This window comes from Bubalus kerabau, chromosome 1 (assembly GCF_029407905.1).
Source record: "Bubalus kerabau isolate K-KA32 ecotype Philippines breed swamp buffalo chromosome 1, PCC_UOA_SB_1v2, whole genome shotgun sequence".
Lineage (NCBI taxonomy): Eukaryota > Metazoa > Chordata > Mammalia > Artiodactyla > Bovidae > Bubalus > Bubalus kerabau.
The window spans coordinates 45,911,585-46,053,909 of record NC_073624.1 but is presented as its reverse complement, the minus strand read 5'-3'; the positions used below and the strand labels follow the sequence as shown (position 1 = coordinate 46,053,909).

At 52.2% G+C, this 142,325-nt stretch overlaps 2 protein-coding genes and 1 non-coding gene across 6 annotated transcripts; 1 reads left to right on the top strand and 2 right to left on the bottom strand.

Moving 5' to 3' along the window:
• Positions 1–70,418: 70,418 nt before the first annotated feature.
• On the bottom strand, positions 70,419–95,760 carry MFNG (MFNG O-fucosylpeptide 3-beta-N-acetylglucosaminyltransferase). The gene is made up of 10 exons (XM_055574021.1): positions 95,191–95,760; positions 90,591–90,639; positions 90,128–90,230; positions 89,534–89,687; positions 86,523–86,608; positions 84,475–84,640; positions 82,687–82,772; positions 74,993–81,028; positions 74,352–74,416; positions 70,419–72,552 (listed from the first exon to the last, which is right to left on the bottom strand). Exons 1-8 carry the CDS (start codon positions 95,443–95,445, stop codon positions 80,965–80,967), a joined length of 963 nt encoding a protein of 320 aa, XP_055429996.1. The 5' UTR covers positions 95,446–95,760; the 3' UTR covers positions 70,419–72,552; positions 74,352–74,416; positions 74,993–80,964.
• Positions 95,761–99,400: 3,640 nt separating this feature from the next.
• Positions 99,401–125,623, bottom strand: CARD10 (caspase recruitment domain family member 10). Of its 4 annotated transcripts, none has more exons than XM_055573989.1 (21): positions 125,484–125,623; positions 125,062–125,313; positions 124,057–124,194; positions 121,527–121,852; positions 117,246–117,437; positions 116,174–116,329; positions 115,450–115,575; positions 114,190–114,381; positions 112,385–112,519; positions 111,926–112,041; positions 111,663–111,691; positions 111,092–111,215; positions 105,485–105,644; positions 104,903–105,062; positions 104,265–104,508; positions 104,009–104,078; positions 102,850–102,952; positions 101,585–101,743; positions 101,375–101,490; positions 100,817–100,929; positions 99,401–100,595 (listed from the first exon to the last, which is right to left on the bottom strand). In XM_055573989.1, the coding sequence occupies exons 1-21, from the start codon at positions 125,620–125,622 to the stop codon at positions 100,355–100,357; spliced, it is 3,291 nt and encodes a 1,096-aa protein (XP_055429964.1). In that variant the 5' UTR covers position 125,623; the 3' UTR covers positions 99,401–100,354. The 4 variants fall into 4 exon arrangements, 3 of the variants coding, with proteins under 3 accessions (XP_055429964.1, XP_055429983.1, XP_055429974.1); XM_055574008.1 differs by having other exon boundaries at positions 104,954–105,062; XM_055573999.1 differs by having other exon boundaries at positions 115,450–115,566.
• A 12,520-nt stretch (positions 125,624–138,143) lies between these two features.
• LOC129642559 (U6 spliceosomal RNA) lies at positions 138,144–138,252 on the top strand. Its single transcript, XR_008709818.1, has one exon. It is a non-coding gene; the product is annotated as a U6 spliceosomal RNA (small nuclear RNA).
• The last annotated feature ends 4,073 nt before the right edge of the window (positions 138,253–142,325 follow it).

The window sequence follows — 142,325 nt, the reverse complement described above, 5'->3', positions numbered from 1 at the left end:
TACAGAGGAGGAAACTGAGGTTTCACAACTGCTACAGAGTGGCTTTGACCCTCCATGGCACCAGGCTCTGGGTCAAGCCATACTATGAGTTCCTGTTTCATCTGGGCAATGGCTTTTTTTAAAAAAAAATTTAATTACTTGCCAATGTTGATAACTTGGGAGATTTTACTTTTAAAATCCCCACTTCGGGAATGACTGGAAAACCTGGAAGAACTGGCTGCCCACCTTCTACATCTCTGTGGAGACAGGGCGGATGGCACGAGCCTCCCTGGTTCTGTAGCTCTGGGACACTCTGAAGGCATAGATCTTTTTGTGGGGATGGCAGGTCTCTGATTACGAATCTGGGGCTCAAGAGTTCTGTAGTTCCTTGATCCTAAAAGTCTACTTGGCCTCTGTGTCACTGATGGTACAGGACTGCCCTGACCCATCCACAACCCTTGCTCGCCTCCAAGCAGGCCCACCAGAGTGGGGACCCCAAACCAGGAGAGCACCCCAACACAGCCCCCTGACCTGCCTGTCTCCCCACGGGGTCCCTGGCTCTTCAACAACGCTGCTCGGTTTGCTGGGTCAAGTTGGGGGCTCCTGCTGGGGTTTGGGAGTAACAGGCTCCCAAATACAATTCCTACTCCATAAATGTTGCCAGCCAGGATGGGCTGAGGCTCCCACCAAGGCTGCTGTGAACACCAGGAGGCATAAAGCCTTGGCTGCCCAAGCCACAGCCCAGAGTGGGTACTGCTGCAAAGGGCTCTGGGACTTCTAGAATGGCCCCTTGCTCCTGCCCCTCCCCCAGAGCTCAGGTTCCCCTTGCTCTGCTTACCTGGGACTCCTGCCCACCCTCCCCATGGCCTCTCCCAGGCCGCCACCTGGGCACATAGCCAGCCAGGGCCAGGCCCGTCCCAGGGTGACAGTCTATCACAATCCTGAACCAGGTGGTTGCATGGGGTCCCTCTCCTAGCCCTGAGACTGGCTTCTCTGCAGGGGTGGGGGGGTACGGCTTGTAGGGGCCTGCAGCTGTGGCACCAGAGAACAAGGAAGCTCTGTTTGGGCAGGAGGAGCCCCGGAAGTGCCCAGGGGAGGGCCACCCCATGGACTGCCGGCTGCACAGAAACCACAGCCCAAGACACGTGTCCACCAAGTCTGCGTGGCCGACCCATGGAGACCAGCCCTCCTTAGTGTTCTCCTAGAAGGACAGGCCACCTTCAACTCAAATCCCGGCCCTGCCACTGAACGAAGAGCGTGGCCCAGGCAAGCTATTTCTTTCCTCTGAGTCTCAGTCTCCTCTTCTGTAAAATGGGACTAGAAGGGCGCGACCTCAGAGGGTGGGAGAACAAAAGCTTCAGAGCAGGTCTGGCACATAGTAAGTGCTCACAGCTACCTCTAGAATGGGTATGATGGCCTGGCTCACAGGTGTGGCACGGTGCCTGGCACAAACAGGGTCCCTGTCACCCATTGCTGCAGCAGTGGCAGTGAGGAAGGGATGAGGCCCGGCCCTGGACAGTGTCTGCCTTCCTGCCTGTTCCTGCCCCTTCAGAGACCTGCTCCCACCCCTGCCTTTAGCCTGCTCCCCAGCCTCGGTTTCTCTCCCGTTGCCAAAGCACAATGGCTGTTATAATTAACGGATTATCTCAGTGCGACAGCTGTGGTCCTTTGAAAATTGGGTTGAATAACAAGATCCCGGCGTATGGTAATTTCTTTTCATCCCCTGCTCCCTCTTTCTCTCTCCCTCGCTTCAGCCTTGTTACGAATGCAAATGTTTCTTCCCCTTTCCCTCCTTCCCAAACACCTCCTCCTCCTTGGTGGCCCCCTCCTCCTCAGGATGGCAGTGGGGGACAGACTACAGTTCTGCTTTCTGGTGACTGCCAGGTGGGAACTGACCCTCCAGGGCCCCTCCATGCTCCTGGCGCTGGGCAGATTGCCTGACACATGTGCCTTCTGTCATCTCCCGGGCAGACCTAAGTCCCTACACCGGGGGATTCCTCCTACCTGCCAGGCCACTCTTTCCTTGGGCTACTTTGCAGGGACCTTCCCAGAAGTCCTGGTCCCCACTCTCTGATCCTCCCAAACCTACTTTCCCACTCCTACTGCCCAGCATCTCTGCCCCTCCCAAGGCTTCTGTTGGCAGCTTGGTTTCAACCACCATCTCCCTCCCACTGCCTTCTGGACCCCTCCCTGGCACGTGACACTCCGCCTGTCCTCATCCACGACTGGACTTGCCTCCCACTGCCCGCCCGCTCCCCCTCCCCTGCTTCTCTCCCCTGCCCCTGAGCCAGGCAGGAGCATCCCCACGTGCCCACACCTGGGTGCTCTTGGTGTATGCCCTCTCACTGCTCCTGTCCTGCTGCAGTCTCCTTCCTCACCCCAGGTGAATTTCTCAATCTGCATGCTCAAGGGTCTCCCTGCCTCCACTCTTAGCACTCCCTCCACCCAGTAGAGGAGGAGCATTCTAAAACGTACATCGGAGCATGGTGCCCCTTTGCTCAAAAGCCTTCACCGGCTCCCTTACTAATCTGGGAAATTTCCAACAAGGATCATCTGAAGCTCAGCCTCTGGGGTCTTGCGGAGCTGGTTTCCTGCCTTCCTCTCCTGCCCTCCTGCTTCCCTCCACCAATCAAAATTGTCTGGCTGGGGTCCCTCCTGTGGGTTCCCACAGCACCCTGGGCTTCTTCCATCACAACCAGAATGAAAACCGCTGCTGTGACTCCTGAGCTGAGTTCTCCAAGGAAGGGTCTGATTCTCCACTAAAGGCCAACACCGGACACCCAGTAGGTTCTGAATAAACATGTATTGATGACTGAATGAAAGAAGCCTGCTATCTCCCTTTATAGATATGAAAACTGAGGCTCAGAGTAATAACTTGCTCAAGATCACACTGTTTGTGCAAGACAAAACCAGGATTTGAACCCAGGTCTGTGATTTTAATGCCAGTCTTTCCCACTCCCTGGGGGTGGAGGGAGGGCTGTGGGGGTCAGCTTCTGCACAGATCTCAGGGGATTTGAACCTCCCTCCAGCCTCAGCTGGGTGATAAGATGGGACTCCCTGCCCATGCTGTCACTGCATGGACCTTGGACTCCTAGGGCCTCGCTCTGCTCATCTGTAAAGTGGGAAGGAGCCCTGCCTCACTCCCATCTCAGAGGATGCCTGTGGGGACAGAAGCTCAGGTCTTGGAGAGAGCCAGCCCTGCTAACATCTGAGGGTTCACCCACCTCCAACCTCCAAACCCAACTGCACTGCCCTTGACAGGTACTTCTATGAGCTTGGGGGTTCCTAGGATGGCTGGTGTCACACAGGACAGAGATGCACCCCCCCCCACCAAAAAAAGTGAGAGCTAGTGGAAGAAGCATGGGAAAACTGAGGGTCAGATCATGACCTTGGGCAACAACTTCCCTCTCTCAGCCTCAGTGTCTTTGTCTGTGAATGGGGCCCAGTAATGCCCACTTTATGGGGTTGCCATGGGAACTGATGTGTAATGTGTCCAGCACATGCAGGCACCACCGTGGTCACAGGTTCTACAGGAACGTGATGGTCAAGTGTACCCAGGAGAGAGGGCAGGTGAAGGGGGCAGCACAAGGCAGGGCCACTGTTCCTGACCTCAGTCCTCAACAGCCCACAGAACAGAGCTCAAACCCCAGCATGAAGCCTTGGGTCCCCCCCTCCCTTTCTAACTTCATACCCCACCACATCCCTTCTCAACCTGCAGAGTTACAGGGATTCCCATCTGCGTGTCCCCTGGGCCTTAGCTCATGTTCTTCCTGACCCTGGGGTTCCATTTCCACCTTCCCTACCCCCTTGCAGCCCAGGCCTTGTGCCTCCTCCTCCAGGAAGCCTTCAGAGATTTCTTCTCCACAGGAAGGGTGTGGGCCTCCCTATCGTGCCTTCCCCCATGCCCTGATTCCACCCTCATGGACTCCTGGAAGGATCCTAGAGATTGTCTTACCCCACCCCACCCCACTGTTTGTTTTACAGATGGGGAAACTGAGGCACAGGCAAGGGATAGCAGCTCTCCAGGGATGTGCTTGTACCCAGGTATCTGCTGCTACCAAGCCTACAGGCAGCTTCTCTCCTGGAGCTGAGATGTCCTTGTTCAGCCCTTGCTTGTCTTCTCCTCACCTCCCAGCCCAGAGCTACCTGAGGATGGGACTCCATCTTCCTCTCTGCGCCCCCACCCCAGTGCCTAGCCTAAGGCCTGGCACATAGTAGGCACTCAGTAAATGTCTGTTGAATTGAATTGCGCTCAGGGCGGCCAGTCGTCTCTGCTCTGTAAGAGAAGCATAGAGTTAGTGGAGCCGTTCCCATGGCGACGGGGGTGGGAACCAAGCTGGTGGGGTGGGAGGGCAGCCTGCCCCAAGGACCCCAAGGGCCCTGGAAAGGAGAGGGTCTGGGAAGCTGGAACATTCAGACTTAGAGGAGTCTGAAATTCTGCTCCAACAGGCAGCACAGCCCTGACAAGTCATACCGCCCCTGGGGCCTCAGTGGCCTCCTCTGGCCATTGGAGAGGACACTCCAGTCCCTAGGGGCTGTGAGGATGGCTTGTGATGAGGACCAGAAGAGATGTGAGGAGGGTAAACAGTGACTCCCGCTCACACTGAGCCCTCAGTGCCTGAAATACCAAGTCAGGTGGAAATGATGACCCATTCTACAGACGAGGAGACTGAGGCTCAGAGAGGCAGGGAGGCTTCTCCCCTGAGGCCGCACAGCCCACATGCTTGATCCCATGCTGTACACATAGTCTCCCTGCAGAGAAGGGAGGAATGCGAGGCATAATAAAAAAAAAACCCAAAGACACTGAACCCACCAAAAGGTGGCTGGAGCCCAGGCCCGGGCTGAAGAAAGAACTCCAGGTACAGGGCCCAGCATGAACCCCACGGCTGTGAAGGTTCAAAGCCTTTCAGATCCAGAGGCTGCAAAGGCCTGGGCAGGCCCTGATGTTAATATAGATCAGCAGAGACTATAAATACTTGGCCAGGCCAGGTATTGCAGGGCCAAGCCCCTGGAGCAGCCCAGCAGGGGCTCGAACCCTGGCCCCCTCCTCCTTGGGCCTCCATTCCCCATCTGTCAAGAGCAGGCTACAACACGATCATGACAGGTTCTTTATCCAACAACCTAGAGTTCCCTGACCCAGTCAGGCTGACAGGGGGACCTCAGGGCCCAGGCTAGAGTCCCAGGAGGAATAAAAAAGGATGCAAGAGAGGCTGCCCTGGTCTACCTGGGACAACCAAGGGAGGGCTTGGCTGGGCCTCTGCTCCCTGGCCTGGAGCCCAGGAGAGGCAGGGAAAGGGGCCTAGGATGCCAGCCATTCACTCCTTCACTTTCTCATTCATTCCAACAGCCATTCTCTGAGGATCTCCTGCTGGGGGAGCCGAGGATTCATTGCCAAAAGGCACAGCCTCAGGTAGATGCTCCAGTGAGGAAGACAGTAAGACAAACAAGCACGGCAGGGCAGAGGCCGACCTCAGGCTCCGTGCCCCATCCCAGCCTGCATCACCTGACACTAGATTCACACCTGCGTGTGCCCGGCCCAGTACCTCGTCAAGGCCAAGGACGGGGAGGGCAATCTTGCTCCTCTTGTAAACCCAGAGCCCAACCCGGCACCAGGAGGCACTCCATTAATATTCACAAAAGGACCGAAGAATGAAAAAATGTCATGGAGCTTAAAAGAAAGGGCGCCTATACACAAGGCCACGGCATGGCAGGGGCGGGGTGGGGGAGCAGGAAGGAGCCCACACAATTTGCCCACTTGAAGGATGGAGAAACTGAGACTGAAAGAGGCTAGGGGATGTCCCCAAGGACCTCAAAGCTACAAGAATGGCGCAGGACCCGCAGCTCCCCAGATATAAGATAGGCTGGTACATATAAATTCCAGGTACAGCTGCTTCAAGCATCAGAGGGGTAACGTTTGCAGGGTCTGAGACTCCTTGAAACGCTGAGTACAGGTGAGGGTGCAGTATCCCATCTTCTCTCCAAAGCCTCAAAACAGCTCTGGGTGGCAGATAGACCCTCATACCACAGACAGAAAAACCAGGGCTCTGGGAGAGGGTGTAGGATTCCCCAACCCCAGGCCCTTCTTGGTCAGTACCTCAGTGGGACTCTCCTGCTGACTGGTGGTTCCACCTCCATCCCCTCCGAAATTCACCAGCAAGGGGTGCAGACCTGGGCCCAGGCCTGAATCTGCCTCTGCCGACTGGGTGACTCGGGCAGGGACCATCCCTCTTTGAGGCTCAGCTTTCCCAAGAGCCATCTCCTCTGCCCCGTGCAGCTGCTTCAAGAAGCAGAGGAAAGAGCATGCGTGGACGATCAGTCACTTCAGTTGTCTCCAACTCTTTGCGACCCTGTGGACTGTACCTGCCAGGCTCCTCTGTCCATGGGATTCTCCAGGCAAGAATACTGGAGTGAATTGCCATGCCCTCCTCCAGGGGATCTTCCCAACCCAGGGATCGAACCCTCATCTCTTATATTTCCTGCACTAGAAAGCAGGTTCTTTACCACTAGTGCCACGGGGGAAGCCACAGAGGAAAGATCAACCCCCTTACAAACTGTAAAGTGCCAGTGATACTGAAGGGAATTTAATCATTACTGTTATACTTTCCTTCCTCAACCACTTCTCTGCCCTTCTTTCTAACAAGGCTATGACAGTTTTTATCAGATGCCCACACTACGCCTGCCTCTGGTGCTAAGGGGTTGTCATGAATTTCATCCCAAGGATCGTAGGAATCATTTACTATTTTTATGCCCATTCTGCAGATGAGGACATGGAGGTTCAGAGAAGTGATGTGACTTTCTCAAGATCACACAGCAAGAAATGAGAGCACTTAGCTATGAGCCTGTATATCTGCTTTCAAGTATCTGTATATTCAGCCCTTTAGGGCCACTGGAGTCCTCCAGTTCATTAATGCCCACCTGTTCCCTGGTTTATCCAACTTCCCAGATGTATGCAATATTCATATTTCCATCAGCAGCAGCTCACGCACCCTTCTCTGAGGCCTTCGGGAGCCCCATTAATCATTCAGACACACCTGCATATTCATTAACTTACGAATTAATACAGGGCCCCTTATTACTTCGGGCCTGCTGCCTGCATTAAAGATACTTCGACTTCATTCATTATTAAACTCCTCTGATAAATGATCACATCCGTCCTTCACAGAGTGGGGCAGCACCCAGGCCCCCAAGCTAGTAGGTCTGCACCAGCTGCTGTGTGACCTTGAGCCAGGCCCTCACCTTCTCTGGGCCTCCCGCATGTTTACCTGATAAAGTGAGGCAAAGGACAGTCTCTAAACACTGCCTGGGCTTGTCGAGACTGGCCCTGTCCCATCCTTCCACAGGCTCCTTCAACCCTTCCCTGCACTTACAAGTCTTTCTTGGGGTCACATGACCCTTTGTTCTCCATAAAACAGGAGCCAGTTGTCCCTGCTGTTTTCCTGATCCTCTCCCACCAGTGGCCTCCATTCACATCTGGGCCTGAGCCTGGGCTTTGCAGCCAGCATCATGTATCCTGAGCTAAGCTGGCTTGGCAGACCAGAATATATCCCAGATCACAGAGGCCAACTGCCTCCCGTGGCCAGCAAGGGTGGACTCCGTCTGCCACACGACAACAACGATGATGACAACAATAATAATCATAAGCGCGCCCAGCATTTCCTGAGCACATACAAGGCCCCAGGCCGTGGGCAAAGTCCTGCACTGTCTCAGCCTTCTCAGAACCACGTCCACTTTACAGTTGGGGAAACCAAGCCCAGTGAGGTCAAGGCCATTTCCCCATCTCACTTGGGATCCCCAGCTCATCACCATCACACACTTCGGTTGGAGGTGGGACCCTCGGTCAGCACCGTGCCCTGGCTCCATCCTTTCCTGACTGGGTCCTCTGTACACCGACCCTACCTAATGGAGGGTTTCAGGCAACACAGAATGGGCCCCCACTCCCTGGCATATGCCCTGATCGATCCCCTTATGTCTGGCACAGAGCAGAGCCCGTGAACAAAGCGTGAGGATGCTGCTCCCTATGTCTCCCCTGCTGGCTCTGCTGCCCTCCCGCTCCGCTCCTCGGGTAGCTCTGTGTGGGGCTGCTCACAGGGCTGCTGGGCTACCAACAGCAGAAGGGCCAGGCTGCCGCCTCATACCGGTGCTGGGCCCGAGGCTTCATTCTCTGGCTGTGTGACTATGGGCCCATTACCAAACCTCTCTGTGCCTCAGCCGCCTTATCTGAATCACACCTGACTCCACCCCCTGCCTCATCCCTCACCTCCAATCCATCCTGACACCTGCCCAGGCCACACAGCTGAGTGTTCAAGTCACTGATGGCCCTTGTCTGGAAGGGAGCACTGGCTCCTAGCAACTCCAGGTGTCCCCTGGGTGCCTCCCTAAACCCTTAGTTCAGATGCCAGAGAGCCTCTCAAAATAGCCTGTTTATTGTGTACCCGCTGAGGACTCCTCTCTTAAAGCCCTTCCAGAATCTTCTGTGGCTCCAGGCTGAAGCTAGAAGTCCTTCTGAAGGTCAAGGCCCTATGAGGCCTGGCCCAACCACCCACTCCACACCCCTCTCCTGCATCCTCCCTCAAGGCAGCTCTCCCCTCTCCCATGGAGACTCTCCTGGCTCTTGTCTGACCCCCTGATGGCATCTGTCCCTCCCACATCGCCCAGCCATCGAGCACAGGGTGTTCTCCACTGCAGCTCCAGCCCCTGGCACAGTCAGCCTGGCAGTGCTGTGGCCTGAACCAATGCCTCTGTCAAGTCCAGAGAGCAAACCCACAGGGCTGCATTGTGCCAACAAGGAACCCAGCAGACCCTGTGAAGGCCTTGCTACTCTTCATCTGCATGCAGACACAGCCCCCGCTTACACAGCCCCCCTGTTACTTTGTCAACAGGGTGACAAGGTAAAGGTCATCGGACCTATTTCTCAAGTGAGAGGTTCAGAAAGATAAAGTGGGCTCCCAGGTCACCACTAGTCAGTGGTGGGGCTGGGACCAAGCCTTACTGCCTGGGCTCCGGGCACCGAGCACTAACTACATGCCAGACCTCAGTGAGGTTTTACATTAACTCATTCAAGCCTCTCCATAGCCCTGGGAGATGGGCACAATTATTCCACTCATTTGAGAGAGAAAGAAACTGAGGCCCACAGCAGTGAAGCCACTCATCCAAGGGCACACAGCGAAGAAATGAAATAGTCTGGGACAATATACCGAGCTGTAGCCGTGGAGCTAGTCTGTCCTCCCAGCTCTGCTCAAATCTCCCCAGGCCTCTGCTGCCAGGGCTGCCCTGGGTGAGAAGCATCTCCACTGTGGCTCCCTCACCAGCCCCAGCTCCATGGCAGCAAGGACTGGAGCCACGCCCTTCCTTTCAAGCCCCCAGATCCATCATCTGGAAGAGGGTAACAGGCCGACCAGGAGCCCTTCACCAGCAGCATATGATCCCCACACCTAAAGCCTACAACACACTAGGCCCCGGACTGGCAAAACAAGTCTCTGGTCCACAGGGGATCACCAGGGGGTGAGGGACCCTGGGTGGGAAGGGGTAGGGGTCTCATTCAGGGTTTGGGAGCAACAGGGTTCAGGTGCCTGCCTGCTGTCATCAAGAGCAACATGAAGCCAACAGGACAGAAGAGAAGACGATGGTTAACTGGGGGGCTTGGCACCTCTGAAGACCTGCCGCCCAGGACCCAAGGGGACCGGGCATCCCCAGAAGGGACTGCACCCTGCCAACTAGACAGTCCACAGCTAATGAGCCCCTGCTGCGGGGCTGGACTAGGGCAGAGGAAACAAAGATGGGCAAGGAAATCTCTGGCCAGGAGAGAATTCGGGCAAGAGGAGAACCAGCACTCAGGCCCTGGGATCTTGGCTATTTAAGAAAACCCTCCTGCGGGTTATTGGGTTGGCCAAAATGTTCATTCAGGGTTTTCCATTATGGTTTTCTATTTCCATTTGTACAATAGAGAAAGTGTTAGTCGCTCAGTCATGTCCAACTCGGTGACCCCACGGACTGTAGCCCACCAGGCTCCTCTATGTTATTCTGCAGGCAAGGATACTGGAGTGGGTTTGCCATTCCTTTCTCCAGGGGATCTTCCCAACCCAGGGATCAAACCCGGGTCTTCTGCATTGTAGTCAGATGCTTTACTATCTGAACCTCCAGGAAGCAAACCAGCCTCTAATTTCTCTTAAGAGAGAATCTGAATTTTCACAGATTGGGGTTGCTAAAAGTGGGGTAACATCAGTGGATTTCTGGGTACTTCCTCACTGTACTCCCACTGTGAGTGCTGAGGGTGGGGACCATGGACAGGTCCCCTTTCTGCCCCAGGCCGCAACTTGGGGGTTTGGCACACAAAAGGTGCTCAGTAATTCTGGCCCAACTGTTAGTGCATCATTTCCAGGGCCCTGTATCAAAACTACTGTGTGTGGGGAACCCCCCCTGACCCCGGTCACCTCTCTCATCCACTTTCAGGCTCTCTAGGGTACTTGAGAGAAGGTCAGAGCTGGCAGCCCCCTCAGCACATCTGGGCTCCTGACATGTAACAGGTGAGGAAACTGAGTCCAGAGTGGGTGAGAGTCTTGCCCAAGACTGGCAGCCACATCCTTTCTCCTTCAGGCCCCTGCTTCCTGCCTCAGCTCCCCAAAGGCTGCTGCCCGTCTAGGCTCTGTCTCCACCCACCTATGTGTGCCCCCCACTCTAGGGTGACCTCAGGCATGCCTTTGGTCCCCCAGATCCTAGACTTTAGTTTGTTGGATGTCTCCCCAGGTGCCCTGAAAGGCCCCAGGCTCAGCCCAGGTCATCTTTTCACCCAAGCCACTTCTGCACCTTTCCTCTTGGTCAAGGTCACCACCACCCTGCCTGCCTGCTCAGACCACAGATCCCACCATCACAAACTCCTCCTGCCCCTGCCGGAAAAGAATAGTGAGACCAGCCACCAGCTTCATCCTCGAAACATCTCCCCCATGTGTCCTCTGCTCCCCACCTCACCGGGGCCTGCCGCCATCATCACTCGCCCCCTTGCCCATCATGGCCCCGTTTTTCTCCAGCCCCTCCCTCATGGCAGCCAGGGGGAGTCTTGCACAGGGCAGCCCTGACACTGTCTCTCTTCCTCAGAATCTTTCTGGGAGTTCCCTGCAGCCCCAAGGACAGGGGCCAAGTTCTTTCCTGGCATGTGAAGCTTCCATGAGGGGAATCTATACCTTCCTCACCTCCTGCCCCAGCCCCTACTCACTTTCCTGGCCCAGCTCCCTGACTGACAAAGGCCCTTTCCTGTCCCTGCCACTTGCCCCCAGTACTGTGAACCCCTACCAGCTTCAGCTCAGGCACAACCTCCTCCAGGAAGCCTGCCCTGAACCCTAAGCCTGGCCTCACCATTCCACAGCATCCCTGGGCTCACAAGCTCCAAGTGGTATCCCCCTGGACAGTCACCATTTCCCTTCCTGAGAGCCAAGGCAACACAGCGTGTCCCTTCAGTGCCATCAAGGGGCCTGGCACGGAGGAAGTGGGGCATGGGGACTGAAAAAGCACAAGAACTACACGGCCCCCAGGCATGTCCTTCCCTGCTGGCCTCTGTCTCTATCCACCTGCCCACCTCCCCACTCGCTGAGTGGACCTGCTTTTACTACTGATGACAACATGGCCTCCCAGCTCCTTATCATTATTATTATGACCAGTCAGGCCTCAACCAGTGCTGCGGCTCCCATGTCCACCGTGGTCCCAGCCTGCTTGGGGCAGCACGGTCAGGCAGGGGCAGAGGAACAGAGGAATGGGGAGAAGGTGGACAGAGCCCCTGCTGGGAGCCTCACCTGGGCCGGGCGGCTGACGTAGCTGACCTTGAAGAAGACCCAGCAGCTCTTATCTGGGCACGCAGGGCCTCTGTTTACAGATGAGGAGACTGAGGCTCTGACCAAGGGCAAGCAGCTAATCTGGAGCCTCATGGCCAGTGAGGGCCAAGCCAGGGATTTGAACCTGCCCACCAGACTCCTGCCCACTCTCCTTGCACTAGATCCAGTAGCTTTCAAAATCAAAGGAGGGGACTTGTTCACCCCGAGTCCAGGCATTCCAGGAGGCCACAGGCACTGAGGACAGAGCGCTAAGACTGGGGTCCTGCACACCCTCAATTCAGACACTTGCTGAATTCAGACACACCCCTGCCAGCTGTGTGGTCTCAGGGAGCCTGAACAGCTTCTCTGAGCCGATTCCTCATCTGTCCCTGAGGATGGGAGGCTGCCCTGCAGGCCTGCCGTGAGTGCTAAAGGAGACAGAAATGACCACAGCCAATAACTACAGAGAATCTCCCAGGCTGGGCTACAGGTGGGTTAACTCCCTCAAGTGGCCCCACAAGAGGCAAATTCTTACAATATCCCCATCTTACAGACAACAAAATGAAGGCACAAAGGATCTTTCCAAAGCCTTGCAGCTATAAGTGTGGAGCTGGGCATGCAGCGCTGGACAGAGAATGATCAGCACGGGATGGGTCCTCACTAATGATATTCCTTTCCCGCTCAGACCTTCCCTTTAATCCTTCAAAGACATCCTGAATAAGCTGGCCTCTCCCATCTCCACTGAAATCACCTGCTGGGTCCTCCTTCCACCTTCACAGAGCGAACCCTCTCGCCCTCAGTGGCCTGGATCAAACACCACTTCTCCCCTGAGCCTTTCCTGAGCTCCACCACCCTCTGTCCTCTCCATCGCCACCTGCTAAAGTTCCCTGGACGGCAAACAGACACCTCGAAGACCTTGCCTCTGCCCAGTCCCTGCACAGCTGCCTGAAGAAACTTCTTGAAGCATAGGCAGGTTCATGGAGCACCTCTCTGCTTGGAAGCCTCTGGGGCCTCCCAGGCCCTTATCCCCACAATTAAGATCGGGCTTGGTCCCATCTCTGCAACTCTGCCCTCCAACACCCCTCCTGTAATGAGGCTACTGTCCAGAGAAACGGCACCCCACTCTGCACACAAATGCCTCCACACACACATGCCTGTGCACATACATGCCTACGCACACGTGCCTCCCACACCCATGCCTGCACACACACATGCCTGCACATACACACACCTACACACATGCCTGTGCACAAACATGCCTGTGCACACACATGCCTGTACACACACATGCCTGCACATACACACACCTACACACACATGCCTGTGCACACACATGCCTGTGCACACGTGCCTCCACCACAACCTGCCTGACTCCTACTTGGGACTCTCCCTTGAGCCCCCCTCTACCACACCAGCCTCCCACTCCTCAGCCTGACCCCAGAAGAGCACCTTGGAACTCCCCTCCCCAACTCCTCAGCTCTTCCCACTCCTTCCGTCCTGATCTGCATCATCCGCAATACCGTTTCTCAAAGCCAGTGGCGGGCTCCCTCTTGCTGGAAGACTACACATTCTGGACTCCTCTGGCCTGCTCACAGGGCCTGCCGAGACTCCAGCACCCTCCGTTCCCACTCCAAAGTCCTCACATGGGAGCTTCTTACCCTTCTCACCCAACACCTCTTGGCCTTTCCCCTTGAAATGGCCACAACCTGGCATGTCCCACTCCCACCTCCTGCCTGCTACTCCTCAGACTCAAAGCCACCTCCCACAGGAAGCCCTCCAGCCCACCCAGGTATCAGTCAGCCTCATCTGCCTTCCGCTTGGCTGTGGGATTCCTAATGGCAGGGACTGTTCTCATTCACCCCCCAATTCCCCAGAACCCTGCACGATGCTCAGCCCACACCAGACGCTGGAGAACTGTCTGCCGAATAAACATGCTGCTTCCCCCTTGAGCTCCCGGAGGCAGAGGGAACAAGTTCCATTAGCCAACCATGACCAATGTAAATCCACCCGCTTCTCCCCACCTCTGCCAGCCTCCAATGGCTCACATGAACTACTCCTGTGGCCCTCACCTTCCTCCCTACCGCCACCCCCACCTGCCTGCTGACTCCCATCAGGCCTGAAGAACCTCCACAGCCCTCCCTGACTTCCTGTCTTCACCTCTCTCCTCACTCGTGTGCTCCAGCCCCAGGGAAGGCCGCCTTGCTCCTCTGGGTGAATGAAAGAATGAGAGTTTGCAGCTTCCTAACCCTCGACCCTCATTGCGCCTGTTTTTTGAGTGCAGCCTCTAAGCTTCTGAAGGGCAGGACATGGCTTACTCTTCCCAAGATCCCCAATGCCCAGCACAGAGTAGGAGTTCAAAAGTTTCCATGAACAAATAAATGAGGGACTTCCCTGGTGGTCCAGTGGTTAAGAATTTGCCTTGTGATTCAGGGGCCTGGGTTTCGATCCCTGGGCAGGGAACAAGATCCACGTGTCCACAAGCAACTAAATCCATGCACAGCAACTACTAAAGCCTGAAACCCATGCACCCTGGAGCCCACGCGCCACAACTAGAGAGTCTGTGCATCACAACGAAGATCCCACATTTTGCAACTAAGACCTGACACAGCCAAATAAACAAACTCTGGTTGTTTAATCGCTCAGTCGTGTCTGACTCTCTGCGACCCCAAGGACTGCAGCACTCCAGGCTTCCCTATCCATCACCAACTCCCGAAGCTTGCTCAAACTCATGTCCATTGAATCAGTGATGCCATCCAACCATCTCATCTTCTGTCATCCCCTTCTCCTCCTGCCCTCAATCTTTCCCAGCAACAAAAACAAATGAATGAGTGCTGGACTCAAATCCTGACGCTCCTGCCTGGGCCTGTTTCCTCATTGCAGTCCTTGACCTCCCTTCTCCAAGGCTGGGGGGTGAGGGGAGCACAAGGGATGTGGGGATCAAAAGGTGGAGATCAAATGACAGCAGCACCTGAAAGTGTTGTAAAACCACACGTCACTACACACCTGGGAGGGACTATTCATTCCAAAGCAGTGAAAACAAGGCTGAGGTTAAGTACTTCACAGACTCATTCATTTAGTACCATTTCTCAAGCCCTGGGCCAGGAGCAGGGCCTCCCAGTGCTCTGGACACAGTGGCTCTGCCCGGAGGACATTCACAGCTCAAAGGCAGGAGTGCAGGAGACCAGGCATCTCAGGGAGAAGGTCAGAGAGCCATGGGGCTTCAAGACGAAGTGGCTGAGGCCCAGTAGGGGTTCCAGGAAGGCCTCCTAGAAAAGGGGTCTGCCAGTTCTCAGATCATCCAGCTCCACCAGAAAGAAAAGGACCCAAACGGCCTGGTTAACTAGGAATACAGGCAGGCCAGCCCCTCAAGCCAATATCATCAGATGAACATGTACTACTACTGTCCCCATTTTACAGGTGAGAAAAATTGAGGCCCAGAGAGCTGAAACCACATGTCTCAGGTCCCCCAGCTCTTGGGCAGCCAAGCTGGTGGTCTCTGGGCCTCCTGCACCTTCTGAGGCCCCTGGAGAGACTAGAAACCATGTTTAGAACATTCAACCTCTGAACCAAGGGACATGCCACTCTGATGGCATCCAGGTCAGCTGCTTCCAGACACAGCAAGGACAGCCACAGCTGTTGGTGCCAGGCACACAGGGGCCATCAGGAAACAGATCTGAAGAAATCCCAGAAAACAGCTGCTTCCTGTGAGCTGAGGGGCAGCTGCCCTCGGGGCTGGTGAGGGTTCAGGTACCACACTGGCCCCAGGGAGCCCTTCCTTGAATGCATGCAAATGAATGGCATAAATTTCTACTTACTTAACTTCACAAATGCTAACAAGCTCATAAAAAATAAGTTATTCTTCCTCAGCTCCACAACACCCTGCGTTTGTTTAATTTTGTTTTTCTTCCTTCTCCCAGCCTCCTCTCCAACAGAAACGAAAAACCACATCTTTGGGGCTTTCCCTGCCAAGTGGGTCTGCCCTTCCCCCTCCCCCATTCTGCCCCCCAGATAGGAAACCAAAGTCCAGGGAATGGGCCCTGCTCCCTCCCCCACAGCTGTGTGATCTTGGGCTCTGACTTAACCTCTCTGGTTTAACTGGCTCAGTTACCAAGTAGGAAGCACGCTTGCCCTCAGCTGGCCTCTGGGTCAGTGTGAGGATCAAACATGGTAATCCTAGTGAAGTGCTGAGTCTGCTCCAGGCGCAGAACAAGCCCTCAATAAATGTCAGACCTTGTTATTATGTAAAGAAGAGTTAAATAGCTCCCTTCCAGTTAATCCATCTGTAGGGTTTGCCTTCTGGGCCAGCTGGCTGCCCATGGATAGGTTTTGTTGGTGGGCTCAGAGCTGATGCAAATCTGGGTTTGATGCTATGAGGCAGAGCCTTTACCACAGGCCCCACCACACCCTACTGCCTTCCTCGGCCCGGATGCTCACATTTTGTGATGAAGCCCCCGTGGGCATCTGAGTTAGCTACCCCTAGTTGATGCCTCTCAAAAGCTTTTCCAGTGGGTCATTGATTGCATCATTAGGCCCAACTGACAGATAAGGAAACAGGCTCACGGATGGGCAGGGACTTACCCACAGTCCCTGAGGGAGGGGCTGCGGAACCAAGGAGAGTTCCTTCTCCAGTCCCGGCCTGTTTCTCTCCAGAGCCCCTGCCTCACCATGCCAGCTTAAGAGCCACCTCCCTGGTGGCTTCCCTGGAAGAGCAAATGGCCTGTTAGCCAGACGATGGCAAGCCTAGCAGAGCCCAGCACTGGGGCCTCCAAAAGATGGGGCCTGGGCGTCAAAGCTGCCCTTTCTTCCCAGGTTCCCTCTATAGCATCTAAGTTCCTGGGCACTTCCAGGAACGGCCCTAGCCAGACAGTGCACCTCGTTTGCCCACACTGGCCCCCTTCAACTGGCACAAAGCCTAAATAGCCATGGCCCCAGCCAGCTCCAATCAGTTACCACCAGCTACAGCCCCATAAGCTCCCATTTTGCAGAAGAGAAAACTGAGGCCCAGGCAGGAGAAGAATATTCCCTATGGTCAAAATGAGGAAGACTCAAGCCCTGGCTTTTGAAGACCTGGCTTGTCCCACCCTCCAGCCAGCATCAACTAGTAAGATCGAGGAAGCAGGGCCAACACTGGAAGGGACAGCCTCTGAGGCACCAGCTACAACTGCCACCCCTGTCCCCCACCCCTGCTGGCCTTGATTTTCCCATCTGCAGTGCGACGGGACACAGTGAACCCATCCTAGAGAGCAGAGAGGTAAGGCTGGGAGCCTCAATAACCCAACAGTGTGGCCGTGATCACCATCCTCAACTTCCCCAAGAAGAAGGTGGGACCACTGTCCCCTGTGTTCCTTACAGCCCCTCTCACAGGGCACCCCCTGGCCCGCAGCCAGCAGAGGCACAGAAGCAACAAGTGGTTAGCACAGACTGAATATTAATACCACACTGGGGGCTTTTCATACTCACTAGGTGGATGCTGTTATGCCCATTTTCCAGACAAGTGGAAGCACAGAGAAGCTAAATAACTTGCTCAGGGTCACCCAGAAAGAGACAGTGCAGAGTGGACAGACCAACAGAGAAAAGATGGAGAACACACCCCTGGCTGTTGGTGTTCAGTCAGCAAGATGCAGGCTTAGAGGATGCCAGGAAGGTCGGGATGGAGGAGGCAGAGCTGAGTCAGAACCTGTGGCCAGGGTAGGGGGCCCCATAGCTGCTGCCAGCTGTAGCTCTAACAGCTCCCGACCCTGGACACCTGCTGGTGCAGTCCACATGCCCACTGCTAGTCTCAATGCCATCACCAGTTCAGGCCACTTTCATTCTTCCTTTCTTACCAGTCTCTCAAATCCATTCCAGGGTACCCCTCCCCAGGTAGTTCGAGTCATAGCGTGGTTCCCAGTGATTCAGGACTTTGCCCAAGCTCCCACCAAGCCAAGAGCGACCGAGAGGGGACGTGAACCCAGCTCTTCGATACACCTATCCTCTCCCTCCTGGATTTTCCAAGGGCACAAGGCCACCAGCTGCTGCTGGGGAAGAGGGTGGGGCCAGGGCCTTGAGGGGCGGGGCCGAGAAAGCCAGGGGCGGGGCCTAGGAGGTAGGGGCAGGCCGGAGAGAGAAGACTGGATCCCAGTTACCTTGGCAACAGAACTAATTAATTCCAACTCTGGTTCCATCTGTGCCTTGGCTGGATGGGTGGTTTGGGCTCGCGGGTGTTTATTTTGAAGGAAGGGGAGAGAAGTGGGAGGAGCTGGGAGGCTGTGGTCTCGGGGGCTAGTAGGGGCTGACACCCCCACAACGCTCACATATAGCATCTCCACCCCCAACAGGAAGAGACAGGTTCCGGCCTCCAGAGACAATCTCAGACCTCCTCCCAGGGAGGCAGCGCTCATCCTAGCCCAAACACAGCTGGCTCAAAGGGCAGACAGCAGGGCCTGCTGTATGCACACACGTGCACACACACACGGACACAGATTGGGGAGAACACAGGCTCCACAGCAAGAGACTTGGGTTCAGATGCCAGCTTAGCTTTCTGAGTCTCAGCTTCCCCATATGCAAAATGGGCAACACTGCTCCCTGCAAAGGGCTCTTAGAATTAGAAGGATGTCCCCAGTGCAGGGGAGGGAATGTTCTTCTGAGGGTGATCCTGGCGATCAAACTGCCTACCCAGTTTGTAGGAAGTGCTACCCAGTAGCACTTCTGAGAAACTGGAATGAAGCCAGGAGACAAGATCACGGCATAGGAGAGGAAGAGGGAGCCCAGAGGCAGGAGTCCTGTGGCTGGGCCAAGTCCAGCAGGTCTCAGAAGCTAGTCTAAGGAACCTAGACTTAAGCCCCAGGACAACAGGGAACCAGTGACATGCTAGGGAGCCCAGGCCAACAGAAGAGTGAGGGATGAACTGGGGAAAATGAGAGCTGGCCTTTGAGGAGGCTGCTGTGATAGTCTAGACTCATGATGGTGACTCAGTGCAGATAAGGGTAGCAGGGAGGACAGGCAATGGGATAATCGGAGCGTAGGACTTGGTGACCTACAGGCTGGGAGGCCAGGGGTGAAGTTCAGAGATGACTTCCAGGTCCAGGTGGCTAGCTGAAGTGGCTGGCTGAATGCTGGCAATGCCCACACTGGAACAGGGAACTTCAGAGAAGGAGTTAATGGGCCAGAAGGCAGGAGGAGAGAGGAAGAGTCTGCATTGGACAAGCTGAGCTTTGGGGGCCAGAGGGACAACCCAAAAGACATGTCCAGTCAGCAGGTAGCCACACCCATTGCCCAACAGCCAGAGGCAGGGCACAGAGAAGGATGAGACCTGGGCATCCCCTGTACACGGCTGCTAAGAGGAACCAGGGAAGCAGAGGGATTGCCCAGAGACCAGGCAGGCAGGATCAGCCCTCAGGGATGGACACAGGTGGGAGCTGACACTCATGCTCGGGAGCCTGCCACACAGCTGCACCAGGACCCAGACTAACCAGGTTCAAATCCCAGACCCTTCACCTCACCATCTGTGAGAGCCTGGGCAAGTCATTTCACCTCTCTGAGCCTCAACTTCCCCATCTGTAAAATGGAAATAAAAGTAAAACCTACCCCATAGGATATTATGAGGAGGGCCATCCCCATGGACCCTTAGGCTGAGCCCCAGAGACACAGGCTCTCTAGGAACCAGCCCTTTCAGGGAGGGTAGAGACCACTGACCTTTGCTGAGCACCTGCCAGGCACAGGGCACCTCACAGGGGTTTTAGACCACACACAGCCACAATCCAGGAGGAAGGGCCTGGAGTCAGATGGCACCTGGCTAAATCCTGGGTCCCCTACTTACTAACTGGGACCGGGAGAGGCCCCTTGCCTCCCTGGACTTTGGCTTTTGAGACTGTGAAATAGGGTAATTAGGGTGTCTGCCATGGTTCCTGGGATCACTGTGAGCATGGAATGTGAAAACATGTAAAGCATTTGTCACCTGCCTGGCACCCAGAAAGCACTACATAAATCATCACTTAGTTGTCATCAATCAGAGAAGGCAATGGCACCCCACTCCAGTACTCTTGCCTGGAAACTCCCATGGACGGAGGAGCCTGGCAGGCTACAGTCCATGGGGTCGCGAAGAGTCGGACACGACTGAGCGACTTCACTTTCACTTTTTCACTTTCCTGCATTGGAGAAGGAAATGGCAACCCACTCCAGTGTTCTTGCCTGGAGAATCCCAGGGACGGGGGAGCCTGGTGGACTGCCGTCTATGGGGTCACACAGAGTCGGACACGACTGAAGCGACTTAGCTTAATTGTCATCAATACAGCTGCTGTTACTGCTCTTCCTCACAACCCAAGAAGGTAGATGGACTGGCCCCCATCTAACTGAGAAGGACAAAGGCCTCACCCACCATAGTGTCCAGGACCTGGACCAGCCACCATCTGGTCAGAGGATCTTCTCTCCCCCAGCCCAGGGCAGGGCCACATGAGACCGCCTGGGTATGAACCCTGCCCTGGCTGCTCCGAGCTGTGTGACCTTAGATTAGTCACCTCACCTCCCTGAGCCTTAGATTCTGAGCCTGAAGAAATGAGGGTCCCCTACCTGCACAGTCATCTGAGGATAGAGCAAGGAAATACACAAAAGGCATCTAGCCGAGGGAATGTACACAGTAGGTGCTCAATAAAAGCAGCAGTTATGATTAATTTTTGGATGTGAAGACCTGAAGGAAAGAATGGATATAGACAAACTCTGACAGAGAGGGTCCCAGGTGTGATGCCCTCCCAGGGCCACACAACCATCAGGGGGTTGCAGCCTGGGCACCCACCCACAGGCACACCTGCCCTGGCATTCCTCCACCAGGCCACCCCAGTCGACCGTGCCCCCCAGCCACACCCACTCCCACCCCTGCCACCCCTGCAGCGAGCACATAGCCACGCGTGCTCCCACCCAGCCCCGTGACCAACCCCGCAGTCCCTCCCCCTCCCCCACTCTGCATCTGCTCAATTAGGGAAACTGGGGAGTGAAGAAAACAAAGACTTAATTTCTGAGCTAATCAGCCTGCCTCATACTAATTACCATCCTCCCGGGCATTAGGGCAGACTTCCTGAGGGAGGCAGAGGGGGAGTCTGATCCCCAGGAATGACACCCCTTCCTCCAAAGCCTAAGACAGCTCAGTGTTGGGGTGCGGGGACCAGAAGACTTAGGCAGGTAGGCCTTCAAGGTGGGGTTGGAAGAAGGGGACCCAGAGAATTTACTGGGTTCACAGCAGGGAATGTACCTTGGGTGGGGGGTGTGACTTGGACAGATCACACCCTCCCAGGGCCCCCTTCCAGGACCCGTGCCCCTTCCTGGGACAGCCTCAGGCTGTGGGGGAGGCCCCAGAGCAGGTGCCTCAGTAGGTGTCCAGCCCACGGCCTTGGCAGAGAGATGGACAGATGGACACTTTAAAGCTGAAAAGCTAGAAAATTGAGCAATGATCAGCGTGAAGCTTTTGAATCATGGCATAGAGTATGTGTGCATTTTGGAGTGTGTGTGTGTGTGTGTGTGTGTGTGTGTGTGTGTGTGTGTGTGTGTGTTGCATCTGTTTACAAATGCACAGGGCTCAGGATGGGAGCCAGGAGGCCTGGCTGCAGTTCCCAGCTTGGCCCTGGGCAACTCTCCGCCGCCCGCTGAAATTCAGACTCTCCCAGGAGACAGTGCTGGAGGGATCACTTCTAAGGTCGCTTATTCCTCAACCATTGCTTACTGAGCATCTACTGCATATGCACCACTGTGCTAGGGATACAGGCTCAGCTGTATCCTTGTCTGTTCACAGACTGACAAGGTCCCTGTGCTCAGGGCTCCCGCTGTGGTGGACGAGCTGGGGAGTCAGATGTAAGCAGATCCACAGAGTGCAGGCTGGAGAAAAATCCCCTACAGGGCATAGACCCTGCAGAATGTGAACCAGTGTGGCCAGGACAGGGCTACTGTAGGAAGGGTTGCTGCTGCATTCCTTAGAAAAGGCCCTGCTCAGCAATGACTTCAGATAATCTGAACTGTCTGTGGGTCCCAGTACAAATCTCTTCTCTGTTCTGGGCCTCAGTTTCCCACTTGCAACAACGAGGGAGCAGGACCAGAGGGTCTCCAGGGTTCACCCCAGCCCTCACAGGAGAGGACGCTCCATTGTTTCTCCACGGTGGGTGTGTCTGTGTGTGTCCCAGCCCCGGGTGGGCCGGCTGCACCAGGTGGGAGGTGTCCCCAGTGATGAGAAGGACTGGCGGTACATCCCCTCAGACCCATCCTCTCCTAATCACAGGCTCCCAAGGGCACACACTCCCCTCTCCTGGCACAGGGCACCCCTTAAGCTGCCTCCCTCTCACCCTGTCACGGGGCCATCACAGCTGCCACCATGTGCTGAGTACCCCCCACACCGCATTGCACCAAATTCCAACAGCCCTGCCAAGTAGATACTGTTACCCTGTTTTACATATGGGGCAACTGAGGCTCGGCTAGGGCAAGTGCCTTACTCGGTAAATGATACACTAGACACTCAAATCTTGCCTGATCCCAAGCTGCCACAACTACTGGGTGCCAAGACCACCTTCCTGGACCACTGTCAATGCTCAGACCAGGGGACCAGGCTGGCCTAGGAGCCAGTTCAAGCACTGCCCTCTACAGACTATCGTGGGCATGCAACAGAGCAAAGCAGCTGGGACAGCCCCGGAAGCCGGATGGCCCAGGCTCAAATCCCAGTCGCACCACTGACTCCCTGTGTGACCATGGGCAGAATCCTTAACCTCTTGGGGCCTTGATTTCCCCATCTGTAAAATGGGGATAATGATATTTTGCTGGATTGTTGTGAGTTTTTAATTTTTACAAAGTTCTTCAAACAGTGCCTGCACAAGGTAAATGTTACACGTGTGCTCAGTCACTCAGTCCTGTCCGACTCTTTGCGGTCCCATGGACTGTAGCCCACCAAGCTCCTCTGTCCATGAGATTTTCCAGGCAAGAATACTGGGGTGGGTTGTCATATCCTCCTCCAGGGGATTTTCCCAACCCAGGGATCAAAGCCGCATCTCTTCTGTCTCCTGCATAAGAACCTGCAAACGAGTTCTTTACCACTAGTGCTACCTGGGAAGCTCCAAATGTTATATGGATATTGTTAAATAAAAGGAATAAATGACTCGCTTTGATTCTACGGGCAGCCTGAGAATTGGTTCCCACTGAGGGTTGGGGTAGAGCCGACACTCAAACCCTGGGCCCAGCTCACTCCTGACAGCACTGAGGTGTCTCCAGCTCAGTCAAGAGAACAAAGAAGTTCTGGGACTGACCAGACTCAGGTCCCTGGGGGTGAGAGTGCAGCCTGGGGGTCAAGCCTCTAGACCCTGTACCCACCTCCTGAATCTCCTCCTTCTGGGGGCTGGGACTCAGCCACCTGCCCCTCCCCCAGCTCCAGAAGGCTTCAGGTACTCTTGTGACTACTCAGGGGACCTGGGCAGCCAGGTCATAAAGCAGCTTCCCTTGGTCCTGGGACCCAGCAGGTGGGGATGGCAAGGGGTGGCTTGGTCCCCAGCGCTGCTACAGCCATCTTGATCCAGGCATCCTGCTCTGGGGACAGCCAGGGACTTCCTGGCTTGGGACCCCCCACACCCCACTGCTCCCCAGGTTCTGGTGGGCCCTGCAGGAAGGAAACCCGTTCAGAATGGGGGTCCTGCCTAAAACCCTCAGCCCACAGTGGAGCACAGCCGGCCACACTCAGCCCTGGCAGCAGACCCTCACAAACGAGGGCATAGGGAAGCCGGCTGTCACAGGGCAGCCGGCTGGGTGACAGAGGTGAGGATTTGAAGTCATGCACTATTACTGAAAGTGGAAAAACTGTAATTGACCCAGTCACCCATAACATGGACAGCCGTGTGAGGGGACCCCAAGCCAAGGTGGATCGGGATGGGTCCCGCTGTGCCCGAGGGGAGATGCCTGGAGAGTGCAGTCACGGCCTCCTGAGTAGAGACAGCAAGTCGAACCCCATGGGCAAAAGACTGGTGTTCAAGTATCTATAGGTACCCAGAAATATGGGCAAGGCCCCCAGTGATGTGGGGGCAGCTGTCCAAGAGCATGTGTCAGGCCCCTAGTTAGAAAGAGGGTGCACACACTCACATGCCCTTTTACATGCACACATTCCAACACATTGCAAACACACGAAAACACTCCGGGTGCATGTGCTCACATCCACGCACGCCCGGCTCTAGTGCATCCATCTCCCTCAGGTGGCTGAGGGAAGGATAGGAAGGCTGCCCCAAACAGACAGGGAAGGTCAGGCTGTTGGGGGTTGGTGCAGGCCAGATGGTGGGCAGATGCTGACAGAGGAGACAGAGGCCGAGCTAAGAAAGCTCAGCCCAGGCCCTGGGTGACCCTGTTCCACCTACAGCCATTTCAGCCTGACCCAGAGGTGCCATGGAAATGAAAGTGCCCAAGCTAGAAATTGCCAGACCACGTTCTACCTTCAAGCCTGGCCACTCAGGGCAGGATGACCCTGGGCCAGTACCTCTGTGGTCATCAGCCTGCCCGTGGGTGCAGGTGTTCGTGCAGATCCTCTAGTTGGAAACCTCCAAAGTTCTAGGGTCCTGATTTCCCATCAAATCCCACCTCCCCACTGTCCCCAGGGCCCTCAGCATCTGCAGCTGCCTTGGAGACCCAGATGGCCTCCCTTAAGCTCCCTCCTGAGTCCAGGACAGAATTTCTGGGTCAGATGCCATCTCAACCAAGACGGAAGTTCCATCTCCAAAGCCCCGCACCTGCCAGCAACTTCAGCACCAAATCAGTAAGCAGAATAGGAGGAGGAGGATGGGAGGCAGTAGGTATCAACAGCGTCGGCACAGGACTGGATAGGTGCTGCCTTTTAATCCTCATAAAAGCCTTTGATCCCATTTTACAGATGGAGACACTAAGGTCCAGAAAATGATCCACCCAGAGCCAGGCAGCCGGCAAGCAGATGAATGAGCCAGGATGGAACCTATGCTGCCTACTCCAAAACTCATTATCTCTTTCCACAGCATCTTGCTCGGCAGGCACTGGGGAGAGTGGGAGGAGCTACAGTGGCAGACACCCCCACATTTCCTGCCCTGGCATCCCAGGCTTTGGGATTCCACAAGCCACCGCCTGTCCTCAACAGCCTGAAAGGTTGTGGCTGGAATGGCCATGAAGCCCTTGCCTGCTGCTCCCAGGAAACCCAAGAAGCAGAGTTAGCATTTATTGAGTACTCACTGTATGCCAGGCACAGGGCTAAGCACTTTATAGCATCAACCTTATGAGGTGGTTACTATATTTATTTCCATTCTATAGGTGAGAATACTGAGGCACTTATGGGTAGAATCGGGGGAGACCCAAAACCTGAACCCACATGCTCGACCACTGTGTCACCCCCCTATACAGCCCTAGGGGTTTCTCTGTTCTGATCTGCTGTCCCTAGGCCAGAACCCCAGAGTGTCTGGCAAATGCAAGAAAGGCCTTGCTCCCCCAGGCTCTGCTGAGCTCCAGGGGCCCTGAGCCACCAAGGCCTGGGGTACCTGCTCTGTTCTGCCAACCCTTTTCTGTGGTCTGTCTCCTGCTAGGATGCTCAGGATCCTCGGCTGGCCCCAATTCTACCCTCGAGGTCCAGAAAGAGTGAGGGACCAGGCAGAGTCACACAGCAAGTCAGAGGCAGGAAGGAGCCCTGTCTCCACCTAAGAGCTCAGCCTAGACTCTGCCCTCCCTCTTATGCCTGCAAAGATCGAAGCCGGGTTAGCAGAGCTGTGACCATGGGTGGAGGCAGAGGGTGGGGGAATGGGCTTTTGGCAGCTTCTGGAACTCTTCACTCAACTCCCAACAGCCCTGTAGGCCTACTCTGTGCTCCTCCCTCCAGCCCCATTTCATTCCATCCCCTCCAGGAGCCTGGCAGTGTCCCCATTTCACAGACAAGCAAACTGAGACTCAGGCACACATGACCACTCAGAATCAGGACCTAACCCACCAGGCCTTGCTTCCAACCACAAAACAGGCCCTCTTGTAGGCCCTGCCTTGAATCCAACCCCTTCTCAGTCCTCAGGGACCACCTCTTCCAGGAAGTCTTCCCAGAATTCAGGGAGACTCCACTCAATTGGACCGTCCTCTCTTCCTGTACTCAGAAAGCAGATGGTTCCAGAAACACCCACAGTGCTTCCACCCTCAGACAGGGGCTGTGTCTCCCTCAGACAAGGATCCTGGTGGCTTGGCCTCTCCCCACCTCCCCTAAGACCTGAGGCTCCCAGAGAAAAGGGCCACCACACTCTCCTTCCTTCAGACCAGGAGTCATGAGAGTGAGACTCCCACCCCCTTCTCCTACACCTCCATCCACAGAGCCCCAGGCCCAAGGCTCTGCCCCAAGCCCAAGGCTCTGCCCCAAGCAGGACCTCAGACCATGCCCAAGCCCCCTCCTCTCACTCCCTCCTGGCACTCGTTCAGGCTTGGCCCGTACCAGGCAGGCTACCCCCTCCCCTGTCTTGTCCATGAATCCCACCTCTGTTGGGTACCACAGACCCCCCTTTCTCCTCCCCAAACAAATGGGGTCTTGAGTGAGACACTGGGATAACCACACACAAGGCAAGATCTATTCTCGGGGTGAGTGAGGCTGCCAGCACTCGGTGGGGGGGGAGTTGGGTTGGTGGGAGTGGTCTGCCCATCCACAACCCCTTGAGGTCCAGCCTCTGGAATCAGGGCCACTCTAAGCTCCCATCCTGGAGGCCTAATACCAACAGCCCTCCCCAGGGAACCCCAGAGCAGACCCACCCCAGACACTTTCATCACTCTCTCCCCTCCTCCAACACAGAGGAGACAGAAGCCTCCGAGCCTAGGTTCAAATCCCTGCTCTTGCCCTGTGGAAGACTTCCCCAAGTCTGAGTCTGGGCATTTGGAAAATAGGTATAACAAACCTGCTCTGCAGAGGCTGCTGCGACTGTGAAAGGGGATACATACAGGAATGGCCCTGGCGCATAGTAGGTGCTCAATTAAAACCTTCTCTCTCCTCTCTGATCTTCTCTTTCATTTTCTAAGGGCAGTAGGGGTGGAGTGGGACTAGAGAGACCAGGCTGCTAGGGCAGAAAATGGCCTGTCCCAAGCACAGAAAAAGTCCTCTGTTCGGAACTCAAAACCTCAAACCCCTCAGGGCTGGCAATGGGGCCTCTGGGGACTGGAGTGATTCAGCAGATGCTGTTTTCCCATCCTAGGGAGGGGACCGTGGAGGCAAGTCTGCAAACCAAAGCTCAAAGCCCACTGCCTCCCAGAAGCCAGCTGAGATCAGCCAAGATATAGTATCCCCATTTTATGGACAAGTAAACTGAGACACAGAGTGATTAATTTGCCTAAGGCCACACAGCTAGCAGGCAGCTGAACTGATTTCTTTTGACAATTCTGGCTGCTACCAAAATATTTTCCTTCCGGCAGGAGCCTTCCCTACTTAAAGGCCTTTCTGTGATTCTGCCGCTGTGTTCGGAGTAAAGTCTAAACTCTATAGCCTAAAAAATGCAAAGCTCCCCACAGCAAGGAGGTGTGGTATAGCAGGAAAAGGACTTGACCTGGAATCAGCCCAATCTGGGGTCAAGTGCCAGGTCTGCCACCTACTTCTGGTTGTGTGTCCATGGGCAACTACCAACCTTCCCTAGAGCCACTTTCCTCATGTGTAAAATGGGGATGATGAGATGACCCTCCAGGGCAGCCGGCAGGTTACCCATCCATGCTGTCATCATGTACTGATTGAACATCTACTGTGTGCCAGGCCCCATTCAAGGCCCTAAGGACAGAGCAGGGAACAAGACAGAAAAACCTCCCACCTTCATGGAGCTGATACTCTACCACAGTAGGAGAGTGGATAGTAAGTGCTCAGTAGCTCAGTCATATCAGACTCTGTGACCCTTTGGACCATAGCCTGCCAGGCTCCTCTATCCATGGGATTTTTCAAGCAAGAATACTGGAGTGGGTTGCCATGCCTTCCTTCAGGGGGTCTTCCAGACCCAGGGATTGAACTCACATCTCCTGCATCTCCTGCACTGCAGGAGGATTCTTTATCGCTGAGCCATTGGAGGAGCCCCAAGGATAATAAACAAGCAAATAAACAAAATAGCATAAGCTGCATTAGGGGTTATAAGGAAACAGAGAGAAAGAACCAGAACAATGAACAGAGCGGTAGGGGGTAGGGGGAGCTCCCTGAGGAGTAGACAATGAGCCAGAACAGAAGACGGCCACACCACAAGCCTGAGGAGCAGCAATGGGCACAGAAGGAACAGTCACTCCTGTAGAAGGAACAGCAAGTGCAAAGGCTGGGGAATTCAATGAGACCTGGAGCATGTGGGAAAATGCCTGGCACACAGCAGAAAATCGGTAGAAAGCAGATGTCAGTATTACTGCTATGAACCCTTTAAGCTTCTTGAACCTTGCTTTCTTTCTGCTTCTGGAAAATGAGATGCCATGTGGATTCAAGGGACTCCTAGATCTCTTCCATGTATCTGAACTCATTTAACAGAACCCTTGTTCCATTATTATTCCTCCCATCTTGCAGGTGGGGAAACTGAGGCTCCTGAGATTCCACAGCCCATAAAGGGCAACATTAGGACATGAACCTGGGTCTTGTAACCCTCAGCTCTTGCCCCTGCCAGTCTTCTGTGGTCCCACTGCACTTAGAGCACTCGGTTCCTCCTCCACCCCATCCGAAGACAGCTCTGACTGTTACAAAGTCTCCTGTGACTAACAGAGGTCTGTACCTGGTTGGGCCCACTTCTGTTATTTGGGGCCACCCAGGACCACTCTCTCCCCTCTTACCCAACTCAGCCTGAAAGGTGAAGAAGGCTGACAGGTTCTAGAAAGAGCAGCTGCCACTCCAGGAAACACTTCCCTGTATGTTTTAACTTCATTCCCCTGCCTCACATCGTCAAGGTGATCTAACGACTCTCACTATGCCCATTACACAGATGAAGAAACAGGTCCAGAAAGGCAGAGAAAATTTGCCAGGCCCACCCACCTAGACAGTGGCAGAGGCAGGGTCTGAACTCAGATCTCTGTCACTGGAAAGACATCCTGCTGGTCACTTCCCAGACCCCTCAGATGTCCCTCTTTGTATATCTTTTTCAGTCCCTTGCCTGGCTTGTCCTCTGGTGGTGCCAAGAAGGTTAACAGGACAGCTTTCCCCCGATACTTCCAGGGTACCACCAGCCAGGGGTGGCTGAGCTGGCTCAGAACCCCGGGCCCTGGGGAGGAAGCCAAGGGGCTGCGGTACCTCGGCACAGCTAGGGGTACAAGGCCCACATGACTAAAGTGCACGCAGGCCCCTGGAGCGAGCAGGCAGGGAGTACCTGACAGGGAACACCAGACAGGGAGTCAGCCTGGAGCACCGGACAGGGAGTCAGCTTCCATCCTGACTTGACAACCAGGCCCCGCCTCCTGCTTCCTTGATGTCAGGTCAGCACCTCCGCTGCTCAAGGAGCACAGAGAAGGACAAAATGAGCCAGATCTCTGGTGAGAAGTCACCCTGTCCACCCCAGGCAAGTAAGAAAACCATTTAAAAGTCATTCTTTAAAGGCATTACGATAATGGTGGTAGCAACTACTTTCTGAGAGTCTACTGCATGCCAGGAACCAGGGCATCCCAGAAGTTATCTCAAGTGACAGCAACCCTGAGAGGCACATGCCTCATCTCCATCTTACAGAAGAGGAAACTGAGCCACAGACTCAAACAGCTGTAAGCAACAGAGTCAGGATTTAAACTCTGTGCTCTTTCGTGTTGCCTCTTAGTGACATTTAAATGGAATGTGTGCTTCTGGAGAATATCTGGGGACTGAGGGAAGAGAGACAACTCTGAATGGGGTGGAGAGGCTCTGGAGGAAGGAGTTAGGCCTGAAAAGTTGGGCCTTTGGGGAGGCAGGCACCCAGGATGAACCCCAATTCCAGGGCATCTGTTCTGTGTGACCTTGGGCGAGTCTCTTCCCCTCTCTGATACCTCAAAGGCAAGCATCAGTGCTGGGCTTCCCAGAGCTCAGCAAACAAGAAGGACAGGGGCAAAGTCATCTGGGGACAAGCAGGGAGGACGTGTCCAGATGAGGGATGAGTGAGGCCCTGAAGAGGGAGAGGGCTCAAGGAGCAGAGGCAGGAGCACTGGGCCACGAGGTGGGCAGGAGGCCTGGCAAGAGGAGGCCATAGGAGAAGGGAGGCCAGGGGTGTAGCAGGGGCCGCAGTCTGGTCTGGACAGGACAGGACGAGCAATGGGAGCGGGGAGCACAGCTCAGGCCCACCCAGGGTGCCTCACTCCCGCCCCCAAAGAACCCTCCTTCAGCCTGTGCCAGCAACACCAAGACCAGAGTAGCAGCCCCTCCCACATCGTCCCCTGCTCTGGTCCTCCATGGAGCAACCGCCACCCCCACTCCCTCCCTGCACAAGCCCCTTCCAGAGCACCCAACACCAGCCCTCCCCTGGGGAACCCCAACTCCTGGCCCAGCCACAGCCCCTCCACATGGGGACCACCGCATCTTAGAGACAGCATCTCCCTCTCCTTAGCAACCACCAACACCAAGCCCAGACAGCCAGCCTCCTCCCTCTGTCTCCTCCTCTCTCCATGGAGACCACAATGCCACAAAGGCAGCTCCCTTGCCACAGCAACCACCATCACTCAGCACCCCACCTGGACAACAACTCCCTCCACGTGGCCACCACCAACACAGCCACGGTGACAGTGACAGTCTTGGCCTCTCCTCTCAAGGGCCGCCACCAGCCCCAGCTGGGACAGCTCCTGCCGGCTTCCCTGCCTGTGGCCTCCTAGTGTGAGACTGCTCTCCTGCCTCCTTCCAAGTTCAATGACACTGGATCTGGCCTGGTTCTGATGCTGCCGGCACTTCTCTGCTCCCAGCTCACTCCTAGCCCCTCAGTCTTCCCCTGTCTACATGGAAAGGCCCCCACCCGAGGCAGAAGAGGCCATGATCTCCCAGGCCATCCCCTGGAAGCCAGTCTTTCCACCCCCAGCTGGGGTACAGATGCCCCCGGCCCTGCTGGGGCTCAGCCAGGCCCAGCTCAGGCTCTCAGCTGGGTTACAGGGCAGGAGTGGGATCTCTGAGCCAGCAGGGGCTTCCTCCCCACCCTCCCCAGTGGACTGGCCCAGCCCCTCAAAGACCCACCATTCTGCCAGCTGCCTCACAGGCCCTGTGGAAGGGAAGCTGGGGAGGAGCAGAGTGGGGGTGCCTGCAGCTGGGGGCAGGGGCGAGGGAACAGGAGGCAGAGGCTGGGCTACATCACGGGTTTTCAAGGCCAGGTCATGTGAGCCGTGATCACACACAGCTACACACTCACACACCGTGAGAAGGACCCTGTTCTTACCAGATCTCTGCAGGCGGAAGGAGCCCCTCTGACCAGTGAAGCTCTGTCCCTGGCCTGGTCGCAGGCAGGTCCCCACGGTAACAGCAGCGGCGGTGGTAGCAGTGGAGTCTCAGGTGCGGCGGCAGCTCTTCACCCAAGTCCTCTCCTTCTGTGAGGAGGAGGAGGAGGAGGCAAGGGGAGAAAGGGGAGGGAGGGAGAGGAGAGGAGTGGGGGACAGCAGGAGGGAGGGAGGAGGGAAAAATGCTGAAGTCTTGAAGGGTACACTCACTTCTTTCTTAGGTTTCCCATGGCAACTGAATATACCACAAATGAATATCAGTGTGAGAAGAGGGAGGGAAGGAGTGGAAGGAGATGGAGGCAGAGATGGAGAGAGATGGAGGCAGAAAGATGGGGCGATGAGAACAGAGAGATGGAGACAGAAAGATGACGGGGCAAGAGACAGGGAGGGGAAGGGGCTCAAGACCCACACGGAGGAAGGGGACTCCCAACCCTACCCCACAAGTTGCAGGGGTGAAAAGAGGGGAGGGGCGGGGGCCACAAGGCTTCTTCCAATCTCTCCATGACCCCTGGGCAGGAGGTGCAAACAACAGATGGAGAGATTTTCTGGGAGCTGAAGGGCCCCCATTCCCACCCACCTCATCCCTTCCCATGTCCTTCACTCCTAGCTGGGCCCACATCCTGGAGGGTCCTACCAAGTCATGGTCCCAGCCCCATACCTCACTCCCCATCACAGACACACACCCAAGTGGGGATGGCCACACGCACCCCGCACTGACCTGATGCCCGGTACCCACGCACACCCCTCCAACCACACCACCCTCTTCTTAGTCACCCCAACACTGACTGGGCCCGCCCCCTTCTACAGCTGGGCCTCTTCCTCTCTGCTGCAGGGAACAAGCACCCCTCCCCTACCCCAGCACATCTCTTGTTCAGAACTTTGCGAGGACCGGCACCCACCCCTGTGGCCCCCCACCTGTGCTCTGCCAGGTGTAGTGTCTCTGCCCCGCTGCTCACACACCCTTAGAGCAACATACCTGCCTGACCTCCACCTGCAGAGACTCACAAACCCCCTGACAGACATGCCGAATCTGCCCTCCATCTGTGCGCACACGTGCACATGCATACACTCATCCCGTCCCGCGGAGGCCCCTCTCTGCCTGGCCCCACACCTCATCAGCCCAGATGGTCCTCCTGGCCCTCCCCCGCAGGCAGGGGCTCACACCTCGGCCCCCTCGACACAGCCATTCACAAACATATTGTAGACCCACCGCGTGCTGACAGCCAGCGGCAGCAATGAAACAGAAACACACACTCGGCCACCCCCCCTCCCATCCGCCCTCCCCGCGATGCCTCAAATCCACCACCCGCAGCCGGAGCAGCTAAGGAAGCAGCCAGCTAGCTCCAGCTCCAGGTCCGGAGGGACGCTCTTCCCCCTAGCTACCGGGCTCACACTTGACCCTGCACCCAGTGCCAGCAGGGATGGGACGCACCCTGCAGGGATGGGCTACACACTATAACCTCACACACACACTGGCACCCATGGGGCACACCCAGACAGCAACCAACCCCCTAGAATTTCACTCTCCCTCAGACACGTGTACACACAGACCCTGAGGTACTGGACCCAGCTGCCCACAGAACCAGACACTGGGGCGTCTGCCCTAACTTGGCGACTGGCACATGTGTCAACATACCTGAGACACTGCACAGACACAGGTCAACACACTCACAGAAACACATCGGCCCCTGCTCACTGCGGACCATACCCCATACACACCCAAACAAACAAGCCCACAGGGGCCCCTGTAGGCACACACAGGCCAACACATACGTGCATCCCCAAGCTGGCTCACTCTGGGGGCCCACTCTGCACACGCATAGCCACGCCTGCATCCCCGCCCATCTCTCCCAGGGCAGTTCACAGAGGCGCCCCCCATCCGGCCCACACCCACTTGACCCACACATCCCATCGAAAACACGGGGCATCGGCGGGTCCTCGTTTCGGTCGCCCCCTCGGCCCCGTTTCCGTGGGCGCGGGCCGGTTTACGATCGCGCACACCGCGCCGAGCCCAGAGGCCGTGAAATTGGCTTCGAGCGCCGGGAGATGCAGCTGCAAATTCTAAGCACAGGGAAGTAAGGTGGAAACCCGGCCACCGCGGCCGGGCCGGCAGCGCGGGGCTGGGGCTCCGCAGAGCGGCGGGCAGCCGGGATGGGACCCCGCGGAGTCCCGGTTGCCGCGCTGGCGGCGGGGCGGCGGAGGCCGTGTGGGCTCTCCTGCCTCCTCCGTCCTCCTCCCCCGCACCTCCGGCTCTGGCTCCGGCCCCGCCGCCGCGCACGTGCCCAGTAGGAGGCCCGGGTACACCGCGTGGGCCAGCCTGGGACTCGCCCCCTGGGCGGAGACACCCCGCCGCCCGCCAGGCCCCGGATCTGCCTCGGCCAGCGTGCCCACCGGATAAACAGCCTCGGGCCGCCGCTACGCGACTCTGCGTCGCCGCCTCCTCCTGGACGCCTTCCTGGCTCTCCACCCTCCTCCTCCCGGCTGCTCAGCTCCGCACTCCACCCCCGCCTCTGGCCTCTGCTCACAGGCACAGCCGCAGGCTCAGCTCCACCAGCGTCCTCGCACCAAAGGCAGGGAGACGGGAGGGCATCGCTCCTTCCAAGATGCTGGGGCAGGCCCTCTCCAGCCTCACTTCCTGCCCACCCCACCGCACTTCAGTTCTTTACCAGCAGTGAGGCCTTGAACCGTGACCCACACTATGCCTCCATCTCTCCTCTGTGCAACAGCGAGGATGCAGAGGGTCGTTCTGAGGGTTTGACGAAGGACTCCTTGAGCAGGCTTAGAACAGCAGTCAGTGAACACGAAAGTTACTAGTCAGTGTTAGTCAGTATCGGCCTGGGTCTTAATGTCGTGTCACTCAAGGGAGGGCGCCTAGCTTCTCTGTGTTCAGGCCCCCTTTGGATATCGGATATGGCTTTGATGCCTACCAGGTTGCCGTGGGAGGAGTCCGGAAGATCCCCTGAAAGAGGCAGCAGCCCCCTCAGCTGCCATCCATCCCACAAACAGGGTGAATTCATCTTCTGGAAATGCACTAAAAAAATGCAGGTTCCTGGGCTCCCCATCAACCCTACTGAATTCAAATCTCTGCCAGCAGGGCCTGAGGATCTGCATCTAAATAAGTACCCACAGACTCTGATCCTCTCTGACAGAAAGGATAATGCTGGATTTCTTAGCTCTGATTTTAGGGTTATTTAGGTTGTTGTGTGGTTGATCTCCAAACTTCATGTCCAGACTCGTCCCAAATTCCACTCCGGGCTTTCCTACCTCCAGACCTCAGCTCACATGGTCTCCACCTGGCATGCCCCCACCCCAGAGGCCAGCTGGACCTCTTCCACAATCCTCCAGCCAAAATTAAACAAGATAATAGACAGTATTTTGCCCTGAGCCTGGCTCATAGTGGGTGTGCAATCCTGGGGACTCTGCAGTGCCCAAAGCAGAAGCCATCACCACCTCTCCAGCTCTGCTTCCAAGGCTGGCTCAGCACCAGTCCCTGGTCTGCTGGGTCACAGACTAACAGGGACCACCTGTCAAGCAAGCCCTACTGTGTGCAGGCCCCATGCCAGGCGCCTGGCAGACAATCCGGGTGTCTTGTGTCTCCTCAGGACAGGAACTCATCTCTGGGAGTTCCTGTCTGAGTCCCAGGCACAGCAGTTATACCTGAGTGAGACATCCTTGTAATATGTATGTGTGTGTGTGTATGTGTGTGTGTGTGAACTGAATACAAAATACATCAGCCCATTCTCAGTAGCTGGTAGATGAAAGAAAGTTGTTCAACAAGTACCTTTTGAGGGCCTGCTAGTCTCTGCCTGTTTGGCGCTGACACATTGTGGGAACAGGAGACCTCCCCCCAACCCACTCCAGGTAATGACAAGGGTGGGGAAGGGAGGGCAGCAGGCAGGCTGACCCCACAGCCTGCGTCTCCCCCCACATCCAAGGAGAACTGGAGGGGAAGAGAGGCGATAGAGACAGGCCAAGGAGGGAAACTGAGTCAGCCTTGAGGCAGGGCCCTTGGCAATGGCTCCCTGCTTGCCCAAGAGAGGTGCTGACCAGTGTGCACACACACACACACAGACACACCCACAGAAACATGCCCTGCTCCCCTCCTAGCCCCTCTATACACTCCACTGGGAGGTATGCTGTTCCCGGGCTCTTCTCATGCTTCCTCGGGCTATCCCAGCCTGGCTCTAGAAAACAATTTCTATGCATTTCAGGGAATGAAACTACAGGCTGAAAAGAGAGAAGGATGGACACACACACACACACACACACATAGCCCAAGCCCCATTCCAGGGAACCAGGAATGAATAAAGGAGACAGATGGGAAGGGGGAGGGAAATCATCTAATTGACACCTACTATGTGCCAGACACAATGCTACATGCTTGTCATTCCCTTATGTAACCAACCCGAGTTAGGAATTCAGTACCACTACCCCCACTTTACATTGAGAGACAGAACCTTCTGGAAGTGAATTCTCTTTCCCGGGACACACATCAAGGAGACAAAGAGGCAGAATGGGGACCCTGAGTTCCTGCTCTTCAACAAGTCAGACAGGGAGAGGGAGGAGGAGTGGTCTGAGGGGGCCCCAGCTGAGGCTTTGACAGCCTCAGGCCTGAGGAAGATGATAATCCTAGAGCATCATCCCCTCCATTACCCAGGGGAGCCCCTATGGAGCACCCACTGTGCAGCCAGCACTGTGCTAGGCACTGTGGGAGAATCTGGGAGCAAGGCCGGCCTTCCAGAATGTCACAGGTCAATACAGAGGGAGGGGGCGCAGGGGCTGAGACCCAGGAGCCTTACTGCCCTTCTGTCCCTGCAGCCACACCCACTACTTCCCTACAGTAGGGTCACTGCCCCCATTTCCAGACAAGCAAAGTGAGGCCCTGAGAGCTCCCTCAGAGAGAGGGGAACCCTGAGATGCCCTGGGTCCCCTAGCAAAAGGCTTCATCATTTAATGGTTAACAATGCAAAGAGTACACTCATGGGTCTTCCAGTCCTGGTTCTGCTGCTGTGTTGTCAGAGCTGCTCAGTAACCTCTCTGTTTCTTGTCTGGGAAATGAGGAATAATAACAACTATACTGCAGAAGGCTTGGTGGGATTAAACGAGTACGCCTATAAAGAGCTTCCCACCAGGGCTGGCTCTCAGTACAGGCTCGATGAATATCAGCTAATATCATTATTATTATCACTATAATTATTGCTGTCAGCAGCACCATGCAGCCAGCGCCCTTCCCCTGGCACCCCGGGTGTAAGCTTTCCCAGGTGGTTCCCCAGTCCTCAGGGGCTCTCTAGGGCCTCCCTGGGGGCTGTCTGCAGAGCTGGGGGTGGCAGGGAGGAGGGGATTCTATTATTCCAACCCTCCCAGATACCATCCTCAGTACTAGTGACAGCGCCTCTGCCCCAGGTGCTCACTGAGCCAGGAGAAGGTAAATTTAATAGGGGATTGGGCTGAGACAGCAGGAGGCAGAGGATTGAGTTAACCTGGACTATTAAAGCTTTCCCCAAAGAGGCCTGACTTGTTAAGGAGACTTGGGGTTCAAGGCAATCTGCTTCCTGGCTGTGGGGTCTGCACAGCACGCTGTCACAGCAGTTTTGGAGCGGGGGACATGGGGGTGGGGTGGAAGGATGGAGGACCCGGCTTGGGGGCACTGGAGCTGAAGTGGTGAGAGTAGCTATGATGGGTACCATCCCGACTGCCCGAGGAGGTGCCACTCTCTCCCGCTCAGCAGTAAGCCTGGGAGGCAAGCAGCCGCCACCTCGGAGACAGACGGGGAGGCTGATCCCTGCGTCACACACAGCCAGGACAGAGCAGAGGTGTCACTGGAATGAGGACTGTGTCCACAGCAGGCACCTTGCCAGACCTCAGGGGACAGGGAACCAGCCTGGGGAGCAGTCTCAGAGCCCCCGATGAGCACCCCAGGCCGACCCCACTACAAGAGGCTTGGCGCTGGATGCAGCCGTTCCTATCAGTCGGGCCACCTCGGAATCTCCTGGGGCCCCAGAACAAGCAGGCACTGGACTGGAGTCAGGAGGCGTCTACTGCCGCCACTGAGCTCCCGGCCTTGGGCTCCTCACCCTGACACTTCCCACTCCTCGCCCCAATGCAGAGAGCTCTCTGTCCCTCTGTTAAATGCAGGTGCCCTGCCAATCAAATGGGGGTCTCCCCACACCCACCATCAGGGGAGTTCTTACTAAGGAATGAAACAATAGCTTACTTTGCCCTCTGGACCTCAGTTTGCTCATCTGTCAAATGGCCACATAATAGCCGACCTGCCAGCCTCACAGGACTGCCATAGGATCCAAGGAGAGAAAAGAAAGCTCTTGACAAAGTTCGACTTAAAGCAAAACAGGGGAACAGCTGCTCTAGGTGGGGCGGGGGGGCACAGAAGGCCAAGGGATGGGGCTCACTTCTACCATGGGCTGGACATCTGGCCCCCCAGAAGCCCACTGCCTCCTGTAATTCCCCCCTCAAGTCCCTAACCATCTCCCAGGTGACAGATGAGAACTGGAGGCCCAGAGAGATGACAAGAATGTCGATATCACAAAACACAGAGCGGCAACATGGAGTGAGAGCCAAAGGTCTCCGGCTCCCTCACTGTGGCTGTTTTCTGTTGTCATCTGCACTGACACACACACACACACATACACACACATGTTCACCCACCAGAACACACTCATCTGAGGGTCTGTGCGGCCTGACTGGGATGGGGTGGAGAAAAGGGACTGGCAGGATCCCAGGCAGAGGGGCGAGAGGGGACATGGGTAGGCGGAGGCAGCAGAGATGTGCCACTGGGGGGGGCAGGCCTTATGGAAATGGGTCCACATCCACTCAGGAAATGGGGCTTCTCACTCCAAAGGACTGCTCACTCCAAAGCTCCACCCCTCTCCCCTTCTCACCTCTCAAAACACAGGGATGTGACCCGGTTGAACCATACACCCTCACGGTGACACCTCCCTCACCTGCCCACTGACATCATCCGGGTCCTTGGTGGTGACCTCTCACACCGCTGTCCCAGTGACGTCACTGGCAACCTGGAGCTGACGTCACACCCAGAGATCCTCACTGACGTCACACAAACACACTTCTCCCTGAGACCCCCTTCAGTTACTCTGCTTCCTTTCTGCCCTGGGTTCAATGGCCCAGAGTTCCCGCTGGTGTACACAGCTCACTCAGGACAGGCATTTACAGACAGCACCTGTGTGTGTGCGTGTGTGCAGGCACAGACCTTACTCTCCCTGGACACATGTTTACACATATATGTGGACGCACATGCCCTGCTGATGGCCTAGACATGACACGTCCCACAGGTCCCCACAGGCTCTGAGAACAGGTGTGTGAGCCAGGCACACACACATAGACACATGCAAATACTCTCCCCCCAGGCCGCTCCCCAGATGAAAATGTCCCTCCTCCATAACTAAATCTGGTAGCCTGGGGCCTGCAGCTTCCACCACATCCCTCCAGGTGCTGCCAGCACCCCCTCCTCCCCTCTTCTCTCCTCCGACAGCCTGGCCTGCTGACAGCAACAGCCGCAGCCCAGACACACACTCACACACACACACACACACACTCTCCAGTCCAACACCTGTGTCTCGGCAAGGGGATCCAAGCGCCCTCCAAAGGCAGGCACTGGGGTGGGAGGGGTCCAGGTAGAAGGGACACAGCAGGGAGCCCAGAGCTGCAGAAAGTGCCTTCAAGTACCACGTACCACGTTTCTCTGGAGCCAAACCCAGCAAGGGTCAGCACCACCATCCCAATCATCTCGCTTCTTGGGCACGCCTGACACACCACAATCTGGCCACCTCTGTCCTGGACACAAGCTCCCCCAGTGCACACATAGACAAACACACAGCCTTCTCCCCTCCAAATATTCTGCTGGACCACGGACAGAGAGAGAGAGAGAGAGAGAGAGAGAGAGAGTGTGTGTGTGTGCGTGTGTGTGTGTGTACAGACAGAGCAGAGTCCATCCCTGCACACAGCCTTGTGTGCGCACACAGAACACACATCCTTTCCCACGTGCACACATCATCTTACCAACCAACACACCCACCCCTTGTTGCCCTCCTCTTCTGCCAGTTGTTGGAACACACACACACACACACAGACACACACACACACACAAATCAGCATTGGCCCTGGCCCTGCCAGAGCTGCAGTCTGCCGATTTCTGCTGCCTCCCTGCTTGCCCCACACCAGCGCCATCAGAGGAAGGGGCAAAGCCTTCGCAAAGGTCCCCACCCCTTGGGAGCCCCCACTCCCCAGTTCTGGTCCTCTTACCAAACCATCGCCCTCCTGCGGGGAAGGGGAGTAAAGCCCCACCCTAGCTCCCACACCCCCACCTCAGCTGTCATCCCGCACCAATCAACTCCCCCTTACCAGCTAGAAGATGAATTCCTTGACCCCCGCACCACTCCCTGAAAGAGGGGTGTGAGGGCCCCCGAATCGCAAAGATGGGGGCAGAGAGGCGCGCTGTTGTACTGGCTGGCACGACCGTCCACCATCAAACCTCTGCACCACCCCCCGAAACTGCTCACCTCACCGACCGTCCTCCTTGTCCTCCCACCCCGCTTCCGTCCACCATCCCCAGCCCTGCACAGGGTGGTCCTCCCCGAGGAGGGCGGGGGGCGTCTCACGGGGATCCCGCGACCCAGGAGGCGCCGGGGGTGGCTTTCCCCGTCTCAACCTCCCCCGGCTGAGTTCTCCTCCAAGCCCCACCCCCATGGCGGAGCGGGTGTCCTCCGTTCCCAGCGCCCACTCCCACCGTCTGGGCCGGCCGTGGGCTCTCAGATCCGAAGGAATTCACTCACCTCCGGCCCCTGCCGGGCTCCTGGCCGAGCACCGCCTCCGATCGCGGCGGCTGCGGGGCCTGCGCACGAGTGTGAGTGCGAGTGCGAGTGCGGGAGCGGGGCGATGCGCTAGGCGCCCGGCGGGCTTGGTGCGTGGCGTGTGTCTGTGGTGCGGCCGGTGTGTCTGCGAGCCGCCGCCGGGTGCGCGCAGACCCCGCCGCCCGCCTCGCGCCTCTGCCCCGCCGGGGCCCGCGCCCGGGAGGGGGTTGGAGCGCAGCGTGCGTCAGGGGCCGCGGCCGCGGGCTGTCAGCCGCCCTCGCCGCCCGCGCCCGCGCTCTCCGCAGGCCTCGCCGCAGCGAGACCCCTCCCGCCCCCTCTCCAGGCTCGATGCCGCCGCGGACACACGCACGCTCACAGACACACGCCTGCCGGGCCGGGGCCGCGCCGGGCTCCGCCACTGCCAGCCGAGGCCCCGCAGACGACCAAGTCCCGAGCACGCCCTGGCCCCCGGCCCCGCTGACCCTGCGGGGACCCGGTCCCACCGCCGGCCCCCGGCGCATTCAACAGCTGGAGGCAAACTTACGGCCGGGCGAGCCGCCCTAGGTGCGCGGCGCCCCCCAGCGCCCGCCCGAAGACGCCTGCAGCCCCTGGACTCCCACCTCCCCAGCAGTGGACCCACCGCCCCGACACCCCATCCCCAGCAGCCCGCTCCCCGATCGCTAGTCCTGTGGTCAACCCCTGGCAACTGGAGGAGTGTGGCTGCTGCGTTCCCATTTTACAGGCAAGACAACTGAGGCTTGAAGAGTGCAGGGAGTCCCCCAAGGTTAGAAGCCAGCTTGGTAGCAGAGACAGTACTACTAGACTCCAGGTCTGTCTGTCCTTGAACCAGGACTCTGGGCGGTGCTCACTACCTTTCCCCAGCCCTCGCGAAGTATGGCCAGGGGCGCATTGTGCTCTGCTGCAGCCCAGAGATGCTTCCTAAGGCTTTGGAGCCCTAGCCTCTCCCTAGCCACCCACCGTCCCCCACATAAACACAGAGGGAGGAGATGCAGGAGGAATCTCTGGCATGAGGGGCCTATAACCCCCCACCCTACACACATACACACACACACACACACACACACACACACGGGCACACAAGCACCCAGTGAGAAGATTTGGCTTATGTCCCTACCGTACAGAAAGAAACAGCCCCCTCCTCGGCCCCTGGGACCCGCAAACCTACTGGCTGAAGCCCGGCTAGGGACAGGCTTAGGCGTCTCAATCACTTTTATGGGGCTGCATGCGCCAGTGCCAGCCCTCAAGTCGTGCACAGCAAAATGGGCTGCAGGAACTCCCAGTAGAAGCATCTCATCCGGGCCAGGAATGGAAGAGACTCTCTGGAAAAAGCCATTGCCTGAGCTGAATCAACGGATGAGTAGGAGCTGGTCAACTGAATAAGGTGGAGGAGGATGTCCCAGACTGCGGGAACATCATGTGCAAGGGTACAGAGGCATGAGACCACCTGGTGTGTGCGAGGAACTCCTCGGAGTTTAGGTGTTACTAGAGCATAAAGAATCTGTTCAGAAATTCCTCTATTCTGTCAACTGAGAACCGAAAAGCAGGTCCAGGCAAGGAGGGCAGACAAGCTCTGAGAATTAGGCCACCGAGGTCACGGTTTCTTTGAGTAGGAGCAAAACTGTTGGGTGTCCCACTTCTGCCGTCCACAACTGCACTCCAAGCTGGTTGGCACACTCCTATCCACCCTTCAAGGCCCCTTGCTGCAGACCCAAACATGCCATTACGTTGTCTCTGCCCTCTAAACTGAGCTCTCCTAGAGGTCAGGGACCATATGGACCATATGGCCCTGCACAGGGCCGGGCGAGAAGCAGGGTCCCAGCCGAGAGTCCTTGCTAGAAGGAACGACTCGCGCACCGCACCGCCCACCTCAGGCGGACGCACAACAGCCTCTGCGCCCTCTGGTGGATCTAGGGAGCAACAGCAGAAAGCTCCCCAATCTACCCCTATGGCTGAGGCTCTGCGGTGCAGAGGCCTGCCAGAGGCGGGCGCTGGAGGAGGTCCACCAAATCTGTTCCGGCCCAAGAACCTCAGCAATGATTCCAAGGAATACAAGGCAGCAAAACAGTCTGTTCTGGTTCAGTTTGCCTGACTTTCCTAGTCCTCTGCCAAAGGACAAGTCACACCCCTCTCTGAGACTCGTGCCCCCGTATGTGTTAAATGGCTTCGGTCATTGTCTGACTGTGCGAGCCTATGGACTGTAGCCCACCAGACCCCTCTGTCCATGGGATTCTCCAGGCAAGAATACTGAAACGGGTTGCCACGTCTTCCTCCAGAGGATCTTCCCCACCGAGGGATCGAACCCGTGTCTCTTAGGTCTCCTGCAGTGGCAGGCAGGTTCTTTACCACTAGCGCCACCTGGGAAGCCCCTCTGAGCCTCAGTTTCCTCCTTTGTGATAGGAGAATAACAGAAGCAACCCTGTCTCCAGCACAGTGCTGGGAGTCACCACGAGGGCACTCCCTTCCCCTTGGAACCTCCAAGTCTGGTGGATTAGCTCTGAGATTACTTTAAGCTCTGAATCCATTCTAAGATTCTCCCTTCAGAGGCTTTGTCCTTAGCAGGCAGACATAAATTGGCAAGACTTTCATATTCTTAACTTAGTCACTGCCACCAGGTAGAAGATGGAATAGACCTAGGCTAACTAGGGTCATGGTGGTTCACATGATCTGGACACCCAACTAAGCTTTCTCTAGACCAGTGCCGTCCAATAGAACAGTCTATGGTGGTGGAAAGATGATATATCTGCATCATCCAATACAGTAACCACTAACCACATGTGGCTATTGAGTGCTTGAAATTGTGGCTAGTGGGACTCAGGAACTGCATTTTTAATTTTTATTTTATTAATTTAGATTTAAATGGCCATTTGTGGCTAGTGGCAACCCTGTGGTTTAGCGCAGGTCCAGAAGTACAGCACCTTTCTCCCTACAATGGAACCCAGACAGAGTTAATAAATAACACACACACACACACACACACACACATGCACACGCACGACCCTGAGCTCCCTGACCGGACCTGGGGGTAGAGATGAATCCACTGCTTGCAATCTCTAGCTGGACAGGTAAGGTTGAGACAAACGCAGGCAGCAACAAATCCATCCCCATGGTCCTTGTCCTAGGTTAGGACTTACCATCTCTCACTTGAACACCTGCAACAACCTCCCTCATCACCCACCTATTTCAACCCTCCAGTAGCCCATGCAGAGATGAAGTGTATTCCTTTTTTCATGATGATGCTGAGTGATTGACAGCAGCTACCTGGGTGCTTCCTTTGCAGTGTCTTGGGTGCAGACACAAAGATAAATGGTACACCCTCCCTGCTAAGGAATAAAACCCAAACTTCCTGCCTTGCCCAAATAAGACCCTCAGCAGTCAAGCCCTTACTTACCTTTCCAGCATCATCTCGTATTATCCTACACATGCTCTGGATCCCAGATATCAGTGTCTGCCCTTTCTAGAACATACCATGAATCTCTTACCTCTCCACACTTTTGTGCTTTTGAGCATGCTGTTCCCTCAACTTGGAAGATTTTCCTCCTTTCCTATTCCTTCCCCACCAGTCTACTTCTAGTCTGTCATCAGGTACTGCTCAAAGTCTGCCTCCTCAGTGAAGCCTTCCCTGACCACCCGTGAGCTGAGCTGACCAAGGTACTTCTTCCTCCACCGGCTCCCAGAACTGTCTGTGCAGGCCTTAATGACGGCACACATCACATCCTACTATTACTCATTCTCACGTGCGTCCTCCCCCAAATTATTTCTCACACTGACACCTCTCTCATAGTAGCTAGCTTGTATGGGGCTCACTCAGAGCCAGGTGCTGTGCAGGGGGCCCTTAACAGAAATGATTCTCATTAAAAAGTCACAAAGTTTTTAAAAAAAGTCATAAAATGAACACTAGGGATTTTTTGTTCTGGGAACCCAGCACCTCTCCCCCTTCCCACAAGCCTCCCAAGTTCCTCTCTCCCCACTGCCATGTACAGTCTTGGTGGAATTTGGGTCAAGGTGCCACCCCCAGCCCCAAGCTGGGCTAACTGAGTTGTGACTAGAGAGATGTATGGATGGGAAAAGCAGCCACAGCAGAACCATCCCAGAAGCCTCAGTGCCAGATGAGGTGCAGGCATTTCCAGCTGCCTGGCCCCAGACCCTGGGATCTTCCAATAGTGCCTGGGAGTTGCCCCTCTCAGCCCACCTGCAAGAGCCCTAAATTGACCAGATGTGGCTCACACACGAATGACCCCAACTGCCTTGGCCATATCACCATAAGAACCTGTTTCTGGAAGATCTTACTTTCTGCAGGCTTAGAGAAAAGAGGAGTGAGAGTGTGAAGAGCCCATAAATTGCTAAAAAAGCTTCATGGGCTGTTTAAGGTGAATACCAAGATCTACCCTTTGTACTTAGGTGATTTTTTTTTTCATTCAGTCTACATGGCATTTCAAATTGATGCTAAGAAAATTAGGTTAAGTGATTGTTTTAGGGAAACACACACACACTGACCGTGTATGGGGTGTCATATTCCTATTTTGGATCCAGACCAAAAATCAGATTTTCTGCTGTGCTTCCAATGCTAGAACCAAGGGCTATGATCATTCAGAACAGGAACCAGTGATGAGATTCAGAATCCAGAGGACAAATAATGAAAATTCCCCTACTAAAACCCCCGCCTCTTATCCACCATGGAACCGTCCCAGATTGAATATAAAGAGATAGATGTGGGCTGTCTTCTTGGGAAAGTGGGGCCACTTAGCTGAGGGCATTTTGTTTTGCTGGGCACTGTGACAGGTAAGGGTGTGCCAGGTTAAAGGTAGAGGTTCAGTTCAGTTCAGTTCAGTCGCTCAGTCATGTCCAACTCTGCGACCCCATGAATTGCAGCACGCCAGGCCTCCCTGTTCATCACCATCTCCCAGAGTTCACTCAAACTCATGTCCATCCAGTCGGTGATGCCATCCAGCCATCTCATCCTCTATAGTCCCCTTTTCCTCCTGCCCCCAATCCCTCCCAGCATCAGAGTCTTTTCCAGTGAGTCAACTCTTCGCATGAGGTGGCCAAAGGACTGGAGTTTCAGCTTTAGCATCATTCCTTCCAAAGGACACCCAGGGCTGATCTCCTTCAGAATGGACTGGTTGGATCTCCTTGCTGTCCAAGGGACTCTCAAGAGTCTTCTCCAACACCACGGTTCAAAAGCATCAATTCTTTGGCGCTCGGCTTTCTTCACAGTCCAACTCTCACATCCATACATGACACTGGAAAAATCATAGCCTTGACTAGATGGACCTTTCTTGGCAAAGTAATGTCTCTGCTTTTTAATATGCTATCTAGGTTGGTCATAACTTTTCTTCCAAGGAGTAAGCGTCTTTTAATTTCATGGCTGCAGTCACCATCTGCAATGATTTTGGAGCCCCAAAAAATAAAGTCTGACACTGTTTCCACTGTTTCCCCATCTATTTCCCATGAAGTGAAGGTAGAGGTTAGGGAGCAAATATTGCTGGGCATAAAAAGGATGAGAGGATTTGGAGCTGGGAATTGAGGGAAGGTTGGCAATATAAGGACTTCTCGGTGGGGTTCAGTGGTTAAGAATCCACCTGCCAATACAGGAGACAGGGGTTCAATACCTGGGTCAGGAAGCTCCCCTGGAGGAGTCAACCCATTCCAGTATTCTTGCCTGGGAAAACCCATGGACAGAGGAGCCTGGCAGGCTACAGTCCATAGGGTTGCAAAGAGTCAGACATGACTAAGGGACTGAGCCCACACACTTCAGCAATATAAGCCCCTCCCCCAACTTCAGCCTCCCCTACCACCTCTCCCCACCACTTCCTTCAGGAATGTCTACATGCTTATCATATGTCATCTGTTGCTGTGGTACAGATTACCTCGAAGCTCAATGGGTTCAAATAGCAAAAGAACAGCTCTTATTTCACAATTCCTGTGGTCAGGAATTTGGGAGCGAATGGTTTCAGCTTCAGCTTCCTGGTGGCTCAGTGGTAAATAACCCGCCTGCAATGCAGGAGCCACAGGAGGCTCGAGGTAGATCCCTGGCCTGGGAAGACTCCCCTGGAAGAGGACATGGCAACCCACTGCAGTAGTCTTGCCTGGAGAATCCCATGGACAGAGCAGCCTGATGGGCTACAGTCCATGCAAAGAGTTGGACACGACTGAAGTAAGTTAGCATACATGCATGATTCTGGCCTGAGACCTCTCATAAGATTGCAGTCAAGGTGTCTGGCCGGGGCTGCACTCATCCGAAGACTGCCCTGGAGGGCCTGTTTCCCAGATGGTTCATTCATTTGGCTGGCAAGTTTGTGCCGACTGTTGGCTAGAGGCCTCAGTTCCTAGTCACATGGCCCTCTCAATAGGACGCTCGAGTGTCCTCACAGCATGGCAGCTGCTTCCCTCAGAGTGAGAACAGGGAGGAAGCCATCATTCTCACATGACCTATCCCCAGAAGGTACACACTGTCATTTAGGCCATTTCCTATTGTGTACACAGGTCTGCCCTGTTCACTGTGGGAGGGGACGACCCAGGTGTGAATTCAAGGAGGAAGGTAGTGTCAGGAGCCGTCTTGGCAGGCCAGTGGGCTTGAGGTAGATCAATTGTATTTAGGAAAATTGAGGAGGTTCCATGTTCTGCATTCAGACTAGCAAGAGTGAAAACAGGACTGGGGGTGTGGATAAAGGAGCTGGAGGATCTAATTTCATAAGATTAGGTCTGGGTCTATCATCCTCCAAGAATCAAGGGCAACTCAAGGTCAATGGGGCTTGAAGAATGTACATAAAATTCCTGATGAAGCCAGGCAAGAATGAAGGGTGGCTTGGTGTGTGGCCCCCATGAGAGGGTGTCTGTGAGGGCCAGAGGCTAAGACCAGACCCTGGAGGATATTTTGAAATGTCCAGGTGGATACCTTTTGATCCAGAAATCCAGTTATAGGAGGGGCCCCAGGGAACCTCATTAGGGCTGCCAATAGCATGCCTGGCTTGGAGCTGGGGGGTGAGGTTGGCCAGCCTGCCTCCCTGCCAGTATTGGTAGAGCAGGCCTGGAGCATACCCTGGGACAGGGAAGGAATGTGAGTACCCCTGTTGAGACACCAGAAGCCTCCACCAGAATGTGAACAACTCCCAGACCCCGCAATGTCTGACCTGTTCTGTGCCCTGGGTGCCCAGGCCCTCACAAGATACATGTGCTGGGAAGGGTCCTTATAAGTGGCCCCATCCACTGGTGAAGGGTCAGACAGAGGGGGTGGTAGGAATGCTTGGGGCTCTGTATACCTTTCTGCTGTCTGCTGCCCACTAGCCAAAGGCCTATGAGCCCTGAACCATGGGGATGTCTGCCATATGGGGCTAAGCATCCTTATGTGGGGGTTTCCCGGGTGGCTCAGTGGTAAAGAATCATCTGCAATGCAGGAACCACAGAGATACAGGTTCAACCCCTGTGTCAGGAAGATTCCCCTGGAGGTAGGCATTGCAACGCACTGCAATATTCTTGCCTGGAGAACCCCAAAGACAGAGGAGCCTGGCAGGCTACAGTCCACAGGGTCACAAAGAGTCAGACATGACTGAAACAACTTAGCACACATGCATCCTTATGAGGCGGGGTGCAGGGCATGAATCTCAGCTGGCTCAGCGGCCACGAGGTCAGCCAGACAGCCGCATTATTAAACCATCTATCTGGCTCTGCCCAGAGGGATGCTGGGGGTTGGGGTCAAACTGGCTTCTACTGCCTGGGTCCAGAACTGGGGCAGCTGGAGGGCTCTGGGAGCTGGAGGTCACTGGCCTTGTGGCTGGGCTGTCACTGCTGGCCTGAGGCCGACTCCAAGGCTCTGGATGCTGCAGGGACTGGAGAGGCGCTGACTGGCTGCTTTCCTTGCGTTCTTCCTCTGCTCAAAAATGTCCAGGCTCTGACTCCACGGGGTAAAGTGCCAGCTCCTTACACCGGCATCTGGAGTTTTCTGCAACCTGGCCACACTCTACCTAGAATCATAATAATAGCTTGAAATGGAGGCATTTACTATCTCTTTCAGGTCGGATGCCAAGTGTTCCCCATGAATTAAAGTCTCAGTGAAAAATGACAGCAATCTTACAAGGTATTTATGTTGTTATTCCTGTTTTACTGATGTGGCTCAGAGATGCTGAGCGATTTGACCAAGATCACACAGCAAGCAAGAGGCGACACTGCAGCTCATCCAGTTTTTCCTGCTGATGAAACAGTGCTGTGACTACAGGTCTCTTAGGATAGTCTAGGCTAGTAGCTCCACTCTTAGCCTCCATGTAGCTCATCCTTCCTAGCACCTTGCCTTTATACCCAGTGTTCTATCAGTCTAGAATCCAGGTATGAGGGTGGGTCAGGGTTAGGATAACTGTGTATTCCCCAAGCTCTGTGCAGAATGGCTGATGTATGTTACTCAGGCCCCAAACCCAGATGCCACCTTGATGCCTCCTGAGCTCCCTGCAGAACTGACACATCGACAACTCCTGTCAGCTCTGCCTCCAAAATATACCTAAATCCAGCCCCTTCTCTCCCCATCGCTGCCACAGATGCAAGGGCAGGGTCCTCGCTATTTACCTCGGTTTGCTCAGGATCTGGCATGCAGCTGGCACTCCAAAAATGTTTGTTGAATAAAATGATCAAGCTCATGCCTGAGTGAACAGATGAAGGAAGGAAGGGTAAGCAGATAGGGAAAGAAAATGGATGGGAACAGAAAGGCAAGTGAAGTCAGTACTGCCTGGAGACAGGGCTGGAGGTGGCGGGGAGGTGGTCAAAAAGAAAACTTCACAAAAGAAAAGATGCTCTGACCTTAAAAACACAACAAACTAGTGACTATAACAAAACAAGCAGATGCACAGATATAGACAAAAACCTAGCGGTTACCAGTGGGGGGTGGGGGGAGCGATAGAGACGTGAGAGTGGGAAGTACAACTACCGGGAATAAGAGAGGCCCGAGGATGTGTTCAACATGGGGAATAAAGCCAATATTTTGTAATAACTGTAAATGGAAAGTAACCATTTTAAACTGCATAAAATTTTTTAATTACTGCAAAACAAGAGAGAGAGAGATGCTCTAGCTGTCAGCCCGACAGGTGGAGAGGTGCATGCAGGCAGAGCCCCTGGAAGGAACAAGCCACAGAGGCATGAAATGGCCAGGACAGGACTTAGGGGCAACTGAGGCTCAGGACGGCAAGCCAGGACTTGCCTCCTCCCTCCTCAGGCTGAGCAAGGTCCTTCCCAGCCCAGCTCCAGGGCAAGGTGGCTGCGTGCCCTCAGTCACTCTGCCCTGGATTTCCCTGGTGGTGTCTCTGCCTTCCTGGCCCACAGCCCAGACCTGAGATAAAAGAGCGACTTCTGCCCTTTCTCACTCAAATCCTTCTGATTGCTCTGCCTGCGGTTTCTCTGAAACCTCCCCTCACATCTCCTGCTCCCCCGCCCACCTCTCACTTGGGGCCCGTGGAACTCCAGTCTCCACAGTTCCTCCAGTTCATTCTCAGAACAAGTACTAGACAAACTGTGGCTTTCAAACACCCAGCTTCACCTTGATTTCACTCGGTCTGGCCAGGCCAGTGTTAGAATTTCCCCCCGTCCAATTCTGAGGAGGAAATTTGCTGCCAGAGGTTAAGTTCCATTTCCTCCTCCCTGATACACTTCCCAGAGCAGAGCCTAAACTCAGCTTCAAACTCAGCTCCCAAGAATTTCTCTGATGATCCAGTGGTTGAGGATCTACCTTTCAATGCAGGAGATGTGGGTTCAATTCCTGGTTGGGGAACTAAGATCTCATATGTAGTGGGGCAACTAAATCTGCATGCCACACCAGAGAGCCCACATATTGCAATGAAGACCCAGCATAACCAAAAATTAAAAAAGAAAAGAAAAAAACTCAGCTCACAGCACCAAGAGGAAAAGGCTAGGAGCAGGGCCAGAGGTGAGAAGTTGTGTGGTATTAGCTGGGCTGGTATTAAGCAGTACGCCCAAGGCGGGAGGGGAGCAAAGCAAGTGCCAGGGCCCTAACCAAACAGGCCGAAGTTCACAGCAGGCCCCAGACTCCCTGGAGAAGAAAAAATATCCCTCGCCATTTACAGGATGACTGCCATGAGCCAGATTATATACAAATCCCATCAAATCTCCACAACGACTGGATAGGATGTTATGTTAGGACTCGTTGGATGCAAGTGACAAACCCAACCTGAGCCCAGTTTGAACTGACAAACTCAAAGGAGGATATACCGGCTCTCGTAAGAGGATAGGGCAGGAAAGGCCTCCCCGAGGAAGAGTGAGAAGGAGGAGGCCATCTTGAATGCCATCTACATTCTCTGCCTGTCTCTCTCTCTTGGCAACTGATTCTTCTGAGCCACAGTCTCCATTCAGTGCAACCAGGAGACCCCAGGCTAACAGCCTGACAGATTCATGGCAAGAATGGGAAGGTCCTTCAATTCCAAGCAGCACAGTTTTAGGGGAGGACTCTGATTGGGCCATTGTAGGTCACATGTTTACTCCTTGAACCAATCACGGTGGCCAGGGTGATGAGGGCAGATTAATGGCCCAGGCTGGGTCAGGTGCCCCCACCCCTGTAGCCAGAGGAGGACCTGTCAGCAGAAGAAAGGGAGAGGGACTCAGAGCCGACAAAGGAAGAGCAGCAGTACAGGTTCCTTGAGGTTGTTTGTTTGTTTTTTTCTTCTTATGTATATAAACATCTTATTTTGGAACAATTTTAGATTTCTAAAAAAAGCTTCAAATATAGCACAGAGAATAGCTGTATACCCCTCACACAAATTCCCCTGATGGTAACATCTCATATCACCACAATACATTTGTCGAAATTAGCACAGATATATTGCTGTTGTTGTTCAGTCGCTCAGTTGTGTCCAACTCTTTGCGACCCCATGGACTGCAGCACACCAGGCTTCCTTCCCTGTGCTTCACCATCTCCCAGAGCTTGCTCAAACTCAAGTCCATTGAGTCGGTGATTCCATCCAACCATCTTGTCCTCTGTCGTCCCCTCCTCCTGCCTTCAATCTTTCCCAGCGCTAAACTCCAGATTGCATTCGGTTTCCCACTGATGTTCCAGAATCCTATCCAGGATCCCACATTGCATTCATTCATGTTTCTCCTTAGTCCCCTCTAGCCTATGACAGCATCTCATTCTTTCCTTCCTTTTCTAAACCTTGACAGTTTTAATTAAAGGATATTTCTCAGGTATTTGGGGCTCAAATGGTAAAGAATCTGCATGCAGTGCAGGAGACTCGGGTTCAATCCCTGAATCAAGAAAATCCCCTGGAGTAGGAGAATGGCAAACTAATCCAATATTCTTGCCTGGAGAATCCCATGGCCAGAGGAACCTGGTGCATACGGTCCTTGGTGTCACAAAGAGTCAGATACAACTGAGCAACTGACACTTTCATTTTCACTCAGGTATTTTGGAGGATGTCCCTCAATTCAGGTGTGCCTGAAGTTTTCTCATGATTGGTCTGGGCCATGGGCAGGGAAGAAGAGCACAGAGGTGTGATGTGCTTGACATGGCTGTGTGTGAGGAGGTACATGACCAGTGGTTAATGTGAGGTCTACACCCACTTAAATTGGTAAACTGAGGCTGGGAGAAGCTAAGCTGCTTGTGCCAGAGTCAGTGGTGGGAGGAATGCGAACCAGACCTGACTCCCATTATCAGTTCTTTGGAGTTTTAGCCCAGCTCTAGGAATGGGAAAGTGAGAAAGGTTACACCATGAAATCTACATGAAGTCTGCAGCAAGAGCACTGGGTCCAAGGCTTCTTGGAAGACAAAGCCCTGTTAGGATTGGCACAGACTCAGCCAGGTAAGAAGGATGAAGGAAGGGGGGAATGGCAAGGATAATGGGCCAGACAATCCAGGAAGGCTCTGGAAGAGAAGACTACCACTGTAGGAATAGTCAGGAGGGCAGCTCAGGGTGTCAGGTCTGTCCAAGGAAACAGAAGAGCAAAGTGTTTATGACCATGAACCTTGGAGTCTGACGAGACCAGGTCCAATTCCTTGTCTGCCTCTTCCTGACTATGGTCATGGGCAAGTGACTGCTTCCCAAGCTGATTCTGGGCTTTTTAGCCCCCAGGCTTTGCCTGTCCCACTCTCCCTGCTGAAATGCTCATTCCTGAGCCAGCTGTCAGACCTCCACAGCCTGGACAAACTCTATAATTTGTGAGACCCAGTAAAAAATGAAAAGGCAGAACCCCCTTTTCAAAAAGTATTAAGAATTTCAAGACAGCAATGCAAAGCATTCAGTGAAATGTGGGGTCCTTTAAGGCAGGGGGCGCAGGGTGACTGCACAAGTTACATGCCCATGAAGCTGACCCAGTCCCCAGACCTCAGTGACCATCCTAACCCTGTGATCTGACCCTACCATATTTCCTCTACAGTTCCTTGCACATTAATCATAAGCCTCCTATTGATGCTACTCAGGCCACTGTATTGAGCTTTGCTCTCCCATGGTCTTTCCTTGCTTTGCTCTGGGTGGAATATTGAATGAGATGAACTCCAAGGTGCTTCCAACAGTTCAATTTGATTTCCTTTAATTTTATGGCTCTAAAATTTTTTTTGCCAGGAAGCTCCAGCACTCCTGTGCCTGATTCTAAGAATTGAGGGGTCTGGACCTCCCTTGTGTGGTCTCAAAACCCTGACCTCCCTGGGCAGTTATGAGTTTTCTGATGTAAGAGGAAAAGTTGGAGGAATGTCATTCGCTTCCATTTTGCAATTCTGAAGTGGAATATTGTTACTTTTTGCAGGTGCTGTAGCCTGGCTGGCACACTTTAACATTTTGTGTATTCCTGCTTATTGGTTAATTTTGCTTCCTCCCCTCTCTTATTGTCAAGAGGCAGAATGTTAGAATCAGGCTGCCTGCACTCATCTCTTATCTTTGCCATGAAAACGGATGCAAGTTGCTTAATCTCTCTGGGGCTCAATTGCTTTATCTGAAAAAAATCAAGATGAAATGAATTCTATGTCTTCTGGTTACTATTGCTGCTGAAAATCTCTAGCGGTGAAAAAAAAAAAAAAACGCACACACAACCATTTTATTCTGTTCACACTTTTGTAGGTCAGGAATTCTGGAAGGGCTCAGCTGGGCAGTTCTCACTGGGGGTTCTCGCGCAGGTGCAGTCAGATGCTAGCTGCGGCTGCCATCATCTGATGCATCATCTGGGCTGCCCTGGACAGCCAAGATCGCTCACTCACATGGCTGGCATCTGGTGCCCACTGGAGTCTGGCAGCTCTGCTGGAGCTGGTGCCCACATCTAGCATGGCAGAATCGGGGGAGTTGGTGCCTGGATTCCTCTAGAACAAGTGTCCCAGGAGAACCAGGCAGAAACTGCATGGCATTTTTGCACCTGAATTTGGAAATCAGAAAGCGTTACTTTCACTGCCTAGTACTGGTGATAAACGAATCAGTAAGTCCAGCTCAGATTAAAAGGAAAGGGATGTAAATTCCAGCTCTTCACAGGAAGAGTGTCAAAAAAAAAAAAAAAAAGAAAAAGGAAGCATATATTAAAACTGCCACAATCTATATAAAGCACTTAGTATAGTGCCTGGCACGTAGTAAGCTCTCAAATATGTTTGTGTCGTATTACATCTTCAAAGAACAAAATGGATTGATCGTGGAAAATGGTTTGTTGAAACATGAAACTAGGGATGAAAATATTTTTAAAATTCTATAATTTAGAATAAGGCATAACCATAATCAGTGACTAGGATTTTTTATTTGAATGCTCTGGTTTGAAGAGGTATGATTTTTGCACCAGCAAAGACAAAAGAGTAAAAATAGAAAGTACAATCCCATGTGCCTGCCAGTGGATCTGTGTCATAGCTACAACCAGTGCGGGGTCTCTCCTGTCAGGTTGTCTAGTGGTCGGTAGGAGCCTTTGAAGTTTTCACATCTGTTTCCCTAGAAAACAATCGTAGCATCACTCTGGGAAACCACTGGAGTGTTTCTAGAACAAGCACAAAATAAAGCTTTCCAGTGCAAAATTGATGGCTCCCATCACTAACGGCAGAGTAGAGATCAGAAGCACAGAGGCATTATTCAAAGTGGCTGGCCCCATAGAAAAGCCAGGTACAAACCACTCTATCACCAGGACCCTTATAAAGGCAGCCATACAGTGAGTGACAAGTCAGAGCAAACAGGTTAAGCTATTGGCAAAATTATTTTATCTTTTATCAAATAACACTATTGGAGTTGGGAGCTGTGGTCCATGAAATTAATGGCCAATGATGTAGAAGACTTGTAATGATCACACAGGCATAGTGGCTGCCTCTGCATTCTTTAGAGATGCACAAACCCCTGGGGGGCAGGGCACTGCAGACCTTGGCACAGGCATGGGAGTGCATAGCAGGCAAGCCCCCTTCCTTCTCTTAGCTGAACTCTGGCTGCATTTGATGAGGCAGTGTGCACTCCTCTCAACTGGTCTTGAGAATCCTGGTCCTGATTTCCCAGCCTCCCTTGCAGCTAGGGGTAGCCATGTGATTCAGTTCTGACCAATAAGATCTAAGCAGAAAGCAGCAGGTGGGTTTCTAGGAAAGATATCTCTTTTCTTTCACTTTTCTTCCCCTTTCGTCCCACCTGGAATGCTGGCATGATGCTGGACACAACAGTGGCAGCCATCTCGTCCCTCCTGGAGGCTTCTTGTCACATGTTGACTTTGTTTCCTTTTTTCACTGAGGATTCAGCAGTAATCAGAAGAGACTCCACCAGCGCCCATGTCCCTCTTTCTAAGACCAAGGTTCCATTGTGCCCTCATCCCAATCCCTCTCATCTCCTCAAGGATCTTCCTCCAGCATTTCCCACATCTTTTTCTTTCATCTTCATTTTTCATTTTCCCCTGAGATCATTTCCACTACCACACATATACTGTATTTCTCCATCTTTAAAAAACATGTCTTGACTTCACACTCCCACTTCTCTCTTTTTTTTTTGTTTTACAGAAAGAAAAAAATACCCAAAGAACTGTCTGTATTTACTCACCCCAATTCAGTTCCTCTCCAGGAGGCCCCTTCAGTCAGTCTGTGCCCCTCCTCTCCACTCCTTGTCTAGGTCACCAGGTCCTTACCTCACCTCTGATTTGTCCCATCAGCTACCTTAGGCACAGCTGACCATGCCCTCCTTGAGACCCTCTCTTGTTGTTCTTCTCACACATTAGTGTGAGCTCCGGAAGAAACAGAATACTTGCTGTTTTGTTCACTGCCCCATCTTCACCCCCATGGGCACTCAATGCTATTCACTGAATTAATGAAGAGACTGCCTGGACTTCCCTGGTGGTCCGGCTGTAAATCTCCACGCTTCCACTATGGAGGGTGTGGGTTCCATCCCTGGTTGGGGAACTAACATCTTTTATGATGTGCAGTACAACCGAAAAAAATAAAGTAAGTAGACTAAAGTGTATAGCTAAGATGCTTGCTCCTTGGAAGAAAAGCTATGACCAACCCAGATGGCATATTAAAAAGCAGAGACATTACTTTACCAACAAAGGTCTGTCTAGTCAAAGGTATTGGAGAAGGCAATGGCACCCCACTCCAGTACTCTTGCCTGGAAAATCCCATGGATGGAGGAGCCTGGTAGGCTGCAGTCCATGGGGTCGCAGATTCGGAAACAACTGAGCAACTTCACTTTCACTTTTCACTTTCATGCATTGGAGAAGGAAATGGCAACCCACTCCAGTGTTCTTGCCTTGAGAATCCCAGGGACCAGGGAGCCTGGTGGGCTGCCGTCTATGGGGTCGCACAGAGTCGGACACAACTGAAGTGACTTAGCAGCAGTCAAAGGTATGGTTTTTCCAGCAATCATGTATGGATGTGAGAGCCAGACTATAAAGAAATCTGAGCACCGAAGAATTGATGCTTTTGAACTGTGGTGTTGGAGAAGACTCTGAACTTAACTGAAACTGGGAAATGTAGTCTTTATCTGGGCAGCTATGTACGTCATATTCAGCAAAACTTCTATTAGTACTGTAGAAGAAGGGGAGAGGGGATACTGGGGGACAACTAGCGGTCTCTTCATTTTTTAAATAAACCACTTCAGTTGCTCAGTCATGTATGACTCCTTGCAACCCCATGGACTGCAACACACCAGGCTTCCCTGTCCATCACCAACTCCAGGAGCCTACTCAAACTCATGTCCATCACGTCGGTGATGCCATCCAACCATCTCATCCTCTGTTGTCCCCTTCTCCTCTTGCCTTCAATCTTACCCAGCATCAGGGTCTTTTCCAATGAGTCAGTGCTTCCCATCGGTGGCCAAAGTACTGCAGTTTCAGTTTCAGCATCAGTCCTTCCAATGAATATTCAGGACTGATCTCCTTTAGGATAGACTGGTTGGATCTCCTTGCTGTCCAAGGGACTCTCAAGAGTCTTCTCCAACACCACAGTTCAAAAGCATCAATTCTTCAGCGTTCAGCTTTCTTTATGGTCGAACTCTCACATCTATACATGACTACTGGAAAAATCATAGCTTTGACTAGATGGACCTTTGTTGGCAAAGTAATGTCTCTGCTTTTTAATATGCTATCTAGGTTGGTCATAACTTTTTTCCAAGGAGCAAGTGTCTTTTAATTTCATGGCTGCAGTCACCATCTGCAGTGATTTTGGAGCCCCCCAAAATAAAATCTGTCACTGTTTTCACTGTCTCCCCATGTTTGCCATGAAATGATGGGACCAGATGCCATGACCTTAGTTTTCTGAATGTTGAGTTTTAAGCCAACTTTTTCACTCTCCTCTTTCACTTTCATCAAGAGGCTCTCTAGTTCTTCTTCACTTTCTGCCGTAAGTGTGGTGTCATCTGCATATCTGAGGTTATTGATACTTCTCCTGGCAATCTTGATTCAAGCTTGTGTTTCATCCAGTCCAGCATTTCTCAGGATGTACTCTGCATATACGTTAAATAAGCAGGGTGACAATGGCCCCGTGACTGGATTCTGGCCAATGAAATGAAAAGAGAGAGGAATTGTGCAATTTCCCACTCATGCCCTAAAAAGGAAAGATGTATGTATACCTCTCTTGTTTTTCTATACCTCTCATAGGCTGGAATGCAGATGCAGTGGCAGGAGCTGGAGCAACCATCTTAAACCAGATAGTGAAGCTACCTGTGGGATGACGAAGACAGGTAATAAAATAAAAAGCTGTGGTTTTTTCCTATATTTCCAGGAATGCACCTTATTTATTAAAGTACTTACAGTTGGATTTTCTTCTATCACCTGCAGCCTGATTATTGTACATATATGAGGGAAATGTGCTCTGTGATTTATTTGGGTCCTGTTCATCACTCAGCATTGATGCTGCAAGAGAGAACTTTGCGGGTTAAGTTGCTGGTAACTTTGTGAGTCACGATGTGGACTAGAAAGTGACACAGGGGTCAGAACTGACACTCAGCTACCCTATGGGTGGCAGGGAAGGGCACAGCTCCATGGATGGAGGCACTAGCTCAGGAATGCCAGCCCTCACACTTGTTTGCCAAGCAGCTGGCAGGCAACAATGTACCCCCTGATCTTCATTCAGCGTTGAGAGAAATGGAGAAAATAGCAAGCACAATCAAACCAAGGCCACTGAGCAGATGTCTTTACAGCAGCAGTTAAAAGGGATGGGCCGAGCAAAACTCTGCTTTCACAACCTGAGCAACACTCACTGTTGAATAAAGGTGCTCATCAAGTTTTTTAAAATGAGAGGCAAGATTGAACATCTTTCTCTACAACATGATGATGCCAATAAAAACTACTCATTTGCTTTTAAAAATATGACCTGGCTAAACAGTCAGCACCTTGAATAATCTGACTCTGTCACCTGGGGACTATGTGACAATGTTCACATTTGATAAAAGATACCAGAGTTTTGTAAGACCCGATGTGGGGCATATTTCTTGATCCCCAAGAGCCTGACTCTGCCCCAGCTCTTGACGATTTTCTCCACTTGCTCATGGGGAGAAATCGATGACACAGCAACAAACATATTAAAAGCCACATCCAGGAGCTCATGCTGAACAAGAAGGAATCCTCTCCAGTGTGAAATGCAACCAAAGCCCAGGCCAAGCTGTTTGTTCCCACACTTGCCGGCTCTCAAGGGTGGTGCCTTCTTTTCTGATGGGTGCTAAAAGAGGCCGCCGTGAGAAATCGCTTCTTGGTCACCTCGGGGCCATGTCTAATCCTCAAAGCCCAGAACCACCTAATCACTACCAGGCACTGGTCCCCAGCCCAAACAACCTGTGGCTGGCTCATGTGCTGTCAGTTTTGGTGAAATAAAGAGAGAAAAGAGAACCAGCTGCCTGACCAAGTAGCGGATCAAGGAGGCTCTTTGTGGGGCCAGATGGGAGGCCCTGTTCATCCATTCAGCAAAGGATGAGTGGGGTCCTGTTATGTGCTGGGGACAAGGAGAGGAACCTGGAGGATCAATGGTGGCCATTAAAAAATAAAAATAAAAAAGAAGGATTACAAACAGAATCATCTCCCTCAATTGCAAAGAAGCCTTTTATTGTGCTAAAATATACATTAAAAAGTTGACCATTTTAAAAAGTATGCTCCATGGTATTAAGTACATTCATCACCGCTATCCACTCCCTGAATATTTTTATCTTCCCAAACTGGAACTCTATACCCATTAAACACTAACGTCTCATTTCTCCCTCCACCAGCCCCTGACAACCTCTTCTGTCTCTACAAATATGACTATTCTATGTACCTCATATAAGTGGAATCATACACTTCCATGAGTATATAATATGGAAAACTGAATTTGACTGGAATCAGATTTGGAAGTTTGATTGAAAAAAGTATGTAAATCAAATCTGTCATTTTGCATCTGGTTTTCTTCACTTAGCATAATGTCTTCAAGATTCATCCATGTGGTGGCATGTATCAGAATTTTATTCTTTTGTTAAGGCTAACTAATATTCCATTCTATGTACCTATATTTTTTTATACCTTTATATATGTTTTGTGGGCTTCCCCAGTGGCCCAGTGGTAAGGCATTCACCTGCAATGCAGGAGACACAGAAGATGAGTGTTCAATCCTTGGGTCCAAAAGATCTCCTGGAGGAGGGCATGGCAACCCACTCCAGTATTCTTGCTGGGAAAATCCCATGGACAAATGAACCTGGCAGGCTACAGTCCATTGGGTTACAAAGAGTTAGACATGACTGAAGCAACTAAGTGCAAAGGTTTTGTACTTTATTTATCCATTCATCTGCAGATAAGCATTTGGGTTGTTTCCATCTTTTGACTATTGTGAAAAATGTTACCATGAACACTGGGGTACAAGCTGTTTGAGCTTTTGCTTTTTCAGAGGATGTACTTTAAAATTCCTCTGGGTGTATACACAGGAGTAGAATTGCTAGATCATAGGGTAATTCTGTTTAACTTTTTGAAGACCTGCCAAACTGTGTTCCACAGTGGCTGCACCATCTTACATTCTATTGTTAATTTTAAACATACTTTATTTCAATTTTTTAAATTATGACCAATCTTGGAGGTGGTTGGGGGAGGGGCAGCCCTTACTGCTGAGGATCAGAGCTGGGCTGTGAGAATGGAGCCAAAGAGGCAGAGATGGGACAGATGGAGGAGGAGAATGCAAGTCCTGGGGACCCACCTGAGAGAAGCCATGCACCCAGATACCCTGCCTAAGTTGGCTGAGGGCTGGCTGGGGCTGGCATTGTGTTTGGGAAAAGCTGAGAGAAGAATCACTCATTCATTCAACCAATATCCTCCAAGCACCAGCCCCAGTGGGAGCTGGCCTGCAAAAATGGGAAAACCCAACCCCTCTGTGTATCTGGACTTTCACCATATCTGACCAGCCTCCTACTCATCTCCCCCAAGGACCCACACAATTATAGCCACCAGTTATTAGGGGTTCAGCAGGTACCAACTGCATTCCAAGCACTTTAGAGAAGTTAATTATTTTTTACTTATTTTATTTATCTATTTGGCTGTGCCAGGTCTTTTAGTTAAGGCACGCAAGATCTTTAGTTGCGACGTGTGAACTCTTAGCTAAGGCATGTGGGATCTAGTTCCCCAACCAGGAATCGCACCAGGGCTGCCTGCATTGGGACCACAGAGTCTTAGCAACTGGATCACCAGGTAAGTCCCCAGAAGTTAATACTTAATCCTTACAACAAACCCCATGTCACAGGTGAGACAGTAACTGAAGCTCAGAAAGGCTGAGTAGCTTCCTCAGGATCACACAGCTGAGAAATAGAATAATCCACACTCTTCCCTGCAGACTGTCTTTCTCAATGCCAGAGTCTTCTCTGAAGACACTGAAGGTGACACCAGCAAAGGGACCGGTGTCATACACTCCACAGGATCCCATATATTCCAAATCCCTCTTGGAGCCTAGGACATCAGCAAGGATTTCTCCCTCCAGCCCTCCTCGGGTATCCCTGGGTCCTCTTTCCTTCTGACAGATTCCTGTGGTGCCCAGCCCCCACCCCAGCCCTCTGTCATGATGCTCTTCTCCTCCTGGAAAGCATGGCCTGACCCACCCCATCCACCATGGCGGCCTCCACAGAAAGCCAGGCCCTCCAGAGAGCAGCCCCACCTCCCTGAGTGCAGGCAGAGCTGCCGAGAGCAAACATCATTTCCCCATTGTCACACAGAGTAATAGACTCTTGAAAAATCACAACTCCGAGGATCAGAGCTGAATCTTATAATCTGAGGCTTTCCATCGAAGAACCTTAGATCTGTCCACTAATAGCATCTCGGAGTCAGTGACTGGAGAATCCCAGAACACTACGAGCTCTCCATCACTGACTGAGCAGCGGCTGACGTCATGGAGGGGCCCAGGCCAGCATACTGACACAGAGCAGGCCAGGAGGGTGAGGGGGTCTGGAAGGAGAGGGAGCTGGGAGGGTGCAGAGGATGGGGGGTGGGGGGGAGGGGGCGGAGAGGCTCGGCTTGTCATGCTAGAGGAAACAGTTGGCGGGTGAGGCCCGGCTCTGTTACTGATGGTTTTTAATTATGTAAATCAGCCCAGGGCCTGCGTCTGGCACAGGCTTGGCATCTATCAGCTGGCAGCAGAATTAATCAATAAATAACCAGCTGGATGGGGCCCATGAATAAGCACCCAGACACACCCCCACCACCTCTCCAGAGCAGTCCTCCCGGGCTGGTGGGGGTAGAGAGATTACACGAGAGCTGGAGTTCACAGGTGTTGGTGCAGCTGCACACATGTACACATGCATGTCTGCACACACACATGCATACTCGCACATGCTCCGTACACTCGGCTGTGGCTTTGGACACACCATGTTTATGCACAGGTGGACGCACCTGTACAGACAGAACCTCAGCTGCAGCAGCCCTGTGTGCCTGGCACACACCTCCACATGAAGAACCCAGGACCACAGCAGTAGGAGGCAAGGTCCTCACTCCCACCTCACACTAGTCATCTCTTGGGTGGGACAGGGCTTTGCAACTCATGGCCATAGCCTTTTTCCTCCACAACCTCCCTGTAAGGCTGACCAGCTGGGCTAAGGCTCTGGTTTTACAGATGGGGAAACTGAAGCTCAGAGAAGGGACTTGCCTGGGGCTGTATTCTTTGTTCCTCCCCATCCCACCCCCCAACTCAAAGGTTCAAAGAGACTACAGACCCAGGAGAACTGGGGGAGAGAAGTGAGAGGTACTGGGAGCCCCAAAGATCAGTTTCGTCCTCCTGAGAGCAAGGGAGGCCAGGGAGCCCAGTCGGGGCTAGACCCGTGAAGGCCCTCCGCTCTTCCCGGGAGCTGTGATGAATTGCTCTCTCCCGCGGCTGGTGCCCTCACTCTCGCTCCCCAGCGCTGGCTCCATAAATCAGCCTCCTCATCTCGGCCTTGACTGTTTCTTGATCACTTTCCAGCTTCGGGGGTTGGGCTTTTTCAGCATCCCTATGACAGAAGGGGACTAGCAGGGAGAATCAGAAAATAAACGGACAGGTTTCCTCTTCCCCCTTCCTTCTCTCTGCCTCTGGCTTTCTGCTGGCCTCTACTTTGATCGCTAAACACTGAAATGAGGGAATGAACTGAGACATAAATGAATTTCTGAGACATGGAGCGGCGGGTCTCTGTCTGTGGTGCTGGCTTACTGTGCAGCTGAGGTCAGCTCTCAGCATCTGCTTCCCTCAGCCTTAGCCAAGGGGGCTCCCAGCTGCCCCAGGAGGCAGGGAAAGGAAGCAGGAAGACGTGTGGTCAGCGAGCCTTGAGGAGACTGGGAAAGGACCTTGCAAGCCAGGGGCCCCTGGAAGCAGTCAGCCTCTTGGAGTCACCACTCCCTGGAGCCACTGACAAAAGCTGTGAGCTTCTGAGAAGGCCCGGATGCACAGCACTGGGAAATCGAGCAGTGGTTAGTGACTCAGCCTCTGGAGCCAGCCCCCTGGAGTCCAAATCTGGGATCAGTCATCTAGTAGCTGTGTGACCCTGAGCAAACGCTTCACCTCTCTGCGTCTCAGTTCCTCATGTGTAAAGTAAGGTGAGTAATAGCACCATAAGTGAGTGGGTGCATACTTTTTAGAAGAGTCACTGGTGAGCACAGTTAAATACTTTAAAAATTAGCAATTCTTACCATAATTAAAGGCACTGGTGCTCAGATATTCGTGCTCATCAGAATCCCCTGGAGGGCTTTTAAAACATAGATTGCTCTCCCCACTCCATCCCCCAAGTTTCTGCCTCAATAGGTGTGGGAAGGGGCCTGAAGTTTGTATTTCTGATGCGGGGACCCCTGGTCTGGGGGTCATACTTTGAGGACCCACTGAAGCCTATGTTGGTGCTCAGTATCCAGCTCAGCCCCCCATGCCCTTTATAACTTGGGATCAGAGGTTCAGAGAGATGAGCTAGTGGCCCAGGCTTCAGCCTTCCAGGAGGCAGAGTTCTCAGCAGGAAGGGGAGGGCCCTGGTAGTGGAGATGACTCCATCACTACCACCACCCGACCTGCACCCCAGTAACACCCACCCCTCCCCCTCATGGCTCTAGGAGCAAAGAGGCAGAATTTGCCTTCCCTGTCAGAGGTAATCTTTTAATCTCTTTGGCTTTAATCTTGCAGCCCAGCATAAACCCAAATCCGCACAGGGAAGGAAGGGGGTGGGGGACTCAGATCTCATATTCTAGGGAGGCTTTAACCCTGCTCTTCCCCACAGATCTGCCATCCCATCTCTGTCTTCCTCACCCCTTGCTCCTGGGAGGCACTTCTAATAGAGGATGGGGAGGCAGAGAGAGCAGAGAGCAGGTGGGGTGAGGCCAGATGGAGTCGTGTGGTAAAAGACTCCTTGGGGAGGAAAAGCCGAATAGCCAAAGCATTCTTGAGAAAGAAGAATGGAACTGGAGGAATCAACCTTCCTGACTTCAGATTATGCTACAAAGCTACAGTCATCAAGACAGTATGGTTCTGGCACAAAAACAGAAATATAGACGAATGAAACAAGATAGAAAGTCCAGAAATAAACCCATGCACCTATGAGTACCTTATTTTTGACAAAGGAGGCAAGAATATACAATGGGGCAAAGATGCCTCTTCCATAATGGTGTGGGAAAACTGGACAGCTACATGTAAAAGAATGAAATTAGAACACTTCCTAACACCATACACAAAGATAAACTTAAAATGGATTAAAGACCTAAATATAAGACCAGAAACTATAAAACTCTTAGAAGAAAACATAGGCAGAACACTCGATGACATAAATCAAAGCAAGATCCTCTATAACCCACCTCCTAGAGTAATGGAAATAAAAACAAAAGTAAACAAGTGGGACCTGATTAAACTTAAAAGCTTTTGCTCAGCAAAGGAAACTAAAGGTGAAAAGACAACCCTCAGAATGGGAGAAAATAATAGCAAATAAAACTACTGAAAAAGGGTTAATTTCCAAATATACAAGCAGCCATACAACTCAATGCCAGAAAAACAAACAACCCAATCAAAAAGTGGGAAAAAGACCTAAACAGACATTTCTCCAAAGAAGACATACAGATGGCTAACAAACACATGAAAAAATGCTCAACATCACTCATTTTTAGAGAAATGCAAATCAAAACTACAATGATACATCACCTCACACTGGTCAGAATGGCCATCACCAAAAAGTCTACAAACAATAAATGCTGGAGAGGGTGTGGAGAAAAGGAACACTCTTGCACTGTTGGTGGGAATGTAAATTGATACAGCCACTATGGAAGACAGTATGGAGATTCCTTTAAAAAGTAGGAATAAAACCACCATATGACCCAGCAATCCCACTCCTAGGCATATACCCTGAGGAAACCAAAGTTGAAAAAGACACATGTATCCCACTGTTCATTGCAGCACTATCTACAATAGCTAGAACATGGAAGCAACCTAGATATCCATCAACAGATGAATGGATAAAGAAGTTGTGGTACATAAACACAATGGAATATTACTCAGCCTTAAAAAGGAACACATTCTGATGAGGTGGTTGAACCTAGAACCTATTATACAGAGTGAAATGTGTCAGAAAGAGAAAGAGAAATATCATATTCTAACACATATATACAGAATCTAGAATGATACTGAAGAACTTATTTATAGGGCATCAATGGAGAAGCAGACATAGAGAATAGACTTATGGACATGGGGAGAGGGGAGGAGAGGGTGAGATGTATGGAAAGAGTAACATGGAAACTTACATTACTATATGTAAAATAGATAACAAATGGGAATTTGCTGTATGGCTCAGGAAACTCAAACAGGGGCTCTGTATCAACCTAGAGGGGTGGGATGGGGAGGGAGATGGGAGGGAGGTTCAAAAGGGAGGGGATATATGTATGCCTATGGCTGATTCATGTTGAGGTTTGACAGAAAACAACAAAATTTTGTAAAGCAATTATCCTTCAATAAAAAAATAAATTAAAAAGAAAGACTCCTTGGGGAGGAAAAATGTTTTTAAACATAACACAAAAACATTAACCATAAAGGAAAAATGTGTAAATTGGGCTTTGTAATAATTAAGAATTTGTATTCAGCCAAAGACACCATTAAGAGAAAGAAAAGCCAATACACAGATGCAGAGAAGATAATTCAATACCTATATCTGACAAAGGACTAATATCCAGCACATATAAAGAACTTCTACAAATCAATAAGAGAAAAATCAGTTTTTTAGTAGGCAAAGATATGAAGAGGCAGTTCACAAAAGGGAACATCAAAATGACCAATATGCACAAAAAGATACTCTACATTAGCAGCTATCAGAGATATATGCAAAAGGAAACCACAATAAACTACCACTCACGCCCAAAAGAATGGTCAAAATGTGAAAGACTGATAGTATCAAATATTGCACAGAAGGATGAGGATCAACTCTCCCACATAGCCAATGGGACTATCAGTGGTTCATCCTGTTTGAAAAACTGTTCGTCAGTTTCTCACAAGGCTGCACTCATTCTATTACCCAGCCATTCCACTCCAAGGGATTTATCCAAGAGAAGAGAAAGCACGTGTCCACACAGAGACTTGACATAAATTCTCATTGCAGCTTTATTCATTATACTATGAACAGAAAACAGCACAAATGTCCATCAACAAGTGAGAGAATAAGCAAATGGTGGTGTGTTTCCCCACCATAGAACATCACTTAGCAATAAAGAATCGGCTGCTGATAAATGTGCCACGACTTGGATGAATCTCACAGGCATTACACTAAGTCCAAGAGGCCAAAGCAAGAAAACATGCTCTAGGACCCTGTTCAAATGAAGGGTAAAAACAGGCAAAACCAGTCTCTAGTGACAGAGGTCAAGGTAGTGATTGCCTTGGGGGAGAAAGTGTTGGTGACTGGGAGAGAACACACGAGGGAGCCTTCTGGGATGCTGGGCATGTTTGATACACATATGTATATCTGTCAAACTATACATTTAGAACCCATGCATTTAATTTCCTTTCCTGTATGTAAATCATACCTCAATTTTCTCTTGTTAAAATAAATGAGGAAATTAGGACTTGGTGCTTTCAAGACACAATTGAGCCTCCCCACCCCCTATAGTCCTGGATGCCTATCTCCTGACATCCTTTATATAAAAGAGATAAGCCTCAATCTGGTATAAGTCACTGTCATTTCCAGTCTCTGTGATTGGCAATATGAAGCAATCCCTAACCAAAACACAAAAGCCTTATGAGGTAGATTTTACGGTGATACCTCCACCTCTTGCACCCCCATTTTCCAGGTGCACCCCCAGCCTCCTGTCAGATTTTCTAAGACACCAGCACTCAAATCCCAGCTCCCAGATGCTGTGAATCAGCCTTGGCCTGAACTGGAGGGGGCCTCACCAGCCACTGTCAGTCGTTCTCCACGCTGATCACCGCGGCTGGAGCTGTTGACACAAGTGCAGGTGAGACAGCAAGGTGCCAGGCTGAACATCATACCTGTTGCAGAAATAAAGGAAAAGCTGGAGAATATTTGCATACCACAAAGAGAAAATACACGAAATGAATACTAGCCATGTGGGATAAAAGCCTCTTTCAGACTCGTCTTCCCCTGTTTTTGCCATGTGAAAACTGAGGTTTGTGGGTCTCCCGCAAGAGGAAAGAAAGTGTTAGTAGCTCAGTCTTGTCTGACTCCTTGCAACCCCATGGACTGTAGCCCATCAGGCTCTTCTGTCCACAGAATTCTCCAGGCAAGAATTTTGGAGTGGGTTGCCATTTCCTACTCCAGTGGATCTTCCTGACCCAGGGATCGAACCCAGGTCTCCCGCATTGCATTCAGATTCTTTACCATCTGAGCCACCATGCAGGAAGGAACAGCATTAAACCCACACTGAGCCCACCCTATAGGGCAGTCCTACAACTCATAACCTTGTGGCTGGGTAGTAGCCAAGGGTACCAGCCAGCCTGGGTTCAAATTCCTGCTCCATGAACTGTGTGATCTCAAGGCAAATTCTTTACCCTCTTTGTACCTTAGTTTCTTCATCTCTAAAATGGGCACCCTGGAAGTCCAATGGATAAGACTCCATGCTTCCAATGCAGGGAGTGAGGGTTTGATCCCTAGTTGGGGAACTAAGATTCCACATGCCATGCTGCACAACCAAAAAATAAAATCGGTGGCTTTGAGGGTTTCAAGAGCTGACCTGGGAAGAGCTTGGTGCCTGATATGTAGGAGGAGATATTAAGTATTAGCCACTGTTGACATGTTTCTGCTGAAAACTCTCTTTCTTTATCACGTGTTTGTTATAGGAAACCGAATTTACTCACCAGTTTTGGAACATTTCATCCGTGGACTTCACACTTGCTGCTTCTGATCATAATTAATCTTGTGTAGAGTCTCCTGGCACCAGGAGGAGCAACCCAAAGCTTTTCCTCTTCCTTAGGTTTACACAGGTAAAACTAACTGGTGATTATACGCAATTCATTTGTCAAACACAAGGTCAAGAATCTCAATTTGTCTCATGTCACCAAGGCAGCACCAGGAAGCGCCCTACATCCCAAGCCATCTCCCCTCTGACACTGACTGAAATGCCACCATTAGCACCAGAGAACCCCTAGGAGGAGAAGCAATTTAGGAGCAGAGCATCTTCGTCTTTGTGTAAATGCACATATCCAGGTCAGCCACGGGGAGCAAATCCTGGCAAGGGAAGGGAGGGAAGGAAACACCATGGGCAAATTTTTGGACCTTTTTTGGGGGTAGTTGAGGATTCTGCAACCCCTAAAGGCTGAGAGCTCAGTCTCACCCACCTATAGAAGTACACACACACACACACACACACACACACACAGATAATCGCTTTACCCCAGCAGGAGGGGCTTAAGCAGCTATCCGGGCTAGCACCATCCCGCCCGCAGCTGCACCAGCACCCCTGCCCAAGGTGGGGTTCCCAGAGGCTCAGCAAGAAAGCCCTGCAACTGGAAGCTAAGTCCCACGGAGCCAGCTGCTAGCGGTGGTTAACATGCAACCCGCTCTCTCTGTCACACACACTCACGTGCAGACACACATTTGGAGACAAAACACCAGACACAGACGCATACTGAACTGTCCTCTCAAAAGCAAGACAAATCAGGTGAGACCACACGGAATCATCCTGTCTCAGAGAAAGCCACAGCCGCACACTCCCAGAAACAAGGGGGACTTGCACACGGAGAAAACACTCACCCACAGACTGCTCCCTCGGGTGTCTCTGCCCTGTGCCCAGCTAGCGTTCTGCCCTCAGTCTTCTTCTCCCTGGGAGACAGACTTAATCGGGGTTCCCTGTCCTCTCCCATCCCCTTTCCCAGGTACTCGGGTTCCCCAGGAATCATCAACCTCGCACACCTCCGCTCCCAGGGGCTGCAGACAGTAGGTTCTCAGCTGCATGCCTCCCCCTCCCCCTTGCCTGGGGTTCACACCTCAGCTCCTTTCCTCCGTGGAGCTGGCGGCTCTTCTCATTTTCCAGCGAGTGCATGAAAACACCGATTAGAGCAATTAGAGACAAGTCATTGCAGGGCAAGGCAGAAGCCACCACCGCACCTGATTGCCAGCTCCAGCAAGGCGTGGTGAAGCACAGACTTACTCACACAGATTACAAATTGGAGCAAATTCCAAAGCAGGAAGGAGCAGAGAGGAGGGGGCTCCAAGTTCCATTTTAGATTCTCCTGTTTCTCTTCAAATCTATTATTTGCTGTTTGCAGCAGTTTTCACAGCCAGGCTCCCAAGAGAAGCAGATAGGGCAGAAATTATTTCAGCTCCATTTTATAGAAGGGAAAACTGAGGCCCAGGGGAAGAACAGTTGTAGAAGGCCCCATCCACCTGGACTGGTCTTCCTGGCTATAGGTGGGGACCAGGGTGGCCCCAGTCCCCAGGAGAGGCCCCCTTGGCCCCCATCAGCCCTCTCCTCGCCCAGGAAAGAATCAGCAGAGGGTTGAGGTAGAGGACAGGTTCCGGATCAGCTGTAGGTACACTGGTGCTTATGATGGGCTCAGTATCTGCACACGGGGTGGCCTTGCCCTTCACCAAATGGCAGGATGGTTTCATCGAGGGCCGCTGTCGCCAGCTGCTCCTGTGTAAATAGATGTACTGTGTGCTCTTTTCCCCTGTCAGGAGAGGGAAAATTTCCTAGAATCTGAGTGCAGGGACCCCATTTCCATGCCTCCTTATGCCATAAAGCTCTTCAAAAGCCTGGCCTGGTGCCCCTCAGCAGCATGCCAGCCATCCTCCCCTTCCAGCCAGGCCCACCTTGCCCCGGCCCTGGCCTGGGTGAGAAGCCAGCAGTGAGGCAGGAGTGCCCCCTGGTGGTGATAGCCTACACTACCCACTGGGACTCCACCCCCAGGTCAGCAGTCAGGGCCTGACTGCTTTGGGTGAGGACAGCTCCATTCTGGTTCCAGCAGCAGGGAGAATGAGAGGCTCCTGGGTGACTGATGGACACTAGGCATGGTGAAGCAAGAAGGCAGGGGAGGATGCCCAGTATCAAGCATGGCTCATCAGAGGAGCTCAGGAAATATGGGATGGATGGATGAAAGAATGAGTGAACAAATACAGAAGTGAATTGTTTCCTGAAAGGTGGTATGAATATCACAAGTAATACACAATGGACCTTTTAGTCAGTAGTTTACTTTTTAGATGGTAGTGTACCTTATAGGTAATTCTTATTTATTTTAAGAATTATGTGCCTATGTTGAAGTATGATAGATTTAATAGATCTGGCCCATCAAATCCATTATATAAACTTTCTGTTTAAAACAAATGTCTTGGGACTTCCCTGGCAGTCCAGTGGTCTAGGGTTTCCCCTTCCAATGCAGGGGTCAGAGTTCAGTCCCTGGTCTGGGAGCTGAGATCCCACATGCCTTGTGGCCAAAAAAACCAAAACATAAAACAGAAGCAACATTGTAACAAATTCAATAAAGACTTTTAAAATGGACCACATTAAATTTTTTTTTTAATTCACCCCAAAATGTCTTTAGGTGCAAAAAAAAAATAGGCAAGTAACATATGGGTATCCTCAGGACCTAGCATAGAAGGTTCAATAAAAGTTCAAAAAAGGTTCAATAAAAGTTCGTGTGACAAATGAATGAGCAGATGACCAGCAGGTGATGATGGTCTTTGTAAAGTAGCAACAGATGATCCCAAACTTTGCTTCAAGCTGAAATCGCCTGGGGAGGTTTTTTGTTGTTGTTTTTTTTTTTTAAATCTCTGGGCTGTTATGTGTCTGTGAATCTCAGGTGGCTGAGGAAGAAGCCAGTGTGTTCTGGACAGCTCCCAGAGGAGGGGAAAGTCCCAAAGCACCCAATTTAGGTGACTTCTAAGATGCATCATGGCTTCGCTGCCAGTTGAGATAATGTCAAACTGTCATCATTGGAGGAAACAGCCGTGCTTGGGTGATCCAGTGTTCCTTTGTTGGGTAAGAAGTTGGACTAGATGAACTTGAAGGCATCATGCAAGGAAACAGAAGTGAGTTATTATTTACGTAAACTAGTTTCTACATTGACACACAGTACAAAGTGAATTGTGTATTTACTATGGTTTTAACATACTAAGTATTTCTCGTTTACTCACCCTGCACAGCAAGTCTTATTTGACATATATCTTTATTATCCGTTAATATAAATATTACATTAGTTGCCATGAAGAGCATATAGAATTTGTGTCCTGAGTTGATTTATTAATACATGTTAGTTCTTCATTTACAGGAGTTTTCGCCTCTGAAAAAAGTCCCCATCTTCTTGAAAACTGTCTAGCTAATTACAAACATATATTAATATATTATAGTTAATGTGGCCACAGTCTGTTTATCTGTTTTAATTGGATCCTGGCTTTATCACAACAGCTTTCAGTTACTTTCTTAATTAGAATCCAGAGGAGGGAGGGGTTTGGCGTTGGCTATGGAAAGCATGCTGTTTGCTTCTAAATCCACATGTCACCTAAAAAGTGCAGGTTGAGTTAATATTTGATGTGTGAGTTGTTCCATGATCTTGTTAGATACCACTGACAACAGAAAAGAGTTTCCAGGCATGAATTTTCATGGCTATACCTCTGGGGGAAAAATGGATAAAAATAAGTTGTATCCTATTTGGAAAGATTGGCATACATATTGATATTGAGTCTGATTTTTTAAATATCATTTTAATAGTATTAAGAAGCACTTTTTAAACTTTGAATAGATTTTTAAAACATAAAACATGAATAGATTTGTCATAGCACAGGGTCAAAAATTACTGTTGATGGCAAGTTATTTGATATTAATTCCATTTTATGAACAAATGCAATTAAGTTGCAAATCCCTTAACAGAGGGCAGTGTTAGGTCAACATTTTAATCGGTATTAGGAAATGTCAGATTAGCATCCCCAAGGAAGAAGAAATCTTTGGCATAATGCTGAAAACTTACATGTTAGTTTTAAAGCTGCACCTTGCTCTCTTACATAGCTACAGAGAGTATAAACTGGTGCATATTCTCTCAAGGGCAATTGGACAGCATCTACCGAAGTGACACATGCAACTTTTCTTTAATTCACCAATCCTACTGCAAGGATTTCTCTTCCAATATACTCACACCTAAGCATGATAACGTGTGTAGGAGAAAATTCTTTATTGCATTGCTTGAACAACATATGATTGGAAACAACCTGAATAGCCAACAATAGAGGACTGGTTAGTAAAAGAACTGTATAACTCTTCTTTGAAATACTACATGACTGCAAAAAAAAAAAGAATGAGATCTCATCAACAAGAACAACAGAAAACAACCCAATTAAAAAGTGGGCAAAGGACTTGAAAAGACATTTCTCCAAAGAAGATATACAAATGGCAATAGGCATATTAAAAGATGCTTAAAATCACTATCCATTCAGATCAGATCAGATCATATCAGTTGCTCAGTCGTGTCCAACTCTTTGCGACCCCATGAACCGCAGCACGCCGGGCCTCCCTGCCCATCACCAACTCCAGGAGTTCACTCAGACTCATGTCCATTGAGTCAGTGATGCCATCCAGCCATCTCATCCTCTGTCGTCCCCTTCTCCTCTTGCTCCCAATCCCTCCCAGCATCAGAGTCTTTTCCAGTGAGTCAACTCTTCGCATGAGGTGGCCAAAGTACTGGAGTTTCAGCTTTAGCATCATTCCTTCCAAAGAAATCCCAGGGCTGATCTCCTTCAGAATGGACTGGTTGGATCTCCTTGCAGTCCAAGGGACTCTCAAGAGTCTTCTCCAACGCCACAGTTCAAAAGCATCAATTCTTCAGCGCTCAGCCTTCTTCACAGTCCAACTCTCACATCCATACATGACCACAGGAAAAACCATAGCCTTGACTAGACGAACCTTTGTTGGCAAAGTAATGTCTCTACTCTTGAATATGCTATCTAGGTTGGTCATAACTTTCCTTCCAAGGAGTAAGCATCTTTTAATTTCATGGCTGCAGTCACCATCTGCAGTGATTTTGGAGCCCCGAAAAATAAAGTCTGACACTGTTTCCACTGTTTCCCCATCTATTTCCCATGAAGTGATGGGACCGGATGCCATGATCTTCATTTTCTGAATGTTGAGCTTTAAGCCAACTTTTTCACTCTCGACTTTCACCTTCATCAAGAGGCTTTTGAGTTCCTCTTCACTTTCTGCCATAAGGGTGGTGTCATCTGCATATCTGAGGCTATTGATATTTCTCCCGGCAATCTTGATTCCAGCTTGTGTTTCTTCCAGTTCAGCGTTTCTCATGATGTACTCTGCATATAAGTTAAATAAACAGGGTGACAATATACAGCCTTGACGAACTCCTTTTCCTATTTGGAACCAGTCTGTTGTTCCATGTCCAGTTCTAACTGTTGCTTCCTGACCTGCATACACATTTCTCAAGAGGGAAATGTAAATTAAAACCACAGGGAGATGGTTCATATCCATTGACGAGACTTCATACTCATTAGGGTGACTGTTACTTAAACACACACACACACACACACACACACAGAAAACATGCTGGTGAGGATATGGAGAAATATGAACCCTTGCACTTTGCTGGTGGGAATGTAAAATGGAGTAGCTGCTGTGGAAAACAGTATGTCAGTTCTTCAGAAAAAAAAGGTACACAGAATTACCATATGATTCAGGAATTGCCCTCCTGGGTATATTCCCAAAAGAATTCAAAGCAGACATGCAAACAGATATTTGTACACCATCATTCACAGCAGCATTGTTCACAATAGTCAAAAGATGGAAGCAACCCAAGTGTCCGTGGATGGATGAAGGGATAAACAAAATGTGACATATATAGGCAATGGAATAGTATGCAGCTGTGAAAAGGAATGGAGTTCTGATACATGCTACAACATGGATGACCATTACAAAAAAGTTTTGGTGGTGTTTGTACAACATTGTAAATGTAATTAATATCACTGAAGTACACTTAAATGGTTACAATGGAAATTTCATATTATATATTTTAACACATTTTTTAAAATTAATAATGTAATTTCTTAAAGGCAAGGGTGGGGCCAGCCCTCTCGTTGAATATGAGCTGGCCTTGGTTGATGTTGCTAGACTTCCTAAGCCAGATCATAAGAGACAACCCAGCTTACTCTCTTGGCTGAAAGCTCTGAGCCAGCATGTAAGAAGTCCAGCTACCCTGAAATGTCATAACAGAGAGACCTCATACAGAGAATGACAATAGCAATTTGAGCCTTCCCCACCCAGGCATCAGATGTCAGAGCCTTCAGATGATCCAACCTCAGCCAGAGCCGCCCCAGTGGACACCAAGCAGAGCAGAGATGAACTTTCCTACCAAACCCGCCCAAATCACAGATGCATGAGCAAAATAAGTGGTGTCACTGCTTTAAGCCACTACATTTTGGGGTAATTTGTTATGCAGCAATGGGTAAATGGCACAGTGAACATATTACTAATGTATTAGAATTTATTTTGATTTAATTTAAAAATAATCAGATACAAATAAAACAGGTTTGAACTACATAAATGTATCTTGCAAACCAACTGGTAAATTGGATGTTTTCAGTCTCATGGTCTGTATCCTGCTTCTATAAAATCATTAAAGATGCAGATCTGCTCACACCCAAATACTGAACAAAGCTGGGGTTGGGGAGGGTCAATGGGCTGGAGAGAGGGAAACACAGATCCATCTGGAGACTTTTCCAAGAAGGCCAGGATATGGGTGGGAGAGAGAAAGGTCACTGGAGCTATGTAGCATGAAGGTACAGGTTTCTGACCCAGCAGGGCAAAATTAAAGATAAAAATTAAAGACAAACAAACAGCAGGTCCTTGAAATAAAATCCAGAAGGTGGAGTTAAGAGTGACATAGATCACGCAAGACAGGGTTTCAGAAGCCTTGAGAAGGAGGTTAGCCAGACAAAGCTAGAGAATTTTAGACCAGGACCATTGAGAGGCTAAAAGTTTACTTGTTAAGCTTAGAAGAATTTAAAAATAAATCCATAATGTGTCCTCCAAAGATCTCCTTCCTGCATGTGGCCCTCATCACTCCATAAGTTTCTAGAACTCCTGTTTATTTGTTTACCTGTTTGCTGTATCTCCCTGTATTAGTATTAGTCAGGGTAGCTGGGGCTTCCTGGATGGCTTCACCTGTAATGCAGGAGATGTGAGAGATGTAGTTTCGATCCCTGGGTCGGGAAGAACCCCTGGAGGAGGATCCAGTATTCTTGCCTGAAAAAAAATCCCATGGACAAAGGAGCCTGGCAGGCCACAAAGAGTCAAACATGACTGAGTGCAGACAGAGAGCACAGACAGGCTAAGTGCGGTGACAAACACCCCAAGACCCCAACTCAACACCAGTTTGTTTCTGGTTCTTCTAACAATTCAGTGCAGCTGTTTGATGGACATACTTCCACAAAGAGATTCTGGGACCTGGGCTCCTCCCATCTCCAGGATCCTATAACCCAAAGTCCTCTCCATCCAGCCAGCGATGAGGACATAGACAGATCATCTCATAGGGGAGAATTTTATGGGCCAGGCCTGCAAGTGGGACACATTCATCAGCCGGAACTCAGTCATATGGCCGGCCTCTCACTATAAGGGAGGCTGGAAATGTCATCTCACTGGAGGCCAGGAGTATTACCCTCCACCCCAGGTTACACCCCTTGCTTGCCATCTCTCAAGCACCTTGACTCTCAAGCACCTTCACAGTGACTGTCAGCTCACCTGGCATAAATGTAATGTGAATGAATGAATGTGAATCTATGAGTGAATGAATGGTGCTGGGGCTGTGCCCCTGGAACCGGGCTGATGGAAGGATGTAATCACTCCCACTCCTCAGATTAGGAAACTGAGGTTCTGAAAGCTAAACAGCAGGCACAAGGTTACACATCTAGTCAGTGCTAGAGCAAGGTCTCAAATCCCAAAAGCCTTTTCTGCCACATGTCTGTTCTCTCCACTCCCCAGGCTGCCTCTCCAGTAAGCACACTCGCTGACTCTGGGTCTGGTTATCTTCAAGGCTGCTCTGCTTTCTAACAGTCAATGAACCATATTTGACAAGCTGTGGGTTCCTTGGGGAGGCAGCTGTATCTTGTTCATCCTTAGGTGCCCCCTGGCTATCAGCACAGCCCTTGAACACAGTAGGTGCTCAAACCACCTTTGGAGGATTAATTTGTTCACACTGGCTCAGGCTTCATGCTTTGCTGCTTGCACAGTATGAGGGTCACTTATAACTTGTAAAAGAAATAGAGGGGATATTCATTATCCTGCCTCTCCCTGAGTAGTCAGAGCTGTCTCCTACAGCAGGACAAGTGCCTACCCCAAAACTCGCTCCTGAAGCACAGACGAGGGCCGTGTCACATGAGGGCCAAGGCCACAGATGTCTTATGGCCCCCATCTGGGCTAGACCATTAACTCCTGTCTCATACACACATAGAATGTCCTTGCCCCAGCTGGTCCCAGGAAAGAGAGGAGATAGGGGCAGCAGTGTGAGGTTCTGTCCATGGTGCTGAACTCCCCTCAACTCCTACCGTGTTTGCTAAGCCAGGAACTACTTAGATCCTCTTGGGAACCAGGTAAAAACACAGATTCCTTGGCCCCTTCTTTGGAGATGTGAGTTCTGAGGATCTAAGATGGGGACTTGGCATCTGTTTTTACCAAGCACCTGTGATTCTAATCCAGCTGGCTTGGTACTAGCCTGAGGTTGACTCACTTACCTAGTCTTTGGTCTGCATGAAGTGCGTGCTATGTGTCCAGCACTGTGCCAGATAATATGAGGCACAGAGATGCACTGTGCAGGGTCTCTGCCCTGGGGAGAATTTACACAGTCATTCAGGAGGAGATGCAGGAAGGGAACGAGGGTGAGAACTCCCTGTGTTTTATGCGGACACAGTGCTAGGTACATACATACTGCACCTTTACCCTGCAAGGTGAGATAAGTAGGCACATGAAGACAGTAGTACTCACAACCATAACTAACATTTTCACTTTCCTTCGAGTCTCCCTAGACTTATCTGCAAGGCAAGATGTGATGCATTTCATTCAGTCTGACGTCTTCCTGGCTCCAGATGGAGACCTTCCTGATTCCTGTTGCCCCTAGAATTGAGTCCTCCTTCTGCCCTATGGTCACATTTCATCATCAATTACATGATAAGCCATGTTTTTTAATACTGCTCCAACTGGGATCTGAGCTCCCTAGTAGGGCTGACACCTGACTCCCCTGTGTAATCTCTAACACAGGGATCCCAGACACTCCCACCAGAGGAGTTGGGCAGTAAACTCTTATTGGCTGGATGACTAGGGGGAGTGGTAAGTGATGGCTGTGACTGTCACTGTGACTGCCAAGGAAAGTGCTGCTGGGCTATCAAGCAGCTGGGACCAGTGCTCAGAACCAAAAGGAATCAGGATGGGCCTCAGAGAAGCCAGGAAACAGGCAAAATGCAAATCACGAAGGGACCAGCTTCCAGTCAAGGTCTGCCTCTCCTTTCTCTGGTGTGTGGGGAGAACAGGAAGTAAAGTCAGGACAGCAGTTTCTGATGAGAACAGATGTTCTCTGGGCCTGAATGTGGGACATGGAGGAAGGGGGAGGGGAGGGAGAAAGTTAAAAAAGGGAAAGGGGAGGGCCATAGCTAGCAAAATAGAATATCCACAGCCCTTTATTTATTTAATTTTATTTTTATGATGGAAAATTTCAAACACACACCCAAGTAAAGGAAATAGCAAGAATGAACCCCCGTTTGCCCACCACCTTACTTCAACAACTATCCCCACTTTAAATCCTTATTTCATTCCTTGCCCCCAAGCATCTCTTTAAAAACAATTATGGACAATATATCATTTCACCCAAATATATTTCAGAATACATCACTCACATATTAGAATATTTCTGAAAAAGTAACCTCATTATCACAGCTAATAAAATTAACAATTTCTTAAGACTATCTAATACGAAGTCCATTTTCAAATTTCCTTATTTTCTTTAAAAAATGTCTTTTTAGGATCCATTTATTTGAAACAAGATCCTGGCACTGTAATTTGCTGCTATGACTCTTAAATCTCTTTTAATGTCTAACATTCCTTCCTCCTTCCTTTTTTATGGTATTTTAGTTGTTGAAGAAACCAGGTCTTTGTCTGTAGAATTGTCCCCATTGTTGATTTGCTTGGTTGAACCCTCACGGTGTCATTTAACATGTTCTACTGTGCGCTCCCCGCATTTCCTGGAGACTGATATTTAGATCGAGAGGCTTGATATGCGGGGTCAGTTACTTTGGCAAGCACACTTCCTGGGTGAAGCTGTGTCCTTCCTAGTGCACCATATCAGGAGCACTTAAGCTCAAATTTTTTCCTTTGTGCATGATACTAAAAAAAATGGTCAATGTTACCAATTTGATCTTTCCATTATAAAGCTTCCCCATCATCTTGTCCCCAAGGGGTTTTAGCACCTTTCATAGAATCTTAAAACTGACAAGCTGAAAGAGCTCTGAGAAGCTCACTCACCCATTTTTCAACTCGCCCCACAAATATTCGTTGTGTGTGTGCCAGGTAGCAAGTAGCAGTGAGCAAAACCAATGCAATCCCTGGGATTGCAGACATAACAGTCAGACAGGGGCGAGCAACAAATACATGAGCAAGCAGATGCACCAACAAAAGGCATGCCTGCAAGGTTTAGAGCCACCTGGGGAGCTACCCCAGAGCTAAGTGATGGCAGTCAGGCAGCCACTTGGTTGTGGGTGATCAAGGAAAGCCTCCCTAAGAAGGGATGCTGGGGCTTGACAAGAGCTATCCAGCCATGCAGAGTTGGGGGACCATTCCAGGGAGAGCTGGGGCAGACAGAGAAACTGCGCACCTACCAGGAGTAATGAGGAGCAAGGCGGAGGGGGGTCTGAGGGGAGGCCAGCGAGGAGGCTGCTATGGTAAAGCCCTTTTCACTCCGTTTTACAGCTAAGAACACTGAGTTCGGGGAGAGCTGGGAGACAGTGGTTACTGAGGCACTACCTGCCCCAGGAGCTTTTTGTGCAGCATCTCAAAACCACACCTGCAGGCTACGTAGAGGTCACTCTATTTCACAGGTAAGGCCAGTGAATGGCGAAGTCAGGTGCCCAAGGGCTGAGAGGCAGAAGAAGAAAGGAGGGTCGAGGCCAGTCTGAGGAGGCTCTTCCACCCGCCATGGTTGTCCTGCACTGATGACCACTGTGGAGTCTCAAACCTTGGCCCTGGCTCCTAAAAGCCCCATGACCTGGACCAAGGGCCTTCTCCCTCTCTGTGCCTCAGTTTCCTAACCTGTAAAATGGAAGTAATACATGCCTGAGGGGTATGGCAAGGCCAAGACAAGGTGGTTCAACCTTGCCTCCCCACCATGCTCCCAGCCCCTGCCTGTGGGGCCCGCGCAGGTCATCCTAGCACAGCCTACAGGCAGCTTCCCCCTTTCCACACAGACTCACAAGGGGTTAATCCCAGGCTCCCTCCTTCCTCTATCCCAGTTCTGATCCTTGCTGACTCTGCTCCCCGCCCTACGTAGCTATTCTGGGACAATGGAGGCAGCAGATGGCCCGAGTCCTGTTCCCTCCACCCGACCCTCAGGATCTGGGAACAACCCGTAAATCTGCTGTTGCTTCTAAAAGCGGGCCAGCCGGCAGCCCTCCACGCATGGGGTGGAGAGGACGGCGGCTGTAGAGTACACCATCCCATCCCTACAGGCTGTGAGCCCAGAGGCCGCCCCACTCGGCTCGCATCCCACACACCCAGAATTAGGTCAACTCAGAAAGAAAGGAAGCCCCACACCTAACAAGCACAGGGTGGCTCCTCTCGAGGTCAGACTCCTTCTTGGAAAAGAAGGGGCCAAGGCTCCAGTATTCGGCGGTTCCATCAGCCCAGACAGAGTTGCGGCAGGGACAAGGTCCTTCGAGGGCTGGAGGACATGCCTCAAAGAAACCCCCAGCCCTGGCTGCCTGAATCAAAGCCCCTCTGTCCCTCTGGACTTCTGCTCCCTCCTCCCCACTGCCCTGAGCTCCACTGTGACCCCCAATCGCCCAACATCTCTGAGCATGATGCAGGCTGAGAGCAAACACATCCTCTTCCTAGCCCTCCCCACAGACACCACCAGGCCTGAAATTTCACCATGATCACTTTCATTCAGTCATGCAAATTCTCTGGGACACTTACCTTTACCTAGCTCCTACCTGGGCTGTCAAAGTGCCCCTTTATCTGATAGCAGAGGCTGAATCCCTCAGCTCCATTCTGCCTTGCCTGATTCTCTAGCCACCTCAACCCAGGCCCTGAAGACAGATAAAAAGGAAGTACTGTCCTCAGTAAACCAGCACCTCATGACACACATATATTCACTCACATGCATATCACTCACACAGAGGCGTGACAGAGGCACACACACATCTGTACATCCCACATGCATCGTTAGGCACAGACAAGCATAGAAGGGTGCGTGGGCCCACCCTTATACATCCTAGCACACCACGACATAGCACACACTTCCAGCCATCACTGTTTACGGGGCCGTTCCTTTCTCCATACCAGACTCTGTGCTGTGCCCTTTACAAATCCTGCATCATTTCACTTACAACCCGTGAAGTAAGTACTCCTTTTCTCATCTATAAAATGAGCAAACAAGCCAGAGAGGCCAAGCAGATTCCCCTAGGTCACACAGCCAGCAAGAGCAGGGCAGGGCCGTCTAGCTCGGGGACCCAAAATCAACATCCGAGACAGACAGATGAAAGATCCTCCCGTCCTGCTCAGGAATGACTTTGACTGCATGTAACAGAAAACTGAACCAAGCAAGGCTTAAACAAATAAGGGTTTAATCTTCTTACAGAACCAGATGTTGGAAGGGACAACTGTGGAAATGATTGTCTTGGCATTCCCTTCATGGCAGCAAGGTGGCTGCCCTAGATCCAGACATCACACCCACATTTGCAGTAGGAAGATGGGGTATAGGGCTACAAAACCTTCCCCAGAAGCCTCTCTATTGGCTTTGCTTAATTCTCACTAACAGACAGAGATCTGGCTCTGGCCATAGCTGGGCCATGTAGTAGCTCCTAATAGCAAGGGAAGCTGGGAAAGTGAGCAACAGGAACATCATGATGGGCTGGGACCCATTCTGATTCATCATCTGGGTCTGGACATGCTGATGCTCCAAACAACATCAGGTGGGGAGCAGGGGCTGGAGACTGGTCAGCAACAACATTATCTGCCACAGACTCTGGATTCTGACCTTCTTCCACTTGGGTCCCCTCAGTGCTTGAGGATCCAGCCAAGGAAGCCAGGAGTAAGTGGCCCAGTGCTTGATCCCAGGAGAGGAACTGAGAGACCAGAGCTGCGGGCTCTGCACATTTAGGGGCCCAGGTAATTCTCTGAAGGGTTAGGATTCCTGAGCCCAAGTAGCTTAAGGACCCTCCATCCTCATTCAGTTCAGCCACCCAGGACCCATGGAGGCCCAGCCATTGAGGCCTCTCTGGCCCTTACTTGGTGCCCCCAATCCTGGGCTGTGCAACACGCCTCCCAGGGGCTTGAGATGCATTCAGCACCAGTCATCATCCAATCCTGGGCTTGCTCATCTCTCAGAGGCCCTGCCAGGGACTGCCCCCCTACACACACACAAGACCTGCCACGGGCCCTCAAGGCTGCCTGGGAGGCTAAGGACAACCAGAGAGCCTCAGCCCACTCTTTGCCCAGAGGTTCAGTGTTCATCAGGCCACCAGCTGCGGGCACCAGGGAGTATCCGGGTAGAGGAGACAATGAAGGGAGTGAAACCTGTGGAGAGACCAGAAATGGACAAGACAGTCACCCCCACGGGTTCCTGGGGAAGCATGTCACAGAGATGGTTTGCAGCAAGGTTTTTCCACCTTGGCACGTTATGAATATTAGGAACCAGATATAATTCTGTTGTGGGGACTGTCCTGGGCACTGCGGGTGCTTAGCAGCAGCCCTGTACTTTGCTCACCAGATGCCAGCAGTATCCTCTGAGGTTTTTTTTTTAATATTTATTTATCTAATTTATTTATTTGGCTGTGCTGGGTCTCAGCTATGGCACTCAGGACCTTCTATCTTCATTGCAACATGCAAGATCTATAGTAGCAGCATGTGAGATCTAGATCCCTGACCAGGGATCAAACCTGGGCCCCCTGCATTGAGAGTGCAGAGTCTTAGCCACTGGATCCACAGGGAAGTCCTCGCTGAGTCTTAACAATCAAAAATGTCCCCACACACTACCAAGTGTCTCTTGGCAGGGGTGCAAAATGGTCCCTGGTTGAGAACCACTGATGGGTAAAGACTTCAAAAGCCAGAGAAACCATGAAGAGCTGAGGCCATAGCCTCTGAGTGACCTGAGTCCCCATCAAGCAGGAACCTGTGGATTCTAGAATCTTTAGGCTTTGAGAGAATTTAACACCAAGTTTTAAATCTCTTGACATACAGCCATAGCTTGCACACCTCTACTGATGAGAAGCTCACTCCATTAGAAAGCAGCTCTTTTCCTTTTGAAACTTGAATTTTCTTTCAATTTTGTATTGAGCCAGATTCTGTCTCCTTGCAACATCCAACTTGTTCAACACAGTCCTGGGCCCGGCAGCCTTGGGACAGTGGTGAGACCTCTGCCTCCAAACTGATGGCTCTGCAGGATTTCAGGGGCAGGAGTGCGTGCTCCCTTATGGGTTACGCACTTCAGGTAGGTCCAAAGTCTGGACAGAGCCTAGAAGGCCCAGGGGATGGGGGGGATGCCACCTCCCCAAATCAATCTGATGCCACTCTCCTCTTTTCTCCCATGTTCCAGTCACACTGGCTTCTTCTACTTCCTTGAGTAGGTCTTACTCTCCTGCCACAATATGTCACAGGCCAGGCTCTAAACGGCTCCACAGCAATCGGGGCTGGGCGTGGGATGGAGGGGGCTGAGCTGAGCAGCCCTAATCTCCCCGGCGTGTGTTTGCAGGGAGAACTGGAGGTGTCTAGGTGGCATTTTAGCCCTCATTCCAACCCTTTGTCCATGGAAAAGTATCATCCAAGAAATGAAGAGCCTAAGAAAAATTTTTTAATTTCCCTAGGTGTGGAGTTTCTCCAATGAGTGCCTGGAGTTTCTTCATGAGAGCATCTCCTTTGCTCAGTGAACACAGTTCAGTCTTCTAGAGGTTACTGAAGAATCCCAGAGGATCAGGCCTGGGAGATTCCCTTCAGATCCTTGATGCCCAGCCTCCTTGTGCTACAAATGGGGCGACTAAGGTACAGAGAGGCAAGGCAGGCACCTGCCCAAGGTCACACAGTAAGCCAATGACAGAGCAGGGACTGAAATCCACTCCCAGCTCCATGCTATCAGCTACTAGCCTCTCTCACTTCCCTCCCTCCTGGTTCCCGTGTCTTTCTATCCCTGGCCTCAGGCCTCAGTCCTCCCACCCTACAGTTTCAGCCCAGAGACCCACCTGGAGGGGTCCTCCTCAGGCGAGAAGGGGCCATGGAGCTTAATGACGTTGAGTTTCCCCTCAAAGACGCCGTAGCTAAGGGTGACCTGCGCAGAGAGAAGCAGAGAAGGCAATGAAGCAGGGTGGGGCAGTGGGGAGGAGTGTCTCACCAGGGACCCCACAAGGGGGCAGCATTTTGGTAGAAACAGAGAAGGTGCCTAAGACATTTTCAGTGGCACAGAAAGCCTGTCTCTGCACCTGAAATTCCACCATCAGTAATGGGTGTTTCACTGGGGGGCCCATCCCCTCCCATTCTCCCATAATCCCATTGGTGCCCCCAACAGTCCCATTTACTAAAGAGGCTGGAATGATCCCCTCATCTACAGATTGGGAAACTGAGGCTCAAGAGGGGAAGGTGCCTTTCCAGGAAGTTGCACACCTGGATGGAAGTTTCCTGAGACCTACTCTAAGGCCTGAGCAATCCCTCAGGTCATTCCACAAGCAATGAGGCTGCGGATGATGACTCCAGTCAAAAGGCAGTCAAGCACAGTGATTAAAGACTGTGGATTTGGGGGCCACCCACCAGGGTTCAAGTCCCTCTCTGTCCTGAACTAGCCACAGTTAGTTCCACTCTCTGGGCCTCAGTTTCTCCATCTGTAGAATGGGAATAATGTTAAGATCCATCCCCTATGAATGTTATGAGGAACCAGAGAGTTAAAAAAGATAAGGCCCCCAGTGTGGTGTCTGGCACAGCAGGGGCTCAAACCCCAAACTTTAGGGAACACCCTGGTTTTGCCTGTCCAAAATCTGCCCCTCTTTCCTGGCTGTGGTCCTAATGGGACCAACCTGCACCCCAGTTGTAGGTCTGGTCAATTAACACTAGCTCTAGGCTCTGGTAGGAAACAGATCATGTGACCCAAGTGAGCCATGTGACCAATAAGCACCAGCCCTGCGGTCTGACAGAAGGAGGAGCTCTCTTCTCACTGGTGGGGTGGGGCTGCCATCTTGCCAGTGCAAGTAGCGAGCCTGCCTGAGAATGAGGCCAGCATAGGGGAGGATACACGAGAGAGGGGACGGGATCTGAGCACCCAGATCTCACCAGATCTAGCAAGTCATCCACACTCTCACCTTCTCAGGTACACGGACCCATAAATGTCCTTTTCTGTTTAATTAGTCTATTGCCTTTCTGTCCTTTGCAGCTAAAAGGGCTCTGACTCATACCATGAGACAGAACCTCCCTGGGGGCCTTCCCATCCAGGACCCCCTATGGAACTGGACACCCATGAGTTGGAGGGCAGTATCTGCAAGGCAGAGCCAGCTGGACCTCAGCAGAGTCACTATCTGCCAGGTGATGGGAGGGGCACCCACCCCTCCCCCAGCCTGACATTACACATGGGTCATCCCTACTTATGACCTGGTCTTTCCCAGTAACACCTGTGTGGGAAGGAAAAGCAGTAAGCAGTGGCCAGGTAGGCTCTGATGAAGGAGGAGGCCATTGAAAGTGCAGGACTGACCCCTTCAGAGGGTGTGGTAAGGATGGATGCAGTGTTCAGGGACCTAAGTGGTTTGAATCTCAAGATGAGCTTTCTCTCATCTGTGCAGGTCCCTCCAGCTGGCATTTGGGAACCAGATCAAAGAACATTAGCACCACAAATGCCAACCCTTAAGGGTCAGAGGTGGAGAGCACTGAGTCACTGCGTGCCCTTAAGGGGGTCCTTTGCCACGCTGGGACTCAGTTTCCCCATTAAAGGAGAGAGCTCCCACACACACACACCTCCCCCATTGCCACCTGCCCCATGGCTGGCTCACCTGCTCCGGGAGCTGGGCAGCCTCCAGCAGCTGCAGGGTCTCCAGGTGGGAGTGGAAGAGGGGACAGGACTGCAGGTGGCCACCCAGCTTGCACTCAATGATGTAGCCCACGGTGCAGTCGTCAGGCAGCCGGATGAGGGCAGATGTGTCCATGAAGTGGGAGCCACTGAAGGACAGAGCCATGCTGTGGCCACTGGCCTAAGGCCCTTGACACCTAGAGCCCTTCCTGTCTCCCAGAAAACCCTCCCTCCACCACAGCCAGCTGGAAGAGAAGAGTGCAGCTCTAGCATCTGCCCCCTGCATACTGTGTAGCCTCATGCAAGTTATAAACCTCGGAGAGCTTCAGTTTTCTCTTCTGTAAAATGGGCATGATAATAGCCAGAGCTGTTGTGAGGATTAAGTGATGAAATGGTGAGATGAAGCCTTTTATAAATGTATCCTTTCCTTTTCTCTTTTTCTTTTCATTCATTCATCCACTCATTCATTCATTTTTGAGTTTGAACATCTACCTGGTGCCAGCCACTGATGACACAGAAGCTGAGGACACAGAGATGGGAAAGAAATGCTTCCTGCCCTCAACAGCAGCCTCCGTGCTGGAGGGAGACATGAGCAGGTCATTGCAGAGGAGGACTAGTGCTTAGAGGAAAGCACGAGGCCTGGGGACACAGGGAGGGCAAAGCAGATTCCCAGAGGAGGTGGCAGCCTTTTGTTTTGCTCTTTATTTAATCATGGCAGTAGCAGATTCTAAACAGAGTCTTACAGGATGATCTGCAGTCAGCCAGGTGCCAAGCGGGGGAGGAGCAGTGTTCCTGGCAAGGGCATCACCTGACTGTGCACCCCACGAACGCCCTAGAGACCAGGCTGGGCAGCTTGCTCCACTGCACAAGATGCCTGAGAGAGGGGTCGAGCAGGTACAGAATCCCATCCTTTGTCACCTTCCCCAGGCTGTGCCTGGGGGCCGCACAGCCCAGAGCGGGTACTTTTTTCTAATTCACACAAATGTACCATAGAGGGGGACAGAAGCCTAGATGGGGTATCCGGGTCACAGGGAGACCCCTGGTCATGTGTATACACCTGCTATCAACAGACCTTAGGACAGCATTCCTGCTTCCAGTCAGGACACAAACTACCTCCTGAGGGCACCCCTATCCAGGGCAGGGCAGGGCAGGTTGCTGCAGAGGCAAATCACGCAGGCCCTAGAGCCAAACCCAGCAGCTGAGAGACCTTGGGCCTGGGTGACCTTGAACCAATCACTTACTTAACCTCTCAGCAACTTAGTTTTCTCAGCCAAGTAGAAATAAGGCCAACGCCCCTTCCTCCCTGGGGGCTGTGATAATCTTAGCAAAGTACAGGCCTGGCTCAGAGTCAACCCTCAATTCAAGGTGGTGACACTGATGTGGCTGTTAATAACAGCGACAGACTACCCAGCAGACCCAAGAGACCTTTGTCCTGCCCTCTCTAGAGTACCAGTACTCCTACCCAGTACCGAGGGCTTCCACTACTCTCACAGTCCCCCTCAGTCTGGCACCACTCTTCTAGGACCATTCCAGCTCGAATGCCACCTCTTCCAGGAAGCCTTCCCTCCTCTCCCTATGTAGAAGGCCCTACTCCCTCCTCTGAGTGTTCCTCCACTTGGCCTTCACCTCCCTTGTGACAGTGATTGGTCAGAAGAGGGCTGAAAACAGAACCTAATATTGACTGGGCTCCTACCAGGTGCCAGCCCAGGCACTTTCTCATTTAACCCTTACAGTGACCACTGGCCACTGTATTATCAGGCCCATTTTACAGACGGGGCACTGAGGCTCCTAGAGATTACACATCTTGCCTGTGTGTAGCAGAGTGCACTAAGCAGTGTACCCCCAAGGGCAAGGTAACAGGTGACTTGCTCACCACTAACTGTGTAACTCTGATGCAGTGGGAATGAGAGGTAGTGTCTCCTGAGCTTACTCTCAAGCCTCTTCTGCTACAAACACCCCACCCACACACCAGCCGATCCCTCCTCTCTGCACACCTCTACCTCCCCCATCTTCCTGTAGGTCTCTGCTTACCTGGCCCAGGGGGCCATCTTCAAAGCCAGTTTGCGGTTGATGCAGAAGCCAGCTCCCCCGGTGGCAAACCAGAACTGTACCAGCTTCTGTGGGAGAAGATGGGGAAAGCCAAAGTGTAGGGTGAGCCTAGGGGTGGGGGCAACAGCCAGGCCTCCCCTTACTCACAATCATCATGGCTCAGAAGCTTTATATTTCACATCTCTCTAGAGTCTTGCTATGAGGCTTCTCAGATGGCACTAGTGGTAAAGAATCTGCCTGCCCATGCAGGACACATAAGAGACACAGATTCGATTCCTGGGAAGGGAAAATCCCCTAGGAGAACATGGCAAACCACTCCAGTATTCTTGCCTGGAAAATCCCATGAACCGAGGAGACTGGTGGGCTAAAGTCCATAGGGTCACAGAGAGTTGGACATGACTGAAGCGATTTAGCATGCATGCAGAGTCTTGTTATAACCTTAAATTATGCCCATGAAGGAAAAAGAGAAGGGCAGGCAAACATTCAAGGGCTTGGAATGGGATCCAGCACATGGTAAACACTAGTGGGTTTATCGATCAGCTTGTAAAGCCCTTAACATCCGAACCAATACCACCCTTTTAGAGTGTAAACCGTTTTCAGCCCTTGCCTAGCATCGCCATGGCCCAAGATCTCTTCTACCTCCTCTGTGAGGACCTGTGAATCCACCCAGGAATTTCTTCAAGGCTTTTGAGAAACACTGTACCTTTTCAACTGTACCATCTCTTAGTCAAAGCGCCCTAAGGTTACCTTCTCCCAGGTCCACAGTTGATGCTTCACTGATGTGTGTTGCATTGGCTTGGGTTATCTCCCATGATTCAGCAGTGAGAAGAGCGCTGGATGGGAAGTTGGAAAGTCTGACACTGAGATCCCCCCTCCACTGTACAGCTGTATAACCTTCAAAGAGTCCCTGCCCCTCTCTGGACCTCAGATATGTCACCTGTGAGCACAACGTTGGCTCCAGTTCTGAAATCCGATGGTTCTCCAGGCCCAGAAGTGTCTTCCTCCTCTGAGATCTCTACGAGTTTACTTCTGGAAACTCTTCCCTCTTAGAGAGAAGTCAGGCTTCAACTAGGCAGAATGAATGGGTTCTTTGGGACCTAACACACAGGAGGTGCCCAATAAACGCTTGTTTAATGAATTAATGAGAGCAGGGCTTCCACTCCCAGGGAACCACAGTAACATCAGCAGTGACCATGTGAGCGCCTAGCCCCAAGCACTGACCATGTCAAGCCCTTTGCTACAGATCAGGTGACTGAGGTACACAGAACTGAGGTCACCTGCCAAGGTCCCAGAGCTGGGACTGACCCCAAGCCAAACCTCCTTCCCCCTTTGCCATCCTACCCTGGGGGGACACCCACATTCTGGACTGGCCAGGACACTCTGGAGCAGTCCTAGGATCCTGCTGGTGGGGTGTCTGACAAGGAGGGCATTGGTGCACATTGTGGGCTTGAGGAGTGGGTGTGTCCAGCAGGGTCTTGTGCCCAGCACAGGAAAAACACTGCTCAGAGGTGAGGCTGGGCTGAGTCAGGTACTCGTGCTCAGCCGCCAAGTCATGTCTGACTCTTCAGAATCCCATGGAGCTGAATCGGGTACTGGTGGAAAACACTCACTAGTATCTACCATGTGCCAGATCGCATTCCAAGCCCTTGAATGTTTGTGTGCTTAGTCGCTCAGTCATGTCTGACTCTTTGCAACCGCATGGACTGTAGCCCACCAAGCTCGTCTGACCATGGGACTCTCCAGGCAAGAATACTGGAGTGGGTTGCCATTTCCTTCTCCAGGAGATCCTGACCCTTGAATAGGTGACCTCATTTAATTCTTTTGCTCACAACCGCTCTATGAGGCAGTGACTGTTTTCACTGATTCTACAGATGAGGAAACTGAGGCACAGAGAGGTGAGATGACTTCAGTCAATGTCACAAAGCCAGGAGGGAGCGGGGCTAGGGAATGAGCTCTGGGAATCAGGTTTCAGAGCCAAGCTCTCAAATCTTTAGGTCAGGGAGAGGTGGTATGGGAACCTGGGGGACCCCTCGGCTCACCTGGCATCTGCTTGCTCATGCACACCACCCCTCAGGGCCCAGAAGGATTTAATTAGGGCTCAGAGGCTGATGAGCTGCAGATAATTAAGGTTTTGTGTTTCCTGCTCTTGGTTTCCCTCGAGAAGCAGATGGTGACCCTGAGAGGGAGAAAGCCCCATTGTGGGCGCAGTTCCCGCTCCAGACATTGCCTCTAGAGAGGGGGAACCATGGCTTTCCTATTCATGGGGGCCAAAGGTGCCCTAGGGGCCTGGGTCACCCCAACACTGGAATCCAGGTGCGTTCTGGGGACAGGGGGAAAAACATGTGATATACGTATACTAAAAAATTCTTATTTCTCCAAAGTCAAATTTAATGAATACCCTGGGGTTTTGTTTATTTGCTTCCTAAATCTGGCAACCTAAATCTGTCCATTCAGGTCTGGAGCTGAAGCGGGTGCTGGGGACCCTCTTGTGCCAGGTGCCAATACCTCTGTGGGTGATTAGTGAAATCTGAAGAGAGGAAAGCTGTCTAGGGGAAGGGAGAGTTCAGGGGCTCCCGGCAGCCGCAATTTGCCACCTGGCCCAACAGATTCAGCATTTTAACAATCCGTCCAACTACATGGTGATACCAGGTGGCTAGAAGCCTGATTGTGGAGCCTGGAGACCTCAGCTTACCCCACCATGCTCACGGTATGACCAGGACAAGCCACTGCTCCTCAGTAATTGAGGCCCTACTAGGTGCCAGTCTTTGCTTTCCTTGCATTATGTCAATCTCCTCTCTCTCCTCTCTCAGTCTCATAAAGGAGGAGACAGTATCAGAGGAGAAGCCACCAGCCCAGATACACAGTGATGCAGGCAATTCTGAAACCCAGAAAATCCACCTGTCCCCTGCAGGACCCCGCCCCGACTCCGCCCCCGAAGGGCCCTGCCCCGCCACCCAGCGGCCAGTTCACAAAGGAGGCAGCGAGGGACCCACTGTGCGGTTGTGAGGTTGCGGCTCCGAAGCGTGAATTGGCCGATTCAGGCTAGGCCGGCCTACATAGACGTCGCGGGTCTGGGGGAAGGTTTTCAGCAACTTCAGCAGCGCCCTCGGATTCAGATAGTTGTCATCATCCACATGGCAGAACCATCTATGGGGATGGAATGGGGGACCTTGAACTTGAAAGGGGTTCCCAAGAGCTGCCTGTCAACCAGACTCCCCCTGCACCCTCACAGTCAGTCAACAAACAGATATGGGCTGGAGTGGGCTTAACACTTAAGGCCTAGCCTTGTGCCAGCAGCATCTCCTGTAAGTTCATGAGGAAGTTGTGCCCATTCCTCAGGTGGGAACCAAGACTCAGGCAGGTTAAGGCACTTGCCCTAGGTCACACAGCCAGAACGGCAGGATTTGAACGCAGATGGTCTGACCAGAGACAGATCCCAGAAGGCCCTACATGTGATTCAATTCACAGGATCCAGAACTTTACTTTTTTGACAAGACATCCCATTTAGACATGGGATGTCTTGAGTAGCCTGAGGCAAAGGTCACGCCTGCCCCCTAAGACCAAGGTGAAGACCAAGGTAGACTCACCTCAGCCCACTGGCCAAGAAGGCATCAAATTCAGCAGCCATCTTGCAGGACAGGGCAGGGTGGCTGTGCTCCGCAGAGCAGTTGGTGACCACAAGGTGGGACCCTGGAGAAGTAAGGACAAGTCAGCCCAGCTCCTCCCCGCAGCCCTGCACAGTGTGAGAAGCAGAGCAAGGCAGGGCCTCAGAGAGCCTGGAGCAGTCCACCCACTCCCGTTTTACACAGGGGAAACAAGTCAGGGAGGGCTGGCCTGCCCAGAATCCTGAAACTAATGGACAGCACGCTGAGCTGGGACCCAGGTGTTCACGGCCTTACCGTCTCCAGGGGAGACTCCTGCTCCCCTCCTGGGCAAAGGCAGAATCCCTGTGCACCAAGGGTAGACAGTCGTGTTTCCTGGAGACCCCCAGGCAGCCACCCCAGCTTTCCCTGACAACAACTGAGGGGTCCCCATCCCACCCCGAGTTACCCAGTCTCTCCTGGAGGCCTTCATCTGGGCTGTCAGTGAAGATGAACGTCTAGGAATGAGAAAAGAGGCAGGGTAGGGGTCAGCCAAGGAGAGTCCCGGGTCAGCCCACAGCCAAGTTCAGGTGGATACACACACAGCAGACCTCTGTCCTCTTTCAGTGATGGAAATACACTCCTGTCACAGTCACACACTCCTTTAGGACAAGAGGACTTTCTCAGCTACCCAGCCCCCTCCCCCATACAACACACACAATCCAGCTTTTGTAGACACACAACTTCGAGTTGTATATCAGCCCATCAGTCTCACATTCAGCCCCCTTACAGACCAACACCCACCAGACCAGAGTCGCACACCCTTGGTAGAATCACACCTTATTCAACCATACACACATCACAGTTCCACTTGGCCACTCCACAATCACGTATACACGTGTGTGTCAGTAGACAGATGCACATGCTGGGACACCGAACCACTTAGGGAGATAGTCACAACTTTCATAGTCACCCAAACTCCCTGTGCAAGTGTTAGGGCCCTCACACACCTCCCAGACTGAAGAGGCGCCCCACCCACAGCTTTCACACGTCTGATCCCTCATGACTTCACTGACACTCCAGACAGGCGTTGTGATTTGCAGATGGCAAAATGAAGGCTAGGTGATGAAGCGAAGCTGTGTGGTTGGCAAGAGGTAAGGACCTCTCCCCACTCTCAGCTCCCAGCACAGCCAGACTTACCCCCAGGAGCCCCACCCAGCAGGTACTCAGACCCAGCCTGAGGACACTGAGCACCTGAGCACCCCCAGACCTGGGCTTCTCTCACTCTACCCTATCTTACTGGGACCCAACATTTGGGGGTCACCATGCCTCCTCTCTTTCTCTCACACCCACATCCAGTCTGTCAGCAAATTTTATCCACCCAACTTTCAAACTAAAGAACTAAAGAACCTCTTGATGAAAGTGAAAGAGGAGATTGAAAAAGTTGGCTTAAAACTCAACATTCCGAAAACGAAGATCATGGTATCTGGTCCCATCACTTCATGGCAAATAGATGGGGAAACAGTGGAAACAGCGTCAGACTTTATTTTTTTGGGCTCCAAAATCACTGCAGATGGTGACTGCAGCCATGAAATTAAAAGACGCTTGCTCCTTGGAATAAAAGTTATGACCAACCTAGATAGCATATTAAAAAGCAGAGACATTACTTTGCCAACAAAGGTCTATCTAGTCAAAGCTATGATTTTTCTAGTAGTCATGTACGGATGTGAGAGTTGGGCCATAAAGAAAGCCAAGTACCGAAGAATTGATGCTTTTGAACCATGGTGTTGGAGAAGACTCTTGAGATTCCCTTGAACATCAAGGAGATCCAACCAGTCTATCCTAAAGGAAATCAGTCCTGAATATTCATTGGAGAGACTGAAGCTGAAACTCCAATACTTTGGTCACCTGATGCAAAGAACTGACTCATTGGAAAAGACCCTGATGGTGGGAAAGATTGAAGGCAGGAAGAGAAGGGGAAGACAGAGGATGAGATGGTTGTATGGCATCACCAAATCAATGGATATGAGCTTGAGTAAACTCTGGGAGTTGGTGATGGACAGGGAGGCCTGGCATGCTGCAGTCCATGGGGTCACAAATAGTTGGACACAACAGAGTGACTGAACTGAACTGACTGAACTTTCAAATTGCTTGGGGTACACCCTCTCCCTGGGGTACAGCCTCCACGGTCAGCCCACGGTCCATGCCCTCCTCGTCACCTCCTGCCTGCTTTGCTGCAGTCACCTTTTCCCTGTTCTCTCTGCTCCGTCCTGCTCCTCTCCAGGCTGTTTTCAACACAGCCCCCGGGGGAGCCTGTAAAGTAAGTCAGACTTTTCTTGCCCTGCTCTCCAGCAAACTTGTGCCACCAAACAGTCACCAGAGAGTGGAACTCTCTCCAGTCTGGAGTGTGGGCCAAATGGGCCAGGGAATGCCTGGGAATAAATTAATGAGGAGAGGGGGAAGGAGGGGTCCCCGCAGCACAGTCTGGGGGCTGAGCAGGGCTCATGATGCTGGTGTTTCAGTCCCCGGGAATTCTGAGGTTGGCACAGAGCAGTGGGCAGAGTTTTCTCTGAGCAGAGGGTTGCATTTGATTGTTTCAAGGAGGGATCCTGACAACGGTTAAAACCTTGCAGGAAAACAAAAGGACAGACAGCCTGCTGGGGTCAGGGGAGGGGGTGCCGGGGGCCATCTGCTGCAGAGGAGGGGAGATGTGGGGCTCTTGTTCCTCCCCCCACCCCTGCCCTCGAGGAATGTGAGGAAGAGAAAGGCTCCTCTGCATCTCAAAACATGCTTCCCCCAAGCCCGCCCCCTGTGCCTGGGACAAAGGCCACACACGAGCCCCAGCCTGCTGCCACAAAGGCCCACCTGCCACCCGGCTGCCCTTAACCAGCTGGAGCTGGTGCCCAGCCCTGGAGTTAACCAGCTCAGGCCTGCTCCTGATGGCAGAGCTGAGAGAGGCTCTAATACCCTCCTGCTCTGTGCGGCTGGGGAAACCGAGGATTGAAAAGGGGACGGCCTTGGCCGAGGTCACAGGGAGAGATGAGCCAAAGGGTGGAAATGAAGGGGGCCCAGATGTAGTGATGAGAGTGGGTTTCCCTGTCTCTTCTCTTCTTCCTCAGTTTGAGTGTCTTGGCTTTTTTTTTCAGATCTGCCTTAAAGGACAAGATTTCTAGAGTCTGCCCCTTGTGCTAGGGACAGGGGAGGAGGAAGTGGGAATGTCCAGCTGAGTGAATACATCTCCTACCTCTGCTTACAAACGGGAATTTTTAAGTTTCCCCCTCTGAAAAATGGGAATATCAATACCTACCACTTGTGTTATTGTGAGGGTTCAGTAGAGTAATGCACCGATATGCTGTCCCTTAGATGCTGAGCAGTTGGCAGGTACTCCCCCTGGCGGCCTGGTTAGCATCTGGGATTGAGCTCAGAGCACAGAGAGGGTGTCTGCATGCCTCTCCTCTGCTGGCCTAGTCCTGCCAGGCCCGAACACCCAGGCTAAAAGCCCAAGTGACCAGGCAGCCCTGTGGTCCCCAGTCTCAGCAGAGAAGGAGGGACCCCAGCCTAGAGGTGGGCCCACTGAGCTCTGCCTCTTGGGCCTTTGGGGTGATGCTGGCAAGCTCTTCCTCCTCTCTGGCCTCAGTATCTTCATCCGGAGCAAGGGCACCATCGTAGTGATCAAGACAAAACAGGAAAGGGCCTCCGACCACGTGAGGCCATGCTCCCGGGTACACACAGACACAGCACCATAAACAGGAAGGTCTGCAGGGAGGGCCAGGCTTGGTGGCTTCCGCAAGCGGAACTAGACTCTCCCCAAGATGAGAAGATGCGCAGCGTCCCAGGGAAGAATCTGGGGGGGGGGTGTTGGAGGTTCCAGCAAGGAAAGGGTTAATCCAGGGTGGCAGGATATCAGGGCCAGGAAATCAGGGTAAAGGTGCCCCCTCCCCAGTGGGCCCTGGCCTCTTCCAGGCACCACCTCCCCTCTCCTTGGTCTCCAGGAGCCTCCAATCACCAACCCCCCCACCAAAGGCTCGTCACTTCCTCCCACTGAGCCAGCCGCCAAAGTAGGGACAGTGTGTGTGTGTGTGTGTGCGCACGCGCGCATGCACGCAAGCGAATCTGCCCCTCTACCCGCCTAGAGATGACTCCCAACACCCCCAAATCACTGACTTTGCCTGAGGAGGGCACTGGGTATGGGGCTGGAAGAGCCAGAGGGGACTCAGAGCTGCCTCCCCAGAAAGCCATACCCCGTCACACACACACCTCTTGTCATGGCACGTCTGACACTAACACTGGCTCCATGCATGTGAGCATACACGCATGTGAACACATATACACATCCCCACCATACATGCCAGGCAGGCCTCTCGCTCATCACTGCTTTCACCACAGCACACATCTGTCCCTCATCTATCCCTTCATCTATCCCTCAGAAACTGCCCCACAGGAAATGGAGCACAGGAGGTGAGATGCCACTACCCCGGGGCACACCCTTGGCAGCAGAGGATGGCGGCAGGGGCTGTCAGGAATTCTGAAAGGATGCCCCCCACCCCTCTCCCCAAACAGGCCCCACCCAGACCGTCCCATCCTCAGGGGCTCAGCCCTTGTGCTCCACCCTCAGCCAGGGCAAAGGACAGCACCCAGAGCCTGGCCTGGGGGCAGCCTGGCCAGGGCTCTTGTCAAAAGTCAGGACCTCGCAGAGGCCTCTGTCCAGCTGCCAAACACCCACCATTGCCCCCAAGGCCAGGGTGGGGAGGCACGAAGCCTGCTCTAGAACAACCAGGGAATGAAGGGACCCCCAGAAGGGACGTAGGAGCCCAGGGTAGCCTGGCCCCCAAAAGACCAAGCAGTGGGCGTGAGGAGTGCCCGGCTCCTGGGCTAGTGAGGGACTCACAGCCGCAGGAGACCCCCATCCTGGGACAGAGGAGGAGCGGGAACACAGTCCAGGCAGGGCAGGTGGGAGAGCATCTTCTCCCGTGGGGCCGCCAGAGAACCCCCAGGTCGGAGGTAGAAAGGCCTCTGTGAGCCCTCAGACCAGGGGCCACTCCTGGGACCCGCAATCGCCCGCTTGTCACCTGTTCCCTGGTCCTGGAGACCCACGTGTTGAGCAGCAGCTCCAGGCGGGAGTGGTGGAAGGCCTGGGTCGTCTTGACTGCGATGAAGACATCGTGGAGCTGCAGCTCGGAGGGCCGAGGGCTTGGCGGGCTCAGCTCGGGGGTGTCGGGCACACGCTGCGGGGACGGGCTTGAGCGGTACCGTAGGGAGAGGAGCCCCATGCACAGAAGGGTGAGAAGGACTCCGGCCAGGCCCCGGAGGAGCCGGCACTGCATTGGCCCTAGGGCCCCAGACGGCTCAGCTCCCAAACCCCAACCAGACGGGGAGGGGAGGCTGGTCAGGCGGGAGCCCCGGCAAAGGCAAAGGGCTGGTAGGCATGGCGGGCGGGCCGGGAGGGGAGAGGTGGGAGTCGGAGCTCCGGACCCGCAGGCCGAGCCACCGTAGCCCCGCCGCCGCCAGCCCTCCACCTGCTTGCTCCCCGGCCCTCCCGCCCGCGGCTCTGGGGCGCCTGGCCCCGCCCCTGCTTCCAGCGCAGCCCAGGGGCGGGGCCGGCCCTGGGGAGCCCAGAGGTGGCTGGAAAAGGCACCCGCAGAAGGCACAGCCCCGGCTCTGCCAGCTGCTGCGGTGAGAGTGGGGGCAACTACCCCTCCTTGCCAGATGGAAGGGAGGGGCCCTCCAGCCTTCGCACTCCCCGGAGACCTTGGGCCTAGCTCATTCAACACCCAGTATCTTCGGTGGCCAGCCTCCCAGGTTTGGCTTCACACAGTTCCTCCTCCTGGGTGCACCCCTCCCTCCGCTAGCCCTGGCCATCCTCACCCACATTTCCTCTACCAGGCTGAATTTTATTTGCCTTTTAAGGGCTTCCCCAATGGCTCAGTGGGTAAAGAATCCGCCTGCAATGCAGGAGACACAGGAGATGCAGGTTTGATTCCTGGGTCAGGAAGATCTCCTGGAGGAGGAAATGACAACCCACTGCAGTATCCTTGCCTGGAAAATCCCATGGACAGAGGAGCCTGGCAGGATACAGTCCATGCGATCACAAAGAGTCGGACACTCTTGTGCTTGAGCAACTAAGCACAGAGCCCATTAACAAGATCTTATAGATTCAGGTGGACAGCAAAGGGACTCAGCCATACATATACATGTGTACCCATTCTCCCCCAAACTCCCCTCCCACCTGGGCTGCCACATAACAGAGTTCCCTGTGCTGTACAGTAGGTCTTTATCCATTTAAGGCTTAGGCTCAAGTGGCCCTCCTCCAGGAAGTCTCCCAGCCTCTGGGGCCCCTACAGTGGTTAGCCCAGTTTCTTCGGTCTTCACAACAGAGCTAGAATTATTTCCAGTTCATAGCTGAACATATAAAGCTCAGAATGATCCAAGCTGATCCAGCAGCTCAGCCACAGAGCCGGTGAACCCAGGTCTCTGGCCCTTGTCTGGCCCACAGAAGGCCCTTGAGGGTCCCCGTCCTGCTGTGACCCACTGTAGTCCATCTTGCTCGGCAGTCATTACTGTTTCCTCTCTCGCAGCCAGCCCAGTGGACAGAGGGCTTTCTGCAGCTACTACCTTTGTCTTGTTTTTTTTTAAGTTAATTAATTTATTAATTATTTTTGACTGTACTGGGTGTTCATTGTGGTGCTCAGGCTTTCTCTAGTTGCAGTGAGCAGGGATTTCTCTTCTTTCGGCTAGTGGGCTCTAGAGCGCAGGCTCCATAGTTGCGGCTCATGGGCTTAGTTGCTGCTTGGCATGTGGGATCTTCCTAGGTCAGGGATCGAGTCCATGTCATCTGCATTGCAAGGTGAATTTTAAACCACTGGACCACCAAAGAAATCCCTCCATCTTGTTTGGTACAAGGTCACTCATGTCTTGTCCTCCCTCTGCTAGAACCCTGATGGCTTCACAAACGCCAAGGATCAACACCAGCCTGCAGACCCTGTAAGGCTGGCCCCTGTTACCTCCAGTCCCAGCTCCTACTCTTCTCCTCTTGCTTCCACACTCCAGACCCAGTGGGCTTCTGACCAGTTCAGGGACACGTCCACCTCAAGACATTTGCCCATGGTTCCTGCCTGGGCCTCTGTTTAGTCGCTAAGTTGTGTCCAACCCTGCGACCCCATGGAATGTAGCCCGCCAAGGTCCTCCGTCCATGGATGATTGTCCAGGTAAGAATACTGGGGTGGGTTGTCATTTTCTTCTCCAGAGGGTCTTCCCAACCCAGGGATCAAACCCAAGTCTCCTGCGTCTCCTGCACTGCAGGCAGATTCTTTACCACCGAGCTACCTGTGATATTGGTCCTGAGAAACACAACAACTGGCCTATCAAATCAACTGGTTCTACCAACATAATGCTACCAAAAAACCTGAAAGCCTTAGCATTCACATCTCAGACTAGATGGAAGAGACAATTCTCTTTAAGCTACAGTTTCATGATTTTATAGAAAATCACTGACCTTCAGACAATAAATTCATACTATACTACTACTAAGTATTTTAAAGTGATTTTTACCTCTTTGTAAAGAAGGGATCAAAATAATTAGGATTTTTAAAAATGAAAAATGAGATTCACTGGAAGTTAATAAAATGAATCAGTGACCCAACTCTATGGACTCTCAAAATAATTAGTTCTACCCAGGCTGCCAGGTCTAGAGATCCAGAGATCTAACCCCCCATTACCCTACCTCCTTCAAGTCTACACAAATATCTTCTACATGAAGCCTTCCCAGACCACTTTATTTAAATTGCAGCTCCTTCCCCCTCCTTCCCAGCTTTCCAGGCTCTTTCCCAGGGCCCCTTTTCTGCAGTGTTCTCTCCAAAAGTACTTTTCATCCTCCAACATCCTATATATTTATTGTCTGTCTTCCTCAAGAGAATATCAGGGCAGGGATTTCTTTTTATTCACTGAATTCCTAGTACCTAGAACAGAACCTGGCACATGGTAGGCACTCAAACTTTTCTTGTTAAACGCAGGAAATACCAGATGCGTGGAGAAATGCATTAGCACTATAGAGGAAGAGAAAAGGAAAACCAACCCTTCTGAATCACCCTTCTATGGCCCAGCCCTGTGCCAGGCCCCCTCACAGCCCATCTTCTCAGAATGGCATCTCCAAGGGATAAACCCATGCTTCATGCCATACCGACCAGGGTTCAAATCCCTAGCTGTGTGACTCTGATCAAGTTACTTCACCTCTCTGAACTTCACTTTCATTTATAAGATGGGGATAAAATAAGACTTGGGGTTGGTTGGCTTCTCCACCCCCATGGAAAGGGCACCTAACATGGGACCAGCCACTGGGAGCCTGCAACTTCACCCAGGCTCGAATGTCCATAGACCAAGCACTGGGCCAAGAAGGGGGTGGTTTGCTTACCCCAGTGATCATAACCCAGTCTCCATGGCCAGGTAGCCAATAGCCACCCATAGAGACCCACCATCTGGCCACAAAGCAGAGCATGGCATGGCCCAGAATTTCCAAGGCCTGGGAAAATCAGGAGGCTTTGTGGAAATGATATCTGAGCTAGACTTCAAATGTAAGCAGCCCCCAACCCCTGGACTTGGACCTCTCAGCTTCATTTCCTACCACTCCCCAGTGGCCAATCTCAATCCATTTCCTGCCACTGAGCCGTTGCTCTTGAGGTTCCCTCCTCCTAGTCTATCCACTCCCCACAACTCCCTGGAGCCTGCCCAAGTTCATCACTGTGACTGAGGAGAGTCCTAGGAGGACCAGGAACAACATAGGCATGCGAGTCCCTTAAGTGCTTCCTGAAGAAAGGAATCCCACACCCCAAGCTCAAGCAGCACCTCCTCCAGTAAGCCTGCCTAGATATCTCCCACTGGAAGTGCTCATCCTCTCCAGTGAAGCAGTCTCACGGGCTTGGTAGTACACTGAGGGTTTGCTCTTAGTCTTCTGGATTCAGTGGCCGAGGCCCTTAGCCTAAGACCACACTGTGCTGGCTAGGTATCCCCGCTCCAGGAGACATCTCTTTGATGATCAGACACAGGCAGGGCTGGGTACAGAGGTGGCCCATCTGTGGGGCCCTCCTCCGGTCATTTGGGGGCAGGTAAGGTGATGCCAGCACAGATGGCAGGCAGCTCCAGGATGAGTCAGGAGAGAAATCTGATCCTCCCCATGAGCGAGCAGGAACCTGAAAGGTGGCATCAACCTGAGCTGGGGGTGGCAACAAGTGGGACGAGGGGAAGGGGGCCCAGGCCAGGGAGGCAAGCAAGCAAAAGGCCACCAGCTTCTATGACAAACTGTTTAATGTTCCATAATGTGCAGCTTCTGAGGGGAAAAAAAAAGGCCCATTAAAAATCCACAAGCTGTACATTCTGGTAACGGAGTGGCTGGCCCCCTCCCCACCCATCCCTCTGAGAGGCAGGGCAGGGAGGGGCGCAGGTGCTGTGAGAACATGGTCCTTGGGTGTGCTCACCAGGAACACACGCGGGTTAGTGTCCTAAGGGTCACGGGGGTGGGGGGCATGACATTTACACAGGGGAGAACCACAGACACACATGTGACTGGAAGACACAAGGGGCACAAGTGACAGTGGACTGGGGAAACCACAATGCCCCCGTGGAGGTAAACACAAGAAATGCCAGCTGCATGGGTGGGTGTCCCACACGACAGGCTCGGGGGCTCCTGTGAACAGAAGAGGCTGTGGAGGACTTCCCCAGTGGTCCAGCGATGAAGACTCTGTGCTTCCACTGCACAGGGCACAGGTTCAGTCCCTGGTCAGGGAACAAAGATCCTGCATGCCACATGCAGTGAGGCCAAAAAAAAAAAATAATAAGAGGCTGTGGAGCCAGGAGACCTCGTGAGCCAAGGGGAGGGGCAGACTCGAGTCCACCCTGTGGGATCTTGAGTGTGCAAACCAACGCACAGGACTGAGAACGCAGATGCTCTGAGGAGCACCATGAGGGACAGGACACAGAGGTGTGTGTGAGACCCACGAGAAGGGTCCGTGGAGACACAGGGCCAGGGGAAGGCCCAGAGCAGCAAGTCCAGGGGTGGGAGGGAGCTCTGGCCAGGGGCTTCTATGGGTGAGAGAGCCCAGAGCCCAGAGCCGAGGGCCCCACGTCGAGTCCCAGGGTTGAGGAAGGCTCAGGATGGGGAGGACCCGGCTCCACTGCAGACCAGGGTTCCTGGTGGTGGCTTCTGGAGTGTGTGAGGAAGGCGCAGGCATTCCAGGGGGGCCCTCAGGCCTCGCTGCTGCTGCTGCTGCCGCCGCCTCTGGTACTGCCACGCTCCACCCACACAAGGCGGGCCTGCTCCTGCAGGATGCGTCCCCGCACCACCTTGGCCAGCTCCTCCGAGTGGCTCCACTCGTGGGCGGGCACCTGCACCCAGGAGCAGGGCAGCCCCCAGAGCACATGCTCTGAGCCCCGGCACTGCCGCAACAGCTCAGAGTCCCGCCAGCCCGGCCGGCCCAGCAGACCCCTGCCGAGAGAGACAGCAGGCCATGGTCAGAGCAGGGGATGAAGACAGACAGTGAGACAGAAAGGAATGGACTAAGACATGGAGAGTTAGAGAGGGAGGATGGACAGAGGCAATCAGAGAGACAGACAGAAGGCAAACGAAGAGATGGAGAGAGAGAGAGAGCAAGGCATCCAAACAGGAGGAAGCACAGGGTCCCTACCCCTCCTCCCGGCCCAACTCACCTGACTTCCCGGACATTCTTCTCGGTCACCTCCACGTGGATGACGATGGGGTAGATCTCGTTCTGGACCAGCTCCCGCACGCCCCGAGCACCCAGCTCCAACAGGCAGTGCTTCTTCTCGGGGTAGGGGTGGTCAAGGCTACATTTTACTCCCAGGCCAGAGACCCTAGCCTCCCTGCCCCCTGACTGGGCCCCCTTAAAACAGCCCCCTACAGGGTCCAGCTTCCCCATCCACCTTGGCAATAAGGAAAGAACTGGAAGGGAAAGCCCAAGACCCAGGGAAATAAGTCACTTTCCCTAGACCCCGATCTGCAGAGGGCGCTGACCCCACCCTTGGCAGCCCCAGGTGGCTTCCAGGGGAGCGGCAAGTCTGAGACAAAGATGAACAGATCAGATGTATCAGCCAAATTCTGCAGGGTGAGCCACTTGAGGCAGAGTGCCCCAGGCCACCCATTTCACAGGTGCAAAGACACCCATGGAAGGAAGGGGCTTGCCCAGGGTCACCCTCTGCTCCTGGGCCCAGAGGGCACCACCCCCATGCCCCACCCCAAGCACCCACCTTCCCGACAGACTCCTGGATGGCACGGATCCTGCTGCCCAGACTGGGGGCGGCAGGCCGGGCCTTGGGGGCTCCGGGCGCTGACAGTGTGCACTGTTCCTCTCCAGAGAGGCTTTCTGCAAAGCAGAGAAAGGCACAAACGAAGGGCCAGTGGGCCTGACTGCCCCACGGTGCCACCTGGCCCTCCCATCTTCAAGTGCACAGGCTCACCCGCTGGGCACACTTGGAAGTCCAGCCGGGAGCTGGGCAGGTCTAGGAGGTTGCGGATGAGCCGGGGCGCCAGGCACTCAGGCAAAAGCACCACAGGCCGCAGAGCAGACACCAGCAGGGGCCGCACCAGGCTGTAGGGTTTGAGGCTCCGCTCTGGCTCTGGGCACGGGAGGGGACAGGATGTAGAGGAGATGAGGGTGCAGCCAGGGCCCCAGGTCCTCGCTGCTGGGATGGCCAGCCCCCTCAATACTCAGGACCCCAGTGCCTCCTGTCAAGGCCCCTATCTTCTTTCCCTTCCTAACACCCGCTGCTGGACTTCACTGGGACTGTCCTCCTCCCCATCCCAGGCCTCACCCGTGCCCCCTACAGGCCATTCTCCTCTCGGCAGCTGAGGCAGGCTTCAACGCTGAAGTCAGATCCTGTAACTCCCCTGTGTTCAATGCACCAGTGACTTCCCACAACTCTCAGGAAGAAGGCCACATCCTCCACGTGGGTGACCCAGCCCTGCCGGAGCTGGGGAGGCAGCAAGCCACAGATCCCCTCACTACAAGCTCTATTCCGACCTCACAGATCAGCAGCTGTAATCACAGGAACTCTGCATGCCCTGGTGGCCCAGTTAACTCTTCTGTCAGAGCCCAGGTCAAGCCTTCCCAAGCTCCCAGGTGGGCAGGGACCCCTCCTACCTTGCCCCTCCCCTGCTTCCCTCCCCCCTCCCCTCTGGCACAATGCATGACAAGAGTTATGCGCCTGCTGTACTCTGTGTCCTCCAAGCATACGACACATAGCCATGCCTCTGAGTCTTTGCCTTTTGCCTGGCATGAAGTCTTCTTCATCCTTGAAAGGCCCAGTTCAGACAATCTCCCTTCCAGGAAACCTTTCCTAACCAGCCTTACCCTCAGAATTGCTATTCATTTCTCTGGGCCCCCCCTAACCCTTCATCCTCCTTCCTCCAGGAACTCTCTCTGGGGTCATCATGGCACCTGCCACCATACACAGGCAAAAGGCACAGCTGTGCATGCTGTGCCAGACAAAAACAGGCCCATGCTTCTCCGTGCCTCACCCCTGGTCACACCTGGACACAGACCAGCTCCCTCCATCCTGGTGGCCCATCTCCCACCAGGTCCCTGGCCTGCACCCTGCCCCCGACTGGAACCCTCCCACAAGCCCTTCAAGGCCAAAGGGAACACCAAGGCCAAAGGACACCCAGATGGGCACATTCCTGGAGCCCGTAGGCAGTGGCTGCACCCTCGCACCTGGGCACGCACCTGAGCAGGGCTCCAGCAGCAGCTGCTCTGGGGAGTCCCCAGGAGGACTCCCCACATGCTTGGGCTTCACCAGTCGCAGCTGGTCCAGGGCACGCTTCTTTAGCTGGTGAGGGAGTAGAAAAAGAGGGGCACCTGAGAGCTCAGCTCCGTCCCATCCTCAGGGAGAAAGGGCCCTACTGTCTAGTCTCACAGGTCAGCACAAGAACCCCCTCTCTATCTGGCTGTCCCCTGCCCCTACCTGGCCCAGTACAGCCCCTGAGACAGAGGAGGGTGACCATCACTAGGAATCCAGGGAAGTAAGGCTGCTAGAGCTAGTTAGAGCTAGAGGAGCCTTAGGTCTGCCCGCACATTACAGATCAGAGATCGAGGCCCAGAAGGACCTAAGAAGATGTAAGAGACAAACTCTGGGGTCTCTTCCAATTAATCAGCAGTGTAGGAAGAGTATAGAAAAACCAAAATTGACACCGCTAATTGTAACAATCATGGTTGTTGTTGTTCAGTTGCTCAGTCATGTCTGATTCTTTGCGACCCCATGGATATCAGTAGTTGACAGGTGTGAAATAACGTGACAATGGGACAAATGCTAACCAGATCCCATATGCATGAACCCATGAGGCAGGCATGGGTTCCCCATTTCACAGATGATGAAGCAGAGCCTCAAGAGAGGGTCAGGTGGTCATCCAAGGTCACACAGCAAAGAAGGAGCAGAGCTGGGATGCAAACTCCGGAGGCCTGGCTCTAAAGCCCAGGTTCTCCACCTTCTCTCTAGTACCATGGTCTCTTGAAATATTTAACCTCTCCGAGCCTTGCTCTGCCCAGGCGCATGGTCCAGGGATCAGAGAAGGGAGTGCGACTATCGTTAAGTGCCCACCGCATGCCACCCATGCTCCTGAGCACTAGGCACACTGCCTCACTTCCCCCTCTCAACTATCTGGACTGGAGCCCTGTTGCTATTCTCTTTGATGGACACGCTGGGGATAGGATCAACCAAGTCTGGGTGAAGACGCAACCAAAATGCTCACCAAGAAGATGAGCAACCAAATGGGTGGAGTCTCCTCCCCCAGCTTCCAGAGAATGGAGCTTGCCCTCTCCCTTTTGGCGCCCCCGACTTGGCATCCCCTCCCCAAGCCCTCACCCTGTCCTCCGCAGCCCAGCTTACATTACTGCGGGGGCTCCGGTGTCGGCTGGATGGCAGGCATTTCTCCTGAACTTCCAGGAGCTGCTGGGCTCTGGCGGGAGGGGGTGGGAGAAGAAGGGAGGTCATGTCATGAGTTTGTAGGGAGGTAGGGAGTTCCTCACCTTCTCTCCTCCAGCCCCCTCCCCCAATCCTGTCCCAGAGGATGGCGAGAGACTGCGGGAGGAGAGAGAGAGAGTCCCCCATCCCAGTCCTGGCTCCCAGGGCCTCGGGCTGTCACCTCTGATAATTGGGCACGGTGCCCCGGTCCAGGTCTCGCAGAGTGAGGGGGTCGACCCGCGTGCAGAACCACTCCTGCCGTCGCTTATATGCCGGGTCCACCAGCCTCAGTATCTCCTGAGCTCTCACACACAGGGCGTGGGGGTCAGCCCGCTCAGGCAGGGTGAGGTTGGCTCGAATGTAGAAGGGCTCAGCTCCTGGCTCCCTCACCCAGGCGTCCAGGGCCTCGTGGAAGGACTGGCAGGCTGAGTGTGGACAAGGCAGGGGGTAGCATTAAGGACAAGGGAAGGAGAAAGTCAAGCATTAGCCTCAGAGAGGTCACACCTTCCCCTTCTTAAAATGAGAGTCCAAGGCCCAGGGAGGGAGGGGATAGGCCCCAAGCCACCAAGCCCACTGGGAACAGAACCAGGACCCAAACCCAGGTTCCTGGACTCCTATCCAGTCCTCCTTTCACTGTAAGTTGCTTACTGAGGACAAGACAGAGGAAGAGCATAAGAAGAGACAACTAGCAAGGAGGCAGCGGTGCAGAGGGAAGAGCACTGACAGGAGTCAGGAGGCGAGGCATCCCCCTCCCAGGCCATGGCTGTCCCACCCACACCATGGACTGGAGGAGCATTCTCGTGGGCCCTCAGTTCTGACCTTCCAGGACTCCTGAGTCCTCAGTGCCTGCCCGCCCCGGGCCAGCTTTACCCTTGAAGTCCATCAGTGGGAGTGTGGACGTCTGTTTCCGGGGCAAGGTTCTCTGCTGGGCCTCGCCTTCCAGGCCTGCCCCCTCCAAACCAGTGGCCTCTGCCCTTGGCTGGGAGAAAACCCAGACAGGGAGGGAACTGAGCTAGCTTCCCAGGACAGCCCTGGGGCTGAAGAACACCGCGTGTGGGGGTGACCATGTCTCAAAATTCTGATGCTCTCACCTCACAGGGTGCATGCCCAGTCAGACCCTGCTCCCTGCAACCGGCCTCCCCACCCAGCGTGGCTCAGTCTGGTCTTTTCCACGTGTAAGGGTAGGGATCTGTCCAGGTGCTATCAGTCTGCCCCACCTCTCAGCCCTTGCCCAATCAGATTTCACTTAATGCTGGCTGAGGTGGGGCTAGTCGATGAGCCCACCTCTGCTTCGACCAATCTCCAGAAACTCCACCCAATGATCTAGATCCACCAATCAGAGGGCGCCCAGCCCCAGCTAATGTACCGATTCTGCCCCAGCTCAGAAGGGCGAGGCCTCACCTCTCTTGGTTCTACCCTGGCCGACCCTGGTCCAGAGAGCACCCTCCGCACAACAGCCCCAGACCAGCTGTCCCCGAGGAATGACAGGCTATCTGGGCCCTTGTCCTGGGGCTCAGGTCCCCCCGGGGGATTCCAGCCAGACACTCGGATGGCCAGAGACCTGAGCAGAGAGAAAGGAGATTGAATTAGCGTTTAGTCAGTATGTTGATTCAGTTCAATATTCTTGGAGAACTATAGTGATGCCCCAACGATGCCAGGACTGCCACCCCAGGCCACTGCACCTGCTGGAAGGCTCTTTCCCTTCTTTTTTGCCTGGCAAATTCTGCTTATCCTTCATAGCTCAGGTCAAAAGCAACCTCTCCTTCCCAAATCCCTCAAACCCCTGCACATAGTGAGGTGGAGCTTCTTGCTGGAGCACCCCGTTTTTCTATTTTCCCCTTGGTTTTCTCCCTCAATAAAATGCCTTGAGAATCAGCCCTCTATCATGTTTGGCTCTGGATCCCTACCACCAATCACAAGTGTCTGGCACATCTGGCAGATGACTAACAAAAGCTTGTTATGCTCATAGTCTAGGGCAGGAGGTCACCCTTAAATCATAACAGATCAGGGATGGTTACTGCTGGCAGTAGGAGCATAAAGGGGAGGGGCTTCCCAGAGGAAGCAGCAGCTAGGCTACATGAGGGTGAAGAATAGAAGCACTTCTGGAACAGACAGAATCCTATGGTTCCAGACCAAACAGCTGGTATAGGCAGAAGTGTGGACAATAGGATACAATGCAGAAGAATTTAATAACAATAATAACAGTAGCATCAAACACTTACCGGGTGCTTCCCATGTGCTAGACACCATGCTAAACTCCTTGCCCTAATTAACTAATTTAACATCCTGGGAAACAGCTCCAGGAAAGGCAAGCTGGAGCCAGCCTATGGAGGGCAAGGAATGAAGGTATCTAACCTTCCTCTGGTGGTCAGTGGGTACCACTGTCAGGACAGAGTCACCAAATCCCTATAATACGAGGACTCTGCCTATCCCTGGATGAGAAGTGATGAAGCCCTGTGGCCAGACTCAGAGAGAACTGACCACAAGTCTCCCCATGACCCCTCCTCCATGGTTCTGGGGAAGGGAAGAGGTCAGGCTCTGTGGGTGTGCCCCAAATAGAGAGGGAGCCCAGGAAAAGCTTGGGCATTTACTCACCTCCTCATCTACCCTGGCAGCTTCAGCCACACAGCCACACTGCCCCCTGCTGCCTGCCCAGGGTGGGCAAGGCTGCAAAGACCTTAACCTAATCAGTACCCATGCAGGGGAAGACCCTGGCCCTTGGGAGTCCAGCCTGCCTCCTGCCCCCTCAATCAAAATAGAGGACCGAGACCCAGAGGCTAGGGATAGACATGGGGGCTGGGAATAGACACGGGTGCTGGGGACATCTGGGCTGCCTTTACAGGCTCCTTCAGCCCCAGGACTGTCCTGGCCATATCGACTGGGCACAGAAAGGCCTGGACAGAGATGGGAGGCCTGAGGCTGGGCCTGGCTATGCTGCCCAATGGCTGGATGGCTGAATAGCTGAATAGCTGGATATCTGGATAGCCGGATAGCGGGATAGCTGGATAGCTGGATAGGCTGGATAGCTGATGGAGCTATCAGCTCCAACCCCAGCACTAACTGTGCTCTAGCCTTTGGAAGCAAGCTGGCCACTTGATTCTATCCCCACATCCATAAAGCAAGGACAATGATGACACTCATTTCCCACCGTGAGTGTGAGGCTTAGACAAATACAGAGATAATGCAGGTAGAGGGGGAAACCAGAGGGCTCCAGGGCTTTCCAACTAAATGGGTTATGAAATTCACTGGGTCATGACCAACACTGTTTTTGAATGGAATGAAAGAGAAAATATAAGCCTGCCTCCCTTCAAGTAAATCCAACTATCTTTCCATGACCCTTTTGTTCCAGGCACTTGAACTGGGTTTCTCCTGAGGCAGGATACCATCAGAAGAGTTTGAGAAAAGTGGTGTGGAGGGCACCAGCAGGAACTCTGGGGCCAGGAGGCCTGGCTGCTTGCCTCTGGTTCTCAGCAGTCTCATTTGTGTCTATCTATCTCATTGTACAACTCAGTAAGTTTAAACACTGGATGTTGCTGGAACAGTGCCCGATAAAAACTAGACATTCACTATCACCAGGTGTGATTCAGGACAAGTCATCTCTCTGTGGTCCAGCTTTCTCCAACCCAATTTCAAACCCATAGACAGATGACCACTGTTGGCTTCTCTAGGTGAGGGCCCAGGGAGAAGACTGCATTCAGGCCCTCCAGGTCCATCTGCTCACTCCCTACCCCTGGTTGCATGCCACGCCTCCTCCCTGCAAATCCAGCATCAGGGCAATTCCTCAGCCATTCCACCTTTTCAGGCTCAGAGACCCAGCTTGGGCATCCTCTCCTTCAGGATGCCCTTGCCTACCTTCCTGAGGGACCAAGTGACTTCTCTGAGCCTCCACAGCCCCAGGCTACTACCTGGGGGCTCACAGGGGCAGGATCCAGATCAGGTCTCTCAGACTCAGACCTCAGCAGTCAAGTGTGTGGGGAAGAAAAAGGAACATGGTGGAGGGCAGGGGTTGCCTGCTCCAACCTCTCAGGAACTCTTAGGTTTCTGGCAATTGCAACAAGATCTGATTGATCCCAGTCCTGCCTGTGGGAAGGATGGGGGTCCCCATCCACCAGGAGAGGGCTCCCAATCCTATCCCCCAGTGTCAGCTCAGGAGTCAGGTCACAGGGGAACAACAGGTAATGGGCCAAGTCCTTCACTCTGCCAACCCTGAGCATCATGAGTTAGGTGGCTTGGATGAGTGTTGCCCTACACCCTGGGGCACTGTGGGAAGATTCCCTAGGTTCATAGGTCAGGGACCTTTGAAGCTGAGATGTAAGCATGTCACACAGATTACCTCACTGAATCCTCCCAACCACGGAAGCCATCTGTTATTCCCCCAACATAAGAGAAGAGGCAAACTGAAGCCAGGGGAAGTTACAATTGCCAAGGGTTACACAGCTGGTGGGTGGTGGAGTTAGACAATGACCTACCCAAACCTTCCCTGTGCGAGGTCGGCCAATGCCGGAGATCCTGTCTTTGTGACAAGAGCGGGCAGGTATGGCCCTGCCCAGGAGACAGCACCCCAGTACTCTCCCAGTGTCCTCCCCACCCAACATCTCACTTTCACTCTTTACCACCTGCCTGACCATCCTCTGCCCTGGCCCAAGATTCTGGGAGCCAAGAGGGGCAAGGGAGAGTGAAGAGCTACAACGCCCAACACACAGGGACCACTCAACACAGGTGGAGGTTAAAGCAGCTTCCGTGGGGACTTCCCTTGTAGTACAGTGGTTAAGAATCTGCCTGACAAGGCAGGGGACATGGATTTGATCCCTGTTCTGGGAAGAATCCACATGCCAGGAGGCAACTAAGCCTGTGCGTGACAATTACTGAGCTTGAGCTCCAAGGGGGTGCCACCACAATGAGAAGCCTGCACACCAAAACTGGAGAGTAGGCCTCTCTTGCTGCAACTAGAGAAAGCCTGTGTGCAGCAATGAATACCCAGCACAGTCAAAAACAAATCAAAGTTAAAAACAAAAACAACTCAAGTAGCTGTGATGAGAGGAAGGGACTCTGGAATCCCCAGCTCCACCACCAAGAGGCCATGGGACACATTCCTGACTCTGAGCCTCATTATCATCTGTGTATGGGGCTTGCAGGGCTACTGCAAGCCACAACAGCACCAATAATAGCTAAGAGCTAACTTTCCACTCACTATGAGCCAGGCACTGCATTTAGCACTCTAGTAAGAATATTAGAACCTCCACAATGGCCCCAAGGGACAGATACTACTGTGAGCCCATTTTACAGAGCAGAAAACTGAGGTAATGAGAAATTAAATGAGTTGCTCAAGGCCCCCCAGTAGCAAGTGACAGAGCCAGGATTTCAGCTGGCTCACAAGTCTGTTTGGATCCTGCCTGTGCTCTGACCTGTAACCCTGCTTCCCGCCCAGGACATGTGCAAACAGTGCTCCCCAGTCCATTAGGGCTCTCACATCCCTGAACTCCCATCAGCCCACCCCCTTCTCTCTTAGTCCACCAACCCTGCCCCAACCCCTCAATCTGTGTTCCTCCCCCATCTCCCTCCTCCCCAGGAACTGTGTGGGCATCAGAGGTGGTCCCATGATCACATGGGTCAGAACCTCCAGCTCCCTCTGCGGCATCCCGGAGGCCCTTGGACAGCAGCCAGGACCCCTGCTGCAGGCCTGAGCAGAGGAAGGGAGGAAGGGCCAGGCAGGCAGGAAGGGAGGCGCCTCCGCCCCTTCCCCCAGAATCACGTCCTGCACAGTGAGAAACAATGTCACGCTGGGCCCGGTGCCGAAGGGTGAGAGTGGGGGCAGGGGCCTGGCCAAGCTGCTTTCGGGAGGCAGGAGGCTCCTGGTGCTGCTCTGCCCTGATTTCTCGTGCGACCTGTCCTCTGTAACCAGCATCCCCACATTCCAGCTCTGACATTCAGTGCTTCCTATGCCCTCCCCAAAACCCAAATCTGGTCAGGCCACTCTGGACCTTGGTCCTGGTACATCCCAGCTGTGTGACCTCAGGCAAGTCGCTTAACCTCTTTGAGCCTCGGTTTCCTCCTCTATAAAAAAGGGGTAATCATAATAGAGCCGGCCTCCCAGGACAGAGGGAATGTTGTAAAGCAGCCAGGAGCCGGCCTTGCGTTTAGTAATAGCTAAGCACCATCACCCACCTGCCTTGCCGCCCAGGTTTCCCAGGGTGCACAGCACCACACTTCCCCAGCCTGACTCACAAAGCCTGCCCTAGCCTCGACTTTCACCTTTCCCCCTTCCCCCTTCCCTGCCTTCACGTGCCAGTCACCACCAAATGCCAGGCCTGTCCTTGGACAGCCTCTGTTCTTTCCTCTTCCTATCACCCAGCTGCCCTCCTGGCCTGCTCTCTCCTGGCTGCGTTCAAAGGCCACATTCTCGGATCAGCCTCTCCCATCGCCTGTCCTCCTGAGATCACTGACCAGGAAAGCCATGCATCCACCAAAACGGACAGAGCACATGGCCTGCAGCAGGCTGGGAGCTGCCAAGGTTCGTGTCTCCAGTCATGGCATGGGGCCAGCTCAGCTGCAGGGAGCTACAAATGACAAACTACCACCACCCCACCCCGTCCTCAGCACAAAGTCTGCTGGGAGGCCCAGTCCTGCTGGGAGATCCGAGCAGGGACAGGCAAGCAGTACAAGTAACAGTTGCCACCTACCAAGCACCCACCACACGCCTGGCAAAGCGGGGTGCTTGGCTGCCACAAGTCCTAAGCCTCCAAATTCCACCTGCAGAAGACATTGCTGTGCCCTTTACCCCGATGAGGAAACTGAGGCCCAGAGAGGTGAAATAACCAGCCCAAGCCTCCCAGACAATGGTGACAGCATACGAATTCAACGTCTGCCTCTGTGCAAAAACCCAACAGTTGGACAGAGGCATGAGGCAAGGGCTTCGCTGCTGCTCCCTCCCACCTCACCCCTGCTCACCCTTCTCCGGGGATCCGAACCAGCCTCCCAGCTCCACCCTGCCCCAGGAGACTGCCGTACCTGTTGAAGAGATCCAATCCACAGCCTCTGGCCAGAAGGCCGTCCGGCTTTCCCAAAGGCCACACGCTGTCGGAGGACGAGGACGAGGAGAGGCCCGGGGACCAGGGCTTGAGCGTCACACTCCCTGGGGAGGAGGGGTGAGGTTCAGGGGCGCCAGCAGAGCCGTGAGGGAGGGCTGGGTCCATGAGAAGGGGGTTGCCCCTTGAGCCCAGAGATGGCTCAGGGCCCAGAGACCTTGGCAGGTTGGAGGCCCTGGGAACACACTGGACTCAAAGGGCTCAGGGCTGGGCCTGAGTCGACGAGGGTGACCCTTCAGTTTCCTGGAAGAAGGGGAAGGGCAGCCTGGAACTGAGTAGCTCCACAGAGCACAGCTGGGACCAGGAGAGAGGACCAGGATGGGGTCAGGGTGAGAGGTGGGAATCAACTGCCCCAGGGCCTCCTGAGCAGAGCCTCTCTGCTCAGGGGACAGCAGAGCCTCAGGGAGGGGACGCAGGCCAAGGGCAGCATAGGTAGCACAGGCCTCAGGTGGGTTCCCAGACGAGCCCTCCCCAGGGAGTCCCGGGGCCTTTACCTGTGATGTCTGACATGCTGCTGAAGGACCTGGGCAGAGAGAGGGCAGAGGGGCCAGCACTGAGCTCAGTGGGCACTCAGCCCCACCCCTTGCTTCTGTCTCCGTGCTGCCCCAAAGTCTGGCAACCCCCAAGCACATGCAGGCTAGACTCCTAAAGTCACGGGGCAAGAAGCTAATATTCTGACCGTAACTGTGCCCATGTTCCTCCACCTAGAAGGCAAGAGTAGAGCCCCCCCCACCCCACCCCGGGCCTCTCCCTTTACCTCTTAGGGGGCGCGGGGTCTTCCTCTCGCTGCCGGCGGAGGATGGAGCCAGCGCTGGGCGGAAAGGGCAGGATGGAGAGGCGATTGATCTCCTTCTCGTTGTCCATGGCCTCCTCCTGCAAAGTCACAGCAGGACCTGGTCACCCCCACAGCACCCGTCCACAGCTCATGGTGCTAAGTTTGTGCTCATTTCACAGACGGGAACTACAGCCCAGAGTGGACGGGCAGGCTCTGCGAAGTTTTGGATGTGAATGGCTCCCCAGGTCTCCTGGCACCCGAGCCCAGGCCCAGCACTGAGCCAGCTTCTTTGGGAGTTTCAACAAGGCACTTGGCTTTCGTGGGCCTCAATTTCCTCTCGTGGAAAATGGAATGGTCAGCAAACTGGAGAGCCCCCTGTGTGTCAGTAGTAATATGATGGCCATTGTACCCCCCACATCTGGGCTAGGGCAGGCATCTTACCGAGGTGTGGGGCTCGGGCCCTCCCACGACAGGCACCTCCCCCGCTGCTTCTGGGCCTCCCAGCGGGGATGGGAACTCGCTGAGGCTCCAGGTGCTGCTGAGGTTGGAGCACAGGGAATGGGAAGAGGCGCAGGCCTGGAGAGGAAGGGGAGAGGCAGCAGTCAGCAGCGCTGGGCCGGGGCCAGCCACCACCATTTTCTCAACACCCGAGTGCTGGAAACAGGGATGAGGTGGGGAAGGAGGGAGCTGCATTCCTGCCCTCATGGAGCTCACAGCCTAGTGGAGAAGACAAACTATAAACAAGCAGGCAGATGAAGGAATTAAGGCTCAGCTTCCAAAAGAGCTGGGAAGGAAGGTACCTAGGGTGGGGAAGGCACTCAAAGGCCCCACCCGGCCAGGGGGCCATCAGAGTGTTTTCCAGGGAAAGTGTGGTTAGAACCGAGAACTCAAGGATAAGTAGGTGTTAAAGTTGGGGAGGCAGATGGAACAGTCAGAGCAAAGATCCTGAGGCAGGACTGACACATTCTAGGAATCAAAAAGCTGAGACAGGGGGAAGGGATAGTGTGGTGTCAACAATGTACACACTGCTATATTTTAAATGGATAACCAACAATGTCTTACTATACAGTATATGGAACTCTGCTCAATGTCCTCTAGCATCTTGGAGGGGAGGGAAGTATGGGGGAGAACGGATACACACATATGTATGGCTGAGTCCCTTTGCTGTCTACCTGAAACCATCACAATATTATTAATTGGCTATATGCCAATACAAAACAAAAAGCTTAATTAAAAAAAAAAAAAAGTTGAGACTGAGAAAACCAGGCTCGAGGTAGGCAAGTAAGGGAACCACCCTGTAGGACTTCTAGGGCAAAGTAAACCACTGAGGATATTTAAAAGTCAAAAATCACAGATTTATGCTTCTTTTGTTCTGTTTCTTCGGGTACTACACTCCTGGTGGACTGATCCTCTTTTAAGCAAACCCAAGATAGGAAAAGGGCCTCCCCGATGGCTCAGTGGGTAAAGAATTCGCCTGCAATGCAGAAGACACAGGAAATGTGGGTTCAATCGCTGGGTCAGGAAGATCCCCTGGAAGAGGAAAATGGTAACCAACTCCAGCATTCTTGCTTGAAAAATTCCATGAAAAGAGGAGCCTGGTGGGCTACAGTCCAAAGGGTCACCAAGAGTCAGATATGACTGAGCAACTAAGCACACACACACAATAGGAAAAGCCTTTCTTTTCCTATCTTGGCAGAGATCTGAGAGCCAGTGTCTGATTTATAAGGGATCTGGGGGCTCGGCTCCTCTGCTGGGTGGCTATGTGATCCTGGGCAAGCCTCTGACCCTCTCTGGGCCCTGTGCAATGAGGCAACTGTACTAGTCAGTCTTGAGGAACTTCCAGGGCACACATTTTGCATTCTAAGATGCTTGCCAGCCCTCAGGGAACTGGGGTTCTCCAAGTGTATGATAAGACAAGCGTCAAGCTGTTTTTCGTGCCCCAGGTATAACCTCAGAAACCCAGAGGCCCCTACACTCCTGTCGTGTTCCCTGATACACCAACCCCCACCCATCCGAGCTGCATTTTGTCCACCTTGGCCAACAGCCCCCTCCAAGACTGGCATGTTCTTGACCTCGAATGATGATGACTCCAGCCAGGACCCACATGTTTCCTCCCAGAGCTTGCATCTTCCCAGGCCCAGGTGAGGACTCCCAATGAGTCCCCCACGTCCCCACCCCCAGTTGAGGTCTCTCACCAGGTCTCACTCTGGCTGAGAGTTCCAGCTTGGACTCCTGACCCTGCTCACCTTGAGATGGGGCCCCCCCTGGACCCGCTGTAGCTGCACCTCCAGCAGGGCCTTGGCGCCCTCCAGGCTGGTGAGCGCCGTCAGCAGGTCATCCCGCTCCACCTCCAGGCCTCGGACCTGCTTCCGGTACTGGTCCTTCTCAATGAGGCTCTGCGAGTACTGCAGCTGAATACGGTCTCGGCTCTGGATGGCCTGGCAAGAGTGGGCAAGGAGGGAACTGGGGCCAGGAGCCGAAGGTGACATGCTGGCTCAGCTGTCCTGGCCTCTGACCTCTCAGATCAGGCAAAGGGGTGCGGCAGTGGGTAGCAACAGGACCAGCAGCTAATGTTTATTAAGAACTTCCTGCACGCTTGTGCCCTGTGCTAAATATTGGCTCATTTAATCTTCACACTAACTCTTCGAGTTAAGAGAGTCTCCTTATTTTCATTTTACAGACAGGGACACCAGGCCAGCAGGGACACAGCTGCAGAGTCCAGGCTCGTGCCATTTCCCAGAAACAACTCAAAACTCTTCTATGGGACACACTGTGTATGGGAGACTTTATTCCCAGCCTCCAGGGTTCAAAACCCAGCCCAGTGCACCCAAAGAGCTTTTCCACACAATGTAGACCACGGTGCCCAAGAGCTGGGTCCGTGGCCACGGGGACCTACCACCCATTGTCTCAGAGGGAGCAGGGGTGAGAGTCTCAGGGGCTAGGAGCAACCAGGTGAAGTGCAAATTCCTGGGCCCACCCCAGACCACCTGACTCAGTATGTCCGGGGTTGAAACCCAAAATCTGCATTTTCACCAGGCCCCCCGAGGCCCACGCTCACGTGTAGACACCAACTGCTTCAGGGATTCCAGGGATTCGAACAAGGACAAAACCTGCTGCCCTCCCCGCTGCACGGGGAGCTCAGATGAGGAGGGCTGGGGGCCTTGGCCCACCCCTCAGGAGGTGAAGGAATGGTACCCAGGGCCTGGGAGCCAGAACTTTTGAGAATCTCTTCACCAACAAACATTTGAAAGCCTCGCTCTTGATGTGGGGAGAACAGGGATTCAGATGCCACGGCCGCCCACACCAGCTTTCATACCTGTCCGGGGAGCCCAGTGAGGCAGGTGTGTTGAGAGGGCAGGGCTGGCATACCTCAGCGCTCAGGTCCCCTGTCTGTTTCTCCAGGCCTACTTGTCCCATCCTAAACTGATGAGTATACTGTTTGTCTGCCTCTCCCCATCTTCCCCTGGATGGGAATGAGGACTGGGCACACAGCAGGCGGGGCTCACCTGGTCCCGCTCCTTCTCAATCTCCTCCAGCTGGGCCAGGACGGTGGCCATGCGGTGCTTGTACAGGTCACAGTCCTTCTGCAGCGTACGGTGCTTCAGCCGCAGGTCCTCCATCTCCTGCAGATACTGTGGGTGCGGCAGGGTGGAGCAGGATGGGACACACCCTGGTCAGACTTCAGGGCTAGGGACCATGGGCAGGAGCCCAGCAGGTCCAGGGAAAGTCCTGAGCCCCAGTAATGAATGCCCACCTCCCCAGCTGGGTGGCCTGGGCTGCTAACTGACATCTCCTCACTGGGCCTCAGCTGCCTTATCTGTAAAATGGGAACAACAACCCATCCCAACCCACCTGGGCCTCCTCATTTCAACTGCAGTCTGCCTCCTTAACCCACTCTGCTTCCTCCACAGCACTCATCACCCTCTGTGACATGAAGTGAGGGACTGTGGATTATGCATAAGGTGTCCTGTTTGTCTCCCCTGCTATAATCTGTCCTCCCCAGGAGAAGGACCTTTGTTTTGTTCACAGATGGACCTCAACACATATTTGAGAACAAACGAATGCACAGCTCTTGGCACGGGACCTGGCACACAGCAGATGCTAGGGGAAAGCTGGCTTAAGTAAATGGGTGATGCCCATCCCCCCCATCCCCTCAGGAGCTTCCCCAGGCTGTGAGCAAAAAGGCAAGTGGAGGCAAGGCAGGGGGTATATGGGGAACGTGGACATCACCTTGTCCCGCAGCTCCTCGGCCCACTGCAGCTCCCCCTGCACAGCATGCAGCTTCTGGCACAGCTCCTGCCGGCTGTCCTGCGCCTCACGCCAGTCATGCTCCAGGATGTCTAGGAGGATGCGCTCGGAGCCAGGGGCCCCTGGCCGGCTTGCCTCCTGCGGGGGCGGGTATCAGGGCTCAGTGCTGCCTCAGCCCTGGCTCCGGGCCCATCCTGAGTGTGGGGTGAGGGGGCACACATAGCCCTCAGCCCCAGCCCACTAGCTCTGCCCCCTTGGCCGAGAGCCTTGGCCTCTCTGAACCCTGGCTTCCCCTTCTGCTGAGTGGGTGTGGCCTCAGCAGCTCTGCCCACCCTCCAGGGAGCATCTGGGGTACAAATGAGGTAAATGGATGAGGGCGTGTTCAGACAAGTTGGACCAGGATCTTATTCCTCAACAAGAACCAGGCCTGTTCTCTCTTGCTCTGGCCCCCCACCAGCTAGCCAGGACAGAAGATGGGTAATACTTTCAAGGCCTATTTCCACCCCCTTCCTCTGGCCTGACAAGGGGTTTTCATAGGGTCTGAGCCTGGCCCAGGCAGGTAGACCATGGGCCGAAGATCCAGTCCCCAGACCCACACCCTAGCTAGGCACCCCCAACCCTATAAAATACACCAGAGTCCTAGCTTCCTCCCCCACTTCCTGTGAGGAGTAATGGCCAGGTGGCAGGCCCATGCTGTCCCTGACCTGCCACAGGACACTGAGCAAGCCCTGGGGCCACCCAGACTTCAGAGGTCTCAACCTTTCCACGGTCAGACTCCTTTACAAATTCAAGGAAAACTGGGGGCCCACTCCCCAGAAAAACGCTCACACACAAAATCAGATGTACAGTTTCAAGGAGTTCAGAGGCTTCCTGAGTACCCCTCTTCCCCAGCCCCAGACCCCAGACTCAACACCCAGGGCGAGCTGAGGACCTCCATTCAGAGCTTAAGAGACCAGCCAGATCTCAGATCCCTGGATCTAGAATCCTCATTTTCCAGGCCTCAGGGGGACAAGTGAGCAGGAGGGTCTCGCCTCCCCCCGGCCTCCCCCCATACCTGCTGCAGGCCTTCCTGCAGCTCCTGCAGCGAGGCCACCAGCCGCTGGTTCTCAGCGCGGAGCTCCAAGACTAGGTCCGCACTGTCGGGCTCTTTCTCTTTCTCCTCGGCCCCAGGGAGTGGCCCCCTGGCCCTCCGCAGCTGCGTGCACTCTTCCTCCAGCCGGCTCACCTTGAGCTTGAGCTGATCCACCTGGGGTCCAGGACACGGGTCAGCTCAGGGAGGGAGCACCAGCCAGGCCAGAGGGGAGACAGAGGTCCTGCTCCCGCAGTCCGGGGTGCCTCCCCTATTCCCAGAGGGGCCCAAGCAGGCATCCTCCCTGGACATGTCTACAAAGAAGCGACAGGCTGGATCAATATGACAAGGCCAAGCCACTGTCCCAGGGGAATCTGCCTCAAGGACTTGTGGGTGGATGGGCCAGATCACAACACACTTGTCTGTCCCGCAGTTCTGACATGGAGCACAGGCAACTGAGCCCAGCACCAGCATAATGGACGGGAAGGAGGGCTGCACCAAGAACAGGAGGACCCAGGGGCTGGGCCCAGCTCAGCCTCTAACTCCGTGTGGCCCTGGGCAAGTCATGGTCCCTTCTCTGTGCCTCAGTCTCCTCATATCCCAGGGGAATAAGGAGGAAGACAGTTTTGAGAGTCTCACCCAGCCCAAGAGCCAGGATGTCTCCCCTCAGAAAGCCTCCCTGCTCAACATATATGCACAGAACAGCCATGAGTCTGATCCTCCCTTAGAGATATTCCTACCAGAGCCTCCATGAGGGATGGTTATGCTATTGGTTCACTCCCAATACAAATTCCAAATCTGGGGTCCAGGTTTCAATTGTACCATTTTACCCTCTGTCATCCTGAGCAAGTCACTTACCTCCTCTGGGCCACAGTTTCCCCATCAGTAAAATGGGCCTGTTCAATCCCCCTGCTCCTGCTCCACCACCTGCCTCCCAAAGTCATTGCAGGCATCAAACAAGACAGCAGGTGGACAGACGCCTTTAAACTACAGAACTGCTGGGGGAGTAACAGTGGCTATTTTTACAGCTTTGAATAAAATCCTAGGACCCTCCCCCCACTGTTACCAGTTCAGTGTGGGCAGCCAGAAACTGGCCAAGAGGGCTGTATGGGTGGCTGAGTGGTGGCCATGGCAGAGATGTATGACCAGCTGGCTGGATTATGAGTGTACTCAGCCCAAGTGATTTTCCAAATTCATGTGTGATCTGAGGTGGCTAGAGCAGCAGGTGGCAGGCCACGAAATGAAGTCATTGTTGGAAAAAGACACAGTGACCTCTGGGGCTACACTCAGGCATGCTGACCTCTGGTGCCCTAGGAGTGCCCTGGCCTTGCTTGGAAAGGACTCACAGCCTCCCAGCCTCCAGAGCCTGGCATAGCATTCTCCACCCCCCCACCCCACACACGCAAGGATCTGGAGCCTGGGTCAGGCAGTTCCACGAATTAACAGCCCACTCCTCCTCCGCAGAGGACTCAGAAAGAAATTCATGACTCTCACATTCCTTTCCCCTCACAAAACCCGCTTTGTGAGCCGCCGGAGAAAGACAGCTAGTTACAAGGGCAAATGTGGTCACACCCTCTCCAGCAAACTACAGCCACACACCCCGACCTCCTGCCTGACCCGAGGCCGGCAGGCTTCCCAGATGAGCTCAGGGGACAGGGCACCTGGGAGTCTCCACCAAACACCAGGAAGTAACAGATGCATTTAATCCTGGTGTACAAACTCACTTAGCACAAAATTATAGCGTTCATTCCTTTAAGTTTATGTTGCTTAGAAATAACAGCTCATTAAATTTGCACCTTATAAAAAACCGTGTTAAATCACAGCCACCACACACCTGTCGGGGGTGGGGGAGGGAACCCAAGCTGCCAAGAAAAAGCATAATCAGCTGTTCTGTTCATCTCCACCTGCAAAACCTTTGTTAATTGGTTGTGGAAAAGCTCCAGTAAATTAAGGCAAGTGTACAGTAGCTACATTTAAAGAAAAGCTTATCTATTAATTGAATTTCATCCCTTACCCTCGACCAGCTAAACCGGAAAAAAGCAGCTGTTCTCTGCCCACTGGCAGATTTCTTTACCCCTAGGGCCATCCTGGACCTTCCCCAGTGGCTCAGTGGTAAAGAATCCGCCTGCAGTGCAGGAGACTCAGGAGATGCGGGTTTGATCCCTGGGTCAGGAAGATCCCCTTGAGAAGGGAAATGGCAACCCACTCCAGTATTCTTGCTTGGAAAATTCCATGGACAGAGGAGCCTGGCAGGCTACAGTCCATGGGGTCACAAAAGAGTTGACACAAGTGAGTGACTAAGCACACACATACTACGTGCACCCAGAGCTGAAATACTGACACACAGAGAACCTCCAACACCTCTTCTTCATCCCTCTACCCAACCCCAGGAGACTCCAGATAGGTGTGCGCACACACACACACACACACACACAAGGCACCCCCCACCCAGTCACATGCACATATCCACCACTTCAGCAGACCCAACTTACAATCACATGTAACCCAAGGGTGAGACAAACTGTGCTGGCCACAGCCCCTCCCAACACCCAGGGACCAGTGACCATCACATTGTCCTCTCTGAGCAGGCTCTCCCCACCAGGCTCCTTCCCCACCTCACCCCACTCCCAGAAGTGCCCAGAGTAGAGTCAGAAATTCTCCATCTTGGAACCCTGGGAAAGTACTCCAACCAACCTGCCTGTGCCTCAGTTTCTTCATTCATAAATGGGGATAATAACAGGGCTCTACCTGACCCCCATTCCAGTGGAGTTCCCAGGAAATTACAGGAGTTGATGGACATCAAGCCTGGAGGACCATGCCTACTACACAGGAGGTGCTATATTGCTATGATGTCACTGCACCGTGACTTCCCTCTTCAAGGATGAGGAACCTGAGGCTCAAGTGGGCCTGGCAGCCTGGGTCCATGAACCTGTGGCCTCAACAACCCCCAGTCCTTTCCCCAGATGTCCACCCCCACCCCCAATGGCACCCACAGTCACAGGCTCCAGCACACCAATACTCTCATGCTTACAGGCTCATCATGGACATGTGACTCATTGTCCACAGCCACCTCTCACCCCCTGGGGTGCCCCAGCCACAGTTGAGGCTCAGGGGTCAGGGGGCTTCAGATCCCACCATCAAAATCCCCCAATGGAACCTTGTGCAGTACTGCCAAGGACAGCCTACTGTGTGCCACGTGTGTGCTCAGTCACTTCACTCGTAGCCCACCAGGTTCCTCTGTCCATGGGGTTCTCCAGGCAAGAATACTGGAATGGGTTGTCATTTCCTCCTTCAGGGGATCTTCCCCACCCAGGGATCAAACCCTGCATCTCTTGCCTTGGCCGCAGGCACTGTCAAATCCTTGAGACAACTCTCTGCAGCAGTAAAATCCCAGGTTTATCCCCATGTGAAGACCCAATAAGACACCAAGAAAGAGAGGCTCAGTTGCTCAGCCTGTAAGAGGCATGGCCTCGTTCGCTTATAGGGAGAACTGGGTGAGATTTCATCTGGATGGGAGCAAGAGGAACAGCATCATGAGGCAGAAGCCAGCAGGGGCACCAGGCAGACCTGGTTCACATCCAGGCTGTGCCACTTGCTGCTTTGTGACCTTAAGCAAGTCCCTTTACAATCTACACCTGTGTCTGTACTTCAACACGAGAACATGGAGCACGATATCTTTGTGAGATTACATGATGTGATGCGTGTAACCTACATAGCATAGAGTCATACTTAATAATATCAATAACAATGGCTAACCATAATCCAGGTTTTGAGCACTAACCCTGCACCAGGCCCTGTACATGTCTTGAATTCTGTATCTTAAATCCGAGGAATCCTTCTACCTCAAGGTCTCTCTGCCGCAGCACTTGCAGACCTTGTGGACTGGACAGTTCTTGGTTGTGGAGCTGTCCTGGGCTCCAAGGACGTTTAGCAGTATCCCCGGCCTCTACTCACTATATGCCAGTAACACACTCCTGGTTGTGATGATCAAAAGTGTTCCCAGATATGGCCAAAAGTTGCTAGGGGCAGGGGGAGCAAAATCAACCCCAGTTGAGAACCACAGTCATAACTCAATGAAATAAGCACTATCAATATCCCCATGTAACAGATGAGAAAACGGAGGCACAGGGTGAAGGGACTTGCCCATGGTCCAGTAGCCAGCAGATGGTGGCTCTGGGACACCAGCCGGCTACCATATTACCATCATTTTTTGCAAAGCTGCCCCTTGCCCATGGCACACCCCACCCCAACCTCCCCAGGACCTACCGCCAGCTGCAAGTCCCGGCTGCGCAGCACGGCTGAGTTCTTCTCCTCGCTGAGCTGTGCCAGGCGCATGGCGATCATGTAGTTCTCATCCTTAAGCCTCAGAAGCTCCAGGCTCCCTGCCTCCCAGTCCTCCCGCAACCGCTGGCAGCGCTCCTGAGCCTGCTGTTGCTCCCGAAGCCGCTGCTCCAGCCCTGCCCGCTCCTCCTCCAGCACCCGGCCCCGGGCCTGCAGCTGCTGCTCCCGCTGCAGCTGACTCTTTCGAGCCTCCCGCAGCCGCCGCACCTCTGTCATCAGGAACTGGGTCAGGCCCTCAGGCCCCTCCTCATCTGCCAAGGACAGGGCAGAGAAAAGTCAGGTCAGGCAAATAAAATCCAGCAAGATGGCAGACCACACAGAACAACCCAAACCAGAAAAACACTAGAAGGAAATATTGGGAACCCATTTTTACAATGTGGGGACAGGGAAAGGCTTCCTAAACAAGGCAAAAATACTAAGAGATTTCTGAATGATGACAGATGTAAGAAGCAAAGTTAAAAGACAAGTAACAGAGTGGGAGAAAATACAACACATGACACAGAGTCACACTATATAAAGAGCTGCTACAAATCAATAGCAAACAGCAAAATAAAAATATGGCCAGAAACTATCAAATTGCAAATTCCTAAACAAAAAAACGACTGGTAAACATAGGAAAGGGCTTCCCTGGTAGGTCAGCTGGTAAAGAATCCACCTGTAATGCAGGAGAGCCCGATTCAATTCCTGGGTAGGGAAGATCCCCTGGAAAATGGATGGGCTACCCATTCCAGTATTCATGGGCTTCCTTGGTGGCTCAGACAGTAAAGAATCCACCTGCAATGCAGGAGACCTGGGTTTGATCCCTGGGTTGGGAAGACCCCCTGGAGAAGGGAATGGCAACCCACTCTAGTATTCTTGCCTGGAGAATCCCCATGGACAGAGGAGACTGGTGGGCTACACAGTCCATGGGGTCACAAAGAGTTGGACACAACTGAGCATGTATGCATGCAGAGATGCAATGAGGAAAGGATTTTCCTATGTTTGGGCTGAGCTGTGCTTAGTCACTCAGTTGTGTCCCACTTTTTGTGGCCCCATGGACTGTAGTCCACCAGGTTCCTCTGTCCATGGAATTTTCCAGGCAAGAATACTAGAGTGGGTTGTCATTTCCTACTCCAGGGGATCTTCCCAACCCAGGGATCGAACCCGTGTCTCTTGCATCTCCTCCATTGGCAGGTGGATTCTTTACCACTGTGCCACCTGGGAGTCCCCTCCAACTCACTAGCAATAATAGTAACAACAATAATAGTAGTACCACTAACATTTGACTTTACTCTTTGGTCTACATATGTATATTAATTTATGTAATCTTCACAACACTTAAGGTAGGTACTATTTATTAAACCCATTTCAAAGAGAGACAAACCCAGGCACAGAAATGTTAAGTCATTTGCCCAAGGCTAACTAAACTGTTGAGTAAGCTGAGTACATCTTTCAACAAAGTGCAAACTTAAAACAACAACATATTATTTTTCACATATCTAACCACAAAAAAAAAACTATTTTTAAATGATCCCTAGGATGAATGAGGGTACAACAAAAAGGGTGCTCATACACTGCTAGAGGGACCCATGTTGTGTGTGTGTTAGTCACTCAGTCGTGTCCGACTCTTGGCGAGCCCATGGACTGCAGCCCACCAGGTTCCTCTGTCCATGGGATTCTCCAGGCAAGAATACTGAAGGTGGGTTGCCATTCCCATCTCCAGGGGATCTTCCCAACACAGGGATCGAACCCAGGTCTCCTGCACTGCAGGCAGATTCTTTACAGACTGAGTCACCAGGGAAGCTATGTATTCTCTAAGAAATCTGACTTCTCAGAACTTCTCCTGAGACACACATGTGCACAAAGATGCACCTAGAAGGATGTTCCCAGCACTGTAATATTTGCAAATAACACATCAATAGAGGATGTGTTAAATGACTATGGCACATCACTAACAAACAGATGCAGTCATTAAAAACAAGCATAATAGAATCACACTGGTGGTGGTGGGGGAATGAATCACAAAAATCAGTTGTTCCAAGAAAAAATGAAATACAGAACAAGACATGTAAGATGATCCCCTGTATATGTGTGTGCATGTGTGTATAATTGCCAAACTGTTACCAGCAGAGCAGAGTTGAAGGAAGAAGTAAAGATCTTTGCTGTTTATTCTCGTCTCATGGCATGTTTGAATTTTTTAAAGAAGAAACCGCAAACTGGTACATGTCGGCCACATACGTGTCTGAGAACAACTTCAGGGGCAAATAGCTACCTTAAGTGTGTGGGCTCTGAATTTAGACTCTAACTGTGTTACAAACCCAGCCCCACACTCAGCCTGCTGGGGAGGTTTTGGGCAGACAGTTTCAGCTGTCTCTGTGCCTCAGTTTCCCTGCCTGTTCAATGGCCACAATGGGAGTGCCCCCTCACAGGGAGGGGGTAAGGAATCTGCGCTGGCACCCACTGCAGACCCACTCACCGAGGATCATGGAGCAGCGCTGGGCAGGCTCTCGGCCAGTGAGCAGTGTGAAGTGCTCGGGGTAGTAGAACTCCAGGGCTTCCAGGAAGGCCTCATAGCCCCTCTTCCCCCGGCAGCGCAAGATGTCCATCAGGCGCCCTGGAGAATCGGGGGTGGGTGTCCAAGGGTCAATGTGAGGGCTGCCCCCAGTACCTAACTGCTTTCTCCCATCTGCTCCCCGCCCCCCACCCCGACTACTCCAAGGCCCACATTCCCCAGATCTCTGAACCAGTGACACACACAGGGACCTGACTCAACACATCAGAGGAGATAGCCTGTCTGCTGCAGCCAGGAGATTCAGGACCCACTCCCCCTCCACCACCAGTGGTAACTGTGTTTCAACAGCTCCCCAAGCCCCTGCCTGCCCTCCACACAGATACACGGCCAGCAAACAGCGCCTGCCTTTACAACGGCACAGAAAAGCCCCCTCCATCCTCAAAGGCAAACCAAAATATCTATCTCGTTGACCAGTGCCTGAAATTCCACCATCAGACCCGCATTGCTTCACCAGCTCCGTTCAGGCACAACCTACGGGAGAAGGCACCCTCAAAAAACTGGGATGGGAAAATAAAGAAAAATAACTCTCCGAGAAGTATGTGACACACAGAAAGCGGGGGACAAGGAGAACCTATGAAAGCAAAGGTCACAGGAACGAGGCAAAGGACACAGGAACGAGGCCAAATCCACCAGCTGTGACCGGGAGGTCCCAAGCCCCGCCTGAACCGCAACTACAGCCAACCCCTTACTCTAAGGTGGGCCGAGGAGGCGGGAGAGAAATCCAGGCGCGGTGTGGACACGCGGACACGCTAAAGGAGGCAGGATGGCGGACACAGCAACCATCCCACCCTACCGATGTGGAGAGCGAGGTTCGGGGGATCAGAGCCCTTGGCCGGTCGGCCCCAAGAAGGCCCCAGGGAAGGCCGGCCCCGCCCGCTCAGGCCCGACCCCGCGCCCCCCACGGCTCACCGGTGCGGTTGACACGGCACGGGAAGCGGTAGGTGCTCAGCACCTCCTCCTCGTCCTGCTCGTCGATGACCCGGCATTGGCGCAGATACGGCGTGAGCTTGGCCGGGTTGAGGGTGCGCGTCAGCCGGTGCCGGACGCCCTCGATCCGCTCCCACAGCGCGTCCTCCTCCGCCTCGGACCCGGAGCCGGCCCCAGCCTCCTCCTCGGCCTCCCCAGCCTCTGCTCCGCCCGGCATGGCCGCGTCCTCGGGGTCTGCGGGCCAGAGGCGCGCGAGGGTCAGCGCGGGCGCTGGGGGCGGGGTGCGCCGACCGATCCCAGCTCCGGGCGTATTCCGCAGGACCCCTCGTATCCCCTCCGCTTTCCCCCGGCTTCCCGCGCCCCGTCCGCCCCGAGGATGCTCGGCCCGCGAACCCCCGGCTCACCCCGCACGCCAGAGCCGCCTCGCACTCCCGGGTCGGCGCTCGGGCGGCGGCTCCTGCGGCGCAGGGGGGCGGGGTCGGCGGCGCCCCCGGCCCCGCCCCCGGCCCCGCCACCGCCCGGGCTGCCCGGACCTCCCCACATCGCCGCCCGGGTCCGGGCTAAGTGTCCGTACGGCCAGCCACCCGCACGTCCGCCCGCAAGCTCGGCTCCCTGCAGTCCGGCCGCCGCGCGCCTCCCCCCGCTTCCTGTTTCCCTCCGGCTCTCCCGGCCCTGGCTCGGCAGGGTCCGGGCGGCCCGCCCACACCTGCCCGGCCTCGGGGCGGGGCGGCGCCGGCGGGACTCGCACGCTCACACCCTCCAGCGCGCCGCCGCACACCTTTTCCCGCGCGCACTGGGCACACGGCGTCGGCTCCCCGGCGCTCAGTCCGCCGCTCGCACCTGGCACCTGGCGCTGACTTCGGCTCGCAGCGTACACGGAGGCCACAGGGCATACCAGTCACACCGGCACACGGCACGTTAGCAAACCGTGTGCTCGGAGTTAAAACGTCCCACACAGCCTACACATCACCCCAGCCCCGTGCAGATGCCACACACCCAGTGCAATTCTATCTGCTCGTCTCAGGAAATGACCATGCAGTGTGGAGCCAGGCCACCCCCGTCCCCAGGGTCTCGCCCAGGCCCTGAGCACTTCTGTGGCTGGGCTTAGCTGGGAGAGCACTGCTCCGGGAGCAGAGCCGGATCCCAGTCCAGCCTCCAACCTACCCTTGTCTCTGTGTCCCCAAATAAATTGCCAGTTCTGGCACCTCCTCTCAAGCTAAAGGGCTGCCCCTGGGTGGGCAACAAAAGACAGGAGTTATGGCTGACTTCTCAGAGATCAGACACCAGTCAGGTCCCTCCTACATAGTTTCACTGGAGAACATGAAGACCAGAGACCCATTTCCCAAAGGGTGTTCCTCTAGATGCTAGACCCAGAAACACTTGGGAGTGGTGCTGTAGTCCAAGCAAGGAATCTACACTCCCCAACCCCCTTGTGGTAGTCACTTACCACAATAAAGTGAACACCCACATCAGCTGGCATGGCAATACCATCTCTCCATGGGTTAGATACTGCCAGTGGGGCCTGCTGAAAGTGAGGAGCAGAGGGGCAGGAAAGAAACTCAGTGCCCAGAGTTCCCCAAACTCCTTCCATGCTCTCTGGATTTAATGCCATGTGCATTTGTGCTATGTATCCAAAGAAATAAAAGTTTTCAACAAATGAAGGCCAAGAAACATGGTCAAGAAACGGGATTACCTTTATATACGGTTGTTTCCCAAACTTAACTATTTTTTTGGTTTTTTTTTGTTTGTTTGTTTTGGAGATCACTGGTTTTCATCGGGGGGAAATGCTTTGGAAGTACTGGATTCTAGTGCAAATTCCTCAGTTCACAGAGGAGGAAGCAGAGGCCTAGTTGGGCAAGGAACTTGACCAAATTTATACAGTGAGGAAGCAGTGGGACCAGGCCAGAGCCCAGCCCCAGGCTCTGAGCCCAGGCACACACCAGGCCTTCCTCCCAGTGGCCCCAGGGGCCCTTGGCTTCCTGTCATCCTCCCACTAGCAACCCTGTTCATTGTGAATACTTTTTAACTTGACCAGGAGAATGGGATGAAAGTCTTAGAAAATGCTTCTGTGGTTAATTATTTCGTCATTAAGAAGCCTAAGCAGAGCCTGGAGATAAGACATAGAAACCAAGGGGCCTGCAGGTAAGTGGACAAAGAAGTGACCAGCAGGAGGTCGCTGGATGCCCAGCAGTCCCAGAGAGGCTGTCGTTGCTGTGGGCAGCACAGTCATACTCACATACAGTTACACACACTAATCGACACACACACACGGGCCCACAGTGGGGCTCCAGCTGAGTGGGAGACAAGAAGGCACACAGCTGCCCTCCCCACAAGGCAAAGCCCCCTCATTCATCTGTCCCTGGGCATCCCCAGCACTGGGAGTGGAAGTGTGCAATTCAACATCACCTCCTGTTAGGTCCTTGGTGGGTTTGCTACATTCATTTCACTACAGTCACACCAGGAAGGCAGGAACTGCGGTAGGGAGACAGAGGGTCTAGACCTCACATTAGGGGCCCTGGGTCTTAACCCAGGCTCACTGTCAAGAGTGCTGTTCTGAGCCTCAATTTCCTTGTCTGCAGAAGGCAGGTGGTGAGTAATTCCAGCCACACCTAGAGAGCAAGACTGTTTAGGAGCAGAGAAAGTGCCCTAGGGGCCTACATTTGACTTTAATTATGTCTCCTTGAGGTAATTCCTTTCCCTCTCAATTTCTACATCTGTATAGTGGACACAATGGTTCCCCCTATGCAAAGGCTGTCTGTAAGCTACAGTTCCTTCATTTGTGAAATGGGCACTGGGCAATCAGTGCTCTTCCTGCTTCCTAGCAAAGTCCCCATATTGCAAACCAATCCAATGTCCCACCACCTCTGACCCTGCTGATGGTCCAAGCCACTAACCTGCCCACTCATGGGGTGCTAGACTATAGTCTACTCTGCAGCCAGAGGGATCACTTTAAAAACAGTTGATCCCCTCCAGAGGTTTTCCTACCAAACTGGAATATAATGTAAATTGCTCCTAGACCCTGCCAGTTGCCCCACCCCATCTCTTCCGTCTGCCTCCCTCACTCACTAGCCTCATTCTGTTCCTGGAACTGGTAAGCTCTTCTCATCTCAGGGCTTCTGTTCAGCCAGTTCCCTCTGCCTGAAATGCTTGTCCCTCAGCTCCTCGTGCAGAGGGCTCCTCGTTACTCAAGTCTTGGATCAAAGGTCACCTCCCTTGGCACAGGAGCAAACAGGCACACAGGCAGAGCTCACCCTGCACGGCTCCTATGTACCCCATCAAGCCACTCTGCTTGTTTTCTCCATCAGACATCTCCCCATTCCTGGGTGACTTTACCTGTTTGTTGCCTGCTTCTGCTCCAAGAACAGAAATGTCTTGATCAGCAGTACATTGGAAAGTTCCAAAAACAGTGAGGATGAGAAGTGGAGAAGAACAGGAGAGGAGATCAGAGAAGGCAGGGAATGGGGGAAAGATACAGGGCAGAAGGCCATTCAGGAGACTGTCAAGACGTTCCCTTTTATCTGTAGTAATTCAGTGGGCCTTTGAACAACATGGGTTTGAACTGGCACAGGTCCACGTATATGCAGATTTTCTTCAGTAAGTATGTACTACAGTAGTATATCATCCTTTGTTGGTTGAATCCAAGAATGCAGAACCTAGGATATGGAGGGCTGGCTATAAAGTTCTAAGAGGATTTTCAACTGCAAAGGGGTGGGTGCCCCTAACCCCCACATTGTTCAAAGATCAGCTGTACTAGATTATTATCATCTCCCTCAAATCAGCCTCAAAGCCCACAGAAGCAAGCATGCACTTTTTCGTTCACTCCTTCATGAAGGGTCCCAGCCCCACACCTTCTCCATTCCTCTTAGGCAGCCTCTGATTGCACTCCAGGAATTGGAGCCTTGATTTCTCTTGCCTGCTAGACAGGAAATGTGTGTGTGTGCGGTGGACCCCGGCTCCCCACCCCACCCTCCAGACTGATCTCACCTTGTCTGGCCATCTCTTCACCAAGTGCAGGACCTGGGTCACATCAATGCATACGTGGCAGCACTCAGCAGGGGACCTGACACATGGTAAGTATTCAGTAGGAGACTGATGAATGGACCTGGCAACGGGGAGAATTCCTTTTGATGGGCTTCAAGACACAAGAGCCAGACTGCCCCGGGGTTCAATCCCAGTATAGCACATGCTTGTGATTCTAGCCAAGTCACAATCTAACATTTCTCTATGCTTCATCTGAGGGGCCTTAATGCACATGCTCAATTGAATTCATCTAACAATGTCTCTTCCTCTCCCACTGCCCAGGATCCCCCTAGGGTCGCTCTGTGCAGAAGGCCAGAGGGGCCCTGCTTCCCTGAGACCTATTTCATGGAGGTGGGGAAGAAGGAGGAGGCTGGGGAGTCTTTTCTGACCAATCACAGGAATCTGGGCCAGAAGGGTATTTAAAACTATCACCTTACATTAGCTGTAAAAAAAAAGAAGGAAATCCTACCATTTGCAACAACATGGATGGACCTGGGGGCATTACATCAAGTGAAATAAGTCAGACAAAGACAAGTACTGTGTGATTTCGCTTGTATGTGGAAACCAAAATAACTGAACTCATGGAAACAGAACAGACTGGTGGTTGCCAAGGGTGGGGGCTGGGGGCAGGGAAAAATGAGTGAACGGAGTCAAAATGTACAAACTTCCAGTTAGAAAGATAAATAAGCACTGGGGATGAAATATACAACACGGTGATTATAGCTAACAATACTCTTTTGTGTAGCTGAAAGTTGCTACCAGAGTAGATCTTTGAAGTCCTCTTTGGAAGAAAAAAACAATTTGCAGCAATGGGAGGTGATGGATGTGAACTAAACTTATTGTGGCAATCCTTTCACAATTTATACATGTATCAAATCATTGTGTTGCACACCTTCAATTAATGCAATGCTGTGTATCAATTATATCTGAAAGAACTTTCAGCTACTGTGAGGTTGGGGGAGACCCCTCCCAGAAGGACATCAGATCTCACTGTCCTCCAAGCCTTTCACCCCTTCCTCGATAAAATGGCTTGATTCCTCCCCCCTCCTCCAAAATTACATCTGAATGAAACTGGGGAAATAAGACTACCATTTTATAGAAATTGGGGGAACTGAGGGCCAAGGCTTTGGTAGCCTGGGTAAGCCTGGGTTCCAGAAGACAGAGACCGCAGGACACCCGGAGGAAGAATGGCTGCAGGGAATGGCTGGCAGGAGCTATGCTCCAGCATCACATTATTGAGCTGGAGACTCCAGGGGGACCAGAAGGAGAAGAGTATCCATGTCCCTACCTTCTCTTGGCAGCAGCGGAGTAGAAAGGCAACTCATGCTTGTCCCCATTCAGGTCAGTTACAGAGGTCTGTGCGTGCCTGACCTTCGCCTCTCCAGGGCTGGGAGCTGGGCTAGGCTGAAGGGTCCTGTTTAGGGGTCCAGGGCTGGGCAAAGACAGAAAAAAGCAGCCAGACATTGAATATGAGCTTCTCCTACTCCTACCCCTACCCTCAACCATGGCTGTATCACCCAGCCACACCACGGGTCCCCTCTGGCTCAGTTTGCCCCTCTGCATCACAGGGAAATTGGGAGGGAGATGTCGACCCCAGCAAGTCACTGACCACCCTCCTGAGAGAAGATGGAGACCCCAAGGGGGATGCAGGACACAGCCGAGGCTGCCATGGGAACACAGCCATCTGCCAGCTCTCCGGGGAGTGTATCCCAGAGGAGACAGCCACTCAGGAACGTTGCCTGGGGGCCCTGAATTCCAGAGGAAGGCCCGCTGAACTGCCTGGGCTGAGTCAGGAGGAAAGGGCGGGCCAGGGGACGAGCCAGGTCTGAGTCACTGGGGCCCCACTGACTTGCGTGCCTTCCTCTGGGGGCTGCTGGAACCAAATGAGGGATTCTGCAGAACTGGGTTCAAATTCTAGCCAGACCACTCCAGTGAGGTTGTAACCCAGGACAGTGGAGACAATAAGGCTGTCATTAAATGAATGAGTATGTAACAGGCTTGACACAAAGCTGGCACTCAACAGCAACAATACCAAATAGTTTTGAGCTCTTATTATATACAGGACATCTATGTATTAAACAATTTCCAGAATTAGTTCCTAATTAACAAACAGCTAGGCACGTGGAGTCACATGGACGATATTGTTGGTGCTGTACTAAGTGTGGGGTTGCCTGCCGAGAGTCGCTCCTTCTCTCCTCCACCCCACGCCCCCAGGCCCACCTGAACACACTGTTCTCTGCCCAGTCTCTGTCCGCAGTCTCTGTTTTGTGCCCTGGGCCAAGCACTTCAGACTAAGTTGCTCCCAAAGGTAAGAAGAACAAGTCTTCTGCCCTGGGGTCATCAAAACCTAAAGCTGGGGAAGAGACAAGAGAGGGCAGGGCCGTCCAGGCAGAAGGAACAGCTAGCGCAAAGACTCAGGGGCAGGAAATCTCACATTCTGTTCCCACAGGGCCCTCATTCCCCTCACTTGCTGGGACTTGCACCATTTCGAGCCATCAGTCCTGCTCACCGTGGTCCCCATGACTCAGACCCCACCCCAGAGGAGGAGGTGAGGTTTGGGGGCGGTCCTACCAGGAAAGCTGGTGAATAATCATCCACTGGCCTGCAGTGCTCACAGAGAGAGCTCAGAACCCTGCTGAACTCGACCATCTCACACAAGCCCAGTGGGCGAGGCCTCTTACTCCTCCAAGAACCTGCCCAGGGGGCGGGGCCTCTTACTTTCCCAGGATCCAGCCCAGCGGGGCGGGGCCTCTTACTCTACAGAGCAGGCGAGGAAACCCAGGCTCAGTTAGTCGGTCAGTTCAGTCGCTCAGTCGTGTAGGACTGTTTACGACCCCATAAATCGCAGCACGCGAGGCCTCCCTGGCCATCACCAACTCCAGGAGTTTACCCAAACTCATGTCCATCGAGTCGGTGATGCCATCCAGCCATCTCATCCTCTGTAGTCCCCTTCTCCTCCTGCCCCCAATCCCTCCCAGCATCAGAGTCTTTTCCAATGAGTCAACACTTCGCATGAGGTGGCCAAACTATTGGAGTTTCAGCTTCAGCATCAGTCCATCCAATGAACACCCAGGACTGATCTCCTTTAGGATGGACTGGTTGGATCTCCTTGCAGTCCAAGGGACTCTCAAGAGTCTTCTCCAACACCACAGTTCAAAAGCATCAATTCTTCTGCGCTCAGCTTTCTTCAGAGTCCAACTCTCACATCCATACATGACCCTGGAAAAACCATAGCCTTGACTAGACGGACCTTTGTTGGCAAAGTAATGTCTCTGCTTTTGAATATGCTATCTAGGTTGGTCATAACTTTCCTTCCAAGGAGTAAGCGTCTTAATTTCATGGCTGCAGTCACCATCTACAGTGATTTTGGAGCCCCCCAAAATAAAGTCTGACACTGTTTCCACTGTTTCCCCATCTATTTCCCATGAAGTGATGGGACCAGATGCCATGATCTTAGTTTTCTGAATGTTGAGCTTTAAGTCAACTTTTTCACTCTCCTCTTTCACTTTCATCAAGAGGCTTTTTAGTTCCTCTTCACGTTCTCCTATAAGGGTGGTATCTGTATATCTGAGGTTATTGATATTTCTCCCAGAAATCTTGATTCCAGCTTGTGCTTCTTCCAGCCCAGTGTTTCTCATGATGTACTCTGTGTATAAGTTAAATAAGCAGGTGACAATATACAGCCTTGATGTACTCCTTTTCCTATTTGGAACCAGTCTGTTGTTCCATGTCCAGTTCTAACTGTTGCTTCCTGACCTGCATACAGGCTTTCCAAGAGGTAGGTCAGGTGGTCTGGTATTCCCATCTCTTTAATAATTTTCCATGGTTTATTGTGATCCACACAGTCAAAGGCTTTGGCATAGTCAGTAAAGCAGAAATAGATGTTTTTCTGGAACTCTCTTGCTTTTTCCATGATCCAGTGGATGTTGGCAATTTGATCTCAGGTTCCTCTGACTTTTCTAAATCCAGCTTGAACATCTGGAAGTTCACGGTTCACGTATTGCTGAAGCCTGGCTTGGAGAATTTTGAGCATTACTTTACTAGCATGTGAGATGAGTGCAATTGTGTGGTAGTTTGAGAATTCTTTGGCATTGCCTTTCTTTGGGATTGGAATGAAAACTGACTTTTTCCAGTCCTGTGGCCACTGCTGAGTTTTCCAAATTTGCTGGCATATTGAGTGCAGCACTTTCACAGCATCATCTTCTAGGATTTGAAATAGCTCAACTGGAATTCCATCACCTCCACTAGCTTTGTTCGTAGTGATGCTTTCTAAGGCCCACTTGACTTCACATTCCAGGATGTCTGGCTCTAGGTCAGTGATCACACCAACGTGATTATCTGGGTTGTGAAAATCTATTTTGTACAGTTCTTCTGTGTATTCTTGCCACCTCTTCTTATTATCTTCTGCTTCTTTTAGGTCCATACCATTTCTGTCCTTTATGGAGCCCATCTTTGCATGAAATGTTCCCTTGGTATCTCTAATTTTCTTGAAGTGATCTCTTTTCCATTCTATTGTTTTCCTCTATTTCTTTGCATTGATCACTGAGGAAGGCTTTCTTATCTTTCCTTGCTATTCTTTGGAACTCTGCATTCAGATGCTTATGTCTTTCCTTTTCTCCTTTGCTTTTCGCTTCTCTTCTTTTCACAGCTATTTGTAAGGCTTCCTCAGACAGCCATTTTGCTTTTTTGCATTTCTGTTCCATGGGGATGGTCTTGATCCCTGTCTCCTGTACAATGTCACAAACCTCCGTCCATAGTTCATCAGGCTCTCCATCTATCAGATCTAGTCCCTTAAATCTATTTCTCACTTCCGCTGTATAATCATAAGGGATTTGATTTAGGTCATACCTGAATGGTCTAGTGGTTTTCCCTACTTTCTTCAATTTAAGTCTGAATTTGGCAATAAGGAGTTCATGATATGAGCCAGTCAGCTCCTGGCCTTGTTTTTGTTGACTGTATGGAGTTTCTCCATCTTTGGCTGCAAAGAATATAATCAATCTGATTTTGGTGTTGATCATCTGGTGATGTCCACGTGTAGAGTCTTCTCTTGTGTTGTTGGAAGAGGGTGTTTGCTATGACCAGTGCGTTCCCTTGGCAAAACTCTATTAACCTTTGCATTGCTTCATACTGTACTCCAAGGCCAAATTTGCCTGTTACTCCAGGTGTTTATTGACTTCCTACTTTTGAATTCCAGCCCCCTATAATGAAAAGGACATCTTTTTTGGGTGTTAGTTCTAAAAGGTCTTGTAAGTCTTCATAGAACTGTTCAACTTCAGCTTCTTCAGCATTACTGGATGGGGCATAGGCTTGGATTACCATGAAATTGAATGGTTTGCCTTGGAAATGAACAGAGATCATTCTGTCATTTTTGAGATTACATCCAAGTACTGCATTTCGGACTCTTTTGTTGACCATGAAGGCTACTCCATTTCTTCTAAAGGATTCCTGCCCACAGTAGTAGATATAATGGTCATCTGAGTTAAATGCACCCATTCCAGTTCGCTGATTCCTAGAATGTCTACGTTCACTCTTGCCATCTCCTGTTTGACCACTTCCAATTTGCCTTGATTCATGGACCTAACATTCCAGGTTCCTATGAAATATTGCTCTTTACAGCATCGGGCTTTGCTTTTATCACCAGTCACATCCACAACTGGGTATTGTTTTTGCTTTGGTTCCATACCTTCATTCTTTCTGGAGTTATTTCTCCACTGATCTCCAGTAGCATATTAGGCACCTACCGACCTGGGGAGTTCCTCTTTCAGTATCTTATCATTTTGCCTTTTCATACTGTTCATGGGATTCTCAAGGCAAGAATACTGAAGTGGTTTGCCATTCCCTTCTCCAGTGGACCACATTCTGTCAGACCTCTCCACCATTACCCGGCTGTCTTGGGTAGCCCCACATGGCATGGCTTAGTTTCATTGAGTTAGACAAGGCTGTGGTCTGTGTGATCAGATTGGCTAGTTTTCTGTGATTATGGTTTCAGTGTCTCTGCCCTCTGATGCCTTCTTGCAACACCTACTGTCTTACTTGGGTTTCTCTTCCCTTGGACGTGGGTTATCACTTCACGGCTGCTCCAGCAAAGCGCAGCCGCTGCACCTTACCTTGGAGGAGGTCGCCCCTCCTGACCTTGAACGTGGAGTAGCTCCTTTCAGCCCTCCCCACGCAGCTGCCGCTCCTGGACGTGGGATTGCTTTCTCGGCCATCGCCCCTGACCTTGGACGTGGGATAGCTCCTCTTGGCCGCTCCTGTGACATCGCATCCTGGCGCTCTCGGTCATTGCCCTAGGCTCAGGTAAGGCCAAAGACTGAGCTTCCTGCCCCAGCCAGGAACCTGTTGATTTCTACAAGCTTTTGGGAGAGTGAGCAACCTAACTGTGGACGAGAAAACCAGGTTTAATTCTTACTTGGCCTCTCATTTGTTACTGTACTTTGGGGAGCTGGAATCTCCTTTCTTGGCCTCATTTTCCAACTCCCCTGCAGTAAATGTAGCCTGATGAAATGAACCTGCAGTGTGGCACAGGCTCTGGAGCCTGCATTTAAACCCCTCTCAGTGCCTCAGTCTCCTTATCTGTAAAATGGGGAGAATAAAACCTATCAAATAGCGTTGTTTTGACGATGAATATTTCAGCGTGCTTGTTGTTTGCCAGGCCACACTGAGTGCTTTCCATAGATTAATTCCTTTAATCCTCAAGACAGAGCTGGGAAGTAGCCACAATTATTACTCCCATTTTATGGATGAGAACACTGAGGCTCCATTTAAGTACCTCGCCCAAGGGCACCCAGCTGGGAAGTGGGAGCTCTGGAATTTGAACTCAGACACAGTTTGGTGCACAGATAGTTCCCATATACCCTCTGCCTCGTACAGGTGTGGCCGCCCTCATGATCACCATCCCCCACCATCAGCTTGCAGTGTGCTAAGTCAGTTCACTCATGTTCAACTCTTTGTGTCCCCATGACTGTAGACCGCTAGGCTCCTCTGTCCATGGGATTCTCCAGGCAAGAATACTAGAGTGGGTTGCCATTTCTGCCTCCAGGGGATCTTCCTAACCCAGGGATCGAGTCCGTGTTTCTTATGTCTGTCTTCTGGATTGGAGGTGGATTCTTTACCGCAAGAGCCACCTGGGAAGCCCGCCATCAGCTTGCTTATAAAAAAACAGGAAGGCTTCCTGGAGGAGGCAGGGCAGAAGCTGGGTCTGGAATGGGGGAGAAGATTCCTGCATCACAAGCAGGAGAATGCCTTTGTGCAATAAGGAATTGAGTGTACCCAGATGTGCCTGGATGAGTGGCAGAGAGAGGGCCTGGAAAAGCCCTGAGGAATAAAGTTACCAGATGTTCCAGTTACCTATTGGTACATGTCAGTCCACCCCAAAAGATAGCCTACAACAAAAGACAGCCACCGTTTTTGTAGCTCATGAGTCTGCAGTCGGGCTTCTCATCTTTGCTCATGTGACATCAGTGGGGATCAAAAAGCAGCTAGAGGCTGGACAGCTGGGGCTCCTCAGGCACCTTGCTCTCTCTCTCAGCAGGCTTACCACATGGTCTCTAAGCATCACGGCCTTGGGGCGGCCAGCTTCCAACACGGCATGTCCAAAGAGAGCCCGAGGAATCCATCGCCCTTTATGACCTGGCCTTGGAAGGCAGCCAGTGTCACTGCTGTCACACTCTATCGGTCAAAACAGTCACTGGCTCACCCAGACTGAGGGTGCCAGGGCGGGCCGGGGCCTGGGCAGGACCTTTTGATGGAGGAGTGGCAGATTTCTGGCAGAGCCTGTGTGGGGGTGGCAAATACTATGCTGCTGCTGCTGCTGCTAAGTCGCTTCAGTCGTGTCTGACTCTGTGCGACCCCATAGATGGCAGCCCACCAGCTCCCCCGTCCCTGGGATTTTCCAGGCAAGAACACTGGAGTGGGTTGCCATTTCCTTCTCCAGTGTATAAAAGTGAAAAGTGAAAGTGAAGTCGCTCAGTCGTGTCTGACTCTTAGCGACCCCATGGACTGCGGCCCACCAGGGTCCTCCGTCCATGGGATTTTCCAGGCAAGAGTACTGGAGTGGGGTGCCATTGCCTTCTCCGAATACTATGCTAGATATTTAAAAAAATATATTGTCACAGGAGGTGACTGGGTCTAGAGCAAGGTGTCAGCCATGAAGCCTGCTCTGCCTGTGCATGGCAGACTCAGTCTCCAAGTCCTGGGTCAAGTGACTATATGCCTCAAAACGTTTTTTAAAGCTTTTTAAAATGAAGATCATGGCATCTGGTCCCATCACTTCATGGGAAATAGATGGGGAAACAGTGGAAACAGTGTCAGACTTTTTTTTTTTTGAGCTCCAAAATCACTGCAGATGGTGACTGCAGCCATGAAGTTAACTTACTCCTTGGAAGGAAAGTTATGACCAACCTAGATAGCATATTGAAAAGCAAAGACATTACTTTGCCAACAAAGGTCTGTCTAGTCAAGGCTATGGTTTTTTCAGTGGTCATGTATGGATGTGAGAGTTGGACTCTGAAGAAAGCTGAGTGCTGAAGAATTGATGCTTTTGAACTGTGGTGTTGGAGAAGACTCTTGAGAGTCTCTTGGGCTGCAAGGACATCCAACCAGTCCATTCTAAAGGAGATCAGCCCTGGGACTTCTTTGGAAGGAATGATGCAAAAGCTGAAACTCCAGTACTTTGGCCACCCCATGCGAAGAGTTGACTCATTGGAAAAGACTGATGCTGGGAGGGATTGGGGGCAGGAGAAAAAGGGGACTACAGAGGATGAGATGGCTGGATGGCATCACTGACTCGATGGACGTGAGTCTGAGTGAACTCCGGGAGTTGGTGATGGATAGGGAGGCCTGGCGTGCTGCGATTCATGGGGTCGCAAAGAGTCGGACACGACTGAGTGACTGAACTGAACTGAAAAATGTTTACTTAGGTATGAAACACGACAAGGTGCACAGATCTTAAGTGGGCGCTTAAAGGACTTTGACCTACGTCTCCACTTGGGGGATCACCACCCAGATCAAGACACTGACCATTTCCGTTGCCCAATCAACTACTCGTGCTTGCTTCAGCAGCACATATATTAAAAAACTGGAACAATATAAAGCAGATTAATGTAGCTGCTCTGCAAGGATGACAGGCAAATTCGTGAAGTATTCCATACTTTTGGAAAAGAGAAGAATAGAGTACATTAATGTATATATAACTTCCCAGGTGCTGCTAGTGACAAAGAACCCACCTGCCAATTCAGGAGACATAAAAGATGTAGGTTTGATCCCTGAGTAGGGAAGATCCCCTGGAGAAGGAAATGGCAACCCACTCTAGTATTCTTGCCTGGAGAATTGCGTGGAGAGAGGAGATTGGCGGGCTGCAGAGTCAGACAAGACTTAATGACTAAGCAATTACAGCAACGTATATATATGAAGTCTAGAAAACTGATACTGATTAATCGATTTGCAGCATAGGAATAGAGATACAGATATAGAGAGCTGTGGGCACAGCAGGGAAGGAAAAGGTGGGATGAACCGAGAGAGTAGCACTGAAACATATACATTGCCATAGGTAAAATAGATAACCATACGTAAAATAGATAACCAGTTGGAATTTGCTGTATGACACAGGGAGCTCAACCCAATGCTCTATAGGGGTGGGATGGGGATCTATAGGACGAGGATGGTTCAAGAGGGAGGGACATACGTATACCTATGGCTGATTCATGTTGTCGTGTGGCAGAAAACAGCACAACGTTGTAAAGCAATTACCCTCCAATTAAAAATAAAAAGATAACATAAAAAGAGGCAACTACTCTTCTGTCTTCTGTAGCCACAGATTAGTTTCATCTATTTTTGTTCTTCGTAGAAATGGAATCATCCAGCTTGTGCTCCTTTGTCTCTGGAGTCTTTCATTCACCACGTGGAAGTGAGGTTCTTCCATGTAGGTACATATATGTGTAGTTCAGTTCAGTTCAGTTGCTCAGGCATGTCTGACTCTTTGCCACCCCATGGACTGCAGCACACCAGGCTTCCCTGTCCATCACCAACTCCCGGAGCTTGCTCAAACTCATGTCCATTGAGTCAGTGATGCCATCCAACCATCTCATCCTCTGTCATCCCCTTCTCCTCCTGCCTTCAATCTTTTCCAGCATCAGGGTCATTTCCAATGAGCCAGTTCTTTGCATCAGGTGGCCAAAGTACTGGAGCTTCAACTTCAGCGCCAGTCCTCCCAATGAATATTCAGGACTGATTCCCTTTAGGATTGACTAGCTTGATCTCCTTGTGGCCCAAGGGACTCTTAAGAGTCTTCTCCAACACCACAGTTGGAGGAGTTGTAGTAGGTACATATAGTTGTAGTAGGTGATAGATACAACACCATATTTTTAGTAGGTACTTAAATTTGTAGACTGTCGTGTATTTGTAGATCACCCGGTCTCATCACTGAATAGCGTTCTGTTTTGTAAATATACTGTGTAATGGGCAGCTGGGTAGTTCCTGTTTGGGAGCTATTACAGATACCACTGCTATGAATATTCATATGCCCTTCTAATGAACATGTTTATTCACCTCTGTTGGATTCGCAGCCAAGAGTTGGCTGGCTTGGTCATGGGGTTGGCATGTGTACAATCTCAGTAGATTTCCAAGCAGTCCTGCCACGCGCTTGACCATTTTCCACTCCAACTGGTGGTTTGTGAGAGGCCCACATGCTTCCCAACACTTGATGCAGGCAATCTCATTTTACTCAGTCTATCGGAGGTGAAGTGGAAACCAGTTTTCTGAATGAAATCTCAGTACAGGTCATCGTTTCTAAGTCAGATCAAAGGTGAGATGCAATGAAAGCCAATACTATGTACAAGGGGGAGTCTACTGGAATATCTTGCTATTGTTTTAGTTGGTTTTGCTTTATTTTATATGTTTATATTTTAGAGGTAATTGTGTATTGTTAAATTTAAACTTAAAGCATATATGTGCCCTTGAAAAAAAATTATGAAGCCCTTTCTGCTAGAGTGCAAGCAGCTAAGAGGCAACTCTAAATAAAGGCAAATGTTAGATTTGCCTGGTGGTCCAGGGGTTAAGACTTCATGCTCTAAATGCCAGAGACCAGGGTTCAATCCCTGGTGGGGGAACTGAGATCCCACATGCTGCACAGTGCAGCCAAAGAAATAAATTTTAAAAAATAAATAAAGGAACTCATAAATGGAGTACTGAGGTGAGCATGGAATCCACTTTGGTAGTGGATTATAATTAACCAAGTGAAGAGGAATTCCCTGGTGGTCGAGTGGCTAAGACTCTGTGCTCCCAATGCAGGGGGCCAGGGGTTTGATCCCTGGTTAGGGAAAGAGATCCCACATATTGCAGAGTTTGTATGCCACAACTGAAGTTCCCACATGCTGCAACGAAGACCCAGTGCAGCCAAATAACTAATTAAAAAAAAGAAAAAGAGTAGGTGGTTTAAAAAAGTGCAAGCAAAACTAGGAGGAAGAGATGTCTATAATCATGGTAGGAGACTTTAACACACATCTTTCAACAATTTGTGTGAATTTAGCAAAACTAGAAATAGGGTCAAAATCAACTATATTTCTCTCCTCTGACCACAAAAATAAAACATTTTAAAACTGAAACTACTGAAGTCCTAAAAGATAATATAAGAGAAAATTTAGATGACCTCGAGTTCAATGATGACTTTTTTGATAAAACATCAAAGACGTAAGTGATGAAATCATTGATAAGCTGGACTTCATTAAAATTGAAAACGTGTAAAAGACACTGTTAAGAGAATGAGAAGACAAGCCAAGGACTGGGAGAAAATATGTTAAAAGACATATTTGATAAAGGACTGTTACCCAAAATATACAAAACTCTTAAAATACAAAAAATAAGAAGATGAACATCATAACTGAAAAAAAAGTAGCAAAATATCTGAACAGACACCTCCAGGAAAGCTGTACAGATGGCAGACAAGCATATGAAAAGGCACTCAACATCATGTGTTAGTAGGGGTTTGCAAATTGAAACAACAGTGAAACACTGCTATGCACCTACGAAAATGGCCAAAATCCAAAATGCTGAAAATACCAAGTGCTGGTGAGCAACAAGAGCTTTCTCTCTTGGCTGATGGGAATGCAAAAGGGCACAGTTACTTTGGAAGATGGCTTTTTTATAAGACAGTTTCTTATAAATTAAACGTACTCTTATACCATATGATTCAGCAATACTTTTCTTCTTAATATTTACCCAAAAGTGCTGAAAACTTAAGTGCACACAGATATTTGCACCTGGATGTTTATGGCAGCTTTATTCATAGCTGGAAAAATTTAGAAGCAACCAAGAAGTCCTTCAATAGGTGAACAGTTAGATAATTGCGGTGCATCCAGACAAGGGAATATTATTCAATGCCAAAAAGAAATGAGCTCTCAAGCCATGAAAAGACGTGGAGGAAAGTTAAATGCATATTACTAAGTGAAAGAAACCAATCTGGAAAGGCTACATACTGTGGGATTCCAACTTTATGACATTCTAGAAAGGGCAAGACTATGGCGATAGCAAAATGGTTAGTGGTTGGGGGAAGGAAGGATGGTAAATGGAGCACAGAGGGTTTCTAGGGCAGTGAGAGTGTTCTACGTGGCACTATAATGAGGGATGGATGTCATTATGCATTTGTCAAAACCCGTAGAATGTACAACACCCAGAGTGAACCCTTATGTAAACTACAGACTTTGGGTGATGATGTATCATAGTTTCATTGATTAAAACAATGAGATGTTGATAGTAGGGGAAGCTATGCATGTGAAGGCAAGGAGTAGGTGAGAATTCTCAGTACTTTTCTCTCAATTTTTCTGTGAACCTAAAATTGCTGGAAAATAAGAAAATTCTATTTTTTAAAAAATGAAGCCATCTATAAGAGCATCAGAAATATCAATTTCCTAGGAAGAAATCAAACAAAAGGTGTGCAAGACCACTATGCTGAAAAAGACAAAATATTATTATGTGTTAGTCATTAGGAAAATGAAATAAAGACCACAGTGGGGTCCCATTTCACACCGAGTAGGATGACTATAATCAAAATGACAAACGGTAACAAGTGTTGGCTGGATGCGGAGAGATTAGACCCCTGCCACCTTGCTAGTAGGATTGTAAAATGGTGCTGCTGCCTTGTAAAACAGTTTAGCAGCTCCTCAAACAATCAAATATAGAGGTGCCCTATGACTCAGCGATTTCACTCCTAGATATACAATACCCAAGAGAAC

What these genes read in the sequence shown, in the direction of transcription:
- MFNG (XM_055574021.1), bottom strand. Translation starts at nt 95,445, where the DNA reads ATGCAGTGCCGGCTCCTCCGGGGCCTGGCCGGAGTCCTTCTCACCCTT. An exon ending in TCTCCAGGACCAGGGAACAG is followed by an intron (nt 90,640 to 95,190) that starts GTGACAAGCGGG and finishes TCTCATTCCTAG; the next exon opens with ACGTTCATCTTCACTGACAG. An exon ending in CTGCCCAGCTCCCGGAGCAG is followed by an intron (nt 82,773 to 84,474) that starts GTGAGCCAGCCA and finishes CTCTCTGCGCAG; the next exon opens with GTCACCCTTAGCTACGGCGT.
- CARD10 (XM_055573989.1), bottom strand. Translation starts at nt 125,622, where the DNA reads ATGTGGGGAGGTCCGGGCAGCCCGGGCGGTGGCGGGGCCGGGGGCGGG. An exon ending in AGGGGGGGCCCCATCTCAAG is followed by an intron (nt 112,520 to 114,189) that starts GTGAGCAGGGTC and finishes CTTCCTCTCCAG; the next exon opens with GCCTGCGCCTCTTCCCATTC. An exon ending in AAGAATGTCCGGGAAGTCAG is followed by an intron (nt 100,596 to 100,816) that starts GTGAGTTGGGCC and finishes CTCTCTCGGCAG; the next exon opens with GGGTCTGCTGGGCCGGCCGG.